General features: G+C 45.1%; 2 protein-coding genes and 1 long non-coding RNA gene across 4 annotated transcripts; all 3 read right to left on the bottom strand.

Moving 5' to 3' along the window:
- Positions 1 to 1,768: 1,768 nt before the first annotated feature.
- Positions 1,769 to 88,460, bottom strand: TRIM44 (tripartite motif containing 44). 2 transcript variants are annotated; one of them, XM_040409272.1, is made up of 6 exons: positions 87,732 to 88,460; positions 79,387 to 79,464; positions 64,721 to 64,942; positions 52,240 to 52,259; positions 7,241 to 7,365; positions 1,769 to 2,225 (listed from the first exon to the last, which is right to left on the bottom strand). In XM_040409272.1, exons 1-5 carry the CDS (start codon positions 88,131 to 88,133, stop codon positions 7,278 to 7,280), a joined length of 810 nt encoding a protein of 269 aa, XP_040265206.1. In that variant the 5' UTR covers positions 88,134 to 88,460; the 3' UTR covers positions 1,769 to 2,225; positions 7,241 to 7,277. The 2 variants fall into 2 exon arrangements, with proteins under 2 accessions (XP_040265206.1, XP_040265205.1); XM_040409271.1 differs by having other exon boundaries at positions 64,703 to 64,942.
- A 28,006-nt stretch (positions 88,461 to 116,466) lies between these two features.
- On the bottom strand, positions 116,467 to 124,688 carry LOC120980643. Its single transcript, XR_005774557.1, has 2 exons — positions 124,384 to 124,688; positions 116,467 to 117,375 (listed from the first exon to the last, which is right to left on the bottom strand). It is a non-coding gene; the product is annotated as an uncharacterized LOC120980643 (long non-coding RNA).
- Positions 124,689 to 138,831: 14,143 nt separating this feature from the next.
- FJX1 (four-jointed box kinase 1) lies at positions 138,832 to 141,098 on the bottom strand. Its single transcript, XM_040410122.1, has one exon. The coding sequence runs from the start codon at positions 140,629 to 140,631 to the stop codon at positions 139,456 to 139,458; it is 1,176 nt and encodes a 391-aa protein (XP_040266056.1). The 5' UTR covers positions 140,632 to 141,098; the 3' UTR covers positions 138,832 to 139,455.
- Between the last annotated feature and the right edge of the window lie 3,081 nt (positions 141,099 to 144,179).

Below are 144,179 nucleotides of genomic sequence, written 5' to 3' on the forward strand. Positions count from 1 at the left end.
ACTTCATAGGGTGCCCTAATGCTCCTGAAATTTCCAGAGGTGGTACTCCCAACTTATCAGATATTTATGGGACTATCTTATCTTTAAAGGGGTTCTGTGTTTTAATAAAATCCTTACATGTTGGAAGGGTCTCTTAATAATCTGGACTCCAAAAATCAGCTGTAATCTTTTAAAAACTGAAGTGTTCAATTTTCCTTCAGCGCCACCACAAGGGGAAATTAAGTATTACATGATGGCCACTCATTTCCATGGGTTGTCTGTGTAATGGCGGACAGGTCCTCCAGAGCGAGAGACACTCTTTGAATTTGCTCATTCCTTTGGCCAAGAGATGAAGTCCTGAACAGACAGAATTCATTACTAGACACCTCTTTAGGTTTGAAACGCGTATGCAGCGTTTGAGCTAAAGTCACAACTGGACGCACTGGAAAGAGAATTATAAGAATTTTTTTATATTCATCATTCCTTTTCAATGCGCAAAAAATCCCCCCAAAAAACTGCATCAAAAACTGCACGTGTGATCCCAGCCTTGAGCTTTGGCTACATCACGCGTTGGATCTCTACAGTAATCTCCTGTATCTCAAATCCCCTGAATCCGCTCGCTAACAAGTGTCGGCTATTGAAGTTTCACGCCAACGTGTATGATTATAATTCTAACTGAGGACATGAGCAGGAAACTGCCTTCAGTCTCCATAGTCCCGCCTGACACCAGCCATCTGCAGGCGTCACTCAGCGAGCGCATTGATAATAGGTGTGATATTACGCGCATGCAGAATAAACGCCGGGTATTAGTAAAGTGCTAATAGCCTCGGAGTCACGGAGAGATAGAGAGGGCTACTTACAATGTACGAGCATAGATATTGGACACACATTCATAAAAAAAAACAATGGTCGGACTTAGTCTGGAAAACGCTGATTCTTACAATGTGGACAAGACAGGGTTAATTTTTATCATATTAAAATGCACACATGCCATTGTCTTAATTAAAGAAAAAGAAAAAAATCCCCAATAATTCCTCAGTCTTTCTCTTCTATGAAACTTATGAATGGTCTATTCATTTTCTTAAAGGGGCTTTCCAATTTATGGCTACTGTTAAAGGGGTTTTTCAAGTGTTGATGACCTATCCTTAGGACAGGTCACAATATCAGATCATTGGGGTTCTGACTTCTGACCCCCCACCCCCCTCCCAATCAGTTGATAGAAGGAACCGTGACCAGGGAGGCCAGGTGAGGCGACTGCCTCAGGCGGCGAAACCTGGAGACAAGCGGGGGCGGCGGCAGGCCCATGGGAAATGAGTGCTTTCATTGGGGAAGCGCTCATTTCTCTATAGTCAACTGTATCACAGTATGCCTTTAACAGTAGGGCCTGAAGGGGGCGCCATTTCAATTTTCGCATCGGGCAGCAGAAAGGCTAGGTGCACTCCTGACCATGTCCATTTACCATGTAGTGGCCATAAAGTGAATGGAAAGCACTCCGCACTTGTGCAGACTGCTCTCCCGCACTTTTGGGGGACTGTTCTGAAGATAGGTGGAGGTCCCAGAGTTGGGACCGCTCCTATCTGACATCGGTGACATATCCTAGCGATATGCCACCAATGTCTAAGATGAGACAACCCTTTTAAGTTGTCCACTTAAATCTGAGCTTAGGAGTCATGTGGGCGGCCCTAACCAGTGACTGACAGCCATCTTTGTATGCAGTCATACAGGGTAAGCTGTCAATCACTGAATAGGTCCCTCCCACATGACTCCTAAACTCAGATTTAAATTCCTATAAGACTGTATATCAATCTGCTCAGCTCCTCCTGCTCTATAACCTGCCGCCTGCAGACTACACTGCATTTTATGGGGTCTTCTGAGATTAGAAAAACATTTCTTTGAAATGACGGCACCATTCTCCTCCATAGGGCCATGTCTGGTATTGTAGCTTAGTTCCATTCACTGCAATACCAGGCATAGCCTGTGGACAGTGGTGGAGCTGTTTCAGGAAAAAATGCTAACTTTTTATTTTAATAGCAATGAAAAAAATATATATACCAAAAAAATGTCAAAGAGTCATTCCAGCCCTTAAGAATTCACAGTTTTATACCCACGGTATTTCACAACTGGGTCTTTCATAGGCCTACTTGAATTATATACAGTCATAAAGAGTCCATGGTATGGAGGTCGAATCTTCTGGAGCAGAGAGGTTGATTCATGTGAAGTTGTCCAAGAAGAGACTCCAATTCCTCCTGAAGACAAAGAGGAGTAGTGAGATACGATGACGTTATACTCCGGTACAACATGGCACCACTGGGTAGAACACCCACCCTCAACGCCACCCACCCACTGAGCCTATTGTCTGTAACCAACGGTTTAGCAGTGGCATGTGAGAAAAACTGAGGCTCTTATTGTTTGTGTCCTAGAAGGCGGGAGGGGAGAGGAGGGTTAGGAGATAATAAGAGGACATCGCAAAGACATTTGGAGTCTGAGGCTTCAGGTCTGCATTATACGCAGCTTGAGATTAAATCAAGATCACCTTGGAGAACAAGCTAAAAGCAACGCTGTCCTAAAGAGCGGGACTCGTGCTATCGGGGAGAGGCTTTGTGAAGGACTCTTTCAGAGCTGTGAACTTGTGCCTCAAGTTTCATGATACGGCATTCATGGCGATTTTAAGTGGACAACTTTCGTTCTTTCCCAAGGCTTTGATTGATTCCTGTGGGGTATGACTGTGCCTGTGATGACCAAGTTGCTAAGGTGAAGCTGTATGATGGCCCCTTCGTAGACGCTTTGGGAAGAATAATCAATATTGGCACAAAGGAAACCTGGCTTAGCTGCCCCTAGAAACCAATTAGATTCAACCTTTTCATTTTCCAAAGGAGCTCTGAAAAGTAAAAGGTGGAATCTGATTGATTGCTATGGGCAACTAAGCCAATTATCCTTTACATTGTAGTGCCATAGAGCAAGGGTACTTTGGACTATGGACATTTGTGGACATTGCAACTATGCAAATCCATCAACCCTCTTCTTTATTGCACTTTGAAGGGTTAACATGCACTTTCTTCTGTTTATTTGCACTGTTATTACACCATAGGTGCACTGCACTGTAGAAAGGGTTAATGCATAGCCAACTAATACTGAGAGACCTTATGACCTTTTACCTATGCACAGTTTTGGAGGGGGAAAAACAGACACACTGACCTCTTGACTGTCTGGTTTAGCTCTGTTGTTTATGTCTGAAGACTTGTCTATGTCTGGAAAAACTAACCTTCGTTTCCACAGACTTGAATTGAAACTCTATACAAGTCTATGACAGACTGAAATTGTAACATTGTTTCTGTTTAGGCTGTGCTTCTCCAGATACACCCCTCCTGCTAGAAGCTTCTAGTTCAGCTAACAACTGTATAAAAGTAGCGCAGTCAGAGCTCCTAGTAGCCTATCTGCAGACTATTGTAGCAGGAGATACTCTACCAGTCCAAATGAGTTACCAGAAGAAGACACTGAGATTGGGATGCGAAGCTACAGACCCTGGGTCACCAGCCCTGTGACCAGAGAGCCAGCCGGACGACTGAGCCACAGAACCTGGACCACCAGCCTTTGGCCAGGGTACCAACCTTCTGAGAGAGAAAAAGTAACAGCTACCTCAGGCCTTTTCTCAGCACAGAACCATCTTCTGCCAGGGAGGAGACTGCAGAAGCCAGCCCAGTGCCATGCCAGTATTGTTTTGCACTTGAGTTCCTCCAGTAAAGAAGCACACTGGTTTACTGAAGACCCTGACTCTCTGGACCTATTTCCCATTGGGGTGCACCATGCCTTACCATCCCTTCCGGAGAGCAGAAGCACATGGTGACACCTTAAAAATGTCCGGGGGACCCAGCATAGCATTGGGACCTCTCCAATCCCACCCACTGCAACATCAGTTTTGATAAATCTCACCTTTTGAGTAGCACCATAGTCTATTTTCAATAAATGAGACAACTTACAGAGTAGCATGGTGTATCTTCTGTGGGATGAGCTAGCCTTCATTCCTCATGGGTATCAAAGAGCCTTGGGTGACCTTGACAATGCTGCCGTTCACCAGTGGTCCTTCCTTGGACCAATTTTTGTGGGTACTAATCAGTAGATACCAGGAACATCCCACGATACCGGCCATTTTGGAGTTGTTTAGACCCAGTCGCCTCACCATCACAATTTAGCCCTTGTGAAAGTAGCTCAGATCCTTAACGCTTGCCCATTTTTCCTGCTTCAAACAGATTAACTTCAAGAGCTCACTTTTTACTTGCTACCTAAAATATCCTACACCTTGAGAGGAGCCATTGTCATCAGACAATCAATGTTCCCCACTTCACCTGTCAGGGGCTTGTAATGTTATGGCTGATCGGTCTACATTGGAACTCCTATTATCAGTCAATGGGATCTGTCAGGTTCATTGGGATTTGTTTTGGCTCAATCATCAACTAGTGTGAATGGAACCGTATACATACTGTATACAATATACTACACTATGGTGACCTTATATAGCTATAGTCAATATACAGGTCATAGGGGTCAGTAGTCACAGTTTGCACTCAGCTCTGCAGCAGTTTACGACCAGCACATTAGGTCTTGACACTAAACATCAATTTTATTACAGAAAGTAACGAGAGACAACAAAGGATTTCAGACTTGTAATAATTAAAGCAGAGAAACCTGACATCTAATGTGAAACAAGCACCACAACTTATTGTATGAAAAAATCCCCACGAGAGCAACATAAAATCAATATCCAGCACAAACACGCCATTAAAAAACCATCAATGTGGAACACGCCGGCAACAGACTGGAAAATAATACAGGATCGGCCAGAAAATGTGGTGCTATTATATACAGTGTACACAATGAATAAGATGTGGTAAGATGTGTCCAAACTGTACGGGAAACCAGGAGTTAAAATGAGAGATGGGAAAAACAGATAAAATACATTAAAAAAAAAAGTAAAATAAAAATGATCTTTCCTGATGACTCCCTATATTAACCACACCCAGTAGTAAAAAAGGACGTGCCCACATCACATCAGCCATTAGTAGTATCATCAGAGTGACCCCCATTAGTATCATCTAAACCATAATGGAAGGAAAATATTCCACATAACCAGTCCCACAGAGTGCCCCCAATAAACAATACTGTCAGCAGAGCATCTTACATAACCAGTGCCACAGAGTGCCCCCAATAAACAATACTGTCAGCAGAGTATCTTACATATCCAGTGTCATAGAGTGCCCCAATAAACAATACTGTCAGCAGAGCATCTTACATAACCAGTGCCACAGAGTGCCCCCAATAAACAATACTGTCAGCAGAGTATCTTACATATCCAGTGTCATAGAGTGCCCCAATAAACAATACTGTCCGCACAATGCCCTAGACAACCAGTGCCCCAATAAATAATACTGTCAGTAGATTGTCCTACATAACCAGGACCACAGAATGCTGCCAATAAATAATACTGTTGGTAGAATATTCTACATAACTAATGCCATAGACTGCTCCAATAAAAAATACTGCCAGCAGAATATTCTACATAACTGGTGCCACAGAGTGCCCCCAATAAACAATACTGTCAGCAGAATATTCTGCATAACTAATGCCATAGACTGCTCCAATAAAAAATTCTGCCAGCAGAATATTCTAAATAACCGGTGTCACAGAGTGCTCCAATAAAAAAAATACTGTCAGCAGAATACTCTACATAACCGGTGTCACAGAGTGCTCCAATAAAAAAAATACTGTCAGCAGAATACTCTACATAACCGGTGCCACAGAGTGCTCCAATAAACAATACTGTCAGTAGAATACTCTACATAACCAGTGCCACAGAGTGCCCCAATAAACAATACTGTCAGCAGAATACTCTACATAACCGGTGCCACAGAGTGCTCCAATAAACAATACTGTCAGCAGAATACTCTACATAACCGGTGCCACAAAGTGCTCCAATAAACAATACTGTCAGCAGAATACTCTACATAACCGGTGTCACAGAGTGCTCCAATAAAAAAATACTGTCAGCAGAATACTCTACATAACCGGTGTCACAGAGTGCTCCAATAAAAAAAATACTGTCAGCAGAATACTCTACATAACCGGTGCCACAGAGTGCTCCAATAAACAATACTGTCAGTAGAATACTCTACATAACCAGTGCCACAGAGTGCCCCAATAAACAATACTGTCAGCAGAATACTCTACATAACCGGTGCCACAGAGTGCCCCAATAAACAATACTGTCAGCAGAATACTCTACATAACCGGTGCCACAAAGTGCTCCAATAAACAATACTGTCAGCAGAATACTCTACATAACCGATGCCACAGAGTGCCCCAATAAACAATACTGTCAGCAGAATACTCTACATAACCGGTGCCACAGAGTGCCCCAATAAACAATACTGTCAGCAGAATACTCTACATAACCGGTGCCACAGAGTGCTCCAATAAACAATACTGTCAGCAGAATACTCTACATAACCGGTGCCACAAAGTGCTCCAATAAACAATACTGTCAGCAGAATACTCTACATAACCGGTGCCACAGAGTGCTCCAATAAACAATACTGTCAGCAGAATACTCGACATAACCGGTGCCACAGAGTGCTCCAATAAACAATACTGTCAGTAGAATACTCGACATAACCGGTGCCACAGAGTGCCCCAATAAACAATACTGTCAGTAGAATACTCGACATAACCGGTGCCACAGAGTGCTCCAATAAACAATACTGTCAGCAGAATACTCGACATAACCGGTGCCACAGAGTGCCCCAATAAACAATACTGTCAGCAGAATGTTCTATAAAACCAGCGCCACAGAGTGCCCCAATAAACAATACTGTCAGCAGAAGATTTGACATAACTGGTGCAGTGTTATCAACACTAAACAATCCAACACAAGGGGGCCCAATGTATACATTGAAGTCATTACATATGTATGCAGCAAGGTCCTCCTAGGAATTTAGTTAATTAATACTATTAAGAAACGCCTGTCATGCAGTGAGGAGGAATGGAGGACTAATGAACTCTGTTCTTGTGAGCGGTGGTTCTCCCAGGGATCATACATTAATCAGCTAGCCTTTGGCTACGTGACACATGTATTTTGTGGAACAAGCCCTTTAAAAGGTGAAAGGTTCTATGTAATAATTCCTGTATATGTGATAATAACCAGCACACTGCCTGGAGAGTGAAATGATGACATCACCCATACACCTATCTTTTGTCCTCTATGTCCCACCTGATGTGTCTTCTGCATTTTGTAGCCCCCCCCCTCTTCACCATGGTCCATTGCCTGGAGGGGGGCTGTGAAATCTTGCATTAGAGCATCCTTCAGCTGCTGAGTCAGGAGCCGTCTCTTCATCCCTGAGGATTAAACACAATTCCATTACAGAGCCATTCAGGAGGGAAGGATAGAAAAATCAATGGTGATATGTATAATAACATCACAATATCACAGGGAACATCAGAACTACAGCTCTCGTAGGGCCGATCCCATTACTTTATTACAAGGTGCAGCGTGCCCCCGTCCAGGTCATGTTTACAATTTAGCTTTCTACCTTGCCAATATGGCCAGACACCTCGCCGGCCAACAACGTGAAGAACGAGATTCTGCTTAGAGTACTTGGCTCGGAAGCTGGTATTTTTTTGGGTCTTTTCAGTATAATGGCACGGGGCCAGCCTCCTGTGAAATAGCTTCCCACACAGGAGGCGTCTACTCCACTTAATTAAAGCTGTTTTGTCTAACTTGAGCTTGGGAAATGCGACTTCCCTGGATACAGAGCGATGGAGGATGACTTCATCGACTAGCCCCCACTGCAAAGTGGCATTAAGTGATTCCCCGATATCCTTCTCTAATAGGTGACCTTGTCGGTGTCCCTGAGCCTCACGGCATCCTTATACTACCCACTATCCGCTCCGTAGAGGCAGAAGGGCAGTCTGCAGACGTGGTTTTAGATGCAGATTATAAACACCATCTTTTATCTGCCTGGCGTCCGTTATTGCCCTGTTTTCCGGGAACTTCTCTATTGAGGGTCCTTCATTTTATGGGTATTGATTAAAAAAGATCACATGCAGCCCCACTGGCTTCAAAACTCAATAAAGCACAGTCTACGTCCGTATTAAGACCGTTATAATAGGAATTATGGAAATGCTTGTTAAGCTACGTAGATGACGTTTCCCAGAAACTAATTATGCATCGGCTGCCTGTAGCTTTACAGCTGCTGTGAAACTACTACTCCCAGTAGGATCAGACAGTGACAAGCAGTGGTGAACACAGCGGATCGGAGGTGGGGCATGTCGAGATACAACAGCCTGATTCTTCTTTCCTCGGACATCTGCCTTTGGACAAAAGTCAGGAGGCCCGGCACAAAGATGTGCTGAAATGTCAGGAAAAAACTTAAAGGGGTTGTCCCATGAATAATATAAAAAATTAAAATCAGACATCAGTACATGACAACCTCTTTCTAACAGAGCTAGAACCAGCCCTGCACCTCACATGGATCCAGAGATCTCCCCATTCATTGTTCTAATTGCTCTACAGCTCGGGGGGGCGTGTCCTTTAGCTGCAGCTGGTGGCAGTTGAAGGATTGAACTGAGCATGTGCGTCCATCTCAGTGAGCAGGACAGAGAGTTTAGAAAAAACAAACAAACAGCAGGTGGCGCTATACAGATTGTACATGCAATTACAAATGTATTCAGAATATTTTTCACCGGACAGCCCCTTTAGGCTTCAAGCAATTCTCCGTAAAACCGCCAGCGGCTGCACTTTTTGAGCATTGCGTCATGGCAATACGTATTGGTCTTGTCCTGCGGACATACCACAGTCACACTATACCACCGCACTATATGGTTTGCTGTACTGTGGATAAAGCTGATGGTCCTGCCCTTAAGCTACTGCCAAACAGCTGATCGGTGGGGTGCAGGGGGTCAGACCCCTGCTGATCAGATATTGATAGCTTATCTTGATGATAGGCCATCAATACAGAAGTTGACAAAAATTCCAGCAATCCGGCATCCAATAACTCAAAAATTCTAACCTTCCGGGGCAAAATAATCCAGAATTTCATAAAGAGAGCAAAAGATGGAGCCCCTTAAATACTCTTTCTCATAATTGGATTCACCTGTGTATGTAGGTCAGGGGTCACTGAGCTTACCAAGCCAATTTAAGTTCCAATAACTAGTTCTAAAGGTTTTGGAATCAATAAAATGACAACAGTGCCCAAATTTATGCACCTGCCTAATTGTGTTTAAACAATGATAGCACACTTTCTGTAAATCCAATAAACTTCATTTCACTTCTCAAATATCACTGTGTGTGTCTCCTATATATATATTTAACTGACATTTTTTATCGTAACAACCAACGATTTATACAGGAAAATCATGACGATTAACAAGGTTGCCCAAACTTTCGCATCCCACTGTATATATGTATGTAATGACCCTACCTAATGGGAATATAGGAGGACCATAAAGGATATGCTGAGAGGATATATATAGCTAAAAAATCACTGCACTATAGTCGGATATGATGTTCCGAACGGCAAAGTACTGCCTCAACAAATATAATGTGCTGGTAGAACTTATTGCTAAGGGGTGCTATATCCCGTGGGAAGTATATTATAGGAATCCCAGGATGATCAGAGGGATTAGCACACGCAGCAAGCAATTGATCTGACCAGTGACCGACGTGCCATTATAGAGCCGAGACTATGTAACAAGCAACACACCGTTTCCACACTAGGATTCGGTGCTACTTGATATTAATACTGTGTAGTAAGCCGATATTAAGCTTCTGGTATCGGCTCTAGGCAGTCTAGGTGTAGTAGCTACTTGGCTCCTGATGACGTGCATATACCAGCTGCACAGAAACGCGTAGAGCCGTAGCTCAGTGTGTTCAGACCTGCTGTTTGTTGGAGTGTATTCTATGCCAACATCAGCATTGGTCTGTGTGGTTTACTCACCTACATTGTGGTATAGAATTTGTGAGTCGGCATAGTGCACAGCCGCTCCCCTCTCTAACCGCCACTGCTCAGTGGCACGTCGGTCACTGGTCAGATCAATTGCTTGCTGCGTGTGCTAATCCCTCTGATCATCCTGGGATTCCTACAATATACTTCCCACGGGATATAGCACCCCTTAGCAATAAGTTCTACCAGCACATTATATTTGTTGAGGCAGTACTTTGCCGTTCGGAACATCATATCCGACTATAGTGCGGTGATTTTTTAGCTATATTAGTCCGTCTATCCTCTCAGCATATCCTTTATGGTCCTCCTATATTCCCATTAGGTAGGGTCATTACATACATATATATAAGGATAGACTAACTTGGATTGACGGTTTAGTCTATAGTATTTATATAGGTTTCACTATTTCCATTAAGCCTAATAAAGCATTTATTATTTTGCTCCATTTTAGCGTCCTCATCAATATTTTTGTCTGTTAGATCATAGGGACGTGTACCCTTTATATTTAGCTCGTATTTTTGTTGCCCAATAATTCAGACCAATTGATAATCCAGAACCAGATTATAGGAGTTTTCCATTCTTTTTGTATTGATGGCCTCAGAAGGGGTCTGACCCCCTGCTCCCCACTGATCAGCCGCTTGGCAGTAGCTTGCCGGACCAACAGCTCCATCCACAGTGCAGTGGATGGAGTGGGTTACTGAAGTGCTGCAGTAAGCACCTGTCTGAAGTATCCCACAACAAGGAAGCGGTCTTACATTTAGAAGTGGCGGAGGATCTGCCAAAGTTATGTAGAGGCCGGCGCCTCTACATAACTGCGGCAGATCCACCGCCAGCACATGGCTTTATTAACACCGGCGTCTAAACCGGCGGTCTTAATAAATGTGCTCAATATTTTTTATTTTGCATATTATTTTTTTTTGCAGTTCCATCACATCTGCGGATGTGAATACAGATCCTTCCTTGTTCTGCTCAATAAAGTTGTGGCAATTTCCGCAACGGTCTGGTTCTCCGTCTACATATTTCAGTACCTGGGAGGCATTATACCCCCCCAATAACATCTGCTGTCTGATTTTTATTTATATCTTTATTTTGATGAACTAATTAATCTTAGAGAAGCTCCACCGAGCACTACCTAAATCTTCTTCTCCTTCATCCCACGCCAAGCTTAACAAGTCTCTAATGAGGCCTAGGATATTGCAGGGAGATGAGACTACATACCGTCATTGTGTGGACAGTGATGCGGTCCGCGGCGGGTCATGCTAAGGGTAGAATGGCCGCAAGGACTAGACTGCTGTTATTACATTCTGACGGAAGAAAAAACCTAATATATCCAGAGCTCAGCTGTCAGCGGCCCATTCGGGGGTTTAATTTGCTACTCACCAATGGGTTTGTCTTCCTGACAGTCAGTTGGTAACAAACGCACTTTGGGGGATTAAGCTTCAAGATAAAATTGTAATTAATAATGAAAAATTGCCCTACTTTCCCGCTCGCTAAACAGAGATTATTACTAGGAGAGCAACCGGCTTCTAAAAAGGGATTCTTTCATAAAAACGTGTTAATGGGGCGCAGCCAAGAGAATTTTTTGTAAATGTTTTTTTTTAAAGATGTGCATATAAAAATAAATATTATAGGAAATATATCCGGGTTTGAAATTTGAGTCCTGAATTGTAGCTTACAGCATGTGGTAGGAACAGTACGGTAGCTTTAAGAGGTGCAAATGGGACTAATCTAGCTGGACCCTGGGGCCCATAGACTACTATACAATGGGGTTATACAGGGGAATATTTATATGGCCAGGGGCAGACTGATCAGGGCACTACAGGGCATGGGCCCATCACTATTGTCTCCAGCCATGATGCACTTGGGTTGGGGTAACAAGTTGCATGATAATGCAGAGCTCTGAACATGTGGGTGGTCAGGTCAGCTCTGCAGTTACATTCTGTCAGGGTCGAAGCTAGAAGTGATGCAGAGGTAGAACATGTGCTTTGACCCTAGTGCTTGAGGGGGGCTAAAGTCCCTGCTACCACATAAGAAGGAGCAGTATGTTAAAGGGCAGAGGTACAGTAGTGGGGGCCTCTTACAGAGTTTGCACTGTGGCTCGGGAGCCTCAAGTTATACCCCACTCCTGCCCCGGAAAATACAATTAAACAGCTCTGGTCCCGACTGGCCATGAGCCTTTGGACACTGCCCTGGTGGCCACTTCTCCCAGTGGAGCAGGGCAATGGTTTCTCTGGTTTAGAAAGGGAGGGAGAAAGAGTAGGATGGAAAGATGAAATAAGGAAGAAAGGAAGGCAGAGAAGGAGGAAAGGAAGGCAGAGAAGGAGGAAAGGAGACAGATAAGAAAGGAAAGAGGAAGAAAGAAAGGAAGGCAGAGAAGGAGGGGAAAGGAGACAGATAAGAAAGGAAAGAGGAAGGAGGAAAGGAAGGCAGAGAAGGAGGAAAGGAGACAGATAAGAAAGGAAAGAGGAAGGAAGAAAGGAAGGCAGAGAAGGAGGAAAGGAGACAGATAAGAAAGGAAAGAGGAAGGAGGCAAGGAAGGCAGAGAAGGAGGAAGGAGACAGATAAGAAAGGAAAGAGGAAGGAAGAAAAGGAAGGCAAGAGAAGGAGGAAAGGAGACAGATAAGAAAGGAAAGAAGAAGGAAGAAAGAAGGAAAGGAGACATAAGAAAAGGAAAGAGGAAGGAAGAAGGAAGGCAGAGAAGGAGGAAAGGAGACAGATAAGAAGGAAAGAGGAAGGAGGAAAGGAAGGCAGAGAAGGAGGAAAGGAGACAGATAAGAAAGGAAAGAGGAAGGAGGCAAGGAAGGCAGAGAAGGAGGAAAGGAGACAGATAAGAAAGGAAAGAGGAAGAAAGAAAGGAAGGCAGAGAAGGAGGAAAGGAGACAGATAAGAAAGGAAAGAGGAAGGAGGAAAGGAAGGCAGAGAAGGAGGAAAGGAGACAGATAAGAAAGGAAAGAGGAAGGAAGAAAGGAAGGCAGAGAAGGAGGAAAGGAGACAGATAAGAAAGGAAGGCAGAGAAGGAGGAAAGGAGAAAGAAAAGAAAAGGAAAGAGGAAGGAAGAAAGGAAGGCAGAGAAGGAGGAAAGGAGACAGATAAGAAAGGAAAGAGGAAGGAGGCAAGGAAGGCAGAGAAGGAGGAAAGGAGACAGATAAGAAAGGAAAGAGGAAGGAAGAAAGGAAGGCAGAGAAGGAGGAAAGGAGACAGATAAGAAAGGAAAGAGAAGGAAGAAAGAGAAGGAGGAAAGACATGAAGAAAAGAAAGAGGAAGGAAGAAAGGAAGGCAGAGAAAGAGGAAAGGAGACAGATAAGAAAGGGAAGAAAGAAAGGAAGGAGAGGAGACATAAGAAAAGAAAGAGGAAGGAAGAAAGGAAGGCAGAGAAGGAGGAAAGGAGACAGATAAGAAAGGAAGAAGAAAGGAAGGAAAGGAGACATAAGAAAAGAAAGAGGAAGGAAGAAAGGAAGGCAGAGAAGGAGGAAAGGAGACAGATAAGAAAGGAAAGAGAAGGAAAAAGAAGGAAAAGGAGACATAAGAAAAGAAAGAGGAAGGAGGCAAGGAAGGCAGAGAAGGAGGAAAGGAGACAGATAAGAAAGGAAAGAGGAAGAAAGAAAGGAAGGCAGAGAAGGAGGAAAGGAGACAGATAAGAAAGGAAAGAGGAAGGAAGGAGAGAAGGAGGAAAGGAGACAGATAAGAAAGGAAAGAGGAAGGAAAAAGGAAGGCAGAGAAGGAGGAAAGGAGACAGATAAGAAAGGAAAGAGGAAGGAGGAAGGAGGAAAGGAGACAGATAAGAAAGGAAAGAGGAAGAAAGAAAGGAAGGCAGAGAAGGAGGAAAGGAGACAGATAAGAAAGTAAAGAGGAAGGAGGAAAGGAAGGCAGAGAAGGAGGAAAGGAGACAGATAAGAAAGGAAAGAGGAAGGAAGAAAGGAAGGCAGAGAAGGAGGAAAGGAGACAGATAAGAAAGGAAAGAGGAAGGAGGAAGGAGGGAGAGAAGAAGGAAAGGAGACAGATAAGAAAGGAAAGAGGAAGGAGGAAGGAAGGCAGAGAAGGAGGAAAGGAGACAGATAAGAAAGGAAAGAGGAAGAAAGAAAGGAAGGCAGAGAAGGAGGAAAGGAGACAGATAAGAAAGGAAAGAGGAAGGAGGAAAGGAAGGCAGAGAAGGAGGAAAGGAGACAGATAAGAAAGGAAAGAGGAAGGAAGAAAGGAAGGCAGAGAAGGAGGAAAGGAGACAGATAAGAAAGGAAAGAGGAAGGAGGCAAGGAAGGCAGAGAAGGAGGAAAGGAGACAGATAAGAAAGGAAAGAGGAAGAAAGAAAGGAAGGCAGAGAAGGAGGAAAGGAGACAGATAAGAAAGTAAAGAGGAAGGAGGAAAGGAAGGCAGAGAAGGAGGAAAGGAGACAGATAAGAAAGGAAAGAGGAAGGAAGAAAGGAAGGCAGAGAAGGAGGAAAGGAGACAGATAAGAAAGGAAAGAGGAAGGAGGCAAGGAAGGCAGAGAAGGAGGAAAGGAGACAGATAAGAAAGGAAAGAGGAAGGAAGAAAGGAAGGCAGAGAAGGAGGAAAGGAGACAGATAAGAAAGGAAAGAAGAGAAGGAAGGAAGAAGGAGAAGAGACAGAAAAAAGAAAGAGGAAGGAAGAAAGGAAGGCAGAGAAGGAGGAAAGGAGACAGATAAGAAAGGAAGAAGAAAGAAAGGAAGGAAAGGAGACATAAGAAAAGAAAGAGGAAGGAAGAAAGGAAGGCAGAGAAGGAGGAAAGGAGACAGATAAGAAAGGGAAGAAGAAAGGAAGGAAAGGAGACATAAGAAAAGAAAGAGGAAGGAAGAAAGGAAGGCAGAGAAGGAGGAAAGGAGACAGATAAGAAAGGAAAGAGGAAGGAAGAAAGAAGGAGGAAAGGAGACAGATAAGAAAGGAAAGAGGAAGGAAGAAAGGAAGGCAGAGAAGGAGGAAAGGAGACAGATAAGAAAGGAAAGAGGAAGAAAGAAAGGAAGGCAGAGAAGGAGGAAAGGAGACAGATAAGAAAGGAAAGAGGAAGGAGGAAAGGAGACAGATAAGAAAGGAAAGAGGAAGGAAGAAAGGAAGGCAGAGAAGGAGGAAAGGAGACAGATAAGAAAGGAAAGAGGAAGGAGGCAAGGAAGGAAGGAGGAGGACAGATAAGAAAGGAAAGAGGAAGAAAGAAAGGAAGGCAGAGAAGGAGGAAAGGAGACAGATAAGAAAGTAAAGAGGAAGGAGGAAAGGAAGGCAGAGAAGGAGGAAAGGAGACAGATAAGAAAGGAAAGAGGAAGAAAGAAAGGAAGGCAGAGAAGGAGGAAAGGAGACAGATAAGAAAGGAAAGAGGAAGGAGGCAAGGAAGGCAGAGAAGGAGGAAAGGAGACAGATAAGAAAGGAAAGAGGAAGGAAGAAAGGAAGGCAGAGAAGGAGGAAAGGAGACAGATAAGAAAGGAAAGAAGAAGGAAGAAAGAAGGAAAGGAGACATAAGAAAAGAAAGAGGAAGGAAGAAAGGAAGGCAGAGAAGGAGGAAAGGAGACAGATAAGAAAGGGAAGAAGAAAGGAAGGAAAGGAGACATAAGAAAAGAAAGAGGAAGGAAGAAAGGAAGGCAGGAAGGGGAAGGAGCAGGAAGGAAGAAGAAAGGAAGGAAAGGAAAAGAAAGAAAGGAAGGAGGGAAGGCAAAGGAGGAAGGAGAAGGAAAGGAAGGAAGGCAGAAAGGAAGGAAAGTAAGAGGAAAGGAGACAGATAACAAAAGAAAGAGAAAGGAAGGCAGAGAAGGAAGAAAGGAAGAAAAAAAGACAGATAAGAAAAGAAAGAGGAAGGAAGGAAGAAAGGAAGGAAGGAAGAGAAGGAAGAAAGGAAGAAAAAAAAAAGATAAGAAAAGAAAGAGGAAGGAAGGAAGAAAGAAAGAAAGGAAGGCAGGGGAGGAAGAAAGGACGGAAAGGAGACAGATAATGAAGGAAGGAAGTGCATTGGGGCCCGAACTCAGAAGGGGCCCACCCAGAGGAGGACTAAAAGATTTTATTGCCAGAGCCTTCTCAACAGTATTAGAAAATGGCACTATATACAGTGACCTGGCATACAGTATATTCATGTAGGGCCTCTTCTGAGAGGGCGATCTTGACTAGCCACAGGAGTGGGGGTTGCACGGGCCGTTAAAAAATTTGCTGTGGGGCCCAGTCATTTCTAGTTACGCCACTGGAAGGGAGGGATAAAAGGAATGGAAAAGAAAGGAGAAAAGAATAAAAGAAGGAAGGGAGGGAGGAAGGAAAAGTATTTTTCTGTATCCTAGCATAAACTGAAATGTATTCTTTATTGAAGATAAATAAACAAATGTATTTCTGCCCCTCGCCGGTGCTCCCCCTCCCCCCCCTCGGGCTTTGATCTTCAGGTTCTGATTCAGGATCAGTGTATCGGCAGAGATATGGCGCCGGCCTGCTTTATTGCAGATTGACTTCCCCCGTTATCTGCCTTCTTCCCATACATCAGGAAGATAATGTGCAGCTCCGGCAGTTACAGCAGGAAAGTTCTGCTCTCTATTTGGATATCTGTGATGCTGTTAATGAACTATGTAGTAATTTCTCTGTCCACCCTGCAGCGAGAGCTCTGTCCCGCGCTGCCCGCCATCTTATCACTGGGAGCAGATGCGCAGCTTTTAATGCATTTCGCTCCAGCTGTGATATGGGGAAGGAAATTACAGGGAATTGTTAATGTGCAAATGAAACACGGATGACCTTTTATTCTCTGCCAACACGTCCCTGTATGGATTCACAAAGGATGGTGTGCACAAAAGATACATGCACAATGGAGGAGATTTACAATTGTACTCTACTTGAATGTCATGATGAAAAAGGCAAATTGCACCCAGTTTATCATTGTATATTTGGTACCAGTCACAATGTACGGTATATTGCACACATTGCACATTGTATGGCTTAGGCTTTGTTCACATCAGCGTTCAGCCTTTCCGTTCTCCTGGTCCGTTATAGGACGGATTTGGCACATAACTGAGCCGAACGGAGCCTACGGACCCTATAGACTATAATGGGGTCCTTTAGGTTTCTGTTCAGAGGAAGATTTTTGAAGAGGAGACAAAAGTCCTGCGTGCACTACTTTTGTCTCCGCTCCAAAATCTTCCTCTGAGTGGAAACCTAACGGACCTCATTATAGTCTATAGGGTCCGTAGGCTCCGTTCGGCTCAGTTATGTGCCAAATCCGTCCTATAACGGACCAGGAGAACGGAAAGGCTGAACTGTGATGTGAACTCAGCCTTAGTTGGTCACATATGAAGTGCTGTCACAGAGGCCCAGGACACACTCAGCCTACCCATGGTTAAAGGGTATGCCCACCTTATTGCTTCAATGCAATTAAAATCTAGTGCAATTAAAATCTAGGTGTCTCCATGGTTACAGACTACAAATAAACCTTGTGTGTAGTCAGACCCTGCAGTCATGTAATACTTCACCCTCTAGGCCTCTAGCAGTGTTGCTTTGTTAAGGTGCATTTATAGTCAGAAAATCGGGCAGATTACCGTTCCTGTGAATGGTCGTTCTCAACAATCTGGCCATGTAAAAGGGCGCTCGTTCACGGGGTGATCCTGGCGCTCCTGCAGGCACCACCGACCATGGCTTCTGGGCAGCAGATCGTGTGGTCTAAACAGCGATCCGCTGCTCAGAAACCATAAATCTGTACGAGGACGAGCGATCGCAATAGCAATCCCTCGTTCTCATACAGTGGAGGAGATCGCTGCATGTACGTGTGTCTCCTTCACTGAACGAGCAGCCGACTGTCGAGTAGGAACGCTTCCTTCCCAACAATCAGCCGCTCGGGCGGCCCGTGTAAATACTGTACTATGAGGACAATGTACTGCACTGTACCACTGTACCAAAAATCTACAGCACATCTGCCACATGTCTGAACATGGCCTAATAATGACAGAAAAGCTGCTCAGATTTGCGTGCGGATTCTCACTGTAGGTCATGTACATTGTATTCTATGAGAATTTGAAATTCTCAATGCACACGATGCAGATTTTTTCCGCACGGATTTTGACCTGCGGTGCGGATTTTAAAATCCTCAGCATGTCAATTTATTTTATTTTTCCTGACCGGATTTTCTTCATTCACTTAGTAAAATCCGCACCAAATCCGCACCGAATAGATTTGCCTGCGAACACCTGCGTATTTCAGTGCGGATTCTCCGCACATGAATCCTGAACGTGTGCATGTACCCTAAGGGCTCATGCACACGACAGTATTTTGCGTTCAGTATACTGGCCGTTTTTTTGAGTTCAGTATGCGGTACATACCGGTATACTGAACCATTCATTTCAATGGTTCAGCCAAAAAAACTGAAGTGTCTCCGTGTGCATTCCGCTTCAGTATTTCTGTATTTCCGTACCGTGAAAAGATAGAACATGTCCTATTCTTGTCCGCAAATCACGGTGCTTGGTCCATTCAAGTTAATGGGTCCGCAAAAAAAACGGAACACATACGGAAATGCATCCGTATGTCTTCCGTATCGGTTCAGTTTTTGCTGAACCATCTATTGAAAATGTTATGCCCAGCCCAATTTTTTCTATGTAATTACTGTATACTGTACATGGCATACGGAAAAACGTAACGGAAAAACGGAAACACAACGGAAACAAAAAAATGAACAACGGATCCGTCAAAAACGGAACCGCAAAACACTGAAAAAGCCATACGGTCGTGTGCATGAGCCCTAAAGGCTAAATGCACACGATCAGGATTGCGTGCGGATTCTCACTGTAGGTCATGTACATTGTATTCTATGAGAATTTGAAATTCTCAGTGCACACGATGCAGATTTTTTCCGCGCGGATTTTGACCTGCGGTGCGGATTTTAAAATCCGCAGCATGTCAATTTATTTTATTTTTCCTGACCGGATTTTCTTCATTCACTTAGTAAAATCCGCATGCGGAAAATCCACACCGAAACCGCACCAAATCCGCACGCAAATCTGCACCAATTGATGCGGTTGACCTCACAGATTTGCCGGCGAACACCTGCGGATTTCAGTGCGGATGCTCCGCACATGAATCCTGAACGTGTGCATGTACCCTAAGACTTGGGTTACATGGTGACTCTAGCAATGCACGCTTCTGCCGTAGTCTGTGGCCCCCAGATTTCTGCCACGGTTTTACAGTTTGCGCAGAATCTGCTTCAAGAACTGAATATCCACTCTTTTTTTCCACAGTATGCACTAACGACACGGATTCCCATTTAAATAAATGGAAAATGCTCCAAAATCTGCGTAAAAAAACCCGATATTTGTTAAAGATGACCTGCCACCCATTATTGTAGTAAATAATGATATTCCCCATGAGATAACAACTTTTTTTGGGGGGGAAGGGGGGGTTGTCCCTGCACAAGCTGACCCTGCCAAGTGTCAGACTATTCAGAGACCCCCCCCCCCCCCCCCCGCTGGGCCTTTATTCATATACTTCGAGAAAGAATATTAGAATGTCACAACATAGACTTCTAGGAAACAATGCTCCAAAATTGTTATTACGTGGGGAATACAATGATTTACTAAAAGAGACATGTCAGGAGAGGGGACGGGTCCTCTATAAGAATGCAGTGAGCAATTCCTCCCCTGATTGATATTGACAGTGGGAGATATAGAAAAGTGTGGGTCGAGTCCTACTAAACCTCATCTTTCATTCTATTTGCCTCCCTTCAGCGCCAATTCTCCCTTAGGTAAATCTGATTAATAGTGCAGATGGAAATGGAGGATGGTATGGCAAGTCATTTGATACAAGCAGGTTGTAAGGGCCACTGCACTTGACATCCACCTTAACAAGAGTTTTAGTGGTCGTCCAGTTAGTCTCAAATGTTTTTCCGTACCATTCAGGGGTGCACCTAGACTTTCTGCTGCCTGTGGCGAAAACTGAAACTGCGCCCCCCCCACCCCCTTAACCTAACCCCTTTGCCACAATGAAAGCACTCATTCCCCATGGCCCTTCCGCTGCCCCTCTTGCCCCTACCTGGTGCTGCCTCACTTGGCCTTATTGGTGGTGCACCCCTGGTACCATCCCCTTTTCCAGTCTGCATTATTAATAAGATTTTTCTGAAAATACAATCCTGTACACAAACGTTTTAACAGTGACAGGTTAAACGGATCTACACCTAAGTAGCTGACCCAAAGTTATTATTTTTAATTGAATCATTTATTTAGCGCCAACCTATTCCGTGGCGCTGTAAAGGGATTGTCATCACTCGCACCACTGGGACTCGCAATCTAGTCTTCAAATGTACTTATCAGTATGTTTTTGGGTGGAAGGAAACTGGAGTAGTTGGAGAAAACCAAAGCAAACACCGTAAAACATACAAACTCAGATCGGATTTAAACCAGGGACTCCAGTGGCGCAAGGCTGAGCCACCATGCTGCCTGCCACAATGGGTCCCTCCCATTATAAAGAGGACCTTTCACTACTCCTGACATGTCTGTTTTAATAGCTTCATTCATTCCTCATGTAATAACGATTCCGGAACATCAATTCTTACGGCTCTATGTTGTGCCGTTCCTTTATTATTTCTACTAGAAGTTATGAATAAATTGCCAGCAGTCTGCAGTAAGGGCACAGAAGGGAGGTAACCAGTTGGGGGCGTGTCCCTGCACTGTCTGACAACAGCAGCACTGATTGGATAGAGTGAGTCTGTGCAGGGACACCCCCCCAACTGGTTACACCCCTCTGTACCCTTACTGCAGACTGCTAGCAATTCATTCATAACTTCTAGTAGAAATAATAAAGGAACGGCACAACATAGAGCCGTAAGAAAAGATGTTCCGGAATCGTTATTACATGAGGAATGCATGAAGCTATTAAAACAGACATGTCAGGAGCGGTGACAGATTCTCTTTAAGACACTTTCCCTCAGACCTCCTCTAAGCTCTGATTCTCATATTTATACAATTTTTTTTTTATTGAACTTCTCCTTGAAAAAAATATTCCATGTGGTTCTTAGTAAATGGTTATTTCATGCCCGGTTCTAGTTTCTTGCCATGGCGAAAAAAATACAATAAAACTAATATGAAGAAAAGATTGAAATTATTGCAGTAAAAGATTAAAAAACACAGCGGCAGAAAGACGAGGGAATCAAAAGTGAGAGTTATTACAGCAGAGGAGGCTCATCCATCACCACGTAACAGAGCTGAGAGCGGCACAGCGCTCCGTCTACGACAATTACCAGTCAATTCTCATTTGTCTGTGATGGTGAGAAGTGTTATTTTAAGCTGTTCCCTTCTCAGCATTTTGTCATAAGAACAGAGCGGGAGAAAAAAAATGAATGAAAAATTGTCATGTATCTTGCAGCAAAGAATAGGGCAGGGGTGAGGGGGTCTATCCTTTACTGGCCTCACCTAGAACTGCCCTGTGCACCTGTTGCTTTCGAAATGCAGTGAAACTACAAGCCGCAGACACGCGCAAATCTGCAAAGTTTGTTAATACAAAATCCACGGCAGAAATTTGTGGTTCAGCTTTTCAGATTTCTGCAGCAGATTCCATGGCCGATTTTTTCACTGGATTTTTCCAGGTGCACATACCCTTAAAGGGGGTTTTCTGAGATTTTTTTCACTGATGAGCTATCACCTGAATAGGTCATCAGTATCTGATCGGTGGAGATCCAGTACCTGGGACCCCCGCCGATCAGCTGTTTGAGAAGGCACCGCCACTTGCGGTAGTGCCACGGCCTTCTCTATATTCACCAAGCACAGCGCCGTACATTGTATAGTGGCCGTGCTTGGTATGGAAGTGAATGGGGCTGAGCTGCTCCCAGTCCATGTAGCTGATGACATCCCATGGCCTAAGGAAAGCTGTGAGAAGGCTACGACGCTACTGTGAGTGCCGGTGCCTTCTTAAAAAGCTCATCGGCGGGGGGCCCCGTCCAGAGGATAGGTCATCAGTATAAAAGTATTGGTAAAAAACCCTTTAAAATTAAAGTCTTGTTTTACTACACCAAAGTATTAAAGGGGTTATCCCATGGTAAAAACTTATCTACAAGACAAAGGAAAATGTCTGCCTGGCTAGGCCTGCTAGGATATGGGGTCCTGTGCTCTACAGTTTGAATGGAGTGGTGGTCACTCCATTCAACTCTGTGCGACTGCTGGAGGTAGGTGAGTGCTTGCATTTTGCTGTCTCGAGCAGTCTCATAAAGTTGGATGGAGGTGCAGCACGCAAGTGTGACCGTCACTCTATTCAAATGGGGGAACACAGGTCCCCGTTATCGATGGGAGGCCCAGTGGTTGGATCCCACCTGATCAATTATCTCCTATCCTATTGCCATGGGACAAACCCCTGAATATCTAAAATTTAAAGGATAGTGTTTGGACATGTTCCTCATTTGCCCATTGTATTTTCTGTATTCCCTCTTACAGTATGGTTTCCACATTGTAGAAACCAGTGACTCAACTAGACACATATTTTCTTACGCCAATAACTATAGGATAGGCTCCACCCCTTATTTAGTTCCTCTTCACTTACCTAGATGTTAGTTGACGGGTCACCACAGTCATGTGACAACTAAGCCCCACCCATAAGTTGTTACTATACTTCCATTCCATTATACATTTGGCTCCTAAAATGGCTTATTGGTCTGCTAGAACCTATGGGCACCACAACCTGTAAGGGAGATTCTGCTGCTAGAACTATCATCGATCATCTGCAATCTGTGCAAGAACCTGTCAGTAAGTGTTCAACTTTCCTGCAGCGCCACCACAGGGGAAATGAAGCATTGCACAAATCCCCACTGACTGTCTGTCTATTGCATGGATATGCCGGGTCCTCCAGAGCCAGAGACTCTCCGAAGTCACCTTGATAGGACACAAAGGACACCTAGAAGTGTTGCAAATTATGGATGGAAAACTCAAGTAATTACATACATTAGCAACACCTTCTCTTTAGCTTCTGAATCCAACACATGTACCAGCCCTTCCATGGCGCTTAGGCTGTAGAAATGCGCCATCATTTTCCATCTCCAGAGCGGGGGTGAGGTATATATTAGACAAGGTCCCTCCATAGCGCAGCTTCTCCTCACCGCCTTCCATTTGTCTTGCTAAATGTTACTGTCTTCTTGCACGGTAAAAAGGACACTTTGTTTACGAGGGAAGAGCTCGGGGACCATACATCAAAATCACCCGGCTGTCTGTGTGATGCATGTTACGCTGAGGTTTACGGCGCGACACAACAGGTACAGATAAAGAACACGCTGGCTGCTCCAATATCTCCCTTGATATACGGTGACTACGACTTACTGTACATTAACTTCTCGAGCTACAAAGGATCAAATGTAGAACTTCCAAGAGAAGTCGCCCAACCTTATTATATTGTAGATATTCATAGACATACAGTGAAACCTCTCCAAAGGACCACCTCTTGAGAAGACCACCTCAATTCCCTTATATCCTATATATTTTTTGATAGGACAACCACTGCAGAAGGACCAACTTTCACGGCAATTTTGGTGGTCAATGTCTCACCAGCAGCAACGTTCTTCTCAGACATGTGCCACGAGTAGCTAGAGTTTAGGGCATGCTCATACAAACAGCATGTCTCCAGAAATCTGCATCCAGAAACGCTTACGAGCCAAAGGGAAAACGAGCCATTAGTGCATATGGTGCAGCATTTTTTCAACATGGAGTAAACCACAGTAGACAGTGGCCATCCGTGGCCTCTGGACACAGAGACAGCTGACAGCAGGACATACCTCAGCTGTTCCGGGTCCATGGGACAGCCACTGCAATCCAGGACTGTCCCAACGGTTGGAAGGTATGATAACAGAGAAATCTGTTGGGTGGGTGGGATACATTTATATTAGCGGCACAGCACCTTTAAAGGGGTTTTTTGAGATTCTTATATTGATGAACTATCTTCAGGATAACTCATCAATATCAGATTGGTGGGGGTCCAACACCTGGGACCCCAACTGATCAGCTGTTTGAAGGGGCTGCAGCACTCCATTGAGTACTTAGGCCTCTCTCTAGGCTGGTGACATCACTGTGCATCGGTCAAGTAGCCTAGGTGCAGCTCAGTCACGTTCAAGTGAATGGTTCTGGGCTGCAATACCAAGCACAGCCACTATACAATATATGGCGCTGTGTTTGGTAAGGTGTGAAGAGATTGCAGCACACACTGGAGTTCCATATTGATTACCTATCCGGAAGTCTGCAAAGGGTTTATAAATTCCTACCACCTCTCAGTTGGTGTTCCTGAGAGGCTGTGAACAGATGAGCTCTTTTTCATCTTCATGGATGAAACTGACATGAAAATGTGGATACGGGCTTACTCAGATGAATGGGGCTGAGTTGCAATACCAGGTGCAGCCTGTGGACGAGGGGGGGCGCTGTTTCTGGGGAAAGAAAAACTAAAGTAGACCCTTTTCTTCTTATCTTTCTCTGATTTTTAATCATTGAGTAAACTAAAACTACATCTCAGCTCTTTTAGAGGTGATCGAATGCCTTTTCTTGCAAAAAGAACATAATCGCCTTTCATTAGGCCTAAGTGCCCGGAGCCATCCATTATAAGGCGTAAAACCCAGTTACAGTATATTGTAAGACATCTCTCATTCCTTCAGCCGGTTCATGCAGCTCCCCTTATGCATTGTTAGAACGCTCCCTGCAGCTTCCTTCCAATTAAATCTTGACATCTTTTGCAGCACAAAGATGTCAGTCCCCGGCCTCGCTTCCAAGCGGAGGCTCACATATCTCCGTCACGGTCGCCCATGTGCTCCGTCAGCTCTTTATCCTGCATGCTGGGACCCCCTGCGATCAATGTCAGGTGGGATCTGCCTGCGCTTTATCAGCGTATATTATTTATCAGATTAGGGGATGAGAGGCGGCGGTCCAGCTGACGTTTAGGTAAAATCGCCTCTGGGGATGCTGCTGTGTTGATGTACTTTGTATTAACCTCCATAACGAGCCGCTCTCTCCCATCTCGTTACAAATTGTTTGCGTGATTCCAAGGTAAAGATGATCCATAGAGAGGATGGCCACGGGCCAGCTAGAGTTCAAACTACGGTGATAAAATAACCGCACTGGGCATGTCGTATTCTCCTCTCTCAAAGCTGCCCGTTGATGTTGTAATTATCGTTTTGATGAACGTACACACGGTCAACCATTTTTAAAAATGTCTCAGAAGTATCTAAGATGCAAAAAGAAATGACTTTGCCAATCTTCTTATGTAAAAAAAAAAACTCCTACTGTTTTGTGTCTACAGATCTATTTGTCTCCATGGTAACAGACAACAAACAAACCCGGAGTAGTCTGATCCCGCCGCAGTCATACTTCCTCCTACTTCTTGCTAATCTACTAAATGTATCCCAAATACCAAATACATATTTATGACCCAAGACCCCAATATGCATTGAAAAAGCAACCCACATCGCCCATTGGAATGTGGTGAGCAGCAACTTCACACTTTCCAATGCACTCACAGTAATAAATTATTATTTCTGGATATTATTTTTATTAGTTATTTAGTGCAGATCAATGGGGAGTTGCCGTTAGCTGGTGGTACACTAGTAAATGGGTTAAATTGTACTGTATGCACTTTGTAGATCAAAGTAGTGCATGGGAGACAGAGGAGTTAAAGTTTCCCAGCTTCTTAGAAACAGTTGCTGGGTGTGGGCTGGTCCCACCCAGCAGTTAACTGGAAGCCTTTGGGGGGTGCAGAGAAAGCCACATCGTGCAGTCACAGAGTATGACGTGGAAGTGGCAAGGAGAAGCAGCAGACTGAGGTACAGCAGCCTTATAAACCTCTGAGGGAGAGAAGCATCGAACCTAAAGGTACTATTACTCTGGCAGATGTCCTACAGATCACGAAAAACGATCGAAGATGTAGCGACTCATTAGCGGCGAAGCTTTCGCTTTATTATACGCATCGATAACACCACGCAACAAAAAAACAAAAACTTTTCGTCTGCTACTGGGCAAAAACAATTTGTCCTACACTAAATCGAGTGTGCGAATTACAAATCCGAAGTCAGAATTGTTGTAACACGTCACGAAAGTTTGCTATGCATAAGTATGTCTAAATGAATTAGGCACTTGGAAAGCATTGAATAATTTTAAACAGAACGAGTTTTACGCCAACAATTTCCTGACCTACATCAAAGTTTGCGTAGTAAACAGTGTATGAAAATGTGATGGAATAACAAAATTTTTAAAAAGTCTCATTTTTCATCTTATAAGTCTTACATGAGCGAGGCCCATTACTGTTACAAGTGCTTCAGGCATCTGCTTTTGCGTTTGTGAACGGTCATATTTTGCCGATGCAAAAACCAGCAGTAGTCCCCACTCCCCCATCATGTTGGGATTCCAGCGGCCTTGATACCTGTTCTCCATTGTAGAAATGTCTTTATGGAACCGCTCTCCATGTTCATCACTTACGTGTCCCAAATTAGGTGGGAAAAAGTCAAGATGGGAATGTAAGAAATGCACTTTTACTGACATTCGGCCGCCAAGTTGTTCATATGCTGTAAGCGTGTTGTCTACTAATTCAGCAGAGTCTGCAGCTCGTCTGTTCCCAAGGAAGTTCTGCACTACGAGCACAAATGCATCCCAAGCTGCAAGACACTGCAGATCATACGTAGTGTATTTGCCACATATGTAGCAGAAATTGTCTCGATCGTTAACACATTTGCGTTTATCCATTTTAAGTTTCAAAACTGATAGCACTATAACAGATCACTTTATCAAAATCTGTCCAGCTTGCCTTATATACTTACTGCTGACATCAGCCTGTGTGCGTCCGAACAGGCCTGGACATGTCCATTGGAATATCTCCAATGTAATGCATTAATATTATAACTGAATAGGCTTTGCATGTATAACTTAACCCTTTAAGGACCTCAGCCGTACATGTACGGCTGAGGTCCTTAAAGGGTTAAGTTATACATGCAAAGCCTATTCAGTTATAAAATTAAGTCCGGTCCCCAAACATGGCGCCCGCTCGCACGAGCAGCGGCAGCCATAGCCGCCGGGTTTCTGCTATTTTAAATAGCAGAGACCCGCGGCACATGTATGCAATCAGTCATAAGGCTGATCGCATACATTTTCCCTTTCAGATGCCATGGTCAAATGTGCTGCGCAGTCCGGAAGCGGAAGTCGCACACTTCCGCTCCGGTAACAGCGTTCCCCGGCTGAGATCGGGTAACCTGTTACATTGATCTAATAGGCTGAAGCCTCAAGCAGGCTTCGGTGCCTATTAGATGACTATACCAATACAGGCCACTAGGTGGCAGCATTGTATTGGTATAGTCAGTGCAAATGAAGTGTTCAATGGTGTCTATATAGACATCAATGAACACAATAGGCAAGCTAATGATTGCCAGTTATTGTCACCCCAAAAAGTTTTTGCAAATATAAAAAAAAAAAAAAGTTCAAATCACCCCTCTTTCCTTAAAATTAAAATTAAAATACTTAAACAATAAAAAAATAAACATCATGGGCATCGCATTTTTGCCCATACTATTAAAATATAACAATATTAATGGCATACGGCAAATGGTGCAACGGGAAAAAAAAAAAGCCAATTTGCCATTTTTTGTCACTTCAACTACCCAATAACTTTTTTAATAAAAAGTGATCAAAAAGTCACACTCACTTCAAATTGGTATCACTGAAAAGAACAGATCGTCCCTCAAAAAATTAGCCCTCACACAGCCCCGTACACATAGCTAAAAAAAATTTATAGGGGTCAGAATATGGATTTAAAAAAAAAAAAAGTTTTTCCCTCAAAGGTTTTAATTTTTTAAAACAAGTGTGGTATTGTTATAACCGTACTGACCTGGAGAATGAAGATAACAGGTCAATTTTACTGCACAGTGTAAAAACAAACAAAAAAAAAAATACTTTATCATCGTTTTTTCCCAATTCTACCCCATTTGGAATTTTTTCCCCGCTTCTTACTACATGGTATGCAACCGTAAATGGTGCCATTAGAAATTACAATTTCCAGTAAAAAAAATAAGCCCTCATAAGGCTATGTGAATGGAAAAATAAAAAAGTTAGGACTATGGCAAGGCGGGGAGTGAAAAACAAAAACGCAAAAATGGAAAATCCCAGGGTCCTTAAGGGGTTAAAATCTAGACGTGTCAGGCAAATTCCGAGTTCATATTTGGAATCAGTGCGCTCATTTTAGTATAAATCACATGTTTTTCTGTCAGTAGCAAATTCATTGTTGCGCGGTGAATCGTTCGTACCTGCGATCATCCCTCATTCGCTTTTAAATCCTTAGTTTTTATTACATATAAAGATGGTGGCCAAGAGGTGGAATAAAAGGTGTGACAATGGATGACGTCGTGGTGATGGGTGTACACCACCTGATAACCACCTACTGTATCACGCACTGTATGTCCCATCCCCATACGGTAACGTATTTCCGTTTCAAGGTAGCCAATGGAAAAAAAAACATGTAAATTTAATATCAAAGACACACCTATTGCCACTCCCCCAAGCCATGCAGTGGATCGTTAGCGACTAGACGACTACATATTATACGAATGGCTCTATTAATGACGAACAATCATTTTATAGCATACTGAAAGATTGCGATGGACGAGAAATTAACAAGTTATTGCTCCTCTTTCAATCGTTCATACTTATTACATCACACGATTCTCAGCCACTTTCGCTCGCATGGACAAAAATCGGTACAATGTTTGCTCCCTGTGATATTACCTTAACAGAAGGTTTAATGGCTATATTAAATGAGCGTGCATGGATAAGAAGACAGTGAAGGTGACGCATGTATATTGGCTGAGGACTTCACTGCATTTGGTTGGGGATAGATGCTTCGACTCCCTATCATACTAAGGAGACAGACTGGCCATCTGTTAAAGGACTACACCCTACAGCTGGGGACTGTAGAACTCCTGAGTTAACTGGGATATGGAGAGATAAGTTGCAACCCTTGGCCGAACTGGAAAGATTGTTCAGATTAACTGGAAAGAGAGAAGGGCCCTATTCCTATTCCTCCCTCTATGAAAATTATAAGGACTGTGCCTACTTTTGCAAGTGCCTGTGTATGCCATCTGCCAAGTTGCTTCAGTACAGTACAGCTGACTTGTTTAATTCAAACTTGGCCTCATCATTGCACTGCACCATCACCTGCGCTGCCACTACATTGATTTGTCTTGTACTCCAAGGGAGCCCTGTCTTGCACCCCAAAACCCAGCAACACCCAGGGTACCCCAGCCGCCACCAGACAGGAGGCCCCCACAACCAGGTTGTGCCCGTCACCTTGAGTACTATTACCAGAAACTTTCGCGCCACCACTATCACTTCTGTCCTCCCCCTCTCCCCTGCTAGGTTCGAGGGCGGGTGGGAGGGAGCAACTGAACCCTTCGTCGGGTAGATGCAGCTCACTGCCCATCTTCATCTCCAGTCAAGAAGCATAAACTACAAAATGAGGGGAAATTGTGTTTTCTCATTAATTGTAATTTAGTGTTTAATGAAGGAAACCGAACAGTAATAGGAAAAAAAAAATCACTTTGCAGGAAAATGTTCCAGCTAAATAGCAAACAGAAGTAACGTGCGACTAGACTTGTTTTCTCCTTTCTTGCTGCACAAATTTTCAGGGAAACACCTGGAGATGGTTTATTTACTCAAATGAGCGTCTTAACTTCTTCATTAGCTATTTAAAGGGGTAGTACAAAAATTAGAAAAAACATGGCTTGTGTGTTGTGCCGTTTTGCAGCTAGGCTCCATTAAAATAAGCTGCAATACCACACGTAACCTGTGGACAGGTGTGGCACTGTTTTAGGAAGAAAGAAGCTATGTTTCTCTTGTCCAGCAGATCTACTACATTCATTTATATGACTCCTCTGCCACCCAATTCCAGGCAACACCCAGACCTATTGGTCCTACTGAACCAAATATAGACCAGTGTAGGGTTTTTATGTTCGCAATATAGACGGTTATATGCCAGTGCTATAACCATCTCAAACCAAGTCAACCTTCATTGATCTTAGCAGAATAGTGCCCCTAGTGGTAAGGTTCTTGGGGAGCAGTATAAGATGTTCAAGGTTTCATTTTGGCAATGAACTTTACTAATCAGAATAGCCTATATGTATCATGGATGCCGGGGATGGTGATATTGAGGAGCAGCAGGTGTCAAGATCAACTAGATGAACTTCTAAATGTAGATTTTGATGATAATTTATCTCGACAGGAAATACTTGGAGGCATGGACAGAGGTGCATCTAAAGTCATATGGAGCCCAGAACAAATATTAGTCCAACGCTCATCATATGTCCACCTTAAATGATGTATACCCAAACCCATTATGCTCCTTTTTTGCCTCCACATCCCAGTCTCAAGCCAACCATTAATTCAGACTCCAGACTCCAACAGACCTCGCTGTAAGTTACTTAGGTCTTCCTCTGTCTCCTCCTTGGTGAAGGAGCCAATTTCTAGGAAAACCGTTTTTCCTAGATTTTCCTAGGCAGCACTTCCTGGTCTTGTGTGAAGCCAAGGAAAGGAAGAAGTGGGTTTAGCCAGGGCCCAGGGGGACATTGTCAAACTGCACCAATGTGGGCTGTGGCCATGATGGAAACCTTGCTGTTAGTGGAGGTCTTTCCTTTTTGTTGGAGTCTACCTACAACTCAGTTCCAGTCACAGAGATCATTGTGTCCCTAGTAATGGCATGTATGTTTGTCAGGGCTACAGGGTTTTAGAGATACAACTGGCTAGGTCGTGTCCAGGTGTGAAGTCTTAACAGGATTTCCCTCACTGCATTAAAGTCTTAACAGCTTTTGGTAGCAGGTTACCTTACTGACTCCAATGCTCGGCCATGCAGACACTAGGTTCTTTAGTTCTCGCCTTTTTGTCTTTCTCATTCTCTCCATCTGTAGATCGTGCAGAGATCGGTGAGTCTATGTAGGTTGGGCCTTAGAAGAAGGAGCACAAGTCTCAACTTCATCTCTGAACTCCAGTTTAGATTGACTTAAGAGTAGGGGTAGGTCCAGCCCACACCTAACTTCCTACAAGGGCTGAGCCAGGACTGTTAGGGCTGTGCCATCCATACACAGTTATGCTGGGTACCATACATAACATGATGACAATAGATAACAGTATAACAGTATATTACATTACATACTATTTGCAGATACCCCCTGCTCGGAGGTACCGCATGCATGGCCAGCTTTATGTGGATGTATCAGTATCTGACCCTTCCTGCGATGTCTGCAGAGGCATTTTATCCTACTTCAATAACTTTTCTCCTATGTACGTCCACATCCAGTCTGACACACTCTTTGATACACGCACAGAATAGCTGCTTATTTCTTAATTTTTAATGCATGAGTCATTTGATCTCGATAATCCTCTTGATACATAGGCTAGATCCCACTGTGCGTTCTGTAGGAGTTTGTGCAAACAAAGCCTAATTTCTTCTCCTCGTCTTATCTAATGAGGGAGCACTTGACTGGAAGAAATGAGAGAGTGCAGAAATAATCTTTTCTTTTATCTCATTAGATGTCATTGTTATAATACACATTCACTGCACTGACAGGTACTATCCAAGGGTTACAAGGGTTGCTAAATATTTACTGCGGAACCACCAGGAGTGATGTACAAGATTGAAGGGGGTCTATCATTTCATTTGCAAAGCTGCCATAGAGGGAATAACTGGCCAGGATCAAAATGTGTCTTCCTAAAAAAGTGGACTTGGCGTAGGCGGGGATGGCAGGCCGTCTCATTCATCATTTTCTACGCCTGCTTGGTCAAAATGTAAGCCAGCAAGGAAGTTGGCTTACATTTAAACTGGCGGTGAAGTTATGTAGAGGCTGGCGCCTCTACGTAACGTCAGCGGATCCGCCGCCAGCGTAGGGGCTTATTAAAACCGGCATCTAAAACGCCGGTCTTAATAAATGACCCCCCTAGTCATGATGAAGCCACAGCAATACCCATAGGAAATGCAGGGACCCCGCCACTTTTATTGCTATGAAATGTGCTCTCCGGGGCGGACTGGCAATAGACGCTCCAGGGAAACTTCCCGTTAGGCTGATGTCCAGGGGGCCACCTGAGCCCTCCTAACAGCTCGCAGCCAGATAGGTAATGATCCAACGCTCCAGACTGCTGAATTCAACTGTATTGCCATCATGAGGCAATGGAGTAGGAGGACACAACGTGGCAGCTGGGCTAGCCACCACAGAAGGGCAGTTTTTAGGGCGGTATTTTGTGCCACTGGGTAAGCATTTGGTAATGCACTGTGATATTTGGCTCTGCTGGGGTTGGATAATGTTTTGCAATATGGCATTGCTCGCCCTGCCTACTTGTGTTGGCCCTGCAATTTGGACCTGACTACAAAACGGGGCCGCTTTTAGTTTTTTTCCAGGGCCATTTTAAGTTCCCAGTCCGCCCTGGTGCTCTTATTATCTACCTTGCTCACCCCTCTGCCCCCCAGGCAGGCAGAACTGGCTTCTTGTGTTTTTACCTGCCTGTAGAATTCCAAAAAGAAGAAGAATCATGGATTGCACATCCACATACATTGATTTATTGCTTCTCCGCATCATTTATAAACTGTATATAAGGCCATTTATATACATTTAGATCAAAATATATAAGCCTACACACTACGTCAAGGTTGCTTCTTTTGAGTGGGGCAATAGATTAATGCATGCCATGTGCAATCCATGTATTTTTTTTTTTTTTGGGGGGGGGGGGGTGTTTTTAACTGCCTGACTAAGAGTGCACTAGAGAAGAATCTGAGATGGAAAATAGTTTAAAGAGGTCTTCCCAAGATCACACATTTCCTATCAACAGGCATGTCATCATTAGGAGACTGACCATAGTTACCCCCACTGATCACGAGAACGGGGGTTCTGTGTCTCCTGTTTGAATGGGGTGGTGGTCGAGCATGTGCCGTGCCACTCTATTTAGTTCTGTGGGGCTGGGGTGGTAGGTGAGTACTGTACTTGGATAAAGTTTGGTCTCTGCTCCATTCAAATAGGGGAGTACAGGATTTCTGCTGGACCCCCATGATCAGACTCTTACTACCGACCCGGTGGATAGTTGATAAATCTTGGGAATGCCTTTTTAAATTAAGCTGCTAGCATAGCTAGTTCCCCTGAGGCGACTAGCTGCTGGGGATTGGTGAATGGAGCGTCATGCCATCCACAGAGTGCCCCTGACCCTCCAAAGAGCCCCTGCAGGTCTCAGCTCCCTCATGCCACTTTCCTTTTCCCCAGCCCCTTTTTTGCTACACAGAACCTTGTTGCCCACCTACTCCTGTTGCTCTGCCACTCCACTGAGTCCCTGCCAGGTTATATCTCTCCCGTGCCCCCCTTCTGCCACTTTCTAATCCCATAGCCTGCTCCTCCCCAACTTTGTGCCACATTACCAAGCCCTGCCACGTACTGTCTCCCCCCTGCCCCACCAGAGAGCTGAGCCCAAACTTCCCAGAGCCTCCACACCGTGTCTCCATCCTGCCCTCCCCTGCCAAATGCCATAGAATTGTAAATGTGCAATAACCACAATAGTAGATCCTTTGGATTTCAGCTGATGGACCTTAGGCCCCTTTCACACGGGTGAGATTTCCACGCGGATGCGATGCGTGAGGTGAACGCATTGCACCCGCACTGAATCCGGACCCATTCATTTCTATGGGGCTGTGCACATGAGCTGTGATTTTCACGCAACGCAGGCCCCATAGAAGTGAATGGGGCTGCGTGAAAATCGCAAGCATCCGCAAGCAAGTGCGGATGCGGTGCTATTTTCACGCACGGTTGCTAGGAGACGATCGGGATGGGGACCCGATCTTTATTATTTTCCCTTATAACATGGTTATAAGGGAAAATAATAGCATTCTGAATACAGAATGCATAGTACAATAGGGCTTGAGGGGTTAAAAAAAAATAATAATAATTTAACTCACCTTAATCCACTTGCTCGCGCAGCCGGCATCTCTTCTGTCGTCTTCTTTGCTGTGCACAGGAAAAGGACCTGTGGTGACGTCACTATGCTCATCACATGGTCCATCACCATGGTAAAAGATCATGTGATGGACTATGTGATGAGCGCAGTGACGTCATCAAAGGTCCTATTTCTCAAAGAATAAGACAGAAGAGAAGCCGGGCTGCGCGAACAAGTGGATTAAGGTGGGTTAAATTTTTATTTTATTTTTTAATTCCTCCAGCCCTATTGTACTATGCATTCTGTACTAAGAATGCTATTCTGTTCCCTTATAACCATGTTATAAGGGAAAATAATACAATCTACAGAACACCGAACCCAAACCTGAACTTCTGTAAAGAAGACCGGGTTCGTGTTTGGGTACTAAACATGCCGATTTTTCTCACGCGCATGCAAAACGCATTACAATGTTTTGCACTTTGTGCATTTTCCCGCGACGCACCTGCATCTTATCCGGGCCAAAAACTTGACGCCCGTGTGAAAAAGGCCTTAGTATTCAGATCAGCCGATCATTAGCAGGTCCTCTTTTACAGAAGGGGTGTACAGATATAAAGAAAAATGTATGGGATAAATCCAGGACATTGCCCTATTCAGGCTCATGTATCAAGAAGACTAGGGTGGAGGTAAGGGGACATCTGTTCTACATAGACATGGACTCCTCCACTGGAGTAATTATGGTTGAAATATTGCCTGCAAATTAAGATGACAACCCTCACCGGACACGGAGCATAGGAGCACCATACACAGCCCTGTAAGGATAACATGGGATAATTGACCTCTAAGAAAGGATTAATATTCCTTGTGAGTGGATTTGTTTTCTCGCTTCGCTTTTAATCCCCTCATTAAACAGAAAAAGTTTCAGCAACGATTAAAAAAAAAATGCAAAAAGCATGAGAACAATAAAAAAAATAATACAAATAAATAATCTATTTTTCAGCTTTTAGATAAAGTTTACATTCACTTTATTTTCTTAACTAAGAAGCTCCTCGGAGCTGCCGTCACTTAAGGTGACATTACTGTGTGTGAAGTGCTCCCAGTTATCCTATTCATGTCTTCCGGAGGAGGTAACGAATGCCTCTGCGCTGTACACTGCAGGGACCGCAGCAGAAAATTGGGATTCTGCAGCACAATCCCAAGCCTGTTCATGCTGCAAAGTACTAGGCCAATGATACACAGCCTATAAATACATTTATTAAAGGGGAATTTGGGGGTAACTCGATTTCAGGAACTAAAGCTACAAGTTTCTAATGTATTGTGTGTATCAATTCTTCATGGTTTGCATGATCTCTGCTTGCTGTCAATGATTGCGGACCTTCATTGTCGACATTCATCAGCATAGGCCCCTTTCACACGGGCGAGTTTTTCGCACGGGTGCAATGCGTGAGGTGAACACATAGCACCCGCACTGAATCCGAACCCATTCACTTCAATGGGGCTGTGCACATGAGCGGTGTTTTTCACACATCACTTGTGCGTTGCGTGAAATTCGCAGCATGTTCTATATTCAGCGTTTTTCACGAAACGCAGGCCCCATAGAAATGAATGGGGCTGCGTGAAAATCGCAAGCAAGTGCAGATACGGTTCGATTTTCACGCATGGTTGCTAGGAGATGATCGGGATGAGCAACCCCGGACCCCATTAAAGTCAATTCACTGTATTATTTTCCCTTATAATATGGTTATAAGGGGAAATAATAGCATTCTGAATACAGAATGCTAAGTATAATGTCCATTGTGGGGTTAAAAAATAAAAAAAATTAACTGACCTCATCCTGTTGTTTGCGCAGCCGGCATCGTCTTCTTTCAGGACCTGCAAAAGGACCTTTGATGACGTAATCATCATTCAGCAGGACCTGCTCTGACGTCACCACGCTCACCACATGGTGAGCGCGATTACGTCATCAAAGGTCCTTTTGCAGGTCCTGAAAGAAGAAGAAAGAAGACGATGCCGGCTGCGCGATCAAGTGGATGAGGTGAGTTAATTTTTTATATTTTTTAACCCCTCAATGGGCATTTTAGTATGGATTCTGTATTAAGAATGCTATTATTTTCCATTATAACCATGTTATAAGGGAAAATAATAAAATCTACAGAACACCGATCCCAAGCCCGAACTTCAGTGAAGAAGTCCGGGTTCGGGTCTGGGTACCACAGTCAGTTTTTCATCAAAACGCATTGCACCCGCGCAATAAAAACTGAGCAATGCAATGCAATCGCAGTCAAAACTGACTGAAATTGCCTGCGCACTCGCGCGGGTTTCCCGCAATGCACCCGGGACGCATCTGGAGCAAATCGGTGACGCCCGTGTGAAAGAGGCCTTAGGAGAGCTTGCTTGTAACAAGCCATGCAAGGCTGTATTCAAATTCAGTTTTCTACTCCTAAAACTGGTTTAGAAAATGGTGAATGAGACGAGCCTGCCAGCCCCTCCCCTTCCCTGCCCAAGCCACTCCCACAATTTTAGACCTGGTGTGAACGGGGCCAAGTCGCAGATAGAGACACATCTAACCTTTGCGCCACTGTCTGCGCCTGAAATACGCCTAACACACTCACATGCAGATGTGTGGGTCTCCATGGTTACAGACTACAACAAACCCTGCGTAGTCAGACCCTGCAGTCATTCTCCATTCCATTTGTCCCCTATTTCTTAATAACATATCTATATGTATACAGTATGTTAACACGAAGTAGGAGACAGTAGAAAGAGTAGTATGAGTACAGGATCAAATTGTTTGTAGTCTGTAACTAGGGAGACACATAAGCCTGCCTAACAGCTGAATATACTATTTATAAGATGAGATTATAAATCAAGACATGTTTGAAAAATTGTTTTGTTTATTCACATTTTTAGCTTTTTTTTAGATGCATTGGGGCAATAAGAAGAAATAAAAACAAGTAAAGGGAACCTGACATCCAGATATTTAACATTTGCGCTATGGCTACACAACGACATGTGTTGCGCTACTATAAGTTGTGTGACAAAAAGGGTACAACTACATAGCGACATTCATGTCGTACCAATGTCATGCAACATTTTGACGTGTCGCACCATGTTGCATGTCACAGTGTGACACTATTGACTATCATTACAAAAAAATGTTGCGCCACAAAGTCAACTTCACACGACAAGAAGTCATGCGACAAATGTGTACCCTAGAGCCTTAACTATGTGCATTACCTTATTATTTCAAGCATGTTGTCCCCCATGCTGCTGTTTTTCTGCTTTCGTATTTCATGGCTGCAGAGAAAATAATCTTTAAGTCAAGGAGGCTGGCCATTGCATCCTTCAAGTCAAGTTCTCCGTGCCCTCTTCCTGCCTCCTGCCCCTTGATTGAGGTTTCGCAGCAGTGTCATCCCCTCGCCTCATCTGGTGCAGGTGCACTCTGTGTCCTCCAGGGCGCCTGAGCATGTAAAGCTGGGTGTACAGCGCCTGGCTTCAGTACTTCACTGCTTGAGTGCTGTGTGGGCAGCGTCCCGATCAGGACACGTGGGAACTGCAAAATGAATGTCACCATGTTGCAAGTCATTCTGCATTACATCATCTGTTGTATCCCTGTTCATAGGCTGGTTAGGTGCATTTTATACATCCCACCACTAGATGGGGATAGCACTTAGTCCATATAAATACTTAGGTCAGGCCTAGTGAGAAAAGAGAGAGGTGAAGGAGAAGGTGTAGATTAGAAAGTGGTAGTTGAGAGGAGTAGAGTTAGTTGGTAAGCTGAGACTACACACCACGGAGTAGTGGGTGAGGTCTGATGCAGCAATGAGGTAGAGCCAAGGTATGAGGGGCAGGAGAGCGTTTTCCTCCTGTGATCCTCTTAGTTCCTACGTCCTACAACCAGAGGATAGCGTTTGCGTCCCTGGAAGAAAACCAAGCTAAAGAGAGACATCGGTGATAACAGCCATTACTAAAGGCTTAATGGACACCTTTGCACATGGTGGAGGACAATCTAGCTACAGGTGGCCTCACCATACTTTGAAGAATACAGATTAGCTACCTGTTTAAGAGCTTGGAAGATACAGAAACAATAGGAGTAAGCATACCAATAAGTACTGCAGGCAACCTCACCAAATTACACTGATACAGAACCTTCAGGCTAAGCTAAACCCGGCCAAACCTATTAACAGTGGATCAGCAGGATTCCTTCAAATTGCAAAGGACTGTCTTCTGTCTGGATGTATATGCCGCAACTGGAACCAACATCAGTAAAAGCTGTGAGTTGTATCCTACCACTGTCTACTTCATTTTTCAATTTAATTACAACTGGTTGTGCCACCATTAACGGTACTGGCGTCACGACAAATACCACCAAGGGACTCAGCCGCCACAAGCACCCTAAACACCCCTGACATCAAGGGCACCTCAACCTCCATCTTGGCTGATGCTTCCCTACCACCGAGCGTGCCCCGGAGGATTTCGTGCTGTCCACCTCAACATTGTGCTGCCGGCCCAGGGAGGCTTTCTGCTAACCGTGAGTAATCTGATGAACTGTATTATTGCTGGCCCCTCGTCGGCCCACCGTGCACCTCACGTGTAGCCCCTGCTTGAAATAATAAGGTAATGTGCATAAAATATCTGTCTATCCTAAGAGTAAAAAAAATATATATATAAAAAAAAAATTATAATAATATAAGGGCAGACTGGATGGACCAGTCTTCTATGTTTATATGTTTCCCTTAAAACAATCATTACAGTCTTTGGAATATAAATTATGTAAAACTTCCATGTTTGGAAACTATAAGGCTCCATTCACACATCTGCAATTCCGTTCCGCATTTTGCGGAACGGAATTGCAGACCCATTCATTTCTATGCGGCCCCGATCCGGAAATGCAGACCCGCACTTTCGGGTCCACATTTCCGTTCCCTGAAAAAAATAGAACATGTCCCATTCTTGTCCGCAATTGCGGACAAGAATAGGCATAGTCTATTAGTGCCGGCCATGTACGGTCCGCAAAATGCGGACAAGAATAGGACATGCTATATTTTTTTTGTAGGGCCTCCGAACGGAGCAACGGATGCGCACAGCACACGGAGTGCTGTCTGCATCTTTTGCAGCCCCATTGAAGTGAATGGGTCCGCATCTGAGCCGCAAAAGCTGTGGCTCGGATGCGGACCATGACTATGGTCGTGTGCATGAGGCCTATAGGAAAGTCAATGATACATTGTTTCCATGTCCTAATTAATTGCAGAGCCTGGTGGGGGCGCTGTTGCTTTTTTTCCATCTATGTTGTCATTTAATGTTTTAGCTTTTATGATCCAGATCAGTTCCCACCAGACCTATATACAGATATATAAAATGCAAATATGCAGAGAAGGTAAATTATCTGCACACAATAAACTCTGTTCATATATTTTACTGCTCTTGTGAGACAAAATAAAGCATGCTTGTAAAATAAGGCATATTCCGTACAATCACATTGTTGCATTCCTTTAAAAACGCAGGCCCCAGAAAGGTCCCCCCTGAGTTATTAAGGATGTAGAATTCCTGAAATGTTCTCCTGGAAAATGAAAAGGATCGTCCCAGAATGACAACTTATCACCTATCCACAGGATAGCTGATAAGTCTCTGATTGATGGGTGTCTCTGGGACCCTACACCGATTAGGAGAATGGTGGTCTTGTGTCCCCAGTTTGAATGGAGCCGTGATATACAGGCCTGTCGGATATACTTGACCACTGTACTCGCCTATTTTTGTCAGTTCCATAGAATTTGAATGGAGCAACAGGGCGCATGCCCAACTGCTGTTCCATACTAATGGAGGACATAGGAACCCCATTATTTTGCCATGTCTACCTCTGAACCCCATTTTACAGGTGACAAATTGAGATAATCTACTTAAAAAGTTGAGCCACTTTGTTATATCATGTATTATACTCCAGAGCTGCACTCACTATTCTGCTGGTGCAGTCACTGTGTACATACATTACTTATCCTGTACTGATTCTGAGTTATATCCTGTATTATCCTCCAGAGCTGCACTCACTATTCTGCTGGTGCAGTCACTGTGTACATACATTACTTATCCTGTACTAATCCTGAGTTATATCCTGTATTATCCTCCAGAGCTGCACTCACTATTCTGCTGGTGCAGTCACTGTGTATCTACATTACATTACTTATCCTGTACTGATCCTGAGTTACATCTTGTATTATACTCCAGAGCTGTACTCACTATTCTGCTGGTGCAGTCACTGTGTACATACATTACTTATCCTGTACTGATCCTGAGTTACATCCTGTATTATACTCCAGAGCTGCACTCACTATTCTGCTGGTGCAGTCACTGTGTACATACATTACATTACTGATCCTGGGTTACATCCTGTATTATACTCCAGAGCTGCACTCACTATTCTGCTGGTGGACAATGCTGAGTAGTGAAAATGTTATTTATTTTATCACATTGCCTACTCCGGATTTATTTTGTGGTGGAAAAAAATTCCAGACATTCACATGGAAATCCCATTCACACAATAGGATGCGTACTGCATGCAAATTTCGATGTGGAATATGTGCTGGAATTTGCATGAAAATCTATTGTGTGAACATAGCCTTAGGCCTCCTGCACCCATCCATTCATTTCAATGGATCCGCAAAAAAAAAAACAGAAGGTACTCCGTATGCCTTCCGTATTTCCGTACCGTTCAAAGATAGAACATGTCCTATTATTGCCCGCAAATCACGTTCCGTGGCTCCATTCAAGTCAATGGGTCTGCAAAAAAAACCTGAATGCATCCGTATGTCTTCCGTATCTGTTCCGTTTTTGCGTAACCATCTATTGAAAACTTTATGCCCAGCCCAATTTTTCTATGTCCTTACTGTTTAAACATTATTGTATGCCCCTGTTTCCGTTTGCGATCCGCAAAAAAAGTATCACAAATGGAAAACAAATAGGAAAACGGAATGGCAAAACGGAATGGAAACACTACTGAAACAAAAAAAAAGCAAAAACGGATCCGTTTAAAACGGACCGCAGAACCATACGGTCGTGTAAGGCATTATGCACATGACCGTATGGTTTTGCGGTCCGTTTAAAAAAAATTGTTTTTTTGTTTCAGTAGTGTTTACATTTCCATTCCAGTTTGCCATTCCATTTTGTTTCCGTTTGTGATCCGTTTTTTGCGGATCGCAAACGGAAGCATACAATAATGTTTAAACAGTAAGTACATTAAACAATTGGGCTGGACATAAAATTTTCAATAGATGGTTCTGCAAAAACGGAACGGATATGGAAGACATACGGATATGCATTCCGTTTTTTTTTTTTTGCGGACCCATTGACTTGAATGGAGCCACGGAACGTGATTTGCGGCCAATACTAGGACATGTTCTATCTTTGAACGGAAATACGGAAACAGAAGGCATACAGAGTAGCTTCCGTTTTTCTGCGGATCCATTGAAATGAATGGTACGCAAAAAAAAAAGGTTTGTGTGCATGAGCCCTAAGGGTTCTCACAGCAGAGCTCTAGAGGTTTCTCTTACATCTTAGATCATACGCTTTTACATTCTTGGAGCCACCAAGCTGAGGTCGTAGAATCACTGCCCTCGTGTAGGATGTAAGACGTTAATGCGATGCGGCGCCCATTTTATTGTGCCCTAGATTGCCTCTTTCAAAGTAATAACTGAGTAGGAGATAATATATTCCTGTCTTGTCTGTCATCCAACGACCCTACTTCAAAATGACCCTTCTTAATCTTATTAGAAAAACCTGTTTGTGCTCACTTTATCAGAAAGGAAAGCATAAGAGCGAAAACCCCTTGATATAATCCTGTTTATAATGAGGAAGGAAAATTACAAGCAGAATCATTTTTGTCAGTCAAGTGGCAATTCTCCAGTAATTAGCCGAATCTGTAAGAAACGCAGAGACGCCGGCCCAGTGACCCTATCAAACCTCCAGCAGAGCGGCGCTCGACGGGCTGCATCAATCATCGCTGTTCATTCATTCAACGCTCTTCTTCTTCTTCTCCCTACAGACAGAAATAGAACTACTTCTGTATCCATTATGGAGGTGAAAGTCATAGAAGGCCTTTCCTGGAAAGCTGCCCATGAAAGCAAGTCAAGCTCCAATGTTGCACATGTTCCCAGAGTCGGTCATAGAACATATACATCTGTCTAGAACATACAAAGAAATAATAGGGCCCCATGTCAATGCTTTAAATGGGGCAGGGGCTACACTGACTAACAGTTTAATAATAACACCTATGGTGGTCTAGGGAAGTGAAGGAGTCAATGGAAATATCTCTGGTGGGCTAAGACAGTGAAAGAGTCAATCATAACATTCCTGGCGGGCTAGGGAAGTGAAGGAGTCAATGATAATATCTCTGGTAGGCTAAAGCAGTAAAAGAGTCAATCATAACTTTTCTGGTGGGCTAGGGCAGTGAAGGAGTCATTGATAATATCTCTGGTGGACTAGGGCAGTGAAGGAGTCAATGATAACATTTCTGTTGGGCTATGGCAGTGAAAGAGCCATTGATAATATCTCTGGTGGACTAGGGCAGAGAAGAAGTCAATGATTACATTCCTGGTGGGCTAGGGTAGTGAAAGAGTCAATGATAACATCTCTTGTGGTCTAGAGCCATGAAAGACTCGATAATAGCATCCCTGGTGGTCTAGACCAGTGACGGAGTCAATGATAACATCCCTGTAGGCTCAGGCAGTGAAAGAGTCGAATATAACATCTCTCATGGTCTAGGGCCACGAAGGAGTCAATGATAACATCCCTGGTGGTCTAGAGCCCTGCAGGAGTCAATGTAAATGATGTAGTGTCTGTGTAATCTATGAATGACACAAGTTCTGACCCAAGTGAAAGAAGCAGGATACTTGTCCAGAGTGGCCCCCTGCCCCCTACGGGTCTCTGTTTAGCTGAACAGTAAGAAAAATACAGAAAGCGCACCATAGGGTGGGTATGTTCAGGAGGTGTTAGAGTGGTGAAATGATACAGCCACGGCCCATGAGGCGCATGTGCCCCGGGATGGCCATAAATGTGGCCCAACACAAAATAATAAACATATTTAAAACCAGGGCCATTTCTAGCACCAGCTTGTAATGATCATTAGTACAGCCTTCAAGGACAGGAGGCCTTGGAGCAGAAAGTATGTGCTTTACTCACCGCTCCATGGTTTTAGGTGCCTAGGTCCTGACAGTGCTGAGGGTGCGCACTATGACCTGACACTGTGTGTGACATAAGGACATAGTGCGGCGCTGCAGGAAGAGCTGGAGGGCCTTGCTGCAGGCCCTGGTGAAGGAGAGGACAGGTGAGTCAATAATATTTCAACCAACCATTGCAACGTTAGGCGTTTAATGTTTTTTGGAAGTCAGGTAAGCATTCTTATTTGATTAGGGTACTTCCACACCTCCTGGGGAACCTCACACATCGCGTCCAAAGAGATGTGGCCAAGAGATGCCAAACAGTTGGACACCCCTGCTCTAGAGGCTCAGCTCAGAGGGTGCTGTAATGGACACAACTCTATTTGTAGGTACCATTGCTGCCACGTTCGTTGCCCTGACTGCAGTTTAATGGAGGTGGTTATTACCATTTTGGACAGACTTTCTGGGGGAGCAAAGGACCATCAAACAATCCGTGAATTTCAAACAACTTTGGTTCCTTTATTAGGGTCTCTAGAAATACTTTGTCGTCAGTTCTACACAAGATAGAAAATAACTTATGGTAACCTAAGGTTATTACTGTCTTCTGTCAACCTGATGACGAGTGTCACGTGCCGGATGTCCCAAGGGGGACCTCCAGGACGTTATACCAGCAAGACAAGGCAAACAGGCCAAGGACCACGGAACAAATAAATTACAAAGGAACCAAGACACGTGACAATGACTATCACAGAAGACCTCAAAAGCTCTGCTCGGCTCTACATGAACGGACCAATGGAAGCAGTAAGGACTGCCAGACAGACAATAACAAGACATAGATCAGACGCATGTAAGCTCTGCTAGGCTATACAGATACAGGACATAGACAAGGCAAAGTACAGGGCCAGAAGACAACAATACAGAACCAGGCGGAACACACCGAGGTGTAGATGGTAGAACCCCTTGGGTCAGCAGCAAAGGGCAAAACCTGGTAAGACAAATGTAGACAGACTACACAGAGCAGAAGGATGAAACACCCACAAGACAAGACAGACTGACCGCAACACTCCACGCTCAAAGGCCGAAATAGCAGCCTAACGAGCGCACCTGAAAGGACACACTCAGGAACCGACCAGGGGAGGTTAATCCCATCAGAACCAAACAGGGAGGTACCAAATCAGGTCAGAAACCACAGCATACCAAGCTGCGATACAGGACGTTGCCCCTAGCAACCAGCATGCACAGAACACCGCAGCCAGTACACAAGAGCGCAACCAACCTGACATACCCACAGGGAGAGGATACAGCCAAAGGGGGTACACACACACACACACACGGGCAGGTTCACACTAGATACCGCAGCCAGCACGCAGCCAAAAGCAACCAGCCTACACGGAATCGCCCGCAGCCAGTACGCAAAAGGCGTGCAGCCAGCCTGCACGGCAAACCATGTCACCGTGACAAAGAGGCATTTCTAACCCTGAAATGCGTTGTTTCAAGAGAGCCTCATAAAGGAACCAAAGTGATTTGAAAACTCTGAAGAGTTTGATGGTCTTTCCACCCGAAAATTCCATGCTGAAAGGGTTATTGAATGGGCAGTCTCTTACCACCTCCACTACATTGCATGTGTAGCTGAGCAGGCTGCATCGACTAACTGGCTCATATAATCGATCAGTCGATGGACGAGCATTTCCAGGGCATCTTTCATCAGGAGGAAAGATGTTTTACTATCGGCAGCACATCTACTTGTGTAATACGGGATTTTCTGCCGAATAGAACAGAATGAGATAGGAATGAATCATTCCTCCCGATTTCTGTGTAATCAGACCAGTGCAAACGAGCGCCCATGGATACCAAAACACCAGTCAGTGTAATACCGCCATATGGTCACCTTGAATTCGGAACATTATTAGAACTTCCAAGGCTAGAATACCATGAAACCTCTTTGTCAAAAAATGGTCTTATGGAGTGGTTGTCCTCTCAAAGAAGTGGGTAAAAATATATGGGAAATAATAGAATTGGAAGACCATTGTAGAATAATCTGCTCTAGTTTTGGGGTAGTCTTCACGAAGAGGGGGGCTTTTCTAGAGGTTTCATCGTATATACAGTAGCTGAACCGACATGGTTGACTTTGCCAATGTTTCTAGAATCCCTACCTCCGTTTTATCAGACTTGGGAGGAGGCGCACGTTCTAGAATTCTTTATTGTTCTCTAAAGAATCTATACACTGAACGCGACTCATTACAGCTCAGCCGTAAAAACTGTACTTGAAATAAATTGGTTTCCGCCGCGGTGTGCATGATCTTATCTAAATGAAGAGTCTTCTGTGCCCCTAATTAATGTACAGAATATACGACCATTGATGGCACTTGATGGATATCCAACTGTGTAGGGACCTAGTCTATAGATGGGCTTAGTCTAGCTATAAATGATCCAGGAGTGGATTATCCGGCCGCTATGATATATCTCATCCCTCCAGTGTATGGAAAGCCTTTATCTAAAAATCAGTAACCCAGCAGATTAATCCCATACATCTCCGCTGCTCGCCCTGACAAGACGTATGGAACTGTGATATCTCATAGGCTACACCAATGTCCAGTGTACTCTATGTTTTAAATGCACAGTAGCCGCAAATAAAATAAAAAAAGGTTTGTATTTGTGTTTTTGGTTCATTTTAGGTTGATGGCTTTTACTGCGGAGAAACTGTTTTACAGGACCACACTTTGCAAGCAGGGGCATAGCTAAAGGTTCATGGGCCAGGGTGCAAGAGTTCAACTTGGGCCCCCCTTCCTTTAGTGCTTTGTGGCAAGGAGGCAGGGGAACACATAGCCTTCCTGCTGCCTGAGGCAAAAGTTGAAACAGCATGACCCAACCTCTTACTCCAGCCAAATTATTGACCCAACCTCCTAATCCAGCCAAATTATTGACCCAACCTCTTACTCCAGCCAAATTATTGACCCAACCTCTTATTCCAGCCAAATTATTGACCCAACCTCTTACTCCAGCCAAATTATTGACCCAACCTCTTACTCCAGCCAAATTATTGACCCAACCTCTTACTCCAGCCAAATTATTGACCCAACCTCTTACTCCAGCCAAATTATTGACCCAACCTCTTACTCCAGCCAAATTATTGACCCAACCTCTTACTCCAGCCAAATTATTGACCCAACCTCTTACTCCAGCCAAATTATTGACCCAACCTCTTACTCCAGCCAAATTATTGACCCAACCTCTTACTCCAGCCAAATTATTGACCTAACCTCTTACTCCAGCCAAATCTGTAACTTGAACATTCTGGACCCCAGTGCAAAATCCGGAGGCGTGGGCTGCCTCCATGGTATGCATGCCCTTGACTGAGCCTTGTCAGAAGGTAGCATTGGTTGGGTTTGATCCTACAGCTCAAATGTGTAACCCTGTTTGACACAACAGACATTCGAGTTTCTTGGCTCATGTTGGTGGGAACTCAGCTTTAAGCCATAAGTCAAAACAGGCACATCATTGTTGAAGCATATGGATGCTATATATTGGCATACTGAATGATATCTTAAAGGGAATGTGTCATCAGAAAATGACCTAGCGTTAAAATCAAGCTTTTAAGAAGTTCTTCCTCATTTATATATTTTTTTAAATAAAAAATAAATAAATCCTTAAATATAGCCATTTTTTATAGTCTCATAATAGATTGATACTTCTCAGCAGTCATCTCATTATCATAACAGGCAGGACTACAATAATAGATAACATCTACAGTATATATGGATAACATAAAATCCACCCCCGAGAGGAATAAGTGATAATCACGGCTAGAGATGAGCAACTTGATTTGTAGGAATAGATTCACCTCCTCAAGCATAGTTCTGCGCCAGTGACAGGGTATCACAGATGCTGAGGACACTCCCCTTGCGGCTTGATTGACAAGATCAGACAAATCGGCCGGGCCTGGCGTGCCTGCGCCTCTGCTCCAAGTAGTGGTGCAAGCACAGAGGTGTTGCTTCCAAAAGGGGTGTAGCAACTGTTCATGTGCGGCTACCCAGAAGTGTGGCGGTACTCAAGCAGTCGCTGCTCCAGTGGCAGAAGCAGAGCCTCTGCACTTCTTTCTCTACTCGGAATAGCGGCGCAGGCGCGAGATTGTCGGGGCCAGCCGAGATGTCTGATCTTGTCAATCAAGCAGCAGGCGCAGAACTCTCCTTCATCTCTAATCACGGCTTAACTCCTCCCCCTCCTTGCAAAATGACCTCTACACAGGTCACAGAGCATGCCCACCTCACTGTCCCATAGAAGTCTGTTAGTCATCTACAGACTAATGCTGTAAAGACTTAGGGGGGTCATTTATGATACTGAAATACGCCTATATTAGTGGTGCCGTCAGTTAGTGGTGTCGCCATCTGCAACTTTTCCCCGCTCACGCCAGATCTAAAATTGTGGGCATGGCGTGGGTGCGGACGGGCCGGCAGGCCCATCACATTCATCATTTTCTGCTTAGAAAAAGGTCTAAATGTAAGAGCGCTCAAAAACTGTCTTACATTTAGAAGCGGCGCTGGATGCGCCAAAGCTATGGAGAGGCCTGCGGGTCTTCATAACTTCAGCGGAACCACCGCCAGGGGTTTATTAAGAATGGCGTCTAAATGCCGGTCTTAATAAATGTGCCCCTAAATGCTGTCAGTAACAGCTCAGGCAAGATGGCTGCCCCATAATCATGTACAGAAAAGGAAAAACAGATTAGAAAAATTAGTAAAAAAGTGATAGCACATTTTTTGAATGCTATTTTTTCAAAAAATAAGTACACACATTTTAAAAAGAAAGCGAACTTACTGTTATTTTGGGGCATGCTTCCCTTATGAGCTGCAGTAAGCTCACATAAATCCAGATGGAAGTGGTGTTGCTGTAATACGATATGATAGCTCATCCCCTGATAGCCCGCAGAATCACGTCCCACACTGCGCACACACATATGTCTAGTGACAGCACAACATCCCGCACCCCCCTCGGGTTCGTCTGAACTTGTGGTCCATTACTTCATCCAGTGCTTAGATGACATGAGCTGTGGTGACAGTCGAGCCTCCACATTTCACATCAGGGATGAATTATAAAAAATGGCATAATGCAAAAAGTTGCAGGCCCACATGGGCAGGGAAGCACATAGCCTACTGCTGCCTGAGGCAAAAATTTAAGTGCCCCCCCATCCCCCATGCCAAATTTTTGACCTAACCCCTTCCCTCCAGCCAGAGATGTAATTTGACCATCAAGCACTTTCTATGACACCGGTGTCTTCTTATGTGGTACAAGGGTCTTTGAGCCCCCTCATGCTCCTGCACCCCCTACAGCTACGCCCCCGGCCTATACATGTGAACCCCACTATAGTCCACCATTCACACCATGTATTTTGTAGAATACATATAAGATGTTAGCTGAAACTTTACATTGTGGTGGCTCTTAGGGCTCATGCAAACAAACGTATTTTCTTTCCATGTCCATTCCTTTTTTTGCAGACCGTATACGGAACCATTCATTTTAATAGGTCCTCAAAAAAACGGAAGTTACTCCGTGTGCGTTCCATTTCCGTGCTGCAAAAAAACTCAACATGTCCTATTATTGGCCGCATTGCGGACAAGGATAGGACTGTTCTATTAGGGGCCAGCTGTTCCGTTCCGCAAAATACGGAATGCACACGGACGTCATCCGTGTTTTTTGCGGAATGCAAAATGCATCCGGTCGTGTGCATGAGCCCTTAACAGAAGGAGGTTACAGTGGATTTTCAAGCTTAAAACATTACCTCCGTGGGGTCTAAATGCAGATTTTAAGATCGGACCTAGTCTGCCATAGTTGACTTCTTTTGGACAATGTAAAGAATTTAGGTTTGCGATTTCTACCATATGTTTTTGTGAAGGTGTTTCAGGTGTTCTGCGACTCATTGAAGAGACTTAGAAGGTGTTTGGAGACTTATCGCAAGGCAATGCTCCATGGGAAAGTAGTACGCAAAGATAGCCTCACCAAAAGGACGAGCATCTGTTTTGAGGTTCTCTCCGCTCATTAGTACAGAGCATTAAAGGGGCACAACAGCTTCTGGTCTCCCTAAAGGGGTTGGACCTGTTGAAAAGATCAGAGTCACTTTCGCCGCTCTGTTCTGACTCCTTGGCTCTGTTCAGTAGTCTTCTGGTCCTGGCCTATAAACTTCCACTTGGACAGTTTCATGTGCGCTGCTGAAGCCAATGACTGGCCTCAACGGTGATGTGTCCCCAAGTAGCACTTGAATGGGGCCAGTCATTGGCTGTAGCGCCTTACTTCGCTGATTTACAGTCCAGGGCAGGCAGGGAAGATCGCTGAGTGCAGCCAAGTTTTTGGAACGGAGCATCTGGGTGCAGGTGAATATCATTTTTTCAATCGGTCCATCAAGCGGTGAGTGACAGGCAAAAAAAGCCTAAAAGTTAGGCCTCTTGCCCACGAACGTAAGGGCTCCGTGCACGTGTTGCGGACCGAAAATTGCGGTACGCAATGCATGGGCACCGACCGTGGGGCAGCCGCATGTGGATCGTGGACCTATTCACAAGTTCTATTTTTTGCTCAACGGAAGCACGAAATGGAACCCTACAGAAGCACTCCGCACCACATCTCCGGATTTGCGGACCCATTCAAGTGAATGGGTCCGTATCCGTGATGCGGCTTGCACACAGCTAGTCACCCGTGTATTGCGGAACCGCCGTATGCAGTACGCAGCACGAGCACGGAGCCCTTACGTTCGTATGCAAGAGGCCTTAGACAATACTTTTTAAAATAAGTCTTCACCTACCCACCGGGTCTCTTCAATGAGAACCAACCAGCACCCTGCTCTATACCGACGAGGGGCAGGAACCCCAACACAGCTGTTTACAGTTGGGTGTCTCTTTCTTTTGGACAAGTCTCTGGTTTGGTTGACATGAGCTGATGTAAAAGTTTTTTTTTTAGGTGTTTAATACTGACGACCTTTCCTCACGATAGGTCATCAATATCAGATTTGTGAAAGTCTGACACCTGGCACCACCACCGATCAACTGTTTCATGAGCGCCATGGTGCTCCAGCCTCCTCACTCCTTACCAAGCACAGCGCCACCCACTGGATACCAGCTGTGCTTTGTACTGCAGCCCAGGTCCATTCACTTGAATGGGACTGACGGGCACCTGAGCCATGCGACCGATGAGCGTGATGTTACCGGCCTAGAAAGAGGACATGGTGCTTACTGGCCTCTTCAAACAGCTGATCAGCAGGAGTGCCACCAGTCAGATCCCCACCGATCCTGAGGATAGGCCAGAAATATCAAAATCCCAGACAACTCCTTTTATATTTTCTATTGTCTCTTATTTATTTACAGATGGGACAAGTCGAAGACCAGTCATGAATCCCCGTCAAGTGGCCCGTGCATCATTTCTTTTTAATTGCTGCTTACGCTTATTATTTGTTTTCAAGCCATTATCTCCTGGACCATTTATTCCCATTCCTGCTTCCATCTCCTTCATTCATTTAAGTGTCTGTCCATCATTGCTACCCCCACCCCGTTCAATGAAAGATATTGATCGGCCATGGCTTCTGGCTTTATCCCTCCTCATTGTCTGTGCACCACCACAACCTGACACGTGTTAGTCGTCTTATCACAATGATACCGTTTATAGGATTACCATTCACACGGTGTCCATCTTACCTTCATATTAGTTCTGCATTCGAGCCTAAATACGGGCATAATGTTGGACAATGCTGTGATTCACACATTTATATAGTCTACTGTTGTCCATATTGGAACCGTATGTTTTGGTTATACACGTTAAATATATGTCGGCCAAACCTGCCGATTTTCGTGGGATCGGTCGTCCATTTAAAGGGGGTTTCCAGGTTTTTAATATTAATGACCTGTCCTGAGGACACGAGGGGCAGGAACCCCTCCTGACGACACCCGGCCCCCCCACGATCAGCTGTATGAAGAGAAGACATGCGCCATGCGCCATCTCCTGTCTCTCCTCCTGCTCGCTGCTGCTATGTCTATCATGCACGGCGTGTGCCTTCTCTTCATACAGGTGGGTGTCGGACCCCCCGCCGATCTGATATGGATGACCTATCCTGAGAATAGGTCATCAATATTAAAAGCCTGAAAACCCCTTAAAGTGTATGGGGCCTCCTGACTCTTCCCCCAGTGATGTATGTTCAGCAGATACGGGTTGGGCATGTTGTAAAACCCCTTTAATCTCTATATTTCAACAATTTCTCAACCTAAAAAAAGAAAACTAATATTTTGTCCGAGGGTCCTGTACCGACATTGCCTTCAAAACCCAGAGCCACAACTTGAAGCACTAGGGTCTCAATGCAAAATCTGAAACAGCCCCCCTACCTACGGTACCATGTGCTATTTACAATACTGCAGTTTTTTTTGTTTACGTGGTTGATGGGCCAGTGGGCAGGGAAGAGTTAATCCGCCTCGTTCCTTAATATAGTTATGAGAAGGATTTGTCCAGTGAGCACCATGTTTGGATTTGTGTATCGTACCTTGGCCAGGGCCCAGTTGCTGGGCTAAAAATATAGACGGTGTATTCTGACCACTTAGGGAACTGAAAGTGTGGGGTCGGGATCAGCAAATGGGGTGTTGTGGGTGGCAGCGGGGGAGGGGGTCCTCTCATGTGATGACAGATAAAGGTGGTGATATAATCCCTGCTCTCTGCTCTGTCACCCTGCGGTGTGGAAAGCCACTTATGACTATGGAATTCCTTAGTCTCCTATAAACAAAAGCTTTAGCTCTGCCGGATTTATGTCTAATAAGGAAAACTGTCAGCGAGAGTCACATTAACCAGCTGCCGCCGCCTCCTCCCGTGCTAGATTACGCTGTATGGATTTCGGATTTTCAGTTCCAGAATAAGTGGAATAAAGAGAAAGAAACACATAAAGGGTTAACTTGAAGGATCCTGTTTAGCGCACTGATCACATCTCATGGATTCCTCCTATGTAGTCACAGGATTTTTTTTTTTACAATACTAAAATACATCCAAAAATGCAACCCAAGTGAGGCAGATTTAGGCCTCTCTCACATCTGCGGCACAGCGCTCCGGATCTGGCACTGGCGGAAAGTACTAAATGCCCGCTGGTCCCCATTGACTATAATGGGATCCGGCGGAGAGTCGGCTGCAACCCTGCAAATAAGGCCGGGATTCGGCCAGACAAAAACCGTTGCGTTCTGGAAAACTGTTCCGGGGAGCTCTAATACTAGTGTGAAACAAGCCTGCATAATATAAAACATACGTATTCTGTACACTCACCTTTCATCTTCTTCTGGATTCTAGGACATAAAAAAAAGAGAAAGACATGTTAAGAAAATTAATTTTTGCACTTGCATTTGGTCAACCAATGCCATACGTATTACATTAATATGGCTAAACATGCAAATTTGTGGTGGGACAAGGGTTGTGCAGTTGGATTTCAACATGCCCAATCCTGTTGTTGCAGAGTCTGGCACCTGCTGAAAGGGTTTGTCTTCCCCATGCCTTTTTTTTTTTTATTTGGACGCTCCTGAACTGTTTTCACCATGTAAACCGATCCCTCTGGTTTGCTTCCATCCTCTACGTAGCACTTCCTGTTGCTGCATCCAACCAAACCCATGATGCACTTCTTCTTTCTCTGCCACAGCTCCAGCTCCGCCCCTAACAATACCCAGCTAGTTTATAGCTCCTCCCACCCAGCTAGTTACACAGACACTCCCCTTCTACTGCCCCGCCCATGGACATGACATCACAGGAACTGAAAAAGCGCATGTTCATGTGACCACGGCCCAGAACACAAGAGCAAAAAAGTTAAGAGAAATATATTACAAAATTACAGGGACCTTCACAAATGATTATTTTAAAGAATGTTAATGCAAACCTGAAAGGTTCCTTTTAATTCACTCTCCCCGTTCTGAATAAATATACGCTTGGCCAAGCCGAGGGTGCATGTGTATGGGGGAGGGTTGGGAGAGACAGCTGAAGGTGCATAGCTATCTAAAATGTATGGCCAGCTTAAGTGTCTATAAGGGAGGACTTCCTTCTGCTAGTTCATACTAAAACCTCAAGCTCAGACAAAAATCGCAGTTTGCGTGACAAAATCATGGGAAATAAATGAAAATCACCTAATTTTTAATATGGAAGGAAATTATACATATACAGTACAGACCAAAAGTTTGGACACACCTTCTCATTCAAAGAGTTTTCTTTATTTTCATGACTATGAAGGCATCAAAACTATGAATTAACACATGTGGAATTATATACATAACAAACAAGTGTGAAACAACTGAAAATATGTCATATTCTAGGTTCTTCAAAGTAGCCACCTTTTGCTTTGATTACTGCTTTGCACACTCTTGGCATTCTCTTAATAAGCTTCAAGAGGTAGTCCCCTGAAATGGTCTTCCAACAGTCTTGAAGGAGTTCCCAGAGATGCTTAGCACTTGTTGGCCCTTTTGCCTTAACTCTGCGGTCCAGCTCACCCCAAACCATCTCGATTGGGTTCAGGTCCGGTGACTGTGGAGGCCAGGTCGCAGCACCCCATCACTCTTCTTCATGGTCAAATAGCCCTTACTTTTAGAGATGAGCGAACTTCTGTTTTAAGTTCGGCGTCTAAAGTTCGGCTTCCGGTTAGCGGAGGATCCCGATATGGATTCCGAATTCCGTTGTGGTCCGTGGTAGCGGAATCAATAATGACCATTATTGATTCCGCTACCACGGACCACAACGGATTTCGGAATCCATATCGGGATCCTCCGCTAACCGGAAGCCGAACTTTAGACGCCGAACTTAAAACAGAAGTTCGCTCATCTCTACTTACTTTCAAAGTTTTCCCAATTTTTACGCTGACTGACTGACCTTCATTTCTTAAAGTAATGATGGCCACTCGTTTTTCTTTACTTAGCTGCTTTTTTCTTGCCATAATACAAATTCTAACAGTCTATTCAGTAGGACTATCAGCTGTGTATCCACCTGACTTCTCCTCAACGCAACGGATGGTCCCAACCCCATTTATAAGGCAAGAAATCCCACTTATTAAACCTGACAGGGCACACCTGTGAAGTAAAAACCATTTCAGGGGACTACCTCTTGAAGCTCATCAAGAGAATGCCAAGAGTGTGCAAAGCAGTAATCAAAGCAAAAGGTGGCTACTTTGAAGAACCTAGAATATGACATATTTTCAGTTGTTTCACACTTGTTTGTTATTTATATAATTCCACGTTGTCATGGTCTTACCTGCTTGCTGCTCTCCTTCGTTTGACATGTGCTGGCGGCCATCTTGGGTCCTGGGTTTCTTGTAGCCTTCCACCCTGCGGCTCCTCCTTCCCCTGGGAGGAGCTGGATGCCTAGCTCATATATATAGGAGGTCTGTGGCTTTAGTTCCTTGCTTGGTCCTCTTGTGTTCACATGCTTCTAAGACTGCTGCTGCTTCTGGTTCCTGATCCTGGCTTCGTCTGACTACCCTGCTGGTTCCTGATCCTGGCTTCGTCTGACTACCCTGCTGGTTCCTGATCCTGCCTTCGTCTGACTACCCTGCTGGTTCCTGATCCTGGCTTCGTCTGACTACCCTGCTGGTTCCTGATCCTGGCTTCGTCTGACTACCCTTCTGGTTCCTGACCTCTGGCTTCGCAAAGACTCTGCTCGGTTTCACCATCCGTTTGGACTTTTGCTTTACAGCTTTATTTTCAATAAAGCCTTCTATTTTCACTTATCTCTTGTTGTACGTCTGGTTCATGGTTCCGTGACATTAGGACCAAGCCATGAATTCTGACGGTACAGGGCCATCCTCGCTACCCACGCTGGTTGCCAGACTTGATCAGCAGGATCACCTGTTGGGTCGGTTCGCTGTGGCGTTGCAAACCCTGCTTGAACGCACGGCTCATTTCGCTCCCGTTGCCGATGGGTCGGTTGTCGCTCCTGGGCTCGCTCCTACTGCCGCTCCGGTTGTTGCGCCAGAGTCTACCCCGACACCTGTTGTTGCGCCTGCGGTGTTTCGGGGTATGACCGGTTCTGCCCCTCTTCCACAGCGCTTTGGGGGAGAGCCAACTCAGTGCCGAGGTTTCCTTAACCAGGTGGGCATTTATTTCGAGTTGCTGCCACATGCCTTTCCTACTGAGAGATCAAAGGTGGGCTTCTTGATCTCGCTGCTCTCGGACAAGGCCTTGGCCTGGGCCAGCCCTTTATGGGAGAACAAAAATCCGGTGGTTGCCGAGTTTTCCGGTTTTGTTGCTTCTCTTCGGAAGGTATTCGATGTGCCGGCTCGTGCTGCCTCTGCTGCGAAGCTCCTTATGTCCATCAGACAGGGTTCACGATCCGTAGCTGAATACGCCATTGAGTTTCGTACCCTGGCAGCAGAGGTGGGCTGGAATAATGAGGCTCTGGTCGCTGCTTTCTCTCATGGTCTCTCGGATGCCTTGAAGGATGAGGTTGCAGCTAAGGACCTACCAGTTGAGCTCGAGTCTCTTATTTCTTTCCTGATTTTGATTGACACCAGACTCAGGGAGAGACCTTCCTTTAAGGAGAACCTGCGGAGGTCTTCTAACAGATTGGTGCCTACGTTTGCTGTCCCACCCGTGCCTCCCTCTCCTCCCACGCCTCCTGGGGATGACTTGTCTGGGGGTGAACCCATGCAGCTGGGGTTTGCTCGCCTGTCCGAGGGGGAGAGGGCACTCCGGAGACGCGAGGGCCGATGCATGTACTGTGGTCTCGGTGGGCATTTTCGGTTGGCATGTCCGAAACGTCCGGGAAACGCTCGTACCCTGAGATCCTGTCGGGGGCAGATCTTGGGTGGAGTCTCCTCGTCCCCGGTTTCCCATGTTGACAAACCACTGATCACTGTTGTCCTCTCCTGGGTCGGGGGCTCGGTGACGACCCAGGCGTTGGTGGACTCTGGTGCTGGTGGTTTGTTCATTGATAGTGTGTTCGCTGCCGCCAATTCCATTCCTCTGCAGGCTCGAGGTTCCCCACTGGCTCTTGAGGCGATAGACGGCAGACCCCTTCTGCCGCCACACGTGACTCATGAGACCCTTCCAGTGGGGATAGCCATTGGTGCCGTTCACAGAGAGTCGGTCTGCCTCCAGGTTATTTCGTCTCCACACTACTCGGTGGTCTTGGGGTACCCCTGGCTCCAGAAGCATAATCCGACTTTCGATTGGAGATCGGTCGAGATCCTCTCGTGGTCACCGCAGTGTGGGGCTAGTTGCATCCATGGGTCTGTCAAGTTGCTGTGTACTTCCTCGGACTCTCTGTTGCCTCCTGAATACGAGGAGTACCGGGATGTATTCGATAAGGTGCGCGCGGTTGCCCTACCTCCGCACCGCCCATACGATTGTGCCATAGAGTTACAATCTGGTGCCGTTCCTCCTCGTGGCAAAGTCTATCCACTGTCGGTAGCGGAGAATGAGGCCATGGAGGAGTACGTGAGGGAGGCGCTTTCACGCGGACACATTCGCAAATCTTCGTCCCCGGCAGGGGCTGGATTTTTCTTTGTGAAAAAGAAGGGCGGTGAGTTGAGGCCTTGCATCGATTACAGGGGTCTCAATCGCATCACGATCAAGAACGCTTACCCGATACCCTTGATTTCCGAGCTGTTCGATCGCCTTAAAGGGGCCACGGTCTTTACCAAACTCGACCTGAGGGCGGCATATAACCTGGTAAGGATCAAGGCGGGCGATGAGTGGAAGACCGCGTTTAACACCAGGACCGGTCATTACGAATCCTTGGTTATGCCCTTTGGGTTGTGCAATGCGCCCGCAGTCTTTCAGGAATTCATCAACGATGTTTTCCGTGACCTGTTGCAGCAGTGTGTGGTAGTCTATTTGGATGACATCTTGGTATATTCTGAATCCATGGAGGCCCACATTCTGGATGTCAGACGAGTGTTGCAACGGTTACGAGAGAACAAGCTGTTCGGTAAGCTTGAGAAATGCGAATTTCACCGATCCCAGGTAACCTTCTTAGGTTACATCATTTCCGCTGAGGGGTTTTCCATGGATCCTGAGAAGGTTTCGGCTGTCTTACAGTGGCCCCAGCCCAGTGGTCTTCGTTCCCTGCAGCGCTTTTTGGGCTTCGCCAATTATTATCGGAAGTTCATCAGGGACTTTTCCATGCTGGCCAAGCCTCTCACGGATCTGACCAGGAAGGGCAGTAATTCCCAGGTCTGGCCGCTCGAGGCCATCCGAGCTTTTGAGGCCCTAAAGTCCGCCTTTGTGTCGGCTCCGATTCTGTCGCATCCCAACTATGGGTTGCCCTTTGTCCTCGAGGTGGACGCGTCTGAGACGGGAGTAGGCGCCCTTCTGTCTCAGCGTAGAACACCAGAGGGTCCTCTGCTTCCTTGTGGGTTTTACTCCCGGAAACTGTCTTCCGCGGAGTGCAACTATCAGATTGGTGACAGGGAGTTATTGGCCATCGTGCAGGCCCTTAAAGAATGGAGGCACTTGCTCGAGGGTTCGGTGGTTCCGGTTCTCATCCTGACGGACCACAAGAATCTGACCTACCTTTCTGAGGCCAAGAGATTGACACCACGTCAGGCCAGATGGGCTCTGTTCTTGTCACGTTTTAATTACGTGGTCTCCTACCTACCCGGTTCCAAGAACATCAGGGCGGATGCCTTATCACGGCAGTACTCCGAGCTGTCCAGGGAGGAGTCGATTCCGACTTCGGTCATACCTCCGAATCAGATCCTGGCCGCCATTCGCACCAGCCTGACCTCTCCCCTGGGTGAGCAGATTTTGGCGGCTCAATCTGGTGCTCCCTCTGGGAGACCCAACGGCAGATGTTTTGTGCCTGAGGAGTTGCGCACTCGGTTGTTGCGAACCTACCATAACTCCAAGACCGCGGGGCATCCTGGAAAGAATCAGCTGTCCTGGGCTGTTTCACGTCTGTTCTGGTGGCCTTCCCTACGTTCCGACATCGCCGCATATGTAGCGGCATGCTCCGTTTGTGCCCAGAGTAAGTCCCCTCGGCACCTTCCGTTGGGCCTTCTGCAACCCATAGCCACCGGGGAGCGCCCATGGTCACACCTGGGGATGGATTTCATTGTGGACCTCCCTGCATCCCGAGGCCATACGGTCATTCTCATGATTGTGGATCGGTTTTCCAAAATGTGCCACTGTGTTCCTCTCAACAAGTTACCCTCTGCACAAGAGTTGGCCACGATTTTTGCCAGGGAGGTCTTCCGGTTGCACGGTTTGCCTAAGGAGATTGTGTCGGATCGGGGGAGTCAGTTTGTGTCCAGGTTCTGGCGCGCCTTTTGCTCCCAGTTGGGGATTCATCTCTCCTTCTCCTCGGCCTACCACCCTCAGTCCAATGGGGCCGCAGAACGATCCAATCAGGCCTTGGAGCAATTCCTTCGTTGCTATGTCTCCGATCACCAAGACAATTGGGTTGACCTCCTGCCTTGGGCTGAGTTTGCCAGGAACACGGCGGTGAACTCTTCCTCTGGGACGTCTCCCTTCATGGCCAATTATGGGTTCCAACCTGCCGTGTTACCGGAGGTATTCTCTCCCCAGGATATTCCGGCTGTGGAGGATCACCTTTCCGTCCTACGTGCTTCTTGGGTACAGATCCAGAAGTCCCTTGAGGTCTCTGCGCAGCGCCAGAGATTCCAGGCTGATCGCAGACGTGCGCCTGCTCCTTCCTACCAGGTCGGAGACCGTGTATGGTTGTCCACCCGCAACCTCAACCTTCGAGTGCCCACTCCCAAGCTGGCGCCTCGCTTTGTTGGTCCCTTCCGAGTGCTTCGCAGGGTAAACCCGGTAGCCTATGCCCTTGCGCTTCCTCCTGGCATGCGGATCTCCAACGTGTTTCATGTCTCCCTGTTGAAGCCACTGGTGTGTAATCGTTTCACTTCCTCGGTTCCTCGGCCTCGTCCGGTCCAAGTGGGCAATCGTGAGGAATATGAGGTGAGCAATATCCTGGACTCACGCCTGGTCCGCGGTCGGTTGCAGTTTTTGGTCCATTGGCGTGGTTATGGTCCAGAGGAGCGTTCCTGGGTTCCCTCCGCAGATGTCCATGCTCCTGCCTTGCTCCGAGCCTTCCACGCACGCTTCCCTCAGAAACCGTTTTGTGCTCCGCGGAGGAGGGGCCCTTGAGGGGGAGGTACTGTCATGGTCTTACCTGCTTGCTGCTCTCCTTCGTTTGACATGTGCTGGCGGCCATCTTGGGTCCTGGGTTTCTTGTAGCCTTCCACCCTGCGGCTCCTCCTTCCCCTGGGAGGAGCTGGATGCCTAGCTCATATATATAGGAGGTCTGTGGCTTTAGTTCCTTGCTTGGTCCTCTTGTGTTCACATGCTTCTAAGACTGCTGCTGCTTCTGGTTCCTGATCCTGGCTTCGTCTGACTACCCTGCTGGTTCCTGATCCTGGCTTCGTCTGACTACCCTGCTGGTTCCTGATCCTGCCTTCGTCTGACTACCCTGCTGGTTCCTGATCCTGGCTTCGTCTGACTACCCTGCTGGTTCCTGATCCTGGCTTCGTCTGACTACCCTTCTGGTTCCTGACCTCTGGCTTCGCAAAGACTCTGCTCGGTTTCACCATCCGTTTGGACTTTTGCTTTACAGCTTTATTTTCAATAAAGCCTTCTATTTTCACTTATCTCTTGTTGTACGTCTGGTTCATGGTTCCGTGACACACGTGTTAATTCATAGTTTTGATGCCTTCAGTGTGAATCTACAATTTTCATAGTCATGAAAATAAAGAAAACTCTTTGAATGAGAAGGTGTGTCTAAACTTTTGGTCTGTACTGTATATGACTCAAGTAAAGGTCCTTTTACATGGACTGATTTGTCAGGCAATTATCTTGAACGAGCTGGACGTTCCCGATAATTGCTTGATCGTCAGTTGCGATGAGGGCTGCATTTACGTTCAGCAATCACCTCCGTTGTGTGGAGACAAGCGATGGCTAGAGAGGTGGCTTGTCCCCATAGACAATCTTGGTTACTGGGCAGCAGACCAGTGTTTAGCCAGTACAGTTGTCACGGCTGAGGATGGGGGAAATCCTCAGCCGTGTGGAGCCCGGTGATGTTACGGCTGCTTGGCCATGAAGACAGGATTAGGGAGCAGGTCACCTCCTAAACGCATCCCTAACCTGACCCTGGCTCCTAGCTACATGAGCCAACCTTGATGGTAGGAGGGCCCATGCTCCGGAACCTAAAAGTCCCTGCTAGCCCTCAAGATGACCCTCACCTAGGAGCTGAGTAAGACAAGCCCACTCCTCCTAGACACGGAGGAGCAGGAGTCTCAACGGCCAAGCTGCAGGAAAAGGGGAGACATAAACAGCTCTATGGATATGGCAGGTGAACAAAGTGTTCCACCTACCTGCCACAGCCTTGCTGACTGGATCCCTGTGTTAGCAGGGTGCAGATCACAAACGCATCCCTACACAGGGACCCAGATCCATAGCTGCACAAAATCACATATAAAACATCACACGGACATCACACATAACTAGAAATAACTTAAAGCGACATTATGGTTATGACATTAAGGTTTATGACCACAGGGGTGGCTCTTACTGGCAGGTAATAAAGACATGAGGCTGCTCTCAGCTAAGCATGGCTGAAGCAACCTGAAGGCCTGCAAAAGCAGTGAGGCTTTATAGGCCAAGAAGCCACACCCCACAGTCGGACACACCCAGTGCACACACACACTAGGAAGGAGATTAACCCTTCCAACACCAGGGAAGGGAAAACACCACTTAAAGGGAACGTGCACACAATAACATAAAACACAGTGCACACATCCACACATCACACACAAAACCGCATGCGCAGCGTAGCGAGCTGCATGGCACAGCTCAGCCTGCTACGCTGCCACATACATACTGTTGCCAGCGGCAACCACAGGTGAGGCCAATACCACAGCCCTCACCTGTGATTGAACACCAATGAAAACCGCTGACAACCGCATGCGGTTCAGGAGTCACGGTCATAGCCATGGCCGTGACAACAGTCTGCTGTACAGACACAATGACAGAAGGACACGCTTCCCCTTATGAACAAGTATTTGCTCATTCATCGGGTGATTGCCAGCAATTATTGGGAACGCTCATCCCCCATAATTGGCCTGATTATTGGTCCACATTAAAGGACCTTTAGATACGTAATTGGTTCCTAATACAATGAAAGTAAGAAATATAATGTAAGTATTAAAATGTGAGCAAGTGGAGCAGCGTTCCATTTTATGGCATAGAGCACAATTCTGGGTCACAGAATTTTATTTTGTAACACAAAATATCACTCTTTGACACACGCTAAAACATTTTGTGAAACAATGCCATTTTTTGAGATTTTACAGAATCATATGTTGTGCCAATATTTATGTGTTTATCATATAATACCTATTTTTATGAGCACTGACAGACCCTCCACGCTGAATATACTTACCCGGGTCCCCGCTCCCTGCGCCGCTCCTGGTCCCCGCACCGCCGCTGCTGCTTCTCCCCGTGCCCGAATGACAACATCCGGCAAGCGGTGCGGGGACCAGGAGCGGCGCAGGGAGCGGGGAGCCGGGTAAGTATATTTAGCAAGGGGGGCCATTTTCAAGAATTGAATAACCCCTTTAACTGCTATATATTACTTGTTATTTATATTATTTATATTATCATTTATATGTACATGTTTTTTTTTTTGCCTTCCTCTGGATCAACTTGCAGGATGACAGGTCGAACTGGATGGACAAATGTCTTTTTTTCGGCCTTATGTACTATGTTACTATGTTATTTATATATTCATTTATATATTATGTATTATTTGTATTATTATTTATATATGATTCATTTTATTATTTATATTCTTTATATACACATTTCTATATGTTGTGTGCGATTGCCTTGTTCCTATAAGAATTAGACTTTTTTTCTTTAACAGAATAATTGCTTAGAGCAATCTATATGGGATGAGAGTTTTTGCTTTTTGAGTTAAAAAATTTTCCCTGTGTAAAACAGCTCAGATCACAGGGCTTGTATTACCCTCAAAGGAAGTAGGAATCAGCGATGTTGATCACCTGCAGAGAACACAATTCCAACAGCTCATTGACATGAATGTCCTATCAGCTACATTATCTGTGCATCTATGGCAACCTTTACAACACCAGCAAAAGGAGCAGGATAATCCTCATCAGGATGCCATTGCAGCCAGCTATCTGATGCCTAAGGCTAGGACTTTGGGGAATATTCCTTTAAGGTCGAATGAATTCTCATAATATATGTACTGACTTTTTTTTTTTTTCACTTAAACAGAGTCTGTCAGCAGTTTTGACCATGCTGATAATACAGGCATACCTTTTGCAGAGCCTTCATTACCATAAAGCTCTGCCTGGCAGAATAAAAGTTCATATTCACACTACTCCTGATGATAAAAACTCCACAAAAGCTATGTTTGTACTGTTCTCCCTAGCAGATACCTACTGTAGAGCTGTCAGCAATTTAGCATGGTCAAAACTGCTGGTTATCCGAATTCTATAAAATCCCCCCAAATGCCGGTGCCCCTCATATACATTATATTTACCTGCTCCCCATCACTCACGTCGCTCCAGGTCCCTGCATGGCTGCCACTGCATCACGCAGATAAAAACATCTGCCGCCAGGGGGGAAGGGGAGGAGCAGCCAATAGCAGGCCGAGATGGGGACGAGCCCCCGTGAGGCTGATCACCATCATCGCCGGATTGTTTTGATCCGCGCAATGGGGAGCTGCAGTGGTGGCCGTACAGGGATCTGGAGTGATGCGGGTGCCGGGGAGCAGGTAAGTATAATGTATATTTGGATAACCCCTTTAAAGGTGTTTCCTGGGACCTTTATATTAATAATTGATCAGTGATGGTGCAGGGCCCAATGTCTCCACAATCAGCATAATGAAGGGTCTGCTACATGTCTTCTTCATTGTTTACCCAGGCTCAGCACCATTCAAATGATTGTGGCTGTGTCCTGTACTTCAGCTCAGTCCTGTTAACCTCGAATGAGGCTGGGGAGTGATGTAGCCACTTCATTCAGCTGATTGGAGGGGATAGCCGAAATTGGACCCTCAACCATCAATACTTATGGCCAATGCAAAAGATATCAATATCACAAAAAACATTTTACAACAATCTTTTCTCCCAGTATGGTTATATGATATGCTGTTTAAAGGCTATGAACACCTTTGAGGCAAATGTTTTATTTCATTCCTGACAGCTCATAAACACTCATTATAGCTAAATTCTTACCATACTGGCTTAAATGAGTGTTTAAGAGCAGTGATGGCCAGTTCGCCGTGTTCACCCGCGAACACATGCGGGCTGCCATCTTAACTCACAAGTCCGGCAAGGCACAGGTAAGCCCTTACCTGTGCCTGTGCTGTGAGCCGGTCTGAAACAAATGCGGTCAGCGGGAGCAGGCAGTTCTGAGAACAGCCCGATGATGAAGGCCCCCGGCGGCTGTTCTCGGAACTGCCTGCTCCCGCTGACCGCATTTGTTTCAGACCGGCTCACAGCACAGGCACAGGTAAGGGCTTACCTGTGCCTCGCCGGACTTGTGAGTTAAGATGGCAGCCCGGTTATGTTCGCGGGGAACTGGCCATCACTGTTTAAGAGCTGTCAGGAATTCAGAGATAAGGTCTATACATTGAGTTCTCAGAGCAGCAGCCTGACAGGTTGAGTGTACGGGTAAAACAAGATACTCTGCAGTTAGACTGAAACTTAACCATGTAGAACAAAAACTGTTGAAAATGTTTAATGAAGACCAATTGAAAAACATTTTTTAGCCCAAAATACATAAAATGCAATATTCTAACCAAAAAAATTGCACATGAAGGTGTTTATAGCCTTTAACAGTTTACAGTTGTAATATTTCCTTAGCTGACTCCCAGGTGGCTCATGACCAGGGGCGGACTGGGAACTTAAAGTGGCCCTGAAAAAAAACAAAAACTAAAAGTGGCCCCATTTTGTAGGCGGGTCCAAATAAACAGTAGGAGGGGGTCAACAATACCATAGTGCAAAATACCATCCCAGCAGAACCAAATAACACAGTGTAGCGCAATATACTGCCCCAAAAGCTGGCCTTCTGTGGTGGCTATCAATAGCTACTATCTTCTGTCCTCCTCCTCATGTTGTCTATGGAGCAGGGGACTTTGGAGGTGGGGTTCGGGCCACAGCAGTTGAGTTCAGGAGGGCATGTGCGGTTACTGGCTGGGTACATGAGTGCCTGATTCTCACAGCGTTAATTGCTGTTGAGAGTTCATTATGTACCAGGTCAAAGGCAGAGACGAGGACCGGGAAATTTCCCTGTAGGGTCTATGGCCAATCCGCCCCTGCTCATGACCAATTTTGGCTTCATTTGTGGTGTACTGGAGGACATTAAGGGATCTATAGACCCACTTTTACCCATCATAAATTGGTTGTGCCAAGTTCTAAACTTACCCCTTATCTGCAGGATTAAAGTTTTTGATCAGTAGGGGTCTGACTGCTGGAACCCCCTCTGATCATGAGAATGGGGGCCTTGTGTCTCCTCATATGATGGAGCAAAGGTTGAGCATACACACTGCTGCTCCATTCATCTTCATTGGACTGCTCGAAAGAAACCAGGTACAGCAGTCAGCAATCTCCAGTAGTCTGACAGAGAGGAATGGAGTGGCAGTATGCATGCTCGACCACAGCTCTATTCATATGAAGAAACACCGGACCCCCATTCTTGTGATTGGTGGTAGTCCTAGCAGTCGAACCCCCACAGGCTCAAAATGAAGATAACATGGACACACAGAGTGTGGTTACCTCAGGTTTTTGCATTACCAGTTGGTTAAAGCTGTTGAGTTGTTGGGTGATCTCTGCCATTTCAGCCATTAGCTTGGACATGTGGACATTGAGTTCAGCTAGGGCCTCAGTCACATGAGCAGAGGCCACAGCTTCCTTAAGGTCCACAAAGTGCAAGGCTTTTTTCTCTTCTTCATGCACCAATTTCTTCATGTAATCGAATTCTTTCTGTATAAAAATCTTCAGCTCAGCTCGTGTGATCTGTGAGACAACAGGAAAAGAAGAGCTCAGCCCAAGTATTTGACATTGTGAGCGATCTAGAATATCTATCTGAAGAACCCAGCACCTAATGTTGAGTGCTACAGAAACCATGTAATGCTTAACCCTGTGGAGGTGCTGTAGGGTAATGCTGCACTTGAACCATTGATGCCTAACCTCTGGCACTCCAGCTGTGGTGAAACTACGACTCCCAGCATGCTCCATTCATTTCTATGGAGTTCTGAGAATAGCCAAGTAAGTGTACATCTTGGGAGTCGTAGTTTTACCACAGATGGAGTGCCTGAGGTTAGCCATCACAGACTTAGACTACCCGAGGTGCAGCCGATTGTCAGGAAGGAAGCATTTCTTCCCGACAGTTGACTGCTCGTTAAGTGGAGGTGAAGTCCTACATTTACATTTAGAGATCACCTCCACATTATGAGGACGTGCAATTGCTACTGCTGTCACTTGTCCCCATACAAAATCATTGCTGTTTAGACAGCATGACCTGCTGCCCAGGAACCTCTGATCATTTCACCTGATGAACGAGCGTTTCGCTTGTTCATTGGGTGATCTGTGGCACCTTTAGACAGGCAGATTATTAGGAACAAACGTTCTTTAAAGGGGTTCTCCGGGAATTAAGAAAATGAAAATACTTAAATATTAATTTATTATAAATATATTCCCAAATACCTTTCATTAGTTATAATGGCTTGTTTTGTGTAGGGAGCAATCATCAGGAGAAAAAAAATGGCCGCCGTCCTATTAGTACACACAAAAACTGTCCAAATCACACACAGGACAAGTTTCTTCACAACACTAAGGTAAAGAGCCGCCTCATCCTCCTTTCTGCTCTGCTTGTCAGGGATTATGATCCTGAATACAGATGATAAGATCTTTATCAGAATCTCTGTAGGAATGGAGTTCATGAGGAGACATGAAGTACAGAGAGGACGGACAGGACAGACGGTGGTAATGTGGTAATGGAGGCTGCATACAAGTGCTGCTACTCATCAGCCAAATCCCCACCTCCTCTCTGTACTTCATGAACTCCTTTCCTACAGAGATTCAGCTGAAGATCTTATAATCAAGTAGAGCAGAGAGGAGGATGAGGCAGCTCTTTAGCTCAGTGCTGTGAAGTAACTTGTACTGCCATGTGATGAGGACAGGTTTTGTATGTACTAATAGGACGGCAGCCATTTTTTTTCTCCTGATGATTGCTCCCTAAACAAAACGAGCCATTATAACTAATGAAAGGTATTTGGGAATATATTTATAATAAAGTAATATTTAAGTATTTTTATTTTCTTAATTCCCGGAGAATCCCTTTAATTGAGCCGGTGCTGCAAGGTTCCAACACAGATTACAATTGATTATTGAGGGTTCCAGGTGTGAGATAACCTTTGATCATCTTGTCTTCGGGGGACCTTCTAAAAAACAGGCATTATCCACAGCAGAAAATCTCTTTAAGCCTAAAACACAGGGTAAAGTATCTATCTGTCAGTCGAGGCATATATTTGAAGCATACCAGTACCAGTACGCCTAGAAATTAGGGAGAACCAATCAAAACCAAATACCATGGAAAACTGAAATCTGTCCGATCATAACTTGGAAGCCATAGCTTCTGTCCTCATTACATTAGTGAAACTGAATACATAGCAAAATTGATGGATCTAAGGAAAGGATCTAAGGGTTAATTAACTGAAGGACTCTGAGGGGGGAATGTTACCTGTCATTAAAGAGGTTGGCCCATGTAATTAATTGCTAAAATATGTGCCCAATGTCTGATAGGTGTGCGGGTTCCACCTCCTGGACCCACACCTATCTGTAGAAAAGTGAAGGAGAGCAGACCGCGCATGCGGGGCAGCTCTTTATTTGTTTTTACCAGTGTCGAAATAGGCGAGCAATGCGTGTGGCTATTTTCAGAAGTCCCATAGAAATGAACGAGAAGTGCACTGCAGAAATACTACCGACGCCAACCTGGCTATTTTCTAAATCTACAATTAAAAAAGTGGCATTTTTAGGAGTGGCTTTCCAATTTTAATGTAACATTTTCCATGTGTTCCTGGGTTTATCATGACTGGTATGCAGAATATTTCACAAAGTGAAGGCAGAAGTATTTATTATCATTACAGAAATTCCCAACGCCCCCCCCCCCCCACCCCCGTGTCTAATGCCTGTAAATACCAGTAATAACATGTGCTCTTCGTCATCAGATTAGAGGGGTGCTATCGTGCCACCCTCACGTCTACGTGTGTTTGGTTTTGGCAGAAGCTGTTATAGTTTCCAGGCCGGTTTACATTTTCTAAAAGAAAGATAAGATTCCAAACCCTGGAGCGAATCTCAGTTAAATTCTTGATAAATGAAAATGAGGGGGTCCATGAGCGAGAATCTTCAGTTATTGGTCCTCATGTCCTTGTTAAAGGGACTGTCTCATCTTAGACATTGGTGGCATATCGCTAGGATATGCCACGAATGTCAGATAGGTGTGGGTCCTACCTCTCCCCAAAGTGAGCGGAGAGCAGCTCCGCATGCTGAGCTGCCCTCCATTTATTTCCATGGGCTGGCTCAGCTATCTCCGGGAGACCCATAGAAGCAAATGGTGCTTGCACAATGTGCTCTCCATTCATCTCTAAGGGACTTCCGAAAATTTCAGTTGGTAAAATTGGGGCATATAAGCCCTGTCCTAGGAACGCCCCTAATCCACCCAGAAACGTCCACATGTGGGCAGGGTTTGCATTGTCAGCACCCATTTTTGGCTCGGCACAATGCAAATTTGCTTGAATATCAGGGACAGTCCTGGCAAATTCGGGACAGTTGGCAACTATGCTATAATAATACATATCGCTCCATTGACCTTTCAAAGTAAAAAAGGGAGGCATTTATGCAGATTTGCATTTTAAAGATTGCCCCTGCCAATTTTGAAGTGTTCCCGGGTGGACCAGGGTAGGGTATCGTTTATGAACGTCTCGTGATTTGGGCTTCAATTGTAATGATTTCATGTTATTAGAAATTGCTATTTTCTAATATTTTCTCCAGCCGCCACTGTATGTGCAGCAATAGATTCATCCCGCTGTCAGCGCTGCCTTCGTGCCAGGAGTCTGCATTGCTCTCAAGCTGTGAAGAGTGGAGATCCCGCAGTTTTGTGAGAGCAGCAACTTCATTCCCCACGAGCCTCTGTCCTACAACGACTTTCAATTTGCAATTTTTCAGAATTTGAACTCGACAGAGAACCTTTCAATTGACCTAAATCATCAATCAGTAGCGGGGCAGAGCCGTGAGGAAACATCCCGACATCTCGGACCGCACCAATCAAACGCTAATGGCAAGTGAACACATCAATTATAAAACTACATTAACATCAATTCTCTCAAACCTTTATCCTGCGGGGATGAATCAAATAATGGAGGAGCACGCTGGGCCCAGGAACAAGGAAAAAGAAAAATCATCACCGGCAAAATGTGCGGTGCGGGAAGGTTTACCGTCAGCAAGTAGGAAAAAGTCAGAAATGCTGGAATCATTATAAGGATTGTGAGTAGTGTTGAGTCCACTTCGGATACTTAGATCCGAATTTCAGGGAAAATTTGATTTGGCGCGAATTTCCTCATGCTTCGTGGTAACGAATCAATAAAAAAAAAAAAATCATACTCACCTCATCCATTTGAGCGCGAAGATCTTGATTGAAGATCCTGCGTGAAATCTGGTGCGCGGTGACATATCACCACACTACCACGCCAGCCAGCGTGATGACGTCATTTCGCGCGGGATCTTCAATCAAGATCGCCGAGCGTTGCCTCTTCTTGCTCAAATGGATAAGGTAAGTATTATTATTATTTTTTTTTAACAGATTAACCCCTGAAAGCACTATGTTTTTGTCTCAGATGCCGCGATCAGTGATGCCGTTCCCCGTCATTGCACCCGCTTATTACAAAGAAATGTGCTTCGTGACGATGCTCATCTCTAATTGTGAAATTACTGGCAGAAGTGAGCTGTTTCTTTAAGAAGTAAGGGCCCCTCTTTGATGCACCCAGTACTGTTCACGTAAAGGCTTTTAGAGCCCACATTTGACAACATGAGTAGGGCGGCACTATTTTTTTACTGCCAATGGACAGAACCCAAACGGACGCCATTGTAAGGCAATGGAGATTGCTGGTTTCCCTTTGGATCCTCCGCACCATCAAGTGATATCTTCCAACAGGGGCAGAGTAAGGATTTTTAACCCCGACTAATCCATACAGAACTATAGGGGTGCAATACAATGCATTAACATATTAAATAACATTGTATAATAATAACAGTCTGCAAGTATCCTATTCTGGGGTACTGCACGTTCTGGATAAAAGTATTTTTAATCCATAAGCTAAGGAGCAGTTAAGTGCACCCTTAGGCCTCTTTCACACGGGCGTTGCGGGAAAATGTGCGGGTGCGTTGCGGGAACACGCGCGATTTTTCCACACGAGTGCAAAACATTGTAATGCGTTTTGCACGCGCGTGAGAAAAATCGTGCATTTTTGGTACCCAACCCCGAACTTCTTCACAGAAGTTCGGGCTTGGGATCGGTGTTCTGTAGATTGTATAACATGGTTATAGGGGAAAATAATAGCAAATAATAGCATTCTGAATACAGAATGCATAGTAAACTAGCGCTGGAGGGGTTAAAAAAATAATAATAATAATTTAACTCACCTTAGTCCACTTGATCGCGCTGCCGGCATCTCCTTCTGTCTCCTTCTTTGCTGATTGTAGGAACAGGACCTGTGGTGACGTAATTCAGGTCGTCACATGATCCATCACCATGGTAAAAGATCATGTGATGGATCATGTGATGACCGGAGTGACGTCACCACAGGTCCTGTTTCTCCACACAGCTAAGATGAAGACAGAAGAGATGCCAGGCTGAGCGAGCAAGTGGACTAAGGTGAGTTAAATTTTTATTTAATTTTTTTTAACCCCTCCAGCGCTATTTTACTATGCATTCTGTATTCAGAATGCTATTATTTTCCCTTATAACCATGTTATAAGGGAAAATAATAATGATCTGGTCTCCATCCCGATAGTTTCCTAGTAACCGTGCGTGAAAATCGCACCGCATCCGCACTTGCTTGCGGATGCTTGCGATATTCACGCAACCCCATTCACTTCTATGGGGCCTGCGTTGCGTGAAAAACGCAGAATATAGAGCATGCTGCGATTTTCACGCAACGCACAAGTGATGCGTGAAAATCACCGCTCATGTGCACAGCCCCATAGAAATGAATGGGTCGGTATTCAGTGCGGGTGCAATGCGTTCAACTCACGCATCGCATCCGCGCGGAATACTCGCCCGTGTGAAAGGGGCCTTACTCCTCCTCCTTCTTCTGCCAGCCTCTCCCTCTCCTTCTTGATGAACACGGTGAGGTTCTTGAATAGTCCTCTTGCTTGGCCCTGCCAATCAAGAAGGAGAGGGAGGGGATGGCTAATGAAGAAGTAGGAGCAAGGGTGCACAGAGTGGCTTGGGTCAGCCCTTGGGGTACACTCAATTGCTTATTTGCATATGGATTAAAAGCACTTTTACTTCAGAGTGAAGCAACGGATCGTCAAGTGAAAGGCATCATTACATTCACCCAAGATAGTCCTACAAGGCATTGTGCTGGGTGCAACAGAGAATTTCCTGGGGAGACACTCCCTTTAAGGGACATTTATGGTATTTTAGGGGAGATTTACAGGTGAAATGGATGTACTGTATGTCTCTGGAATTGGAATTCAAATGTTGGTCCACAGTTTTTTCTTTTTTTGTCACAATAAGGCCCCATTCACACAAACCTGTCCGTTTAGCGGACGACAAACTGTGAATCTGCAAAAGACGGACATTGGCCGTGGGCACCCCGCATCGAGGTGCATACTCATTGACTTCAATGGGTCCACTATCCGCAAGAGGTGGCCAAAGATAGGACATGTTCTATCTTTTGGGGTGCAGCCGTATGGACCAGGAAACACATGGAAGTCCTTCACACATCCGTATGTATATTGTGGTCTGCTAAACACGGATCCACAAAATACAGATAAGGTCCATGTAACGTCCATGTCGCATCCTTTTTTTTGCAGACTCATTGATTTTAATGGGTCAATGAACCACACTTTACAGCCAAGTATGGGCTCGTTAACACGAACGTGTGCTGACCGTTGCTGTATCGCGGACCGCATTTGCGGATCCGCAATGCACAGGCACCGTTCCGTGTGCATTCCGCATCACGGATGCGGACCCATTCACTTGAATGGGTCCGCAAATCCAGAGATGTGGAACGGAAGCACGGAACGGAACACTACGGAAGCACTACGGAGTGCTTCCTGGGGTTCCATTTCACGGCCGCCGCACCGCAAAAAGATAGACCATGATCTTTTTGCGGAATGGAGGGATCGCGGACCCATTCAAGTGAATGGGTCCACGATCCCCATGCGGCTGCCCCACAGACGGTGCCCGTACATTGCGGACCAGCACGGGCTTCACACGTTCGTGTGAACGAGCCCTATAGGAGATATTCTATCTCTTTGCAAAAAGACATACAGATGCAGATCCATATGACATGTCCTATACTTGGCCACAAAATGTGGACCATTGAAAAAATGCCCATGCAACACGGACCACATCCAATTAAAAAAAAAAAAAATTTGTTCAAAATGAGTACAATGTAACAATAAAAGAGAATGAGCCCCTGAAACATCTAAAAATTCTTAACATGGATCAGCAGAGAAACACCTATGACTGAGGTTTTCTCCATAGCATGACTTTGAGTCTCTGGCAGATGAAGGAGAACCCACGGCGATCTTCCAGCACAATGTGATGAGAGACCATCTGATATCCTGCCTGCAGAATGGCAGGGTCACAGGCTTTCCCAAAAAGGTCAATTAGTGGCTCCATATCTTTCACGACATGCCGAGTCTGTGATGGGCCAAGAGATCGCCCTGACCTTCAGTCTGACATTACCAAAACAGACCTGGATCCTCTACGTCACCAAAGCTGCAGTCTCTACCCAAACCCGGTTTACCACCATTGACCCATGGTACTGGATCATCATACCCCACTAACATTGGCCCTTTAGACACAGGGCCCATGAACTGTGCTGTTTCTATACTTCTACCCATAATGAGAGGAGTATCCTAATTTGTTATTTTTACTCAGTCCTAGAGACCTGGTTATTAGGCAGTTGTGTCCCTGGAATATGAATCAGACTATCAGATGATAGAGGCCACATTCACGAGAAGACCTTGTATCTTCATTTGCATATTGATGATTTGTGATTTATTTATTTTTCCGCTTCTTGGTTTTTATGGGGGTTTTTTCTGTATAATTTGGACGCAGCGATGTGTCCATACAAAAACAACTCTGTGTTCACAGTGGTTACTGGTCACCAATGGGAAAAAAAGCCTGGGGTTAAAAAGGCAATTGCAGCAGATCGGATCATCCATGAGACAAAATGAGGTGCAGAATAAACCATCTCCTGATCTTCAGAGGTGACCCCTGCAAAGAAGTACTGGTCTTCAGCACCAAAAAGAGCCCTAAATATGGTAAGATACTTGTTACAGGAGTAATGTAATTTATGACAGGAGTGATGACACTGAATCATTTAGGGCTTAGAGTCTCCAGGAAGATAAGCAGAGTGGTGGCCATTAGTAGAAAATCATCCAAATATCCTGATACATGGCACATAAGTATGATACAATTCTGACTGCCTGCAGCCACCACTAGGTGGAGCTCCTATTAACCTTGATATGTAGATCAGCCTTGATCTATATGTAGTAATCATATATTGGTTCCCAGAAAATTATCTTTGGAGGTAGGTAAGAAAGCAGGGGTTTTGTAGATTTGTACATATATATATATATATATATATATATATATATAAAAATGAGTTTCTGCCTGTCTGTTCTTTATGCGTGACCAAATGACTAGACCGATCTTCACCAAATTTGGCACACAGGTACATCAGGTGTCTGGGAAGGTTTTAGACCGGGTCACGACTCTCTAGGACGTACCGTTCCTGAGATATTCCCAAAAAATGACCTGCATAGCCAATACAAGCCTGCAAGTCTTTCTCTTCATATCCCAACTGCCGTACACACGGTCACATGTCCCTTATCAGCCAATAGAAGCTCGCAGGCCCTTAGTCTCCAAATACACACAGTTTTACTCCAGGTTTCCATAACAACCCAGCCTTTTTTCTTCACTGCTGTAGGTCAGATTTAGGCTAGGGCTACACGACGACAATAAGTCGCACGATACATAGGGCACAACTACACTGCTACATGCATCCATCTTGGATGGATTTTTTTGTGGCTGTTGTGTCGCAGTGTGACACCATAGCCTATCATTATAAAAATTGTTGCATGACATTGGTACAACAAAATGTCGTGCGACACATGTCGTCATGTAGCCCTAGCCTTAAAGGGGCAGGGCGCTGTTGAGGTCACTGTCAAGGGGGCAGGGGCCACTATTAAAGGGGCAGCTGCTGTGGAGGTCACTGTTAAGGGGCAGAGGCCACTATTAAAGGGGAAGCTGCTGTGGAGGACACTGTTAAAGGAGCAGGCACTGTAAAGATCACTGTTAAAGGGGCATTCACTGTGGATGCTACTATTATGGGAACAGACCGCTGTGGAGGTCACTGTTAAAGGGGAGGGCACTGTAGAGGTCACTGTTAAGTCAGCAGGGTACTGTGGAGGTCACAGATAAGGGGACAGTCCCTTAAGGAGGTCAGTGTTAAGGGGCGGGTGCTGTATAGGTCACTGTTAAGGGGGCGGGGTGCTGTATAGGTCACTGTTAAGGGGGCGGGCCCCTGAGGAGGTCAATGTCAAGGGAGTGGGGTGCTGTGAAACTCACTGTTAAAGGGGAGACTGCTGTGAAGGTCAAAGTTAAAGGGATGGGCTGCTGTAGGGGTCCTATTTTAAGGAGGCGGGGCACTGTGGTGGTGGTGGGGGGGTGAGTGTTAAGGGGTGAGGGGCTGTGGAGTTCACTGTTAAAGGGGCGGGGTGCTGTAGAGGTCCCTGTTATGGGGGATACTGTTGATATCTTTTAACGACACTCATGGCCCATGGCCCTTCTGCTGCCCCCTCTTGCCCCTGCCTGGTGCTGTCTGAGGCGATCGCCTCACCTGGTCTCATTGGTGATGCACCCCTGTCTGCACACAAGACTCAGATTGAAACTAGATCAGATTCCGACAGAGCCTTTCAAGCACCCCAACATGCTGCCATCTATGACATTTAAATTAATATGCCAATTAATTATAAGCTCACAGAAAAACACTCGCAAGGAGGCTCACAGTAGAACAGGCCACACTTGTGTAACGCCCCAGAGTGGCATTACCACTTCTGCACCCCGCTACTGTCTTTGTTGGTTAACCTAATGTCATCTGTGCATTTATTTCCAGATCCTATATAATGTGCATATCTCTTTCCATGTAACTGTTGTGTGTTCAATTGTAATATGCTTGGTTCACCAGCAGGTGGCAGCATAAATGGCAGAGCTACAGGGACAGAGAATGGAGCCTTTCCTTCCATTCTAACACCCTTCTCTGTGGTGTGGTGGGCGTGTCCCACTGCCTGCAGGAAGGGTGGAGACCAGTTCTAGTCAGTCTAGCTTACCCCCTGCTAGGGGAAAGTTCTAGTTTACCCCTTGCCAAGGGAGGGTGTGCAGCAGGTGCATGTCCCTGTTGGACGTGCCTTTCCTAGGCCAGCTGGAGCACCTTCAGCTCAGCTGGATATGGAGGCAGAAGCTTAGAGCTTCAGGAGCCAGGAGAGAGAGACTCCCTGGATTAGCATAATTCTGAGTCCAACTACAGAGAGAAGTTGCAACACCAAAAGAGAAAGCTAAATTATACAGCCAGCTTGTCAGCACAGCAGAGCCAGAGAGCAACAGATGTAGTAGAGAGGAGTTTGCCTGCCACAGTTAATGCCAAAGCCTGCTGGGAACCAAGATAAAGTCTGCAAACTGTTGGAGAAATGGTTATGCCAAGTAAAGTGGTTATTCAACTTCATCACAAAGTCTGGACTCAATTTATTTCTTCAAATCCTTCAATTATTCACCCTATTTGCTCTGCTTCGGACGACAACGCCTGGGATCCAGCGTATCCAGGTAGGAGCACCGTGACACGTGCACAAAACATTAAGGGGCATTATAGGCATTATACCACTCTGGCATTCCTACACCTGGGTACCATCCACAGTATCACTAAAAAGGGCCCTGTGCCCTTGTTGCTTCACTGCAACTGGCATCACGAAAAACATTTACTTTAAGGAACCCATGGCCGTTGCCCGTGCGTCGCACTTGTAGCAAATACACAGTAACGCAAACCACACTCATAAACTTAAAAACAGAGGTTACTGGCTCATTGAGGGCACAAAACCATTGAAGATGTGCTTTAAAGTACTAAGAAGGGTACAGTACTTAGTTACAAAAAATTAAAAGAAATAAGCGAGATACATAAAGGTGCACAAAACAGTTATAATAATAAAAGGATAAAAACAAAAAGGTTCTTACTACTCAACGAATTGTGTGATCGGAGTCCGTTCTGGTTCCAGGACAGGAGAACATGGAACACAACCCAATGTTGATCGGATCCCCAAATTGTTTCAATGAAAGGTTCCAAATCCCACATTTTTATTCCTTTTTAGCAATTTCATCAGGCTGATCATTCTGATACCAAATATGACCAGTGTAGGGGTCCCGGAATGAGAGTTTCTCATTACGCGGGAACGCTGGCTGTCAGGGGGGAGTATATGGACTCCCTACCATGTTCACATTATACAGAATGCAATTATTACAATATTTAGTAGGTGAGTTGTACCAGGGATGAGTTATGGCTTATGATATATTTTCTTCATCTTCTGGAAGTCCTTCTGGACCTCTGCTGGGGGAGCTGCCATTCTGTCTGAGGGTATGCATTTCCAGGAAACATCTTCATTACCACTTGCAAAGGGCCAATTTATAACATTCATGTGATAAACTGATTTCCTCCAAAGGTAATACATATTCCAAATGTATTCCCAGACTGAACGGCTTTGTACAGACAGTTATAGAGTGGCATAAAAATCTATACAATCCCACGACATAGATATAAAAACATACACGGATAATAAAAGGTTGTCCATTTCTCACAGGGTCCTACCGCTGGGACCCCAACCGATCACAAGAAAGGGGGCCCTGTACCCCCTGCAGCCCCCTGAAAAGAACGGAGAGGCTAATCAGACATGTGTGTGACCGCTCCATTCATTTCCATGCGCATGTGCGACCAGCCATTTCAGGGGCGCACCACCAATGAGGCCGGGTGAGGCGCTTGCCTCAGGCAGCACCAGGTAGGGGCAAGAAAGGGAAGGGGTTAAGTTAAGAAATTGTCATTGGGGAGGAGGGGGCGCCGTTTCAGTTTTCGCCTCAGGCAGCAGAAAGGCTAGGTGCACCCAAGGGGCTGCAGGGAGTATGGGACCTCCGTTCTCGTGATCTCCTGCGGATTGGAGATAACTTAATCTAACGGGAATACCCCCTTTAATCTTAGCTGATCCCGCTAATGGTTGAATGGTCCTAGAGCGTGTCAACAACTTTTTCTAAACCAGTAAGGGTACTTTCACACTAGCGTTTTTCTTTTCCGGCACTAAGTTCTGTCAAAAGGGGCTCAATACCGGAAAAGAACTGATCAGGCATATCCCCGTGCATTCTGAATGGAGAGCAATCCGTTCAGGATACATCAGGATGTCTTCAGTTCAGTCATTTTGACTGATCAGGCAAAAGAGAAAACCGCAAACCGAAAAAAAAGGTGAAAAAAATAAATGCCGGATCCATTTTGCCGGATGACAGTCTTACAAATGCCAGTCTTGATCAGTCTTACAAATGCCATCAGTTTGCATACGTTTTGCCGGATCACTCTGCCGCAAGTGTCAAAGTAGCCTAAGGCCCCTTTCACATGGGCGAGTATTTCGCGCGGATGCGATGCGTGAGTTGAACGCATTGCACCCGCACTGAATACCGACCCATTCATTTCTATGGGGCTGTGCACACGAGCGGGGATTTTCACGCATCACTTGTGCGTTGCGTGAAAATCGCAGCATGCTCCTCTTTGTGCGTTTTTCACGTAACGCAGGCCCCATAGAAATGAATGGGGTTGCGTGAAAATCGCAAGCATCCGCAAGAAAGTGCGGATGCGGTGCGATTTTCACGCACAGTTGCTAGGAGACGATCGGGATGGGGACCCGATCATTATTATTTTCCCTTATAACATGGTTATAAGGGAAACTAATACCATTCTGAATACAGGAGGCGTTAAAAAAAAAAAATTAAAAATTAAACTCACCTTAATCCACTTGCTCGCGCAGCCCGGCTTCTCTTCTGTCTTCTTTTTTGCTGTGTGCAGGAAAAGGACCTGTGGTGACGTCACTCCGGTCATCACATGGTCCGTCACATGATCTTTTACTATGGTGATGGATCATGTGATGGATCATGTGATGACCGGAGTGACGTCACCACAGGTCCTTTTCCTGCACACAGCAAAGATGAAGACAGAAGCGATGCCGGCTGCGCGAGCAAATGGATTAAGGTGAGTTTAATTATTTTTTTATTTTTTTTTAACCCCTCCAGCACCATTGTACTAAGCATTCTGTATTAAGAATGCTATTATTTTCCCTTATAACCATGTTATAAGGGAAAATAATACAATCTACACAACACCGATCCCAAGCCCGAACTTCTGTAAAGAAGTTCGGGTTTGGGTACCAAACATGCGCAATTTTTCTCACACGAGTGCAAAACGCATTACAATGTTTTGCACTCGCGCGGAAAAATCGTTCATGTTGCCGCAACGCACCCGCACCTTTTCCCGCAACGCCCGTTTGAAAGAGGCCTAAGACTTCCACACTTGCGTTGTTTGATTCCGGCAGATAGTTCCGTTGCCTGAACTGCCTGCCTAATCAGGCAAACTGTATGCAAACGCATGTAATTTTTTCTGACTGATCAGGCATTTTTCAGACTTATCAGGATCCTGATCAGTCTGAAAAATGCCTGATCAGTCAGAAAAATGCATTGCAATACCAGATCCGTTTTTCCGGTGTCATCAGGCAAAACGGATCCGGTATTTTTTTTTCTCACATTTTTAAAGGTCTTTGGATACCGGATCCGTCAATGAGGCAATTTGAATGCAATACATTCCTATGGAAAAAAATGCCGTATCCGGCATTCAGGCAAGTGTTCAGTTTTTTGGGCCGGAGATAAAACTGTAGCATGCTGCGGTATTATCTCCGTCCTGAAAAGTCAAAATGACTGAACTAAAGACATCCTGATGCGCAGGGCTGGGACAAGGCCATTTGGTGCCCAGGGCGAAGATGGCAAACTGCGCCCCCCCCCCGTTTTTAAGAAAGAATCAATGTTGTTTCAAAACAAGAATATACTTAAAGCAATAGAACAAAGGACTGTGGGACTTTGATTGGACTGAGATGACCATAATTTTTTTAATAAAAAAATTAGTTTGTTATTTGTATTACATTATTTTCTTACTTTTTACAGTCTGTGTGTGAGTAGCAGCTAGTGAAGGCAGGCTCCTCGTGGCTTGTTCTTCACGCGCCGACACAGCTCCCTGTAGGCTGCGCGAGTCCTCCCTCTCTCACCTCACACCTCGCCTCCGGCGTGAGCCGCGTGACGTCACACGGCGCACGCCGGTGGTATCAACCAAATGAATCCTCCATGGGGGGGGGGGGGTGGCGCTTGGCTAATGTGGTAGCTTGGCTAATGTGGTACAGTGAAGCTGTACACTGCTGGCACTTCACCTGCGCCCCCCTCCTGTCCGCAAATGGTAGCGCCCAGGGCACCCGCTCCTTCGGCCCCTGCCTTGTACCGGCCCTGCTGATGCGTCCTGAACGGATTACTCTCCATTCAGAATGCATGGGGATAAAACTCATCTGTTCTTTTCCGGCATTGAACCCCTTGGACGGAACTGTATGCCGGAAAAGAGTAACGCCAGTGTGAAAGTACCTTAATGTGGTCAGAGCAGTCACCACTTTCCTTCCCCAACTCAGTGACTCATACAAAGTGCATTACCTAGCAGGGGGCAACAGTGAGAACCTGAGAAAGCTCCCCCCAGGGTGAAAACTATTTGAACTCTGTCTGCACAATAGCAGTATGGATCAGAATTAAGAAATGCAGGGGATCTAGGAGTTTGGATGACTTTTCTTTAATGTCTCAGGCAGCTGGAAGAAGAACTGCATGTTGTGTTCCTTAGCGACTGAATTAAATATGTCCCAATGAACCCATTAATTATACAGAAGACGACAGAGGACTGAAAAGGAGCAAAGACGCCACTTGAATGGTATCCAGAGCCCACATGTTAAGGGTTTCATAACAGTTTCCCAGGCAGCATGGAACATTGCAGAAAACAAGAGAGGCAGCGGGGCACACCAAAACAGGGGGCAAGACACATAGGGGCACTTTCACTTACTTTGGAGTTGGCACATTTCTCCTTTAACTTCTCTATCATGTCGCCCATGGCGAGCTTCAGGTCGACAGGTTTTCTTTTCTACAGGAAGGAGAACACAAAATGCTAAGATTAATATGACAGGTGCTAGAAAACGTCTACACCGCAACCAGTGAAAGTGAACGGGGTCGAATTGCAACCATCAAGTTGTGGCGACCCGACACCATACCAGCTGGATTTCTTGCAACTGTCAAGTTGAGTTGTGGAAAATTTCAGGTCACAATGTAACCCTGTTACCTTTCACTAGTTGCAATGTGGCAGAACTATGTTCCAGTCTTTGACCGTATGATCTAGCCAAAGTTGCCGCTCAGCCCTAGCTTAATGGGGTTACTGCCATCACTGATGCTAGGCACGCTAAGGATTGATGGGGGTCCCATCCGTTGGACTGATTGGAAAGTGATGATGGCATATCCTGGGGATATATACCATTGCTTTCTGTGATGGGAAGACCCCCTTCGAGGCAGTCAGATGGGTAAACAGTGGATATTTTCAATATCAATGGCAATTTTTTGGAGCATGGTTAAAGGGGTGTTCCTCTGTCCTGTTAAGAGGGGTTCTCAACTTTAGAAACCCCTTTATAAATGTTTTTTTATTTTTTACCGCATTTATGGCCATTGATCAGAATGTCTATCATGTAATACTACATTCACCATGAAATCATGAGGGTCTTACGTGGTTGTCAACAGTCCCACATTTGCATGAACAGTCCCTAAGTTTTAGTGTCTGTCTAGACAAATTTGGACTGTCCTATTCTTAAAATGGGTGGGGCTTTCATAAGCCCATCTTATATGTGGGTGGTCCTGGCAGGTTTGGGGGGTTCCTGGGGGGGGCTGGCTTAAATGACCTGGAAGTTTCCAACAAGGATGTTTAGTAAGTTTGGTCTTGTGTATGACTAACGTACAAATAAAGTTTAATAAGCTTCCCGATCTGTTTTCCTAACAAAATATAAATAAAAGAAGCCCAATTACAGGGCGAGATATGCGTGTCCTAGGAGGTCACCATGGCAACTGGAATGAACGCACCCATTGTTTACACTGCCGGCTTCGTTTCTATGTTCGTTTATTTATAAAAGGCCTCTTCAGTCAAGTAAGTTTTGTAAGCAAACAGCATGCTCCTTCACTCCATACATTACCATATACCGGTGGTCCTAAACTGGGACTCGTCAGCTAGTATCAGGGAATGCTGGGATTTGTAGTGGCACAAGTTATAGCATTAAAGCTTTGAGAAGACTACAGAGAATCCAGTAGGAGCTTTATGTCCGAATGACGTCAGATAAAACCATCTCCATTAGCCGACGCTTTTTGAACCGTGCATTAGCTAATGGAGATAGTTATCTCGCATCGCTGTGCACCAAAGGAATAACGGACTGTGCAAGCGTGGTAAGATGACAGCAGGTCTTTTCTTTCTATTAACTAAGTAGATGCAAATTTGCAATTAATTAATACTTCCCAATCCTTTCCTAGAACAGGCTTCTCCTCTCTCTATGTTATCAGCTACACCCATTGTCATATCAGTTGCACAATATTAGTGTTGGGCGCGAATATTGGAATCGCGAATATATTAATCGCGAATATAGCAACTTTGAGAATTCGCGAAGATTTAGAATATAGTGCTATATATTCGTATTTACAAATTTTCGAGATTTTTTTTCATCTGAACCCATGATCCCTCCCTGCTTCGTTTTTGTGGGCCAATGAGAAGGCTGCAATGTCTTTGTCTGGACTTAGCAACATCCCTAGCAACTAATAGGAAAGTTGCCTACCCCTTACTATATAAGAACCTCCCCAGCAGCCATTTTCTGTAGTTTTATGGAGTTCTGAGAGAGAGAGCAGTGACATTGCTGTGCTCTGTGCTTTCTATAATACAGATCGTCAGTGTAGGTTAGATTGATCTATAGTGTAGCTGATAGGTTCTGCTGTCCATACATACATGCTACAGACATAGTGCTGTGATGTCACAAGTTGACGTATTGCGAAAAAATATGCGCATCATTAATTACTGAAAATATATTGGAGCACTTGACTCTATCTGCATATAAAGCTATTCTAATGTTCTGCCGTGCCAACCATTTTCTCCAGTCTCAGGAAACTTCTAGCAGCTTGAAAAATGTAGCATAAGTGACCCACGCCTGTATTCCGCACGCATTACGCGAATATTACATTGCCGATTTTCGCAATCAAGAATATAATCGTGAATTCTCAAATATATGATAAATATTCTACAAAATATTCGTGAAATATCGCTAATTCGAATATTGCCCCTGCCGCTCATCACTACACAATATCTGGCAAGAACATTCTTTCTAGTGGTGTAACCCAGCCACTTATCCTGGAGGTATTAAACATATTATACCGCAGTCAAAAATGTATGACTCCCCTCTATCAGCCAGCAACTACTGATGCTGCCATTCTGACAGATCTGACCTGGCCCTGCAGCCATCAGCATCTGCCTTTACAGAAGAAGCTGCCCCGTTAAAGAGATCAGAAACAGTCCTTGGGCTGTGTCTGGTATTGCAGTTGAGTGCGTTTCGGCTGAGCTGCACTACCGTGCATGTCCTAAGAACAAGACTGGCACTGTTTCTAGGATAAAAGACAATGGGGGTAATTTACTGATCAGAGATCAGTGTTCTGGCGTATATTTGCGCCGCAATCTGCAACTTTTCCCCGCTCATGCCAGGTCTAAAAAAGGGAGCGTGGCGTGGGGAAGGGGATGAGCTGGCAGGCCCGTCTCATTTATCATTTTCTACAGTACAGACCAAAAGTTTGGACACACCTTCTCATTCAAAGAGTTTTCTTTATTTTCATGACTATGAAGGCATCAAAACTATGAATTAACACATGTGGAATTATATACATAACAAACAAGTGTGAAACAACTGAAAATATGTCATATTCTAGGTTCTTCAAAGTAGCCACCTTTTGCTTTGATTACTGCTTTGCACACTCTTGGCATTCTCTTGATGAGCTTCAAGAGGTAGTCCCCTGAAATGGTCTTCCAAAAGTCTTGAAGGAGTTCCCAGAGATGCTTAGCACTTGTTGGCCCTTTTGCCTTCACTCTGCTGTCCAGCTCACCCCAAACCATCTCGATTGGGTTCAGGTGACTGTGGAGGCCAGGTCATCTGGCGCAGCACCCCATCACTCTCCTTCATGGTCAAATAGCCCTTACTTTCAAAGTTTTCCCAATTTTTCGGCTGACTGACTGACTGACCTTCATTTCTTAAAGTAATGATGACCACTCGTTTTTCTTTACTTAGCTGCTTTTTTCTTGCCATAATACAAATTCTAACAGTCTATTCAGTAGGACAATCAGCTGTGTATCCACCTGACTTCTCCTCAACGCAACTGATGGTCCCAACCCCATTTATAAGGCAAGAAATCCCACTTATTAAACCTAACAGGGCACACCTGTGAAGTGAAAAACATTTCAGGGGACTACCTCTTGAAGCTCATCAAGAGAATGCCAAGAGTGTGCAAAGCAGTAATCAAAGCAAAAGGCGGCTACTTTGAAGAACCTAGAATATGACATATTTTCAGTTGTTTCACACTTGTTTGTTATGTATATAATTCCACATGTGTTAATTCATAGTTTTGATGCCTTCAGTGTGAATCTACAATTTTCATAGTCATGAAAATAAAGAAAACTCTTTGAATGAGAAGGTGTGTCCAAACTTTTGGTCTGTACTGTATGTGTTTTTTAGGCGTAGGAAGCTGGATTACATTTAGACCGGCGGTGGATGCGCCAAAGTTATGTGGAGGCCGGCCAAAGTTTTTTGGAGGCCGGCGCCTCTTCATAACTTTGGCGGATCCACCACCAGCGCATGGGGTTATTAAGACCAGCGTCTAAAACGCCAGTCTTAATAAATGACCCCCCATGTTTTTTTTTGTAATCTCATGCAAACAATATTTATTTATTTTATGCACTTATATAGCGCCACTATATTCCACAGCGCTTTACAGACATTAGCATCCTACTGTCCCCGATGGGGCTCACAATCTAAGGTCCCTATCAGTCTGTCTTTGGAGTGTGGTAGGAAACCGGAGAACCCGGAGGAAACCCAGGCAAACACGGGGAGAACATACAAACTCCATGCAGATGTTGTCACAATCCAAGTTAGTTTTGTTTCCATTAAAGGGGTTGTGCAGTGCAAAGATATAGATGAGCTACTCTCAGGATAGGTTGTCAGTATCAGATTGGCGGGGGTCTGACTCCCGCCACCCCTGTCGATCAGCTGTTTAAAGAGGTAGCGGTCCTTGTGGGAGTGCTGCTTCCACTTCATAATTACCTGTTTGGCCGTCTCACTTGTAGAGGCGGCGCAGTGTAATTACAACTGCTCGTCCATTCAACTGAATGACGCACAGGTAATTTTGAAGCCGATGCAGCGCTCGCACAAGCACCCCTACCTCTCCAAACAGCTGATCGGCAGGGGTGACGGGAGTCAGACCTGATGGTAGGTCATCAATATCTTTGGAATGCACATTCCCCTTAGGGTACTTTCACACTAGCGTTTTTCTTTTCCGGCATAGAGTTCCGTCACAGGGGCTCTATACCGGAAAAGAACTGATCAGGTATATCCCCATGCATTCTGAATGGAGAGTAAGGCTACTTTCACACTAGCGGCAGGACGGATCCGACAGGCTGTTCACCCTGTAGGATCCGTCCTGCCGCTATTTCGCCGTGCCGCCGGACAGCCGCTCCGTCCCCCTTGACTATAATAGGGGCGGAGCTCCGGCGCAGCACGGCAGTTCGCGGTGAGAGGCCTTTCGCCGTGCACTGTCATGCTGCACCGGAGCTCTGCCCCTGTCCCCATTATAGTCAATAGGGACGGAGCGGCGGTCCGGTGGCACGGCAAAATAGCGGCAGGACGGATCTGACAGGGTGAACAGCCTGTCGGATCCGTCCTGCCGCTAGTGTGAAAGTAGCCTAATCCGTTCAGGATGTCTTCAGTTCAGTCATTTTGACTGATCAGGCAAAAGAGAAAACCGTAGCATGCTATGGTCTTATCTCCGGCGAAAAAAACTGAAGACTTGCCTGAATGCATTTTTTTCCATAGGAATGTATTAGTGCCGGATTCGGCATTCAAAATACCAGAATGCCGGATCCATCCTTCTGGTCTGCGCATGCTCAGACCGAAAAAAAGGTGAAAAAAGTAAATGCCGGATGACACTGGAAAGACGGATCCGGCATTTCAATGCATTTTTTTTGACTGATCAGGCATTTTTAAGACTGATCATGATCCTGATCAGTCTTACTAATGCCATCAGTTGGCATACTCTATACGTAGAACACTAAAACCCCCAACATCCCCAACCACTGGACGTGGCCATAATACAATTCTATTATAAGCTATACATAAATGATCTATATACACTTATGTGAGGATACAATTAAAAATAAAACTTTTTTAAGTGGAATTTTTTTATTTTTTTCAATAAACATGATTGATCTTTTAATTATTTTTTTTGTCCCGCTATACGACTTGACCATAACACGTTATACTACTTTGCCATTATGCCTGTGTCAGCCTTATACCGACAGGCAGTCTATTAAGTTCTGCCTTACTATCTATGTGACCGCAGGATCTAAAGAGTTATCAGGCAGGGATCAGCTTTAGCTCCAAACATACACGTTGCTGACGGAACAGGCTCAGCTCCTAAACCCGCACCATATATTTACAGCACGGTGCGTTGCCTATGCAGTGTCCCACTTATGTGTGTCTAAGCGGTCCCCTTAAATTTCTGTATACAGTATGTATTAATTGTATTGTAATTTCTAAGTTCAGGCTGGCATTGTCATTACATCTATTCGCCCCTAGGTGGTGCTGTCATTACTTAGACAGAACAGAAAGGAAGTAGTTGTTCAGTGTGTGAGAGTCAGAGAGAGGAGAAGGAAGTGTATGGAGGAGCAGAGCAGACTCAGTCCAAGATGTAGTTGCCTTTCTTTCCTCTGGGCCCTGATCAAGCCTGGAGAGGACAGACCAAGTAGTCACAGCAGCCCAGCACAGACAAGTGAGTCTATGTACGAATATAAAGCAAGTCTAGTGAAGATTAGAGCTGAGTCTGGCCAAGGGACTTCACAAGTACCAGTGACCAGGAGGAACTTAAAGGTACCTGGACACAACCGGATGATTAAAGGCCATAATAATCCTTTTTCACTAAATGCCTTCCGGGACATAGTGAACCTGAATATTTCAGGAGATCATCCTGCATAAAATAATGTAGCAGAGAGTTTGCCTGCCACGAGGGAGAACACCCTTATTGGATTGCTCAATATAAAGTAAGGAAACCATTATATTCAGTACCTGAGTGCTAGAGATTGGACTTAAAGTAGAACAATCTAAGAAGAGAACTGACAATTGCCAGACCTGTTGTAAGGATTACAGCTAAACTAATTTCTGAATCCTCTTTTATGCCATACAAGTGCACTGTACTGATGAACTGTACCAACGGTCTTGAGACATTTGATTTACGTAAATGTTAAACTGTTTCTATGGCAACTGACTCCTCATCCTTTCTACTACCCTCAACATTTGCACCTTACGGTGCTGGCATCGGGAACAACACAGGGGTCCAGTCACCAAAGCACCTTAAATACCCATTACCATCAAGGGCACCTCAACCACCATCTGGCTGGTGTTCCCTGCAATAGAGAGTGCCCCGGAGGATTTCGTGCTGTCTTCCCCTTCACTGCACGCCGGCCCAGGAAGGCTCTGCTAACCTTGAGTACAAACTACTACTACCGCCATCGGCTCACAGTAGCCTCACGTGTTGCCCTTGCGGTCCGGTCTGCTGCACCTACCAGCCCCCAGTGCCGAAACTGTAGGGCCCAGTATGGTCACGGGTTAAGATCAGCTTTAGCAGATGTCTTACAGGAAATCAGGCTCGTTGCTCATAGATACCAGTCACAGAGCAGCTTCCATTTTACCACAGCTGTTTAAAACATGAAAGCTGAGCTCTGATTGGTTGCTATGGGCAACAAGTCTAGATTTCCTGTGAGACAGTTCTGATAAAAGAAAACTGAGAGTGTCCATAATAAAAACATTGAAGGGAAGTTAGAGAAATCAATGCTACTTTAGTCCCAGAAGAGCTTCTGTATGTGTGGCCATGCTTTGTAGTGTCTGAAGATTAACTGTATTCTGCAGGGTTAGGCCCCATGAAGAGCCATAAGATGGGCCATGTGTTCCCCAGTAAAAATGGGAATATAACTGAGATATAGGTCAGGGGGCTGAATGGCTGCCAATGCCAGGGTGTTGGTAGGGATGTGTGAAGGGCAATAGAGGCAGTGTTATGGTAGATAAAAGTAGTAGAGGAATTAAAGGGCATCTGTCAGCAGTTTTGTCCCTATGACACTGGCTGACTTGTTGCATGTGCACTTGGCAGCTGAAGGCATCTGTGTTGGTCTCATGTTCATATGTGCCCGCATTGCTGAGAAAAATGATGTTTTAATATATGAAAATGAGCCTCTAGGAGCAATGGGGGCGTTACCGTTACACCTAGAGGATCTGCTCTCTCTGCAACTCCTGCACCCTTTGCACTTTGACAGGGCAAAGCTTAATGGCATTTACACTGCCTGGTCCTGACAGTCAAAGTGCAGGGGGCGCGGCAGAGCCTCTAGGTGTAATGGTAACGCCCTCGTTGCTCCCAGAAGCTCATTTGCTTACATTAAAACATAATTTTTCTCAGCAATGCGGGCACATATGAACATGGGACCAACACAGATGTCTTCAGCTGCCAAGCGCACATGTAACAGGTCAGCCAGTGTCATAGGTACAAAACTGCTGACAGATGCCCTTTAAGCAGGAGGTATCGACTCACCCCTTTTCTTAAACCACGCTTTAATTATAGGCCTCACCAATCATCACCATGACTTCCACCTCTTCCGCCATTACTGTTTCCCTCAGTGCACATTTGGTCTGAGGCCGCAGCATGCCGATGCCACATACAGTTAAAAGGATTTTTCTTGGAGTAGAATATTGATGGCTTATCCTCAGGCTAGGTCATCAATATGTGATCGGTGGGGGTCCAACTCCTGGCACCACCGCCGATCAGATGTTTGAAGAGTCCAGAGCACCGCGGCCCCTTCCTAGGCCAGGAACCTCACGTTCATTGGTCACATGGCGTATGTAAAATGAATGGGCCTGGGATGCAATACCAAGCACAACAGTATACAATGTGCGGCGGTGTGCTTAGCATGCTGTGAGGCCTCCACGGAAGATGATGTCACCTGCCATCAAGGGGGGAAAAATGCATTAAATCCAACTTTTAACGACTTGATGGTCCCATAGTATGACACCCCACCCCAACCCCACGTACCTTCATTTCCTGGTAGGCCTCATTGAGGGTGACGAGCTCATGTTGGCGGTGGTCTCCGGCCACTGCGCATAAAACGCAGATAATCTTAGAGTCGTCCTTGCAGTACAGGCTCAGCTCCTGCTTGTGTGTGGGACAGGTCTTCATCTCCGTCACACCACTCTGTTTTGTATTCGTTTGCGGTTCCTCCACGGGGGTGTTCTCTTCTTCCTCCGGAGATGGGTCTGAGACGTCTCTGACCCTGTGAGCAGCGTATTTCTGCTTGTGTTCACAAGCGTGCAAATCACAGTAGGAGAAATGACAATCGTCGCAGATGACAACCGCCTCCTTGGCCTCGTCGGGCTCGCAAGCATCACACGTGCCATCGTAAGGGAGCTGTGAAGTTTCTTCTGCTGCACTGGACATGGTGGTACCCGTCAAGCGGTCAGTTCATGGGTTGCTGTATTGGTCTCTCTTGAAATATTGATATGATCTAATTCGCCTGTGTTCTCTCTCTCTCTGTGGATTAATCTAGGTTGTATTTTCCTTGCACTTTGCACTTTATTTTATCCCTTGCACTCCTTGCAAGGCAGTGACTTCTGCAGACCTTGTCAGACCCACATACGCTCTTTGTCCCAGCTCACCTTTCCTGATCGGCCACTTGTCTCCAGGCAGCAGAGCTGATCCCCCTCCTGTACAGAACAATGAGGATTTTCCCGGCTCAGGCCTCGGCTCTGCTGAAAGCTTCCTGGATCTGCTTTCAGTTTCCACGCTGATATATTTTGCTTCCTGAGTCAGCAGGACAGGAAGTGAAAAGCTTCTCGGAGCTACAACCGAGAACAGAGCTTCGTCTTCTGCTGAGGAAGAACAACGTACAAGACTATCTTCTCTGCACAGAGCTGCAAGATGTCCTGCAGTAATATGGGGGGGATAAATGTAATCTGACTGATGTAAAAAAGACAATTTTGTAGCTTTATATGGCTGCGATTTTTCAAGAGCATAATATAAAATGGAATCTGTGCTGTGATTGGAGGCTACGAGCAACGAAGATAGTTTTATAAATCTCCCCCATTTTGTCCTTTCTTCACCTATCCCTCGTCCCTGCAAATATTTTACATATTTTTACTGTTTATTTTTATTTAAATATTTATTTACAAACGTGTTCCTTGTAGTTTGATTATTTTGCTCTTTCATTTTAAGGCTACTTTCACACTAGCGTTGTTTTAATCCGGCGTTCAATTCCGACACACCGGAACTGCCCGCCGGATCCGGAAAAACGTGTGAAAACGGATTACATTTGAATCCTGATCAGGATTTTGATCACAATGAAAAAATGCATTGGAAAAACGGATCCGCCATTTATAGACTTTTTTTCACATTTTTCGGGTTTAACATGCAAAAGCCGGATCCGGTTTGACAGAACACACAGCGCCAGATCCGGCGTTAATGCAAGTCAATGGGAAAAAGACCGGATCCGGCGTTCAGTCAAAGTGCTACGTTTTTCTGAAAAGCCTGATCAGTCAAAAAGACTGAACTGAAGACATCCTGATGCATCCTGAACGGATTGCTCTCCATTCAGAATGCATGGGGATAAAACTGATCAGTTCTTTTCCGGATTTGAGCCCCTAGGACGGAACTCAGCGCCGGAAAAGAAAAACACTAGTGTGAAAGTACCCTTACAAAGTTTAACTTTTTTTTTTTTGCATTTAAATCTTATAAGGGAGTGTTTAAAGAATTTTTTTAACTTTCGAGGATCTTCCTCACGACAGATGATCAATATCAGACCGGTGGTGGTCCGACACCCTGCTGATCAGCTGTTCAAGAGTAGCTCTGGCACCGGACCTACATACCTCCATCCATTGTGTAGTGAAAGCAGCCTAATGGCGGATCGGGCAGATTATCAGTGACGAATGTTCCCGCGAACGCTTGTTCCCCACAATATGCCTGTCTAAAGGGCTCTTCACACCGGACGAGAATCTTAAAGATAATCGCTAACAAGCGTTCATAGGAATGCTCATCAGCGTTGATCTGGTGGAGTAAATGTACCTCCGATTATCAGATAAACGAACGAAACGCTCGTTCATCGGGTAATCCAATCATGTGCCGGCAGCAGATCGTTCTGTGTAAACACTGTCTACTGCCGGCAAGCAACGAGTCGGTATGGGGACGAGCGATGGCATTAGTGATCACCGCTCCCCATACTGTGGAGGAGATCTCTGCATGGAAATTCGGCTGTCTCCTCCACCAGGAACACTTCCTTCTCGACAATCTGCTGCTCTGTCGTCCCATGTAAAGGGACCTTAAAGGTGCAGCTGACCCACCAATGAAAAAGTAAAACGGTCGTTCATCGGGTGAAACTGTCATTAGTGCAGGCAACAAAATTATCGCTTCCTTCCTGATAATCAGCTGCTCCCTGGTACATGTAAACTAACCTTGAGACCTCTTGCACACAAATGTATGTATATTGCAGTCCTCAAATTTCAGATCCAAAAAATACAGGTACCGTCTGCGTTGCATCCGCATTATTTGTGGACCTATTGACTTCAATGGGGTCAGCATTTTGCGGCCAAGTAAAGGACATGTTCTATATTTTTGTGGAACGGACATATGAATGCGTAAATCACAGGGATTATCCTGGATGACAATCTAGACAGCATCCATGTAATACGGCATTGAAATGTATCTGCCAGGCCCCTTTCCAACTGAGGACGGTGGAAATATGGCTAAGCGTGAGCTATGATCCTGCTCTTCACAATATGGCTGCTACCTGAGAACATGCTCATTGTCCCCTTCTATGTATATGACCTCTTTCATCATCCACCTCAGTGTCTTCTTTGTTAGCACAATAGACAGCAGCATCTATAACCTTTTTTTGCATTGAGGTCATGTGAATATTGGTTTACAAGGAAGTCTTTCTAACCTTTTCTTATTGTTTTCTCGGACTTCTGAGAATTTCTTACAACAACATACACATTTTTTTCACGCTCTTGCAGCATATAGTTTGTGCTGTGTGGACATTGTGGTCTAAGTATTATGCACATATCTGTTCGCATCCTCTTAAAGGGTGTGAGGGATGAGACTCCATATTGTATAAACATGTACTCCATCTTGTACATACTGTATATGGAAAATTAATGAGCCAGCTGGAAGGATGTAGGGAGTTTCTGTGTATATAGATCAGAAGTTCCTAGCTGCAAAGTCAAGATAGCAGTTCCCTCGTTTCTGTCACGAATAATGGAGAGGGGAGGGACACCAGAATAACAACAGAAGGGAAAAGACAAATAACTAGGCCTCAAGGCTAGGGAGAGGGGAACGGTTACCTCCTAGGAAAACCCCTAAACCTGGCCCTGACTCCTGTCAGCATGTATAGACCCTGAAGGTGGGAAAATACATACGCCGGAACCTAAACCCTAGGAGCCCTGAAATTCCCTAAGGTAGTGACAGGGAATGAGACAACTGGTTCCTTCCCAGGCGAATGAACCAGCATCTCCCTCAAGTCAATCGCCTACCTAAGGTGCCCAAGGGGACGTCAGTTAATACAGGGTGCCCGGCCGTCTGGTGGATCTAGGAGAGGGCCGGCCGGATCTGGTGGAGGCAGCACTGAGGTGAGGAAGGCGGCGATTATGACTGGGAAGAAGGCGCTGGGCACCAGACGGCCGGGCACCCTGTATTAACTGACGTCCCCTTGGGCACCTTAGGTAGGCGATTGACCGGTTATAAAAACCTGTTTTATGTGCTAATAGAGCCACAGGCAGATTTAATAAGTACAGTTTCGGATTCATGTTATTTCACCAGACCTGGCCATATGTTTAGGTTATAGGGCTAAAATTTCATGACAGAATCCCTTTAATATATGCAAATGGGCCTCTAAGAGCAAAGGAGGCGTTGCCATTGCTCCTAGAGGCTCAGCTCTCTCTGCAACACTGCGCCCTCTGTACTTTGATAGACAGGGCCAGATGGATCACATTTACACTGCCTGGCCATATACTTTTTGTGTAGATTATTTCTGTTCTAGCAGTGGGTCTGTGGAACCAATGTGTTAACCAATAGATTTGCCTTAGAGCTAATCCTAAGGGTGTTATCCTGGCAGTCCCCTGGTATTCACCCTCTAACCCCCGTACATGGATCTGGACTTTGCTGAAGGAGAACCAACAGGCAGTAGTAGTCTCTATGTGATTGACAGCTGGCCCACGGGGTGAGGGGCACTGAGAGTTTAGGCAAAACCGTAGTCAGAGTATAAGCATTCCGATAAATAGTCCGAGATCTGGGCAGGCAGTTCAGGATCAATACGGTCAATACAGAGAGCAGGTCAAGCAGTGGTGTGTCAGAATCCAGAAAAAGGGCAGAAGTTGGAACATGAGCAGCATACCTTTGCAGGAATTGGCAAGTGAGACAACCTATTGCTCAGGCACCCTGCTATAGGGGAAGCTGTCTTAAGCATCCAAGGCTAGCCAGCCATAGGCTGGTGTGAATTAGGTTGCACGCAGAAGGGCTGTGGCCTACCAAGGGAAAATAGGCAGACAACTCTGGCAGCCAGGCCCGCCGCAAGGAAGCAGAGGAAGACTGGTGGGTCCGGGCCGTCAGAGCCGGAGCAGGAGTGGAGTCGCACCCGTGCCTGCTCAGGAGAGCAGAGTAATCTCTGGCAAAGGCCGTTGATAACATAAAAAAGGGTGTAGTTTATGGAAATGTGCCTCAAAGTGTTAAGTAATTCCGTTATAGTGTTCCGTTATAACAGGGCATGCTTAGGGGGGCATGCTTGGGAAGAAAGGGAATGTCCTGTCGATAGGACTTTTTTTCACGTCATACATAACAGAAAAAAACTGTCGGGGGGTAATAATTCAATTAAGAATTATTAATTATGGTCCTAAAAATAATTAACCATAAAAAAATTCAATTTATAAAATTTGTCATAAATTCTTAAAATCACGACCTGGTGAATTGTAGACAACCTAATTGATACAATTCACATCTGAGTCCGACTATTTCCTCAGATAAATAAGTTCTTTTTGACGTGAGATGACGTTAATGATAAAATGTAGTTCTGCATTATACAATAATACACAGGTATTAAAAAATATGCAGATTTATTGGTTACAAGATTATAAACATACATAAGTAAATAAACACAATGATACATGCAAATGAACATATATAGCGTTAATATAAAGCATTACAAGCTTAACAATGCATGTGAGTGGAAATAACTTGTCACATTATAACCAAGCTATTATTAGGTTAGGATATCAAATTAGGAGCATAAGTTATATACATTACTTCTGTTCAGAGAAAATCTCATTATATCAGGATGGGCTTGTCTAATCCTAGACATCATTATAGAATGCTAAATACATTCCACTCCCCTCTAACCAACTACACATCACATGGCTTCAAGATGGGCAAATCCATCCAAGGATATAACCTAGAAGAGATAACTGTATCCTTCCACCCCATCCTGGACTATTTTCACATATATAACTTTGGTAAGACTATTAAGACAAATAACAGGGATCTAGGATCTTGCTAGACCATATCTTAAATGGGAAGGACTTGAAACAAGTCTTTCCTGTGGGAATTCATCACTTAGCTTGGCGAAGAATGTTCTATCAATATATATATATATAAGCAATTATTTAATGCTTTGCTAGATTATGAGTCTAGATTCTTCTGCAGGTAGAATGAAGCCTCACAATATCCTAAGACTACATCTCAATATGGAGATGATCAATTAATTTAATTATTTATTTATTCGCCAATCTAGATGGTATAATTTCACCCACACTATCAAATTAGTCTTAATAAAATGAAATATTATTTTCTGTGTCTCTTACCAAGTCCTAGTAGGAATCTCACTTCTGCTCCTAGGAAAGCTGGGTGGTCCATCATAGCACATCTCACCATGGCTTTCATCTTGATAGACCCCTCTAGAGAGCTCAACTTCTCTTCTTCTCTCTCTCTTTTCCTCTCTTTGTGTATGGTTTATGATCACAAACTTATCAGTTAGACACACCTTCCTAGTTTGGAACTTTCCAATCATTGTCGGATGGGCGTGACCATTGATAAAAAATGTGACATCATAACCTTACCCAGAATGCGCTTTTGCTACTGTTGTAATGTCACCTACTCATACCTAGGTGGCACTGCTGTTTAAGCTATTTGCATCATAGTATAAAGGGTTAACTATGTAAGTCTGAATAAAACGTATTCTATACATTTGACCTTAAAAGCTTTAATTCAAAGCCATAGGGATTAATTCTGACACTTGTAGCAATTAGAGACAGACCTCTAGGCGTCTCTCTGAATGTTTCTCCCACTGTTTATTTATGGTTTATAAATAGTATTTAATGGCCTTGTTTTCTCACAGAGATATCAGTACCTCCTGTCACACCAAAGATGTGATTAATTGTTACAAAACACACATCTTTACAGACACTCTTTTAGAGACGAATATTCTCCTAATGAGAAATATATATAATATACTGGATACATGTCTTCATAACATATAACAACATAATATAAACAAATATATATATATATGTGTGTCCTACTGATTGTCTTATGCTAAGGACTAACTAAGGCTCATTAAATGAATACATGAATATTATATATTTTGCTTCATTAATAAATGCCTAATTGTATAGGTAATTATCACCAGCTGCATAGAGCTTATCTTTATCTCCCGTCATAAATTTATAAGTAGACAAGGAGGATTCTTCTCAGACTGGTACATTCATGAGAAGAATAACACTGAAGTAGAAACCTTTGTACAACCTTACTTTGGCCTATTCAAGACATACAAAATTATAAATATAGTCGAGCATGATTCTTAAAGGAAATGAACATCCATCTTGACTAGAATGAATTGGATATCAATGCATTTACCTATGAAAAGGCACAACCAAACGGAACGTTATTTGTGCCCATAGAAATGTATTAGGACGGAGCAAAACGGAATGCCTCTTAAAGGGTTCAGTTTTGCATTCCGCCCTAAAATTCTGTTCTATTCCTTTCTAGCCTTGTTATACCGGAAGGAACACTAAGAACGCAATTACTTAACGCTGATGTGAACCAGTCCTTAGGGGGGCATGCTTGGGCAGAAAGGGAATGGGGTGTGAATGTTTTCAAATATGTAAATGACAAAAAGAAGTCTGTAAAATGAATACAAATCCCTGCTGCCTCCAAAGCAGTGACCCTGTGCCACCCAGCATTCATCGAAGGCGTCGCTGCAGCTGCTGCAGAGGTACCAGTTCTATCAGGCCCCGATACCTGAGGAGACCCTAAGGCCCCTCTACTCTTACCTAGTATGTAGGCAGGGCTGGTTTTAGACAAAATGTGGCCCTGGTCAAAATCAAAAGGGGGGAGCCCACATCTTGTAATAATGTGCTAAAAACACAGTCCAACACCCCTGCCGATCAGCTGTTTGAGGAGACGGCGCGTGCTGTTCACTGCTGCTGTCCCATAGACATACAGCAGCAGAGCAGAAAGAGAGGAGGGAGACGGTACGTGCGCAGAGCGCACGCCGTCTCCTCAAACAGCTGATCATCGGGAGTGCCGGGTGTCAGACCCCCGCCGATCTAATATTGATGACCTATGCTAAGGATAGGTCATCAATATGAAAAAACCCAGAGAACTTCTTGAAGCTACCCCCAATACTGTGCCTGTTGTGCTCCCCCCCATGTCCACAAACACTATACTATACTATACTATACACCCAGACTGCCCTCATTAGTAATGGTGACCCCAATAGTGATAATACTCCCCAAGATAGCCCAAATTAGTAGCAATACCCTTCATATTGCGTCAAATAAGAATAATGCCCCTACAGTACCCTAGTAGTAATAATATAACCTTAATGCTCCCAGTGGCTCTAATGTCCCCCTGTAGTGCCCCCTACTAGTTCCAATATATAATGCTTCCCCCCATAGTAAACATTTACAAAATAAAAATGGTGCACTACAATGGAAAATGCAATTGACAATATATGGCTAAACCCTCACACTGATATTAAAATGAGACTTTCGCCAGGATATTATTATATCAAGAACATACCGCAGCCCGCGCACCCCGTCAAGGTCTCTCAAAGTGGCACGGGACCTAACGCTAACCTATCTATGCTATATGAGCAATTACGGATAGGGGCATAGAGTCCGACACTCTGAAGGCAATCGTCTATGCTGTGAAGATACGAGATGTGCAGCACCTGAAACTACGGATACTGGAAGCCTGTGCTAGCATTTCTCCTGCGGTGTTGCTATCAGTGTGTGAAGAGTGGGAGAAGAGGGTTGCATTGACAATCCAACACAATGGGCAGCACATTGAACACATTTTGTAAGTGGTCAGAAACTTGTAAATAACTCATGAAAGAATAAAGTTACGTTAAAACCAAGCACACCATTGTTTTTCTTGTGAAATTCCCAATAAGTTTGATGTGTCACATGACCCTCTTACTATTGAAAAAACAAAAGTTGGATTCAAAATGTCCGACTTCAAAATGGCCGCCATGGTCACCACCCATCTTGAAAAGTTTCCCCCTCACATATACTAATGTGCCACAAACAGGAAGTTAATATCACCAACCATTCCCATTTTATTAAGGTGTATCCATATAAATGGCCCACCCTGTAGATTCAATACAAAACGATACAATACCTAGTCAAAATGCGAGACCCAGAGCAGGAGGTTGCAGTGAGGTCTTTGCGACTTCTTGCTCTGTTCTAATGCCTCATAGGTATGATGTGAAGTTGGACGACCATGAGTGCGTCCCCCTTTATGGGGTGAAGTGGCTCCCTAGGCGGATGACTACCCTCCCCTATCCATCGTCCCGGCCCTAATTCAGAGCACTTTACTGCAGGAGGTATAACAGGAGAGGACTATAACTCCCAGCATGTCTAAGCCATTATTATTTAATATCAGAGCACATTACAGGGGGACGTATAAGAGGATAGGACTATAACTCTCAGCATGTCCAAGCCGTTATTATGTATATCAGAGTACATTACAAGAGGAGGTATAAGAAGAGACTACAACTCCCAGCATGTCCAAGCAGTTATTATGTAATATCAGAGTACATTATAAGAGGAGGTATACAACTCCTAGCATATCCAGGGTGTTGCAATGTACCCAGGTATTATATAAAAATGGCCTGGACATGCTGAGAGTTGTAGTCCTCTTCTCATACCTCCTCTTGTAATGTACTCTGATATTACATAACAGGAGGTATAAGAGGAGAGGACTACAACTCCCAGCATTTCCCTTGCACTTACATTGAATCCATACTTCTTCACATGCATGGCTGCTCTTCTTCATTACTTTACTGCACTGCTGAGCTCCGCCTCCTGTTCTGGTCACATGATGGTGAGGTCATCACAGGTCCTTCATCCCCTCTTCTCTGCTCAGCTCCGCCTCCTGCCTCTGACATTATCGCAGGTCCTGTCAGCACTAGGGTACTGATTTCTCCTATATGTGAGGGAGGAGACCGTACTCTGCATTGTAAAGTGCAGCTGTTCAGCTGTCTGCCCGTTTGCTTCCTCGGACGTTCAGCTGAACAGTAGCACTGAAGCAGGGGGCCCCTTAGATAATGGGGGCCCTGGGCAAGATTTTGGACAATTATATTTTTTCCTAGTGATAGAGTATTCTACAGACGCTGTGAAATATAGGGCGGCATTGTAAATTAATTTTCATTTACTAAGAATTTCCTGAAAACCAAACGTTGATGCAGAACCTAAGTTTCTCCTTGTGTCCTCCTTCCAACAGCGGAAGTGTCGGGTTGTTATGACAACACTGTCACAATGCCAGGATAATGCAAGTGACAGCTGGGACAGGAGAAGTGCAGGGATACTTAGCTGATAGCAAGATTAGACAGAGCAGGACGGCAGTGATACTGAAATGTGGGCTAAGTGCATCATGTCAGCCATGCATTGAACACTGGAAATCTCAAGTAACGCACCCGATGCCCCCAATTATTGGCAGAAAGGTGATGGTTAAAGCGGTTGTCCCATGATTAATGTAAAAAATTAAAATCAGCCATCATATAGTACATGACAACCTCTTTCTAACAAAGCCAGAACCAGCCCTGTACCTCACATGGATCCAAAGATCTCCTCATTTATTGCTCTGCTAGATTTATATCAAGCTGGCAGCTCTAGGGGCGTGTCTTTTCTGCTGCAGCTCTAGGGGAGTGTCCTTTCTGCGGGAGCTCAGGGGGCGTGTCCATTCTCTCCCTATCACAGATCAGGAGGCAGTTGAAGGATGGAACTGAGCATGTGCGGCCTTCTCAGTGAGCAGGTCAAAGAAAAAAAAAAGAACAAACAGCAGGTGGCGCTATACAGATGCATTTTATTGAATAACTCAGCAGCTATACTAATTTTTTACTTTAATGCAGTTACAAAAGTATTCAGATCCAGGTGCTGGTTTGAAAACGGCAGATATTTATTTTTGTGGGACAACCCCTTTAAATTACTCCTTGTACCCCTAGTGCCCTTCATATCTGTACATACACAGATACTGGCTCTTGCAGTTTTATGTGGACCACCCTTTTTAGTATAAACTATGACTGGACCAACATAAAGACCAAACACTTTTCTCTCTTGCATCATCCCTATTTACCCATAGATTGTAAGCTCTTGTGAGCAGGTTCCTCGTTCCTGTTGTCTGAACTGTTTATTAGCTTGTTACTCTGTAATATCTGATTCTGTCTGTACATGCGTCCATTGAAATAAAAAGTGCTGAGGAATATGTTGGCGCTGTAACAAAGATGTTTAATAAAGATTATTATTAATAATTTTACTAGAAATCTGTTGCAAAACTGGTTCTACATATCTAGCAGCTTCCTGTGCAATAGACATAAAAGAACGGCATTATAATCCTCGGGGGAGACTCAGACAGACATTTCTTGGATTACAAGACAAGAATGGGCAGGAATTCTATAGCTTCAAGGAATTTGTTAACATGGGTTGTGTCTGTGATGAAAGACACAGTAATCTCTGCTGATCTGTGCTGCGTGCCAGGTGTGCATGTGTCGCCACATGGTAGGGATACAATGTATATACAGTACAGTCATCTAGGGGGGTAAAGAACACTTAGAAATTATCTATCTATCTATCTATCTATTATCTATCTATCTATCTATCTATCTATCTCTCTCTCTCATATCTATCTACTGTATTTTTCGCCCTATAAGACGCACCCAGGTTTTTGAGGAGGAAAATAAGCAAAAAAAAATTTTTAACCGAAAGTTGTGCTTTTGGTGGGTTTGAACTAATGGCGGTCGATGCATGACACTATTATGGGGGATCTGTGGATGATGCACTGTTATGGGGTGGGGGATTTGTGGATGGCACTGTTATGTGGGGGATCTGTGGATGGCATTATGATGGGGGGGTCTGTGGATGGCATTATGATGGTGGGGGGGATCTGTGGATGGCACTGTTATGGGGTGGTGGATCTGTGGATGACACTGCTATATGTGTCATCCACTGATCCCCCCATAACTCTGGCCCCGCCGCTCAGAATGTACTGTATTATACGTAGTGTTAATCATCATATCTAAACTGAATAATGATGCGCTCCCCCTGCTCCCCATGTGTACCGTACTTACCGGTACATGTCACACTCCTGTAGTAAGCACTAGCAGCTAGCAGGCAGGCCGGGCGGCCGTAACTCACTGAGGTCACGTGCCTGCTCCGCCTGCTTCATTCATAAAGTAGGCAGAGCAGGCACGTGGCCTCCGTGAGTTACGGCCGCCCGGCCTGCCTGCTAGCTGCTAGTGCTTACTACAGGAGTGTGACATGTGTACCGGTAAGTACAGTACACATGGGGAGCAGGGGGAGCGCATCATTATTCAGTTTAGATATGATTAACACTACGTATAATACAGTACATACTGAGCGGCTGGGCCAGAGTACAGTGCCTGCATGGCCCGCCGCTCTCCCCGCCTACTACAGTCCCTCCTCCCTCCTTACTAATACATTGCAGTCTGAGATGTAAATTGCCAGCATTCGCCCCATAAGACGCAGGGACACTTTCCCCCACTTCTGGGGGAAAAAACTGCGTCTTATGGGGCGAAAAATACGGTATCTATCTACCTCATATTTATCTATCTACCTGCCGCATATCTATCTCACATCTATCTATCTATCTGCACCAATATTCGAAGATAATCCGTTCTGTTAGCAGTAGAGTTACTGTGCGTCAGTATTACAGGCCACTGTTACTTTTAGGCAGATTGGCCTGGGTATACCTAATTTATAGCAATTCATAACATTGAATTCTTCTCGAATTTCGCAAAGCTGCCAAAAAATTGTTTCTACATTTTTCTCATCTCTAGTGTTGGGGCTATGCCGGCTAGGGAGAGAGGGACGATGGTGGACACAGGCCTCTGCTGTAACATATCTATCTCAGATCTATCTATCCAGTGTCGTTCATGGAGAAGTAAGGGCCCCATAGCAAGGATCAAACCAGGCCCCCCAAACAGGACAGAAGGGTTTCTGCCTAAACCCTTTTCAATGACCCTTGCGTCGTTTCTCCGCTGCTTCATTTGCTAAAAGTTGTTTCTTTAGAGGGTAGAGTCCTGACCAAGTTTTCACCCCCAGTAGAAGAGGAGATGATCCCAACTAAGACTGGGCCCCCTCATGCCCTGGGCCCCATAGCAGTCGCCTGGTCTGCCGCTATGGTAGCTATGCCTCTGTATCTATCTATCTATCTATCTATCTATCAATCAATCAATCAATAAAGCTTTATTGGCAGGTCTAAAATTATACATTAGTATTGCCAAAGCATGTGGGAAATAGGGGGTTGAGAAATGGGGACACACCCGGGGTCAGTGTATAGGAGTCCGTGGCATATCATTGACAGGAAGGGGGGGGGGGGGGGGAAGGGGTGCAGACACACCCCGGGTCAGGGTATCGGAGTCCATGGCATATCAGGCTCCTCTCAGTCTGTGGCAGGCACTGATATATTTTGCTGCTATGTCCACAGTGTTCTCTTCCTCTCCCAGCAGGATGGGCAGCTTCTCTTCCTCCTCCATGGAGCTGAAGTCTGGGCAGAGATCAGACAGTCTCCTAATGTGGATGTCCCTCACTGCTGAGTATTTGGGACAGTATATCAGGAAGTGGGTCTCATCCTCCACCGCCTCCAGGTGGCACTGCTGGCACAGTCTGCTTTCTCTAGGCATGCTAGGTAGCTCTGTCTATGCCGTCCGGATTCTATGGCCAGGCTGTGGGTGCTCAGTCTGTAGCGGCTCAGCATTTCCAGTCTGTGGGGTTGCCTAGTTTCTCCAGATATGGGGCCAGTTTGTAGTCTCTCTGCAGGCTATGATACACCATCAGCTTCTATATATCTATTTTTATCTATCTATCTGCACCAATATTCATAGTCAATCCATACTTTTAGGCAGATTGGCCGGGTATACCTGATTTATAGCGATTCGTGACGTTGAAATACTTGTCGGACTTCGACGAATCTGCCAAATCAATTTTTTTTAAAATGTCGCTCATCTCTAGTGTGGCGGCTAGGGAGAGAGGGATACTGCGGGCACAGGCCTCTGCTGTAACACATCTATCTATCCATCTATCTTTCTATCTTTCGCAATGACTGGAGTATCAGAGCTTGCTGATCCCCGTCTTAACAGGACACATTGACAAGGGTAGTTTTCATTCTCTTTAAAACTTTAGGATTATAAAAAAAATTCTGATTAAACGTTGGGTTTGGTGTTTTATGGAGAATTGCAGTTATGGCTCCATATGGAGAATTTTCTTTAGTATCTTTCCTTTTAAGACTAAAACATTCTCTACATGTGAGTACCCAGCATCCTCTGGCACGCTATAAACGCAAAGTACTCTGGGAAAAAAAATGATTTGGTCTGCATTTCTTGAGTAGTGTTTAATTCTTCGAAGTAATATGAGGGATGGTTAATCGCCGTGCTTCTCCTTGTAATAGTCCTTACTGCTCACATTTATCAGTCTTTCAGCTTGAAAAAAAAAGTCTTGACGAGCAGAAATGGTTCGACGCCAAAATTCTTGCATATTGCAAAACCTAATGTTTAATTTAATAGTTTGGATTCTGTGTTTGTTTTATGGCTAAGGGAGGCAAATGAAGCACAGCAGAAGCCAAGCTTCAGACTCTGATTGCAACTGTAAATTTTTTAGGCCCGAGGAAAAAAAAAAAAGAAATAAAAAGAGAGAAGGAAATTTTAGAATTTGCAATATTTAACGGGGAGATAGAGTGAAGGACTACAAGTTTTATAATTTACCAACTGTTGAGCACCTTGGTTTGAGGGGGTGAAGAACAGCAACCTGTGGGACTGTAGATCCCAACCATTCAACCATTTAAAGTGATCATGGTCACAATCAGGGGCTTTGGTGTAGGACGTGGAGAGGCCCCAGTTTCATGTGGGTATCCAAAGACTATTCTGTCACATAAGAGGAAGACAATAGTATCATAAATGGCACATGGTAGGTGAGGACCTCATTACAGGTTTTGAATCTGGGTCCACGAGTTTCGAGTTATGGCTCTGGACATAGTAGAAACATAGCAGACATAGCAGCAGAGCCTAAAGGCTGAAGGTGCCAATTCAGGTGCCCAAGGGCTCAATTTAAATTGGGGAAGATTTAGTAAGACTGATATTTCCGATGTCAAATTTAGTAAAAAAAAAAAAAAGTGCACTAGAGTAAAATAAGTCACATTTAAGAGGTACAGGGCTCATTGTAAATTTGGGGCATCTACCGGCTATCTGTGCTCCAGGAACTGGAAATCTGCACCAGTTTCTAGCAAAATGATAGTAAATCATGAGGGCAGTGGGAAGTTTTGCCCTCCCGCTAAGACCCCCCCCTTTTTCTCACCACTTTTGAAAAGTATCGAGAGGCGCAGAAAGTCACAAACTGTGGCACAAAAATCACGTTTTTAGGTCACAAAAGTGGTGTAGAAGCTTTGATGGATCTGCCCAATAACCATGAAGATGCTCAAGAAGGTTCCCCAGAAATGCAAAAAGATTGGGTCTCAGAGACAGAACATATTTGTGAGTCAAATCAGATATTTCCAATTGTTGAAAGCAAAAAACTTATGAGTGAACAATCTGATTGTGTGTTTTACACCTGAAGAAGGCTATAGATGGTGTCTACAGTCAATATATTCTACAGCATAAGGCCTCATTCACACGACAGTGATTTGGCTTCAGTGGTCCGTGTCCGATTTTGCTTCAGTTGTGTTTCCTTGTGTCTTCCTTTTTTTTTTTGTCTGACGGGAAAAAAAAGAAGGTTAATAAAAAGTGCAATTTTATTGCACCAAGGTCTTGTAGAAAAAAACGGACACGGATGACATACCAGTTGTGCATCCGTTTTTTTTGACGGACCCATTGACTTGAATGGGTCTGTCCTCCGTTTTCCACTGACAAGAATAGGACAGGTTATATTTTTTTGACGGACTGGAATCACGGATCACGGACGCGGAGAAAAAACGGAGGACTATCAGGTTTTTTTCACAGCTCCATAGAAATTAATGGGACCTCCGCTAAACTGTGAAAAATGACGGAACAGACGCGGATGCACACAACGGTCGTGTGCATGAGGCCTAAGGAAAAGCAATGTTTTGTTGATGTCGAATCACAACTCCAGGTCAGGTTTTATAAATGTGACACCATGATTACTTCAAGGTTGGCAGCAGCGAAAAGCGAGGCTTATATTTAGAAACTCTGATGCCATCGTATTTGTTTGTCGCTGTTGGAGAATTAGGAGTCAGTGAATTGTAACGAAATTCACACTGTGAGATCTCAGACTCCAGTGAAGGAGCTTTTATGCACGGCGTGGAAATACAGGCTGGACTTAGGCCATAAACCTGCAGTAATCCACCCACAGCTCAGATGTCCTGTCTCCTCCAAACAACAGATCCTCTGCATTCTAAGTATTTCCATTTATTTAAGCTTCTGCTAGAGAACCTTTTAAAGGTTTTGGACACTTTGCACAGATTTTTTATTGTTCATCTGCTTCCTGTCACCAACTTACCTGTCTGGGCTCCAGCACCGTGGTCTGGGGTTTGGGCACATCCGCGCCACATCAGAGGCGCTGCTGGGCCGAGTCCCCCGTGATGCGCAGCCTGACCACACACTTCCTCCTCACAGCGGTCTGTGTTGGTGGGTATTAACGGATTATATGTATTAGCTGTGGGGGGTGATTATGCAGGCTGAGTGGCTACTCAGCCTGCCTATGGTGTGGATACTGGTTGTCCATTGGGGCACCGAGTCCATGGACCTATCAAGTTCTGATCTAGGGACTCGGCGCTCTATTTAAATCCCTGGCTGGCAATACACCCTTGCCAGTTATAGGTTTTCCTGGTTGTGTTCCAGTTACTTCTGTGCGTGTTTGCATAGTTGTTATTGGTATTGACCCTGGCTTGCCTTTGACCTTCCTTTGTCTTGTGATTCTGTACCGTGATACCCGTCTGGTTCTGACTTTGGCTTGTCTATTTTGACTACTCTGTCCACCGATTTTGTACCGTATTGTCCTCCCAGTTTTGACCTATTTACGTACAACTCTTCTCTGTGTGGTTGTGTTTAGTGTCTGTTTTGCACCTCAGCAGTACAGGGAAAGTCGACCAGTTGTGGACTTGCCACATAGGGCTTGCACTGCAAGTAGTCATTAAAAGCAGGTTGGGTTCAGTTAGGGCTCTCTGTGCATGTGTGTTTCCCTGCCTACTTGTCACGGACGTCCCGGCGACAGTGAGTGGCAGGAGATCTGTGAGACTGGCAACACGTGGTTTTATCTGACAGGTTTCCTTGTGGATCAATAGGCATCTGTGTTTTTTCTGGTAATGGCCACACCTCTTGCCTCCAGGTGTTGCTAATGTGGTCATTTTACCTTCCTTATTTATTGTTGCTTCTCCCACAATGCTGTGCGGTTTATAGCTTCTGTTGGACCTGTGGATAGTTGGTGGTTGGATCTCGGCTGAGTTCCTGGTGCTTCTATAGCCCTGTTGAAGTTAAGTCTTTCCTTTCCCTTTTGTAATTTGTTTTGGTTATCTGTGTGTTGCATTTCCCTATTGTTTGAATTAGGCCTAAGGGAGACTCCTGTTCGTCCTTCCTTTTGGAGGAACAGGTAGTCTCGTCCCTGCCATTAGTACCAGGGTCCTATAGGGCTAGATAGGACTCTAGGTATTCCTGCATATGAACTCATCTACCTGTGGGGTCTGTTCATACTGGTAGTCAGTCAGGATTTTGGTTAGGGTTTTCACTAGGAGGTGTCCATCTTCCTTCCCTAGTTCTCAGGCCTGATTCCCTGCCCCCCCCCCCTTCCTTCTTATGCTCGGTGTTGTGTTTCTCTCCCCCACCGAAGTGTGACACTACCATGCTTACACTTCCTAAATGCAAAATGAATCCACTTTCTAAATATTCTTCATTCAAAATCTCCTTTTTTTTTTTCTTTAGCAGAGTGTGTGTAAGTTCTTCACCTAGCTGGTGGTGGTGCTGAATCTGACTTAAATCAATCAAAACCCTGCTCCTGTTTCTGATGGCTCTCTCTGCTCTCCTCTTATCTTTGCTTTGCATTAAAGGTAGAGTAGGAAAGGGGAGGTGGTTAAACATGGCATATCAGAGTGTGGAGAGGGGGAAAGGTGTCCCAGGGACAGCTTACAAAGGCTGTAGATAGGGAGGAAATCATAAACAATACAATTTGCATAGGCAGTATACAAGCATCGAGGAAAAAGCAGAGTACACGCAGCATACTCTGCATGGGGAAGGGCATCATGCACTCTTAAGAATCAATGACTGTCAGTACTAGTGGAAGGAGTTTCCTCATGGGCTATAGAAGGAGATATCAGTACAGGAATAAAGCTATGCTGATACATGAGAACTAGTGAAGGCAGCAGCATTCTGGACACACAGACTGCATCCAGCATGTGTTACTGGAGGGGATATAACCACATGGGAAAAAGTCAGAAATTAGAAGCAGTTTACAAACTAAGGGGGTCATTTATTAAACAGAAATACGTCTATGTTAGGCGTATGTCTGGTGCAGATTGCAGCGCAAAGGTCCTTTGCACTGCAATCTGCGCATTTTCCCCACTCCTACTAGGTCTAAAAAAGTGGGCGTGATATGGGTGGGGAAGGAGACGGGCTGGCAGGTCCATCTCATTTACTATTTTCTACGACTGTTTTAGGCATAGAAAATGGTCTAAATGTAAGACAGCAAGGAAGCTGTCTTACATATAGAAGCGGTGGTGGATGTGCCAAAGTTATAACGGTGGCGGATACACCGCCAGTGCAGGGCTTTATTAAGACAGGTGTCTAAAACGCTGGTCTTAATAAATGTGCCCCTAAATATCTGAGGTTCTAAAAATAAATGAATGATTGAATGTTGCAGCTTGTCGTGAACCTATCAGATATTTTCATGGTCCCAAGTGGGTCCCATCAATCAGTCTGCCAAATCCTGGATTCCCCTTCACTTCTCTGTTAGAGAACATGCTAACCAGCAGTCCTGATTTTAGTAGGATAATCTTGCAAACCAAACTGCAAAGGGACAGGGATTATAAAAAAACCCCACCTTAATGTGGTAATTTGGGGGGCGTTCCTCGGAGAAGGACTTAAAGTGTACCTAGTCTTTTGAACAATTCTATTGAAAAACTATTCTAAATGAGCTGTGGCAGGTGGAGCAGCGATTTGTACTTCTGCCTGTACATCGCTCACTGTGGCCACACAGTGGAATCTGTACACAGCTAACATGTCTGCGGTGTATGAGTGTATGGATTCCATGGAGCCATAGAAACCAGAACTTTAGGTGCCTATTAGGTCACTGAAATAGTAAAATTAGTAAATAAAGTATATTACAAAAATGAATTATGGCTCATTTAGAATAGTTTTTAATAAAACCGTTCAAAAGGTAAGCTACACTTTAAGTCCCAACTATTGCACTTGTTGGTAATAAAGGTTACAATGCAATTAAAAGTGGAGGCGAACATATTCTGTAAAGATGGAATGTTGAGCCTTCATCATAATTATTTCACCCAATGGGCCCAAGAAACCTCTAGCTGGACATGAATAAAGCAGATGTCCAGAGCGTGTGATATTGTGATCATGAAATCCCAGGAGGAATTAGTGCATCTGCAAAATGTATGGTGTTCTGATCATGAGAATACAATGGGTTCCTTCATTCAAGAGTAAAGTTTACTGTCCGGCCAGCCTAACCTTAAAAAAGCTGCATTTTAGTCAAAAGAAAATGAGAATATTGATTTGTAGCAATAGTTTATGATAAGCCAGAAAAGGCAATTTGTGAAAAATTACATGTATTGATTGACTATGACCTATATTTTACAGAACAGAGAAATGTGTCTCCACAGTAGAGTGCTTCGTGTCTGCCGTATTGGGTTATCAGCTGCTTAAAGGGGACAACACATAATATATAAATTCTATATATTAATTTGGTAACAATCATTAACTGTTTCTGTGGTGAAGTACCAGAGTCAATAAACAGAAGTGAAGTTGTACAAGTCCAAGGTCAGGGCTGGTAGAGTTCATGCAATACAGTAAGACAAATACAAAGTGTGGCAGTTATGAGCAGTTTTATACTGTATAATCAGCTGGTATTATATATACCCTATTTTAAGGCATATCCCTTTAAGATGCAGCAGAGTTTGTGCGCCGGATCACTTAGGCAACAGACTAAAACCCAGAACGTGAATATACCATGATGCAGACTATGACCTGTGAAGCCAGCCATAGCTTTCACAGATAATTTAATGAAGTACTAAACATTTTGTCCATTTTAGCCAGTAGCAGCATTAATGTAGGTAATTACTTATATTTATACAATTTTTTAATTTTTTAATAAAAATCGTTATGTAGCTGGCTGACATTCGCGATGTGCTAATGTCAGCAGAACATAACGGTATGACTTATATCTCCCTGCCTGCTGCCGTTCGCGCTAAATAATGACTTTTATAATATGCAAATGAGCCTCTAGGTGCTAGTGGGGCGTTGCTGCAGCACCTAGAGGCTCCGTCCTCTCACCGTTTGGCACGCCCTTGTAAAGGTGATTGACATCCTCAGTCTCCTCTGTGCCCCGCAAATCCTGCACCTGCGCTGTTCATTTTAGCATTAGGCGCAGGCACAGGGAGATATAAGTCATACAGTCATCGCTAATGTCAGCCAGCTACATAACGATTTTTCTGATGACAGAAACCCTTTATTGAGAGGTGTTCATCCATAAGCTCCTCTCTATGTGAGGAAACATGGTGGCAGCTCCTTTCTGACCTCCTATGGCTAATAGACTACAGGACAACTATAGAGAAACTCTACATGCGACTAGGGGCAAACTTTACCACTAGGCAAACCAAGCAAATGTTTGGGGACCCAGGGATCAGGGGGTCCTCTACTGACCAAAAGCAGTTGGCTGAAAAAAACAAATAAGGCCTGTTAGAGCAAGCAAGCGATGACATGCGCACACCTTCTAAGCCCGCACCATCATGGCGCCATAATGGGATCCGAGCGAAGGCTAGGGCACTGTATGGAGGGTATCTGGGGCACTTTATTGGGGGCATCTGTGGCATTCGGGAGGGCACTTTTGGAGCATCCTTTGATAGCAGGCACTGCTAGGAGAACATTGGGGCTAAACTATGAGCGCCAACTGCTCTAAGTCAAGTGGAGGTGGTAAGTAGAATATGGTAAGTAGAATATCAAAATGTTAAGGGCAGGGGTGCCCGCGTGAAATCTTTGCTCTGGGCACCAATGTATTAAAAACGGCCTTGACTAAAATATTTGTCTTATTCAGTTTTATTGTGAGTAAACACGCAGACGCCGATGCTATCTGAAGCGCACAACATGGAGAGTATACTATATCATCAAAATTGCATGAGAAAATAAAGAATACAAATGCTATAAGGCAATGTGCAAAGGTTATTGCAATGTCTTGGAAGGATTAATGGTTTATTGTGTTCCCGTTCCCATGAATCCTGTCATTGTCTTTCTCAAAGCAGGACGAAGGGCCTTTGTTTGGCCCCTGACTTGCATAGTAACTCATTCAGCACCCTCTGATAGAGCAAGGGGGACCATGGTATTTTTTATATATTTTTTTTAATTATTTGGATTCGTGAATACTTCAACTAATCATGTTCATTGTTGCTCAGCAGTTGGTATGAGGCGATGTCATTAGCCTCCCTCTGTTTTTAATGGGCTATGAACTACAGCACAGATTCAAAATCTGCTTTGTGGTATGAAGGCGGAGATGATAAGAGTTGTGGCCGTGCCGATGAGTGTTGTTATAGTCCTCATGGTGGCTAATCCTGCTCTAGCGCTCCCTGAGCCACGAATGCAGTGAATGGAGGGGTGCAACCCATCTTCCCCTTGGGCCACACCCTAGACTTAGGGATCTCCTGCCTGGAGGTGTCTGTGGTGACCTTGATGTTAGAAGGTGCAAGGCAGGAAAATAGGAAGCAAGGCCAGCGGATGATGGAGGCAATGAGCAGGCCAGCTTGGTTACAATAAAGTCTGTCTTTACTGTATAGATGATGGGGCTTGCAGTACAAACACCAGCAGTAGGCACAGTTCTCAAGTAGTCCACAAGGTAGAGGTGGCTGTAATAATGATCTTCCTCTTTCTATACGTGCTAGCAAATTTCCAAAACTAACCAAAGGTGTACAAACGCCCAAAAATTCTCTGCAATGCCCAACTGCAGGGTGCAGTCCTAGATCAGTTGGCCAAGCAATTAACTCTAACCACATGCAGTAAAGTCAAAAGCCGTATGCGTGCGTTACCTTTACTGTCTCAGTCCAGCATGGCCTTTATGATCCTCAATAGGGATGAGCGAATCAACTTCAGATGAAACATCCGAAGTCGATTCGCATAAAATTTTGTTAGAAGCGAGTGCTCCGTACAGTATTAGAATTTATTGGCTCAGTTAAGCTGAAGTTATTACTTTGTGAAGTCTCGCGAGACTTCGGGTAATAACTTCAAAAATTAATTTCTACTGTTAAAATTTCTACTGTTAAAAACCTTTTCCCGAACTTGGGTTTGGTTCCTTATTTTAGAGATAAATCCTTAGTAAAGTAGCTTTTCTGGCAGTTTTCACTCTGGGGAATGGTGTTTTCCTGGGAAGGCCTCTGTGTTGGCCTACTTGACAGCAGCACACAGGTAATGCCTGGTAGTTTAGGGTATGTGAGGGGGTTAATATTTTCTTTCCACGTGGTCTAGGGTAAAATAAGGGAATGATACCTGGTAGTCTAGGTTTTAGGCAGGTTACTTTTTTGTTCCATATTGGTCTGGGGGTAAATTAGGGGGTTGAGACCTGGTGGTCTAGGGCAGGGATGGGCAAACTGCGGCTCTCCAGCTAGCTATTGTAAAACTACAAATCCCAGTATGCCCAGTCTGCCTACAGCTATCAGCCTACAGCAGGGCATACTGGGATTTGTAGTTTTACAAGAGCTGGAGAGCCGCAGTTTGCCCATCTCTGGTCTAGGGCATATGAGGAGGATAATATTTTGTTAAAAATATGACAGTTACACTTTAAGCCTATGATGCAAGGGGTCGGGCAATTTTTCCTACATCAGATTATTGTAAAGTACCTGGTGTAAATATGACACTTTTTGGAATACAAATTACCAATCAGTGAATGAGTCAAGGATGCTGGAAGAGTTCAGCTCTGAAGCCTGCAGAATTATGAAGGCAACTCTGTAATACAATAAAGACTGCAACTCAGGATCGGTAAAGGATACTAAATATAATATATGTATGTAATGACTCCACCAGCAGGACAGTGAGTGCAGCTGTGGAGTATAATACTGGATGTAACTCAGGATCAGTACAGGATAAGTAATGTATGTACACAGTGACTGCACCAGCAGGACAGTGAGTGCAGCTGTGGAGTATAATACTGGATGTAACTCAGGATCAGTACAGGATAAGTAATGTATGTACACAGTGACTGCACCAGCAGGACAGTGAGTGCGGCTCTGGAGTATAATACAGGATGTAACTCAGGATCAGTACAGGATAAGTAATGTATGTACACAGTGACTGCACCAGCAGAATAGCGAGTGCAGCTCTGGAGTATAATACAGGATGTAACTCAGGATCAGTACAGGATAAGTGATGTATGTACACAGTGACTGCACCAGCAGAATAGTGAGTGCAGCTCTGGAGTATAATACAGGATGTAACTCAGGATCAGTACAGGATAAGTGATGTATGTACACAGTGACTCCACCAGCAGAATAGTGAGTGCAGCTCTGGAGTATAATACAGGATGTAACTCAGGATCAGTACAGGATAAGTAATGTATGTACACAGTGACTGCACCAGCAGAATAGTGAGTGCAGCTCTGGAGTATAATACAGGATGTAACTCAGGATCAGTACAGGATAAGTAATGTATGTACACAGTGACTGCACCAGCAGAATAGTGAGTGCAGCTCTGGAGTGTAAGACAGGATGTAACTTAGGATCAGTACAGGATAAGTAATGTATGTACACAGTGACTGCACCAGCAGAATAGTGAGTGCAGCTCTGGAGTATAATACAGAATGTAACTCAGGATCAGTAATGTAATGTCTTTACACAATGACTAAATATTATATTTAGATTAATTTCACATGTAATCAAATTGTCCTTACACACATGAATTTGTCTCTTTTTTGACCACATAAGGTTTTCGTGGCATTATTTCTGGTGTTTTTTTCACATAGGGTGGCTTACTGTACTACTGGCAGTTGACTTTATGGAGAAGACATAGTCAAAACGTTTGAAAAAACACCAAAAGCTCCAGAATGCTGTGTTTTTTTTTTAAATAAGCAGCAAGACAGACAAAATCACAACCAAATACCGGTAAATGAAAATGCCAGGAGCAAGAAAACATGTGTGTGTCCTGAGTTTCATATTTCACATAGACCTTACATCTGAAGCTAGAGTTCTTAGGGTACTTTCACACTAGCGTTTTTGTTTTCCGGCATTGAGTTCCGTCCTAGGGGCTCAATACCGGAAAAGAACTGATCAGTTTTATCCTAATGCATTCTGAATGGAGAGAAATCCGTTCAGGACGCATCAGGATGTCTTCAGTTCAGTCCCTCTTACGTTTTTTAGACGGAGAAAATAACGCAGCACGCTGCAGTTTTCTCTCCGGCCAAAAATACTGATCACTTGCCGGAATGCCGGATCCGGCATTAATTTACATTGAAGTGTAATTTACATTTTTGGCAAAACGGATCCGGCTTTCCGGTCTGCGTATGTGCAGACCTTTAAAAATGCAAAAAAATTTTTATCCCGGATACGTTTTTTCCAGATGACAGACAGATGGTATTTCAATGCATTTGTTGGACGGATCGGCATCTGGATCCGTCTGACGAATGCCATCAATTTGCGTCCGGATTGCTGGATCCGGCAGGCAGTTCCGGTGATGGAAGTGTGAAAGTACCCTTACAGGAAAAAAATGCACCAAAAAACGCAGGTGCAAAAAATGATGCAAAAAAACCCAAAAACAAACAAGAAAGCCATTCACACATTTGAAAAAACACCACCATTTTTTTTTTAATCTATGGTGCTTTTTAAGTGGTAAAATGTGATGGAAGCCTTAGGGCCTCAAGTACTTGGCAGAGCCATGTGTGCAGGGCTTCTGACAATGTGCTGCTGTGTGGTGCCTCTATGTAGCAAAGTGTTAGGGCTCATGCACACGACAGTATTTTGCGTTCAGTATACTGGCCGTTTTTTGAGTTCAGTATGGTTCAGCAAAAAAAACTCAAGTGTCTCCGTGTGCATTCCGTTTCAGTATTTCCGTATTTCCGTACCGTGAAAAGATAGAACATGTCCTATTCTTGTCCGCAAATCACGGTGCTTGGCTCCATTCAAGTCAATGGGTCCACACAAAAAAACTGAACACATACGGAAATGCATCCGTATGTCTTCTGTATCCGTTCCGTTTTTGCGGAACCATCTATTGAAAATGTTATGCCCAGCCCAATTTTTTCCATGTAATTACTGTACACTGTGTATGGCATACGGAAAAACGGAACGGAAAAACGGAAAGGAAACAAAAAACGGAACAACGGATCCGTAAAAAACGGACCGCAAAACACTGAAAAAGCCATACGGTCGTGTGCAGGAGCCCCATATGGAGGTTTTCTCCCTTAGAATTTCAGGAGGAAACATGATGCCAGAGAACCATGTTAAAGCTCTGTATGGCCTCATGCACACAACAGTATTTTTTCACGGTCCGCAAAACGGGGTTCCGTTGTTCCGTGATCCGTGTCCGTTTTTTCTTCCGTGTGTCTTCCTTGATTTTTGGAGGATCACCAGACATGAAAAGTGAAAAAAAAAGCTAAGTCAAGTTTGCCTTGAAAATGATAGGAAAAAAACGGACACGGATCACGGACGTGGATAACAATCTTGTGTGCCTCCGTGTTTTTTCACGGACCCATTGACTTGAATGGGTCCGCGAACCGTTGTCCGTCAAAAAAATAGGACAGGTCCTATTTTTTGACGGACTGGAAACACGGATCATGGACGCGGATGACAAAAGGTGCATTTTCCGAGTTTTCAACGGACCCATTGAAAGTCAATGGGTCCGCAGAAAGTCACGGAAAACGGAACAACGGACACAGAACACAACAACGGTCGTGTGCATGAGGCCTAAGTATGAGGATTTTTAGGGCTTGGGGGCAACTGCCAGAGGTAACATAGTAACATAGTTTATATGGCTGAAAAAAGACATTAGTCCATCCAGTTCTGCCTGTTATCCTGCAAGTTGTGAGTGAATAGAAAAATATATTTTTATTGCATTTCAAGGATGGAGGATATTTTTCCAAATCACAGTGTGCTCAAGGCATAGATTTTTTTCATTTACTTTCCCACAAAAGTTTATATTTTGCCTAAAATGCAAAATAAACAAACAAATAAATAAATAAATAAAATTGCACTGAAATGCAAAAAAGACCTCTACATAGGACCTTTTATTTTCTCTTTTTTTTCCATTTCTATTCCACGATCTTTTGGAAACCGCCACAAAACGGCAACGTTTTAGAAAAAGGCGCTGTGGTTTTGTGGTGATTTTAAAATGAATACAAGAAAATAAAATCGAAATCACGTAAATATACCCTTAGGGAACGTCCACGCGGGGCATGCGTCAAATCTGCGGTATTAGAAAAGTGGATAAGATTCGAAAAAAAAATCCATCTGCTACTGCTGCAAGAAAAAGAAAATCTGCTTGTAATTGTAATTCATCACAAAGCGAATATTTTTGTAATAATTCGGCAAAGGGGCCAAATCTAATTTTCGATAACTTAGCTCAACACTACTGATGACCTATCCAGAGGATCATAAGACATACCCTAAGGCGGTAAATGTATCATACACACTTGGCCACCTGCCGCCTCCAACTCAAAAACATCTCCCGCATCCGTGCTTTCCTTAACTTTGAATCTGTGAAAATTCTTGTACATGCCCTCATTATCTCTCGCCTAGACTACTGCAACATTCTCCTCTGTGGCCTTCCCTCTAGCACTCTCGCACCCCTCCAATCTATCCTCAACTCTGCTGCCCGACTAATACACCTCTCCCCCTATTACTGCTCTGCCTCTCCCCTCTGCCAATCCCTTCACCGGCTCCCCATTGCCCAGCGAATTCACTTCAAAATACTAACAAATACATACAAGGCCGTCCATAACCTGTCCCCTCCCTACATCTCTGAGCTACTTTCCAGATACATCCCCACACGCACTCTTCGATCCTCACAAGACCTCCTTCTCTCCTCTCCTCTTATTGCCTCTTCCCACAATCGACTCCAAGATTTCTCCCGTGTATCCCCGTACTCTGGAACTCGCTGCCCCAACATATCAGACTCTCACCTACAGTGGAATCCTTCAAAAGAAACCTGAAAACCCACCTCTTCAGACAAGCCTACAACCAGTGACCCTGCTGCCTCTATACCGCCATGACCAACTTAACTCGCACGTCGCACCTACTGTGTCCTTCTCCCATACCATGTAGATTGTAAGCCCTCACGGGCAGGGCCCTCTCTCCTTCTGTACCAGTCTGTAACTCGTCTTGTTTATGATTAGTGCAATTGCCTGTATTATGTATGTGCACCGCTCATCATATGTACAGCGCTATGGAATGAATGGCGCTATAATAATAAATAATAAAAAAAAATATATATATAGGTCCTGGGTTGTGGTAACAGACATCTGGAGGAGTTTGTGGGTCGCACAGAGGAAGACTAGAAGAATTTGGAAGGACAAAGAATGTTGGGAATTTCTCAGGAGAACAAAGCTTATGTCACTAAATACAGAGTCCTGACTGATCAGTCAGAAATAATGGATGAAGCCGGGATCCTGGAGTCATGTCCCGTCACGTTGAAGCCACAGATGGTTGGGTTGCCTTGTATTCTCTGTAGAGATGTTACAGATACTTTGTCAGGGGCTATTAAGACTATCCCTATGACAGTACTTAAGGGGGTATGAAGATTTTGCAAGCAATTTTATATTGCTCCTTTAAACCTAAAATGAAATATGAAGCAACTTTGCAAATAGTGCTGATTATAAACCCTGTATTGCTTAGTGTCTACAGCTCTTATAAACCGAAGTTCAGGAGTGGACGGCGCTCATATCCAATCAGGTATTACCAAAGGTCCCGGCGTTCACCAATGCCTGCTGTTCTTTTAGTATTTCAAAGCATGGTACAGCGGGGTGACATGTGACCGCTGCAGCCTAAAGGATGCACTGAAAGGTCATTGATTGGCTGCAGCGGTCAATGTAATGTCAGCCATATTTCACAGAACTGTAGCAAAAAACAACTGCCCCCCTCCAGTTGTAAATGGTATAAGACAAAGAGTGCATCATATGCAATAAGCTCATGTACCTCCATAAGGGTGTCTTGTTGACGCCCCAGATGGCTGAGGCCTTTTTTTGCATTTCCTAGCTGTGGCCTTCACATTAGAAAAGCCCAAAGGAATCTCCGAAATCTGAACATTCCCATGGAGCTGCTGGTTGTTTTTAGTAACACAAGAGACTCTGCTTTGCACCTGCTTCCTCTCAGAGCCTAAACATAGACTGGATTTTTATAGGGGGTCTGTGGTGCAATGCTCTGCAGGCCACTATCCCGGGAGTTCTCGACAGCTGCACCTTGTCTGACAGCTTAATCCAGGCCATGGTTCCAGACAGGCAATGTACACTTTATTATTAGGATATAAAATTACGAATCCTGTTTTTGCAGTTTTTTTCCACTCCTTTTGCCACAATTTTCGTAATTGTGGGGGGGGGGGGGGGGGGGGGACGCAACATTTTTGTAAAAATCAATGCAGTTTTGACACAATTATGAAAATGTAGAATGCAGTAGGGATATCACAGTTAGATTTTTCATGTCTTAAATACTGATGCAGTGGAGTTGAGTGAAACTTCTCTTTCGTGCCATTTTAACCATGGTTACACTTTCCATTAGAGAGTGGAGGCTGAAATATGAATCCATAACAGTCTGCAGCGTCTTAAAATAGGAAAAGTTATCTCAGTAAAAGGAAAAGTGCCCATTGACAAAAAAAAACAGCAAAGTCATTTTCAAAGTTTATTGCATAGCAATTTTTATTGCAAGCAGAAGATACACAGCTCCGATACACTGTAACTAACCATTCACCTGTGTGAGCAGGACATTTTTCCACCGAAGTGGACAATCCCTTTTAAGGGCATCTGTCAGCAGTTTTGTCCCTATGACACTGACTGACCTGTTACATGTGCGCTTGGCAGCTGAAGGCATCTGTGTTGGTCCCATGTTCATATGTGCCCGCATTGCTGATAAAAATTATGTTTTAATATATGCAAATGAGCCTTTAGGAGCAACGGGGGCGTTACCATTACACCTAGAGACTCTGTTCTCTCTGCAACTGCCGCGTCCTCTGCACTTTGATTCATAGGGCCAGGTGTGATAACTTTTTACCGCCTGGCCCTGTCAATAAAAGTACAGAGGCTGCGGCAGTTGCAGAGAGAGCTGAGCCTCTAGGTGTAACGGCAACGCCCCCCGTTGCTCCTAGAGGCTTATTTGCATGAATTAAAACATAATTTTTCTTAGCAATGCCGGCATATATGAAGAAGGGACCAACACAGGTGTCTTCAGCTGCCAAGCGCACATGTAACAGGTCAGCCAGTGTCATAGGTACAAAACTGCTGACAGATGCCATTTAAGTGGCTGCACGTGGAAGGATGCTAATCAGATATCTCCAGAAATGATGATAATGACTGATAAATTAACTGAGCTGATTACTCCTTCCGCCACAGCTTGGCCAGATGAGGTATAATAGGTACCACTGGAGGTATAAAATACAGTACTGTGCAAAAGCTTTAGTCAGATGTGGGAACAATGCTACAAAGTAAGAATGTTTTAAAATAGAAGCGTTAATAGTTTATCAGTTTGAATCCAAAGTTAATAAAGATAAGAGAAATGTAAATTCATTCAATATCTGGTCTGACCGCCCTTTGCCTTCAGCATCAGTTCTTCTGGATATATTTGCAGACAGGGAGCAGGGAGGTTGTTTCAGACATCTTGGAGAACAACTAACCACCGATCTTCTGTGGATGTAGGCTTGCTCAAGACCTTCTGTCTTTCCATGTAATCCCAGACAGACTGGATGATGTTGAGATCAGGGATCATTGGGGCCATATCATCACTTCCAGGACTTCTTGGAAGATAGTTCTTTGGCTGTATGTCTGGGGTCGTTGTCCTGCTGCAGAATAAATTTAAATTGAAACAATTACCACTTCTATTTTTGAAAGCATTCTTACTTTAGAGCATTTTTCCCCACACCTGCCTAAAACTTCTTTACAGTACATATAGCTATACTGTATGTCTCTAAACAGTGAAGAAGGAAATTGTGTGGCCTTATATACCATATGCATCGCTGGGGCTTAATGTGAGGGACTATTATCTACACATGGGAGGAAGAGGTTAACAAAAGCTAATGGCCATGCTACCTGGGAGATGTAGTGTAGGTGTTTGATGAGTGTAACGGATCTCCTGGCACCCCGACCGGGTACCTCCGTCGAATGATGCTCCTAGTGCTTCCCGAGGACTCCAAGCACTCCACTTGACACCGTAAGCGCTGCAGACCCCACGAACCGCCGAAGCTTGGTTGAGGTCTCACCGTCTCCTACCCACCCTGGGCCTACGACAAGGCTCCAGGCTCCAGTGGGTGAACCTCTCCTAAATCCAGAGAGCAGGTACAGCTCTTACAAGAGCTAGTAGTTATAGCCAAGGGAGTATAGAAAATCTTCAGCGTATAGCAATCCCCAGTGTCGATTAGTTACCCAAACACCAGCCTCAACATGATGAAGGGTAAAACAGGAACTCTTTATTGAACACACAAGCATTGACTTATACACATTTTCCAACAAGGTTACCACCCACAGGGTTTTGTAAAAACAACCAATAAACACATACAATACACTCAGACACTCCCACACAAAATCCTCCCCTCTGCCTGTGATACAATTACCTTACACAATGGGTTGATGCAATTGTATCACACGCAGGAGAATACACAGTGTCTTCTGTCCTGGAGACAACCGAGGAGTAAGTCAATTATCTCTCAGGACAAAGGTAAATCGCCAATACACACGTGGAGACAATAGGACAGACATCACTACTCAAATATACAATGTCCCACCCTTTACAGTACACATAGACATTTAACATATCCCAAAATAACACGAATTAGACCAGGGGTTCAAAAGTTTGTAAAAGTCCTTTGTGAACAAAGGAAGCCTGGCTGACGAGAGGGCCCATAATCCTGGGGCAAGAGGCTGGTAGCCAGGCCTCTCCACCACCCAGTGGCGAGGTTGGTTTCGTCACATTGAGCAACTGCCCATCTGCAGAAAGAGAAGAAACTCCTGCAGATAAGGCTTCATTCACATCTCTGTTTTGGAGATTCAGCTGCCTGATCTGCTGAAAATGCCGGCTGTCGGCCGCACAAAAAACTTTTGGATTGCATTTATGCCGGAAATTGGCCGGATCACTGGACCTCATTGCAGTCAACGGGGATCCTGCGGAGAAGTAGAGGATCTGGCAGGCTGGAGATGTGAACAAAGCCTAAGCACATAAGTAAAAAAAAGAGTTTTACGTTTTTTGTGATAATCCATTTAGGATCTGTTGACACCTGATGCATGAAAGTATCAGAAGGAGTTCCTATTCTACAATTATATCATCTCCAATCATCCCACCGTTCCCCCCCGCAGGAGGTAAATACATAAAGCAAGATATATTTGTGCACTTTGTGAATGGGCTCTTCATCTCGAATATGCTGACAGTCGCCAGCAGCTCCACAAGAGAGTCTCTTAGGGATAGACTGCAGATCCAGGGAAAAGGTAATTTGCTTACTGTCGCAAAATTAAAACCTGGCACTTCAGCATCAACAGAATATTTACTAGAATCATCCAGCACAATTAATAGTGAAGTGTTTGATGGCTTCTTCCGTCTGCACTGCTGATGAGAATCATGGAAGGCTCCGGACTCAGCAATAATCCCCAGGACCTGCTGGAACTGTACAGATAACAGGGAAAGACTCTACCAGACGGTATTACAGATAGGTGCATGTCATCACCACATAGAGCATATGCTTCTGTAGTCCCCAAATACTGTACAAGAGAGTAAATATATATATATATAATTTTTTTATTATTTCTTATGTGACTATCTATATAAAATGTTTTCACCCTGACCACTAGAGCAGTCCTTCTTGTATTAAGCTGCTCACTTGACAGCTTTGCTATATAGATTGGGACAGAATCAACAGAGTTATCTCATTATCTTTAGAGAGTAAATGAGTTAATGGCAATCTTCTGCTGGAGGACCAGATATAGTAAGAGTATCCAGTATGCACACAGATAAGGCAGGGGGAGGGGAGGGGGGGGGAAAGGGGGGGGGAGGGGGGGGACAGAGGCTGGGGAGGGGGGGTGCACTTGCCCAGCAGTTCTTTTCATTTCCATAGTGAAGTAGGAAGTCATCGGCACAAAGGTGAGCATAACTACTGTGAGCGGCCACAATGTGGGCATAACTACAGTGAGGGGCCACAAGGAGAAAAAACGATTGTGAAGGGGCCACAATGTGGGCATAACTACAGTGAGGGGCCACTAGGAGGACATAACTATTGTGAAGGGGCCACAGTGTGGGCATAACTACAGTGAGGGGCCACTAGGAGGACATAACTATTGTGAAGGGGCCACAGTGTGGGCATAACTACAGTGAGGGGCCACTAGGAGGACATAACTATTGTGAAGGGGGCACAGTGTGAGCATAATTACTGTGAGTTGCCACTAGGAGGACATAACTACAGTGAGGGGCCACAAGGAGAAGTAACGATTGTGAAGGGGGCCACAATGTGGGCATAACTACAGTGAGGGGCCACTAGGAGGACATAACTATTGTGAAGGGGCCACAGTGTGGGCATAATTGCTGTGAGGGGGGCACAATGTGGGCACTAGTACTGTGTGGTAGGGGAAAATACATTTGGATGGCTCGGTTTTACAGCCCATTGGTGGGGATTTAACATTGACAGTCACCGTCTCTTCCTTATGTGATTATTCTTTTTGCTCTATCACCAGAGGCACCTTGTTCCAGATCCAGCGGACATCAGGCCGACGCCAGCAACACCCTGGATGAGGTAGGAACAGTTGGGTCATTCATTTATTGCAAGGACAAGGAGTATTGGTACCTGAGATAAGGCACTATACCCAGATCTCCTGCCACTCGATGGTCTCTGGCAGGGGAGCTTGTGAGTTGACTCCCATTTATTTCAGCTGGCATAAAGCATATACACCCTACTCTTTGATGAGCAGACCTCCCCTCTGAAAAGACCCACAGAAATTTTGGGGGGTTGTCGCTCAGTGGCAGAAGCATAGGTAGGCTTTCCAGTCGCCAGCAGCTCCACAAGAGAGTCTCTTAGGGATAGACTGCAGATCCAGGGAAAAGGTAATTTGCTTACTGTCGCAAAATTAAAACCTGGCACTTCAGCATCAACAGAATATTTACTAGAATCATCCAGCACAATTAATAGTGAAGTGTTTGATGGCTTCTTCCGTCTGCACTGCTGATGAGAATCATGGAAGGCTCCGGACTCAGCAATAATCCCCAGGACCTGCTGGAACTGTACAGATAACAGGGAAAGACTCTACCAGACGGTATTACAGATAGGTGCATGTCATCACCACATAGAGCATATGCTTCTGTAGTCCCCAAATACTGTACAAGAGAGTAAATATATATATATATAATTTTTTTATTATTTCTTATGTGACTATCTATATAAAATGTTTTCACCCTGACCACTAGAGCAGTCCTTCTTGTATTAAGCTGCTCACTTGACAGCTTTGCTATATAGATTGGGACAGAATCAACAGAGTTATCTCATTATCTTTAGAGAGTAAATGAGTTAATGGCAATCTTCTGCTGGAGGACCAGATATAGTAAGAGTATCCAGTATGCACACAGATAAGGCAGGGGGAGGGGAGGGGGGGGGAAAGGGGGGGGGGAGGGGGGGACAGAGGCTGGGGAGGGGGGGTGCACTTGCCCAGCAGTTCTTTTCATTTCCATAGTGAAGTAGGAAGTCATCGGCACAAAGGTGAGCATAACTACTGTGAGCGGCCACAATGTGGGCATAACTACAGTGAGGGGCCACAAGGAGAAAAAACGATTGTGAAGGGGCCACAATGTGGGCATAACTACAGTGAGGGGCCACTAGGAGGACATAACTATTGTGAAGGGGCCACAGTGTGGGCATAACTACAGTGAGGGGCCACTAGGAGGACATAACTATTGTGAAGGGGCCACAGTGTGGGCATAACTACAGTGAGGGGCCACTAGGAGGACATAACTATTGTGAAGGGGGCACAGTGTGAGCATAATTACTGTGAGTTGCCACTAGGAGGACATAACTACAGTGAGGGGCCACAAGGAGAAGTAACGATTGTGAAGGGGGCCACAATGTGGGCATAACTACAGTGAGGGGCCACTAGGAGGACATAACTATTGTGAAGGGGCCACAGTGTGGGCATAATTGCTGTGAGGGGGGCACAATGTGGGCACTAGTACTGTGTGGTAGGGGAAAATACATTTGGATGGCTCGGTTTTACAGCCCATTGGTGGGGATTTAACATTGACAGTCACCGTCTCTTCCTTATGTGATTATTCTTTTTGCTCTATCACCAGAGGCACCTTGTTCCAGATCCAGCGGACATCAGGCCGACGCCAGCAACACCCTGGATGAGGTAGGAACAGTTGGGTCATTCATTTATTGCAAGGACAAGGAGTATTGGTACCTGAGATAAGGCACTATACCCAGATCTCCTGCCACTCGATGGTCTCTGGCAGGGGAGCTTGTGAGTTGACTCCCATTTATTTCAGCTGGCATAAAGCATATACACCCTACTCTTTGATGAGCAGACCTCCCCTCTGAAAAGACCCACAGAAATTTTGGGGGGTTGTCGCTCAGTGGCAGAAGCATAGGTAGGCTTTCCTCCAATTCACTGCCCTCACCTTGTATCTAAATACCCTTTCCCAGGCAAAAGTGGCTTGTTAGCGTAAGCCCCAGTTGCTTCCTCCCTGCGTCATTGTATATGGTCAGTGTTCTCTTTAAGAATTGATATAGCTTCTACATAAAGTAATCTGTAAAGTTTTGTCCCCACCCTCAACAATCTGCGGAGCTGCAAAACAGGCCAGATGGGAATGTAATACTTGACAAGTATATACGCTAAATTTATCATTGCCACAATGTATTTTTCCTTCTCACATCTTATTTGCGGATTTTTGCATACTGGAAAAGCAGATGGCTATAGCTATCCCGTAAGTTGTGCCCTAATGAGAACTGCGAGACACAAGTCTGCGCTGCAAGAGACAAGGACATAAGGTGACGCTGATTTGATCTGCAGTACGACCATCAGATGTCCAAAAATTATCTAGATATCCCACAGTGGTCATCACCAATATACTTCTCGAGACACCTGTCCTTTGATTGGAATTTCTTCGCTTTTCCTTCATACTTGAACTCGCCAACTAAGAATTCAAGTTGACTTAACAAACTACCGTACTTGAGGAATAGGTTCAACTTCTGGGAAAACCTGGATCGTTGGGTGCTGCTGGATAACAAAAGGGTGCCTACCCTTTAACGGAGTTGTCCCATCTGGACATTTATGGCATATCAATACATAAATGTCTGTTAGGTATGGATCCTACCTCTGGAATCCGTTCCTGTCTCAGGGACGAGGCCATGCTGATATAGCTGATCAAGAGCTGGCTCAGCTATTTATGGAAGCGGTGTATGGATAGGACGCTGCGCCTGCGCGGCCACCTCTCCGTGCGCCACAACGAGACTTCCGAAAATAGCTGTTGGAAGTATGATAGGAGTGAACGGATAGGACACTGTGCATATATGGCCACCCCTCCGTGCACGGCAATGAGACTTATGAAAATAGCTGTACCAGCGCTTTGCTGTTTTCAGACATCCGATAGAAGTGAAAGGAGAAAGATGCGCATGCCTGCTCATCGTTCATGGTGGGGCCCCCTTCTTGAGATAGTAGCAGGTCTCAGAGGTGGCACCTGCACCTATTGGACATTTATGACATATCCTTAATCCTTGTGACCTTAATGTTCCAGATTGGACAACCCTTTTAAATAACACCTTATAAATTTCCTCGCAGAACCACCATGGAGCAATGAAGCATTACATGGTGCCCACTAGAAATGCCATTCCATGGTCCTCCAGAGAGACACACTGTGTAGTAGCTGTCTGCTCTGACTACGGTAGTTGATTATGTCAGGATTGTAGCCACTTCTTTTAAAGGGGTTCTCTCATCTGAGACATTGATGGCCTATTGCTAGAGACGGGACCCACATCAATCTCCAGACCTGGACCCCCGAAGTGAGCGGTGAGCAACTGTGCATTCATTTCTATGGGACTACCGAAAATAGCCAAGCACTGACCACTTCTCGCTCTCCATCACTTTTGGAGGCTCGTTCTGTAAATAGGTGAAGGTCCCAGAGATGGAACTCGTACCTATCTGACATTGGTGGCATATCCTAGCAATATGCCATCATGGACATACCCCGTGCAGCCACAGCACAAGGGCCAAGAGGGTAGTAGAGGACCTTTTTGACAAAATTAGGCTAGCAGTAGTCACTGGTCATTGCTCGGGGAGGCGACGTGTAGGGTGCAAGGTTTATTGTATTGGAAGTGTGATTTACCAATGGAATTGGGTGGCGCACTCTATCGGGGGGGGGGGGGGCAGCCTCTCTCCAGTATGCAGGTTTTCTACCATCCATAGGTGTAAAAAGAAAAATCTGGCACATGATTGGTAAGTAGTGTGACGGCATGTGTGCAAGTGGAGTGTGAGGTGGTGACAACTGAAAGAGCTCCCCCACTCCTCAATGCCAATTTCTTAACCTAACCCCTTCCCTTCAGCCTATGGCCCTTCGGCTGCCCACCTCTTGCCCCAACCTGGTGCTGCCTGAGGCGATCGCCTCACCTGGCCTCATTGATGGTGCACCCCTGCGAGGGACCACACGTACTTCTTGCATAGGGGTTTCTGTGCTCATTCTACACCCCTACTACTAATGTATTTGCAAATGAGTGTTCTAAACCAGACAACCCCTTAAAGGAATTTTACCAAATTACGTAGGTGTCAGTTTATTGAAAACTTAGGCTTACCTTGTGATAGCCTTCAGCAGTCTATGAACGTCTACATACCCCTGCAGTGTGCACTGTGCTGTACAATCCTCCGGTTCCGCAGCTTGTCATTGTATTGGAAGGGACCCAGAGCCGTGTTACTTTCAGTCGGCTCCTAATCCAATAAAGAAGATGGATGGTTTGTTTTTACCCGAAGTATTAGTTACGCTATTACTTACAGAAGGAATGAAACCGAAGGCCATTTATCCGCCTGTCAATACTTTTCCTTCAGGCGCGCAGTTCATCTCCGGCCCGTAATGTGCGGTCATCGGCGCTTACCCTAAATTGTTATTAATGCCTGTAGAATGGGATATGAGAGGTAGCTGCGAAAACGTACGCTCAATTTATTGTCTCCCACCCACAGATCTGTTCCATTGAGTGCGCAGGATGGCGGTGTGATTTACATAACCACATTGTTTCCTTCTACATATATTTATATGTGAGAGCATGTAGATAATGCATCCGCGGCGGTCGCTGGAATAAAAGGCTGCTGAGACTTGTGATCCTGGAGGCAGCTGGATCAAGTCACTTTATAAAAGGCTGTGTGCACATACTGCGGTCACAGGAAAATGCAGCGTGTGAACGGGATCCTATGGGCAACCACGTTGTAATTACTGCACAAAGATTACCTTGTGTACAGTCGTGGCCAAAAGTTTTGAGAATGACACAAATATTAGTTTTCACAAAGTTTGCTGCTAAACTGCTTTTAGATCTTTGTTTCAGTTGTTTCTGTGATGTAGTGAAATATAATTACACGCACTTCATACGTTTCAAAGGCTTTTATCGACAATTACATGACATTTATGCAAAGAGTCAGTATTTGCAGTGTTGGCCCTTCTTTTTCAGGACCTCTGCAATCCGACTGGGCATGCTCTCAATCAACTTCTGGGCCAATTCCTGACTGATAGCAACCCATTCTTTCATAATCACTTCTTGGAGTTTGTCAGAATTAGTGGGTTTTTGTTTGTCCACCCGCCTCTTGAGGATTGACCACAAGTTCTCAATGGGATTAAGATCTGGGGAGTTTCTAGGCCATGGACCCAAAATGTCAACGTTTTTGTCCCCGAACCACTTAGTTATCACTTTTGCCTTATGGCACGGTGCTCCATCGTGCTGGAAAATGCATTGTTCTTCACCAAACTGTTGTTGGATTGTTGGAAGAAGTTGCTGTTGGAGGGTGTTTTGGTTCCATTCTTTATTCATGGCTGTGTTTTTGGGGCAAAATTGTGAGTGAGCCCACTCCCTTGGATGAGAAGCAACCCCACACATGAATGGTCTCAGGATGCTTTACTGTTGGCATGACACAGGACTGATGGTAGCGCTCACCTTTTCTTCTCTGGACAAGCCTTTTTCCAGATGCCCCAAACAATCAGAAAGAGGCTTCATCGGAGAATATGACTTTGCCCCAGTCCTCAGCAGTCCATTCACCATACTTTCTGCAGAAGATCAATCTGTCCCTGATGTTTTTTTTGGAGAGAAGTGGCTTCTTTGCTGCCCTTCTTGACACCAGGCCATCTTCCAAAAGTCTTCGCCTCACTGTGCGTGCAGATGCGCTCACACCTCCCTGCTGCCATTCCTGAACAAGCTCTGCACTGGTGGCACTCCGATCCCGCAGCTGAATTCTCATTAGGAGACGATCCTGGCGCTTGCTGGACTTTCTTGGACGCCCTGAAGCCTTCTTAACAAGAATTGAACCTCTTTCCTTGAAGTTCTTGATGATCCTATAAATTGTTGATTGAGGTGCAATCTTAGTAGCCACAATATCCTTGCCTGTGAAGCCATTTTTATGCAACGCAATGATGGCTGCACGCGTTTCTTTGCAGGTCACCATGGTTAACAATGGAAGAACAATGATTTCAAGCATCACCCTCCTTTTAACATGTCAAGTCTGCCATTTTAACCCAATCAGCCTGACATAATGATCTCCAGCCTTGTGCTCGTCAACATTCTCACCTGAGTTAACAAGACGATTACTGAAATTATCTCAGCAGGTCCTTTAATGACAGCAATGAAATGCAGTGGAAAGGCTTTTTTTGGCATTAAGTTAATTTTCATGGCAAAGAAGGACTATGCAATTCATCTGATCACTCTTCATAACATTCTGGAGTATATGCAAATTGCTATTATAAAAACTTAAGCAGCAACTTTTCCAATTTCCAATATTTATGTAATTCTCAAAACTTTTGGCCATGACTGTACATGCACACGGCACTGCAGTCTATGCTTATTTTCCGCACTGATTTTTCTGCATTTCCCCACCAAATCTGCACAGCACATGTGTTGCCTGCATGGGTTTTTTTCTCGGATTTTCTCGGATGTGGATTTGCCCCAGATCTCACCCTTTGCATTGCAAGGGGAAAAAAACTTGCGGAAAATCTGAACGAACAACTGACATGCTGCGGATCTCAAAATCTTCATCCCAGGTCAGTTTCAACATTGTGTAGATTAGACTTTTGTTGAGAATTATTTAGTTTGTATTGCATTACGCCGCGGATTTTCTGCATGAAAATTTACATGTAATACGCACATGTGTACGTGTCCCAATAGCGATTGAAGGGCATCTGTCAGCAGTTTTGTACCTATGAAACTGGCTGTTACATGTGCACTTGGCAGCTGAAGGCATCTGTGTTGGTCCCATGTTCATATGTGCCCGCACTGCTGAGAAAAATTGGGTTTTAATATATGCAAATGAGTCTCTAGGAGCAATGGGGGCGTTACCATTACACCTAGAGGCTCTGCTCTCTCTGCAACTTTGCAACTGCTGTGTCCTCTGTACTTTAGTTGACAGGGTCTGACAGTGAAAATGTCATCACACCTGGCTCTGTCATTCAAAGTGCAGAGGGTGCGGCAGTTGCAGGGAGAGCAGAGCCTCTAGGTGTAACAGCAACGCCCCCATTGCTCCTAAAGGCTCATTTGCATATATTAAAAATTCTTTTTTCTCAGCAATGCGGGACCAACACAGATCAGGTCAGCCAGTTTCATAGGTACATCTGCTGACAGAAGCCCTTTAAGAAGCATTTTCTTCAGTCATTTGCTTCTCAACATTTTAGTCTGCAAAATGAGCCAGGGCTTGGATGAGGGGTAGGCAAAGCAGGCAGCTGCCTAGGAAACCATTATGGAAGGGGGCATAGGTAATCAATTGGAAGCTGCTGTAGGTGCCCATATAGGGTGTGCTGAAGTAGCCCCTAAATGGGGCACAGAGGCCCTTCACCCACTCAAGATGGCACCATTGTAATAAATGGCATATGGTGGTCTTCTTAGAGAATTTGCTTTGGGGCCCAAGGAGTCGGTTGCTGATGAAGAACAAGGTCTGTCACAGAGGAACGGGAAGAATGGTTGCCTGGCCGCATGGCGGACTTCACAGACTGATGGTTGACGGAGGGGGTAAATCTCTTCCTGAAATCCCTGCCTTGGGCGCCAAGAGATCTTGTCCAACCACTGAAATCAGCCCATGTTTCTTCCATTCTCCGGTGGTACTGACCTAAAAAACCTGCTTTCATATTTACTTCATCCATGGACTACGGACACGGAATTGCCCTTGAGGTCGCCCAGTTGTAAAGTGTCAAAAAAGTTAGGGTCTGCAAACCGGACAGCGCTTGGGCAAAATCTGAGGCAAAGCCTTGCCTACCATGTCGCATTTAATGTAGCAGGGAGGCCATAGGGCCCAGATGTGACTGCTACCTCTGCATCTGCTATCGCTGCACCCCTGGGCCTGATGTTATTTGAGGTTTGACTTTTTCCTCCATTATTTTTACGAAAGGAAATTTGAAACCTTTTCATGTCTCCCCAGATGACCTCATTGTGTAAAAAAAAAAAAAAAATCGAGAAAACCATTTGTATCATGGCCAGCGGAAGATTAATAAGAATGTGCAGAATCTGAACGCAGCCCCTGAGCAGTTGCTCTAAATGCGAGCGACCTAATCCCACATTTATATTAGACGCTCAAAAAAGGACAAAAAGATGATTATACCGTCTGGATGTGCAGCGCCGTGCACGTGTAATTCACCACCCAAAGGAGGCACACGGGGTTGGCGCCTGTTATGTTTACTTTACAAAATTATGTTAACTGAGACGATTTGTATTCAAATCTTCACAGCTTTATTCTATACTTTACAGCACAATGTCAGAAAACATCCCAAATCCTGTTAAGCAACCTTGAAATGAAGACTAATCTTCTGGAAAACAGAACGAAATAAGAGATAATGGGGGAGATTTATCAAAACTGCTGTAAAGGAAAACTGGGCGAGTCGCCCATAGCAACCAATCAGATTCTTTCTTTCATTTTTCAGCGCTCCTTTGGAAAATGCAAGGTGACATCTGATTGGTTGCTATGGGCAGCTAAGCCAGTTTTCCTTGACAGCAGTTTTGATAAATCTCCCCCAAAGTGATTTAACCGACCTAGGTGGAGGGCTTCTTACACCAGCAACGCTGCCATATTATAAAAACTGAGCTGTTGTCCATGGCAACCAATCAGATATGAGCTCTCATTTTGCAGAGGCAGTTTGAAAAATGAAAGCAGCGACCTGATTGGTTGCTATGAGCAAACTGCTCCACTTCTCCCTCGGCATCAGTTTTGATAATTCTCCCCCACTGTATCCCTAAAGGGCTTCTGGGTAATATAATGGCACCTGTACATTTACTATGAGTAGGGTTGTCACCCGGCTGGTATCTCGCTGGCAAGGACGGTATTTTAGTGGCCCTGCTGGTGCCTGTAATTTTTTTCTATTGCCGGTATTTTCCTACAAGGACTGCTACTAATGAGCGCTCATTAGTGCAGCCTTTACCTCCCGCTACCTATCCCCCCCAGGAAGAATAATGCCCCCCATTAGTGCCTCCAATTAGAATAATGCCCCCATTAGTGCCCCCAGTTAGAATAAATAGGGGCATTAATTCTGGGGGGCACTAATGGGGGCATTATTATTACGGGGGGGGCACTAATGGGGCCATAACTCTTACTCGGGGCACTAATGGGGGGCATTAATTCTGTATGCACTAATGGGGCATTATTTTTACTGGGGGGCACTAATTGGGCCATTGCTCTTACTGGGGGGCAGTAATGGAGGGCATTAATTCTGGGGTGCACTAATGGGGGCATTACTATTACTGGGGGGCACTAATGGGGGCATTAGTATTACTGGGGGGCACTAATGGGGGCATTAGCATTACTGGGGACACTGATATACATAGTAACATAGTAATATAGTATATAAGGCCGAAAAAAGACATTTGTCCATCCAGTTCGACCTGCTATCCTACAAGTTGATCCACTGTGGACAGTATTAATTCTGGGGGGTGCTAATGGGGGCATTGCTATTACTGGGGGCACTAATGGGGGCATTATTAATTCTAGGCGGCACTAATAGGGGCATTAATATTATTAGGAGCCACAGTATGATAGTGACTTAACCCCCCCTGTTAAGCCACGCCCACAACCACACCCACTTTGGGGAGTGGCTTAACTTGGCCTGTAATTTTTGTTGGGAAAGGTGGCATCATCGTGTACTTGCATACTTCCCAAATCTCCCGAATTTGCCTCCGCAGTCCCTGACAGAAACGGGCGGGCTACCTAAAACGCGCATAGGAAGGTGTTTCCGGTTGGGTTTGGTAAGTATGTACCTGTGTGTAGTGGGGGACATTCAGCAAAACTGGTGCTAAGTAAAAATTGGCTGAGTTGCCCCTAGCAACCAATCAGATGCTGCCTTTTATTTTGCAAAGCTCCTTTGGAAAATTAAAGGAACAATCTGATTGGTTGCTAGGGGAAGCTAAGCCAGCTTTCCTTAGCAACAGTATTGATAAATGTCCCTCATGTTTTGGAACATTTTGACAGACGTCATTCTAATTGCCTACCTTCCAACTTCCACTGAGACTGGCCTGAAAGATGGTGCGGTTTAAACAAATCTGCCCCAACAAGGGTGTTAATGGGGGTATTTAAATGTCAGAACCTACATGACACCTTTACCGTACCTGGTTCGGTTCGGTTCTCGTCGACATGGTTTGAGAGTTGAACCATGCAGATCCCCTGTGTCGCCACTATATGGCGTTCCATATGGAGCAGCCATATTGGAAACACACCAAACCATGCCGCAAGGTGCGTTTGCTTTTTGGCAGCTGCAATGAATGGGAATGCATTGACAGAGAAATGTTCTAAATGATTACATCCTCCCGAAACATGATGGAGTACAGCCTTCTCCTCTTGAGACCGGGGAGTGACAGGGGAGCTCCATACAGACCCTTATAGGTGTGCACAGTGTTACTATCCTGCCTTACCTAAGCATTGGTTGAATAGAGCTCCCAGATGAGATGAGATGACTCTGCTTATTCCGTCTCATTCTATACAGCAAAACTGAGCAGTAATCTGCAGAAAAAGGTAACACCAGCTTTTTGTAACTGCTTAAAGGCTCATGCACACGACCGTATGCCATCCGAGACATACAGTCCGTGAGCGGGCCATATGTCCCGGAGCGGCAAACATTGTGCGCACGGGAGTGCACAGCATCATAGGTTACTATGATGCTGTGTGCATCGGCCTACCTGCGGGACTATTGTCCTGCGCTCATAAGATCATATGAGTGCAGGACAATAGCCCCGCGGGTGGCCGATGCACACAGCATCAGAGTAACCTATGATGCTGTGCGCTCCCGTGCGCACGATGTATGCCGCTCCGGGACATATGGCCTGCTCACGGACTGTATGTCTCGAAGGGGCATACGGTCATGTGCATGAGCCTTTAAGCAGTTATAATAAATAAAAAAAATATGTTTATAATTAAATCTGATCTAATAAAATGACCAGTTTGTGATGATACTTTCCCTTCAAAGGTCATCTGTCAGCAGATTTGTACCTATGACACTGGCTGACCCGTTACATGTACGCTTGGCAGCTGAAGGCGTCTGTGTTGGTCCCATGTTCATATGTGCCCGCATTGCTGAGAAAAAATATTTTTTTATATATGCAAATGAGCCTCTAGGAGCAATGGGGGCAGTGCCGTTACACCTAGAGGCTCTGCTCTCTCTGCAACTGCTGCACCCTCTGCACTTTGACAGGGTCAGGCATAATGACATGTACACAGCCTGGCTCTGTCAATCAAATTGCAGACAGCACGGCAGTTGCAGAGAAAGCCTCTAGGGGTAATGACAACGCCCTCGTTGCTCCTAGAGGCTCATTTGCATATATTAAAACATCATTTTTCTCAGCAATGCGGGCACATATGAACATGGGACCAGCACAGATGCCTTCAGCTGCCAAGTGCACATGTAACAGGTCAGCCAGTGTCATAGGTACAAAACTGCTGACAGATGCCCTTTAAGATGTAAAAGAAGTCAAGGAATCTAGCAAGACCATGTGTACCTAAGAAGGCGTTACTGTATGATTGCCATTGTTCTGCTGAAAGGTTTAAGAAGTGCTGAGTAAGAAGAAAGCCTCAGGCAGTCTGAGAGAAGGGGCTGCTGCTTGGAGATTTGCTCTCAATGCATTTTCCAAACAGATTAACCACTGACGAGCAGATGACAAGGCTCAGAGAGGGCCTGTGACCACTGCCCATCCCATAAATCATCTCCTATAACCTGAGCATGAGATGGAAAGTGCTGTCTCCAGACCCAGAGGTCATCACTACGGTCTAGTGGGCTCATCTTTCCCATTTATCAAAGCTACCCAACCATCAAACCATCAGTAATAAGTTGGACCCAACCCACTACCGCCCCGGGCCAGCCCACTGCTGTTTTTATGTCACTACCACCGGGTCTTGATATCAGAGGAGATAAAGTATTCTGTTGCGTTCCTCTGGGTTTCACAGCCCGAACTTGTATTCCACACAGAGCAGCTATAAATAACAGAGGTGAAACTTCCAAGAATCAACTCAAAGAAACGGAAGAATATCTGCAGGAAAGACGGGAGCCCAGGCCGTAGGGCGATGGCACTCATTTACCAGGCCTGGAGGCTAGTCAAACGATAACGAGAAATCGCCTCCCATGTAAGGGGAATAAGATACCACATCCGGCTATGGGTTTTTCTGCGATTTAATAACTGATGACCTATCCTCAGGGTCTGATCGGTGGGGGTCCGACACCCAGGACCACCACTGATCAGCTGTTTGAGAAGGCAATTGCAGCGTCCCACTACGTGTGTGTGGGCACTGCTTAAAAGCACTTTTTACCCTAAAAACTGTATTATGCTGTATTGTGTAACTTTGTACTATTTATCTGCAAAATCCCTGTTACCAGGCAGATTAGGTGTAATTTATACATCCCACCACTAGATGGGGATAAAGCTTAGGTCTTATATATACCTAGGTCAGGCCTAGTGAGGAGGAGATGAGATCTGTGTGGAGATCAGGGTTGAGAATGGATCAGAGTCTAGAGCAGATCTGAGGAGATCAGATTAGATTAGTGGGAGAGAATGTAGAGTGAAGACTCCGTGACACAGATTAGTGAGTGGAACCAACTTCGCTATGAGGTAGTACTAAGATGTGAGGCGCAGAAGAGCGTTTTCCGTCTGTGGCCGGACTATAGACTTGCATCCCTGACCAGTAGGAGAGAGTTTGCCTCCCTGGAATAGAAACAAGCTTCCTAAGGAATCATCGGTGATAAGAGCCATTATTGAGGGCTACAGACACCTTTGCGCATGGTGGAGGACTTATAGCTTCTGGCAGTCACACCATAACTCTGGGAAACAGACGGGTTTACCTGTCCCCAATGTTCAGCTTGTAGGGAAAGGACAAGGAATAGGACTGAGCACATCAACAGGAACAAGGTACACCTTACCCACAGCTCCAAGGCAAACCTAAAAAGCCTAGAGACAGTGGATTTGCAGACCAACTCTAAAAACATCAAGAGACTGTATTTTGTACTTCTACCAACCAAAGTCATCCACAGTAAAAGTTGTGAGTTGCATCTTACCACTACTAATGGTTGTACCACCATTAACGGTACTGGCGTCACGACAAAAACCATCAAGGGACTCAGCCACAACAAGCACCCTAAGCACCCCTAACATCAAGGGCACCTCAACCACCATCTTGGCCGATGCTTCCCTATCACAGAGCGTGCCCCGGAGGATTTCGTGCTGTCCACCTCAACATTGTGCTGCCAGCCCAGGGAGGCTTTCTGCTAACCGTGAGTAAACTGATGAACTGTGTGTTATATTTTGGCCCCTCATCGAGTGCCACGGCCTTCTCTCATCTCACCAAGTACAGCCGCTATACAGAGAAGGCCGTGGCACTCACAGGAGCATCACTGCCTTCTCAAACAGCTGATCGGTGGGGGCCCCGGGTGTCGGACCCCCACCGATCAGATACTGATGACCTCTCCTGAGGATAGGTCATCAGTTATAAAATCTTGCAAAACCCATTTAATGGGTATCTACACTTTTCCAAATGCTCCAGTGCATCTAAAATAAAGAAATGGTTACAGGGGTGAACGTTGCGGCCTTATGACGGCACACCAAGCACAGCGCTGTGTACATTGTATAGTGGCTGTGCTTGGTATTGCAGCCCAGGGACATTCACTTGAATCAGACTGAACTGCACGTAGGCCTTGTGACCAATCAATGTGATGTCACTGGCCTAACAAGAGGCCGCAGCGCTCAACAACCTCACCAAACAGCTGACAGCAGGGGTGCCAGGAGGTGGACTTGCACTGATCAGCTACTGCTGACCTATCTGGAGGCAAAGTCATCAATATCTTACTCCTGGAAAAACCTCTTTAAAAAAAAATCTACCGTTTTCTGTCTACATCTCCTGTGCAAGCCTATATGTATCCATGGTAACAGACAACAAACTGTGTAGTCTGATCCTGCAGCCATACTCCCTTTGCCTACTTAGCCAAATGGATGTTGGTGAAAAGTATGGAACAGATAGGTAGTGGTATGACCGCCTGCTCAGACTACATAGGATCTGTTTGTAGTCTGTAACCATGGAGTTACATAGGTCTGCACAGGGGCTGCATACAACAAGCAATCAATATTGCTACATTTTATGTATTTTAGGTCCATTGGAGCAGTAAAAAATTGTTACAAAATTCTACATACCCTTTCAGACACCAAAAAAAAACAAACGTTAGTTCGCCATACTGGTTCATTTAGGGCCATAGTAGATTCATAATGGATGGTGCCCCTCCTGGTGACTCACAGGGACGGAAATTGCATCTCATTTGCGGAGGTCGGCATTTTTGGGAACCATTTAATGGGTTCTCATCTAAGCTATTGGTGGCATATCACTAGGATACGCCAGCAGTTTCAGATAGGGGGGGAAGGTCCCACCTCAGGACTTGCACCTATTTCCTGAATGGTCTTCTGAAAGTGAAGGAGAGCAGACGGCGCATGCGCGGTTTGTTCTCCATTTATTTCTATAGGAGTTCTGAAAATAGCTGAGCAAGTGCGCTCGACTATTTTTGGAAGTCCCGTAGAAATGAATGGAGACTGAACCATGCAACTGTGGCCACTTCTATGGGACAGTCAATGATAGCTGAGCCAGCGGTCCTATAAAAAAGAAATGGAGGGTGGCCGCGCATGCTCAGCTGCTCCAATTCTGAGATCTTGTTCCGGAAATAAGTGCACCCCTATCTGACATTGGTGGAACATACTAGCAATATGCCACCAATGTCTCAGATGAGACAACCCCTTTAAGGGCACTGCCCGCTGCCATAGCCTATAATGATATCCTTAATGTATCACGCCACCATTTAGTAAACATCTCCAGCCTCAAGAAGCCCCGTCATGGCACATAGTCAATTATCTCTGCTTTACTCAGGAAACAGCGTGGCGTCAGAGCTGGAAACGACCGCAAAGTGGGTTAAATATTATTCGCCATCTGCTATTACCGGTTATAGACCACGCGAATCTCATATAGCATTTACACATCCAGAGCTGTTATCTTGGACCAGCACTCGCCCCATCTGTTGGAAATTCTGTTGACTTTACATTTGATGAGCAAACTACCTAACCGGCCGCGTCTGAGGAATATATTAGACTATCCTTCAGACTTAATCCATCTCCATTATAAGCAGGCAGCACTTGTGGAGAACACATTTTATAATGTAACTAGCAGAAGGACCCGGCTTCGCTCGGGTCTATTTCATCTATTTCATGTAATGATTCTGTGTGTCGTTAAAAGATGTCGACAGTATCCCCCATAACAGTGACCTCTACAGCACCCCGTCCCTTTAACAGTGAACTCCACAGTCCCCCACCCCTTAACACTGATCCCCCACAGTACCCCGCCTCTTTAAAATGGGACCTTCACAGCAGCCCATCCCCTTAACTTTGACATTCACAGAAGCCCGCCCCTTTTAGGGTCCATTCACACGTCCGTAGTGTATAGCAGATCCGCAAATTGCAGATCCGCAATACATCAGGCCGGCATCCCTATAGAAATGCCTATTCTTGTCCGCTATTATGGACAAGAATAGGGCATGTTCTATTTTATTCTTCGAACCGCGGACCGGAAGTACGGAGCCGTGGACTGGAAATGCGAATACGGACAGCACAATGTGCCTTTCCGTCCCCATTGAGAATGAATGGATGCAGACCCATTCTACGGACGTGTGAATGGACCCTAACAGTGAGTTTCACATCACCCTACTCCCTTGACAGTGACCACGTCAGGGGCCCGTCCCCTTAACAGTGACCTCCACAGTACCCCGCTGCCTTAACAGTGACCTCACAGTACCCTGCCCCCTTAACAGTAACATCCACAGTGAACGCCTCTTTAACAGTGACCTCCACACAGGGATGTGTATACCGAGTTTCGTTGAAATCGATGGTTGCGTTTTTGAGTGATCGCGGAACATACATACATACGTCCTTCTTTATATATATATATCAATAATAATAATAGGAGGGACGGAGGCATAATGGGGAAGGATTAGGCTCTTCTGTACCGGGGTGATCTAGGTAGTGGTGATCTGAGGTGCAAGGCATTGTGTGCCTCAAGGAGCATTCATTTTTGCAGAGGTCCCCAAACTGGGTCCAAGGACACAGCTATAGGGGGTGCAAGGCAGCATCTGGGCCTTAAAGGGCATCTGTCAGCAGTTTTGTACCTATGACACTGGCTGACCTGTTACATGTGCGCTTGGCAGCTGAAGGCATCTGTGTTGGTCCCATGTTCATATGTGTCCGCAGTGCTGAAAAAATAATGTTTTAATATCTGCAAATGAGCCTCTAGGAGCAACGGGGGCGTTACCATTACACCTAGAGGCTCTGCTCTCTCTGCAACTACTGCGTCCTCAGCACTTTCATTGACAGGACCAGGTGTGGGGATGTTTTGACTGCCTGACCCTGTCAAAGTGCAGAGAGAGCAGAGCCTCTAGGTGCAATAACAATACCCCCGTTGCTCCTAGAGGCTCATTTGCATATAATAAAACATCATTTTTCTCAGCAATGCGGGCACATATGAACATGGGACCAACACAGACGCCTTCAGCTGCCAAGTGCACATGTAACAGGTCAGCCAGTGTCATAGTTACAAATCTGCTGACAGATGCCCACAGATATCCACAGAATAGGGGATAAGCGTTTGATCGACCACAGGGGCCTCCGTTGGTTGTAAGAATGGGAGCCTGTGCTCCCCGTTTGAATGGCGCAGGTAGGGGGCACCAGGCAGTTAGAACTTGTTTAGAGTTGAAGTTTTGCAAAAGTAGATTGTAGACTGCTGCCCTACGGTATAAAGGTGACAGTGGCACCCATTGTTAAATACACTGTTAGTGGTGGTGGGGGGTCCCTGTAGCAGATCGTCATCTATTAGCCAGCATGGAGAGTGGTTTGAAAGTGCATCTCTTTGTGGAGGACCGAACACCTCAGTACCTGACATGGTCAGCCCAATGATTTTAATGGGAGTTGTGTAATGCCTCCTTTCCCCTGTGGAGGCACTGCAGGGAAACTGAGCACTTGCTGCTTGGTTTCCCTACAGATCATAGTTGATCACCGGGGCTCGAAGCAGTGAGGAAGCCAGTGATCAGCTTATTGTCAGGAGATCCTTCTTAAAAAAATTGTTAAAAATGTTGCCCCGTTTACCATTTTATTTTACCGGAATAATATAATCTTTTATATAGTTGCATTGTTTTTTTTTGTATTCCATGGCAACAAGAAGTCCGCTTTTATTACGCCGGTGCGGCGTAAAGGTCACGGTCAAAAACCAATCAGTCTTTTCATTTTTATTTTGCCCGATAAGCTTAAACTTTCTAAATGTCTCAGGATTTAAGGTGGATTAGGAGCAAACTCTCTGGCGGTCTGCAGCGGGAGTGAATAGAAGGAGAAGTTCTGAGAAGAAAGGGGGGGAGGAGGGATCTACTTTCAAAAATGTTGGTCTTTGATGTGGAAAATCCGTGCCGGAGGGGTGGTCGGCTTCTTTATGATCAGCAGATATAAAATATATTATTCTAATGTGCAGATAGAGCAATAATAATAATAATGTATGCAGGCGCGGCTAACTCGGGCCCTCCAGGGCCACGCTCCAGCCCATACTCACAATTCATTGCATTTTATTATCTGCTGCTGCCCATTGCACCCACAGGTCATGTCACCCACGACGATTCATAGGGTACCCCCTAGATGCACCCTAAAACCGCATGATCTGCATTAAGGGTACTTTCACACTTTGTTTTTCTTTTCCGGCATAGAGTTACGTCCTAGGGGCTCTATACCAGAAAAGAACTGATCAGTTTTAACCCCATGCATTCTGAATGGAGAGCGATCTGTTCAGGACGCATCAGGACGTCTTCAGTTCAGTCTTTTTGACTTTTCAGGACGGAGATAATACCGCAGCACGCTACGGTTTTATCTCCGGCCAAAAAACGGAAGACTTGCCTGAATGCTGGATTCAGCATTTTTTTTCTATAGGAATGTATTAGTGCCAGATCCGGCGTTCCGGTCTAAAAAAAGATAAAACAATTAATGCCGGATCCTTTTTGCTGGATGACACCGGAAAGACGGATCCGGCATTTCAATGCATTTTTAAGACTGATCAGGATCCTGATCAGTCTTACAAATGCCATCAGTTGGCGTACGTTTTGCCGGATCCGGCAGGCAGTTCCCGCGACGGAACTGCTTGCCGGATCACTCTGCCGCAAGTGTGAAAGTAGCCTTACTCAGCTTTACATGGGGTTGTCTTCTGCAGGGTCGGGCCCCATGGTATAACCAAAAACTCATTACTGGCCCTTCTGGTCAGTTCACCCCTAGATCCCAGTATCCATTATTTTATAGGGGAAATGCTTATTAAAGGTGCACATTGTTGCTGACTCTTTACGGCTGTGACAAATACCATTACAAAAACAGAATACAAAAGATACAGATGTAGCAGTGCCGACTTTAACTTTTTCGAGTGTCTCTAAGAAAAACTGTACAGCAGGTCTACCTGCAGTCCCATGTAAAAACAAGGGATGAAAACACATTGGGAGAGCAGACACTTACCCCTGACAAACTCAGCTCTGCTATGTCTGCAATAGGTAACAACCGTATTGGAAATAAAAACAGCACTGGCTTCGTGACGGAATTTATTTGGTCCCTCATTTCTTTTACAGCTGGTGGGGAATAAGATCCATTCCTGATAAATATTTCCGCTCCCCCGTATTTACAACATCAAACCCACCATCACCCCTGGTCGCCTTAAAGGGCCACACTCCTGATACAAAAGTTTCCTTATATAAAGATGCACCTCAATACCTGGAGAGTGGTTGACATCATTGCTATGGGGCTGACAGCGAGCTGTTGTCCTCTGTTATCAGCCTGGTCAGAACAGCCTCCTAGACAATTGTCAATGTCGTTAGTAGCTTAAACATGTTGAGTTTTAGTCCCTGAAATATTAGAAATATCATTTCCATCCCCATGGCTGGGAAAGTGGTCTCCAAACGGTGGCTTTCCAGCTGCTGCAAAACTACAACTCCCACCATGTGGCGAGTTGTAGTTTCAGAACAGCTGGAGAGCCCAAGGCTGGAGACCACGGCCCTAGAATCAGTAGTATTTGCCCGTCTGAAGACCAGACCCTTTAGCTCTATAGCCTACACCAGAAGACCCTTTGGTTTCCCCCGTGTCTCCCAGTACTGCCCTGCACCTGGCACTGGCCCAACTGGTATCTGGCTCTCTTGGGTTCCAGTTAACCCTTTATCAGCTGTACTTGCCTTGGCAGGTCTGTACATGTCTATATATTACCCCCACCCTATCCTGCAAGATCTGCGCCTCTTGCTCAGTCAGTAAGCCTAGATCCGCAGCCATGGGCTCGCTGGATATGTAAAGCGCGTGCAGCTCCTCAGCCGCTTTCCGCCCCAAATACAGTTCCCGCAGTCGCCTGACCACGCCCCTGCGGAACAGACACACCGTGCTTAAGAGCTGCCCGTTGTATTTGTCCCAAGTGTCCCGCAGGCGGTATCCGTGGACCAATCCGGCCTCGTTATCCAGTAGTACCAGGGTCCCATCCGGGGTGCGGTGTAGATTGTTCGTTCCTCGCAGCATGACACGTGAATCCCATTGGAGACTGAAGAGATTGCTCACCAGTCTGTCAAAGTTGGCAGTCAGATAATCAAAGAGAATGAGATCCCCCCATTGCGCCAGCTCCACCACCCCTGCGTGACCTGAGTGCAGTTCCTCGCGTAAGGGGAGCAACCTGCCATCCTCGGCACGAAGGGCTGGAGGTGGCAACACTGAGCTTAGATTGTGCAGCCAAGGGGTGAGGGTGACCAGTGACCCTGACGTCCATCCTGTGCCCCCCAGTTCAGCTTGTACTGGTGCCCATTGAGAGCCACCCACTTTAGAAAGAACACAAGGCGGCACAGTGTGCAATCCCAAAAGGCGAGAAAGGTAGAAAGAGAGGACCTCTCCCTGGATCTGCTCTGGGTTAATCCCATAGCGTACACATGCCCGACTCCCATCGGATAGAGTCACCAATCTGTTAGTGCTTCGCCCACAACCCTTCTCCATTGACACAATGCTCGCTGTCCGGGCAAACTCCTGCCAGTGTAAAGTGTACTCATCTGAGAAGCCCTGGGGCAGTGCCCTCTCCAGTGCCCGAGCCCAGAAGATCCCTTGCTCCAGAGGGGTAAAGGTCTGTGAGTGGTTCCCTTCATCGGTGTGCCCATATGCAGTAGTTCTATGTTCTGATTCTGACGGGTGAGCCTCAGTTGCTGGGGGTGTCTGCGGAGAGAGCGCAGGGAGGCGCAAAGCTCTGGGTGCCCTTTGGGGGAGATATCCAGGGTGATCAGTTGGGTGAGGGTCTTTCCATACCCAGTAAATACCCCCCACCAGGAGCAAGACTCCCGAAATAATCAGAGCCACAGCTGCTTTCATCCTGGAATAAAAAACCCTATTCACAGCGCCTGGAAAATCCACAGGCACCCTCAGGGTGCAGCGCTAATACTCCCTGGGTGCATCCTCTCAATCTCTGTCCAGTTTTCTCCAGGCAGATCCCAAGGGTTAGTATTTGGTCCTTTTCTCCTTTTGTGGCCAGTTCTTTGTGTCCTGGAGTAAAGTGCTGAAGATCCCACAGCGGGCACATTGCTGGATGATGAACTGGCGGACAACTACACGCAGCCCATTGTGTCCTGTGCGCAGCACATGCCGGGGGCTTTGTCTTCTGAGGATGAGACCCTCGTGCCAGCCAGGGTCTCCCAGTTCCTAGAAAGTTGCAGTCAGTTCCTGGTGTTGAGCCACCTATAGAGGTGGTGCAGACAGCATGCAGGGCGCGCTGAGGGATCAGCATGCAGCCTCTGCGCCTCGCTGCCTCTTATCTGTGGTGAGAAGCATTAGGCTTTGCATCTTCCAGATGAAGAAGAGAATATTCCCACACCCTCCCCAGCCCACTCATGACCCCGCAGCTCCTCCTCTTAAAGGGGGCTGAGTCTTCCCAGGCTAATTCGGAGACAGCATGTAAAGGATTCCAGATGCAGGAAAGGATGCTTTCCATTCCCAGCTTGAGTTGTTGCAAGTTGTCATTAACCCTCTGCAGGAGTAGCTACAATGCGATGGAGTTTCGCGTCTCATTTAACTGTTTGCGGGGTCCTGACTTCGACCCGGTTCACACATGATTAAATGGATGCAGATTTTGGTCTCGGATTTTCATGCAGCAAATCCACAGGGGTGAAAAAGTGCCAGCAAAGTGTATCCGATTTTAAGAAAAAAATAAAAACTCGCAGCGTAAATGAACAAGGTCAATTAGGGTGCGGTTTCTTCTGCGTGGATTCTCGTGCAGAAAAAAAACGCAGTGTAATACATTACCAGCGAAGGGAATGAGATGAGACAAATTTCACGTACGCTTTTTTTTTTCGTGTGGAAATTCACCCGGTGTGCGAATTTTGAAATCCACAGCATGTCAATAACGTTTGCGTTCTCTTGCGCAGATTTACTCTTTTCAATGCAAGGGGGAGATCTTTGAAAAAATCCACATCAAATATTTACCGTAAACCACAAGTAATACGTGGTTTTTGCGCAGAAAGGCACAGAAATCTGCACGATTAGCTTTTTTTTTTCCTTCTGTGCAGAAATAGACCTGCAGTGAAGATTTTAAAATCTGCAGCATGTCAACTGTTTGTGCGATTACGCGCCTTCTGCAGACTTCAATGAGATTGCTAATACAAACTGAAAATCCGCAACAAAAACCCTCAAAAAACACACCAAAACCGTGACAAATACTGCAGTTTTGTGTTTGCTTTTGTGTGGTTTTGGTGCAGATTTCATGCATACAAATTTCAACGTGCAGAAAAATCGGCACTAATTTCTGAGCATTTCTGCTGCCTATCCGCGCTAAAATCCGTAATACTGTATCTAACAGGGTTTTTTTGGTGGGGATTTGAGGTGGTTTTGACGCACATCTCACCCTTCGAAAAAAGGTGAAAACCGCAACCGTATTGAAATGCAGCGGATTTGGAATCTCGCACAGCAGGTCAATTTCCACACAGAATAAATCCACAAAGTGTACACGAGATGTATGTAAAGTCATTCAATTTGCTGGTGCTGAAACCGCACGTATTCCGCAAAGTGTGCAGGTGGCCTAATGCTGTTGAATTCTCCCCTTTGCAATGAGAGAGTGAAGTCCGCTGGATTTTCTGCAGCAAAAAATCCAAACGCATGTAATTCTTGCGTGTTTTTTGCTTTTTTTTTTGTAGTTTTTTTGCTGCAAAAAAAAATGCTGATTTTTTTGTCATATCTGAACCCAAAGTAATGTAATTAGTAGAACACTTTGCAATATATGAAATGACAAACTCAGCCCCCTGTACATCTGATACTCAGCTCTGCTACATTAGGACTGACCATGTTCCTACAGTGAGTTAAACACTGAATGAAAGGGTTAAGGCCTCTTTCACACTACCGTATGGCTATTTCAGTGTTTTGCGGTCCATTTTTCACAGATCCGTTGTTGTGGGGTTTTTTTTCCGTTGTGTTTCCGTTTTTCCGTTCTGTTTTTCCGTTCCGTTTTTCCGTATGGCATATACAGTATACAGTAATTACATAGAACAAATTGGGCTCGGCATAACATTTTCAAAAAACGGAACGGATACGGAAGACATACGGATGCATTTCCGTATGCATTCCGGTTTTTTTGCGGACCCATTGACTTGAATGGAGCCACGGAACGTGATTTGCCGGCAATAATAGGACATGTTGTATCTTTCAACGGAACGGAAAAACGGAAATACGGAAACGTAATGCGGAACCATTGAAATTAATGGTTCCCTATACGGACCGTATACGGAACTCAAAAAACAGCCCGCAAAACGGAAACAAAAAACGGTAGTGTGAAAGAGGCCTTAGGTTAAGATCTAATTGTAACATGTTTGATATTTATTTGATGCATCCATTGTTTACATTAAAGTATCTCCTTGTTTATAAACTTGGGAGCAAAGAGTTAATACGACCCCCCCCATAAAGCCGCAGCCTCAGCACATTGTCCTGCGGCCCACCTGCTCTGCAAGGGTCAGGTGTCAGGTCATCCACGCAGGGTCTTAATGCTCCTCTGCTTGTATCTCCTAATTAGGATCTGCTGCTACTGTATCAATCCTGACTGAGCAGATCAGGAGCTCCCCCAAGAGGAACGACAGTGGAATTACAGTTAGGAAATGAGTTTTTGCCCAAGTATTTTTGGTTTTCCAGCTCCTATAAAAGGGTGTGACAGCTGCTGTAAAGGTCACAGTCTGCGTCTATTTTCACTTTTACTACATCGCATACACTTTGGTCCACTATTTATTTAGAAATTAAAGGGATTTTTCAAGTTTTATTCCAATAGAGCTTATTTACTGTACATTTGTAAAACACTTGGGCCCAGATTTACTAATCCTAAAGATGGCCTAAGTTTAGGCTGTGTAGCCCCCCCACCCCCACCCCCCCGCAAGATTTATCATAGGGGCTCAGGCTGGATGACAAATGTGTAGCAGGGATGGATACTTTCCTCTGACTTTATACCAGGGATGGGCAACCTTTGGCACTCCAGCTGCTGTGAAACTACAACTCCCAGCATGCACACTTCCTCCTTGGCCATATTGGGGACCGCATTTGCGGATCCGCAATACACGGGCACCGTTCCGCGTGCATTCAGCATCATGGATGCGGACCCATTCACTTCGATGGGTCTGCAAATCCGGAGATGCGGAACGAAAGCACGGAACGGAACCCTACAGGAGCACTACGGAGTGCTTCCGTGGGGTTTCGTCCCGTACTTCCGTTTGAGCAAAAAGATAGAACTTTTTGCGGAACGGCCGGATCGCGGACCCATTAAAGTGAATAGGTCCGCGATCCGCTGCGGCTGCCCCATGGACGGTGTTCGTGCATTGCGGTCAGCAGCACGACTACGGGGCGCACACGGCTGGGTTTTTTTCTTCATTTTTTGCCTTCCGTATACAGTC

Source organism: Bufo bufo, chromosome 10 (assembly GCF_905171765.1).
Source record: "Bufo bufo chromosome 10, aBufBuf1.1, whole genome shotgun sequence".
NCBI classification, from domain to species: domain Eukaryota; kingdom Metazoa; phylum Chordata; class Amphibia; order Anura; family Bufonidae; genus Bufo; species Bufo bufo.

Excerpts from the sequence above, each read along its gene's own strand:
- TRIM44 (XM_040409271.1), bottom strand. The coding sequence starts at position 88,133 with ATGTCCAGTGCAGCAGAAGAAACTTCACAGCTCCCTTACGATGGCACG. Across the intron at positions 52,260-64,702 it reads TGGTAATGCAAAAACCTGAG|AATCCAGAAGAAGATGAAAG; the intron begins GTAACCACACTC and ends TTTATGTCCTAG. Across the intron at positions 7,366-52,239 it reads AATCCAGAAGAAGATGAAAG|GGATGAAGAGACGGCTCCTG; the intron begins GTGAGTGTACAG and ends TTTAATCCTCAG.
- FJX1 (XM_040410122.1), bottom strand. The coding sequence starts at position 140,631 with ATGAAAGCAGCTGTGGCTCTGATTATTTCGGGAGTCTTGCTCCTGGTG.